This window comes from Strongylocentrotus purpuratus, unplaced genomic scaffold (genome assembly GCF_000002235.5).
Source record: "Strongylocentrotus purpuratus isolate Spur 01 unplaced genomic scaffold, Spur_5.0 spur5_scaffold_21, whole genome shotgun sequence".
Lineage (NCBI taxonomy): Eukaryota > Metazoa > Echinodermata > Echinoidea > Camarodonta > Strongylocentrotidae > Strongylocentrotus > Strongylocentrotus purpuratus.
This window is the reverse complement of record NW_022145607.1, coordinates 10,406,406-10,550,584: the sequence shown is the minus strand read 5'-3', so window position 1 is coordinate 10,550,584 and position 144,179 is coordinate 10,406,406. Positions and strand designations below refer to the sequence as shown.

Genomic DNA, 144,179 nt, shown 5'->3' with positions numbered 1-144,179 from the left:
TATTTTAACAATTAAAACCTAAAACACTTTATACAGAAATCGTAAAGAAATATCAATATTATTACACGCTCTTTCTGTTTCCAGTTATGTTGAAGTGGAATATTGGAATACCGCATGTTAAAAAGTCGCGAAGTCTGAAGTAGGCGTTCTCGTCTTATGCTCGTATGACCTACCTGATCATGCTGATGAAGGTAAAGAAAGAATATAGTCGTGAGACAGCTGTGATACAGTGGTGGAATTATCCATAAATATTATCGGATAACTATCTCTATCCATCAGCCCCCCCCCCCCAATTATAATTATCAGGTAATCATAACGCAAGAATTTCTTTCATATTACTTTAAAAATATAGCCGATTTTGTTCACGATAAGTATAGATATCGTAGACTAGTATTGCCCACATATTGAGAAGCTGCTACGATACTGTAACGATACAACTCTAAAAACTGTTACACAAGTTTTACTGCTGATGCAATTTATCGATCTGTCAAAAGTGAAGTTTTATTGAGTTATATTTATCACAGATATTAACCATATAAACAATTGATGTAAGGCATCATTAGGACAGAGCTGAGACGTTATCAGAAGGTTTCTGATGGCCGAGGCCGAAATTACGTCATCTTCAAAATTATAATTTTAGAATGATTACTTTGCCCAACAAGTGCGTGCTTGGTAGCTAACACCTGCGCTCCCAGCTTGTCGTAGTGTCTAGTGCTCCGTGTGATCGTGGTTCAAGCATCTTGTATAAAGCTACAGACGACGAGAGGTGTGCTCTGATTGGCTACCGTCTTAATGATCACGTGGTTTAGATGGCACCAATGATAGGCGAGCTACGATTCGCCGTGGTTTATAATGTTAGGTGTAAGTCATTCACCGAATAAGATTCGATGTGAGAGCCGAATAACGACGAAGGATATTAATAGGTGCAGCCTATTTCTATTATTATTATGAATATCGTTATTATTATTGTTGTTATTATTATCATTATTATTGCTATTATTATCATTGTTATTATTGTTATTATTATCATCATCATTACAATACAATACAATTCAATCTAATATAATACAATTATAGTAGTACGTGTGCTTCATAGGCGTTCTTGAGTTTTCGTGGGATGCATTATATAAATAGGCTGCACCTGTATTGGCAAACTTGTGGCAAAGTACAATGACATATACTGGACGCGTAGTGCCTCCCTCTGTATTTATCACACAGAGATAAGTGAGTTCGCAACGTTACATGCTGCAATTTTCCTGTCCATCCCAACTTTCCATCTATGAACACGTAAAATGGTTTTGACTTTGCCAGAGCATTTTACTGCATCATGTATCAACGAACCTGCTCTGGAATCAGTAAAAGCTTCGTCTCACAAAGCGCATGTCAAAAGGGAAAGTCATCAAAAAACCGGCTTCATCAACACATACTGAAGGTATGCACTTTCAATTCAGCTCTTTAGAACAGTTATTGAAACCTTGCATCCAACCTTTAAAGTTGAAGAACTAGTTGGAAGACTTTTTTCCAGGTCAACTTCGCATATTGCTTTTCACACATGGAAGAGTTGTATATTTATCAATGACTACAAATGGTTTCATACATGTAGGTCAACAGGAAGAGGACATCATCCTGTCTTAAATTTCCTCAAAAAAACAAAAAGATCTCCTTTCATAAGTTGCTTCTCAAGGATTTAAACTTCTAATTACTTCTAATTTCTTCGTGTAAAAAGGATTTGATTTATAATTTCAACTGTACGAGGAATATGATATTTACCCTGTCGTTATTTCAATTCACAGAGGACTGATGATATCGTATTGTCCAAAACGTAAGTAATCCACATATATTCATTTGTTCTCTCTCGAGTAGAGGCTTAATCTATCCTATTAGAAATGAATTTGTACTTGCCTATAATGAATTACATGTAAGAACTGCACCATCATGAAGTATATGTTTCTTTTCTGCTATGTTTAAAAACTATCTGATATATGAAATGAGCAGCAATTTCCATTGACCTTCACACATCTGAAGAAATTAGAATATGTTCATGGTTTCCGAACAAAAAGAGATCTTTGAATAATTATGAGCCATGTTCATAAAGTGTATATCATTTCACCCTACAAGCTTAAGGAGAATGAGGTAGTTGGTATTTATTATTCTTTACATCTTATGTAATTTCTATCTATAAATTTGTAACTGCCCAAAGAAATCTTTTTTTTATATCCCCTATGGGAAAGAAATATCCCATCCTCCTTCTAATGCCTGGGTTTGCAGCATAAATGGTAATAAATTGAAAATCAAGCCACACTATGAAAAGAACGAAGAACCATCTTTGTCCACAGAGCTAGTTTCTGTATTTGTTCTTATTTGCTGTTTACAGTCTAAGTGCTGTGGTGCTTTTTTGTATACAATTGAATAAATTATTACAAAGAATTCATCAAAATTAGATTGTTGTATATGCATATCTCTCTTTTTTGGATTCTGCCAGTTCTTTTTATTTTACCATCATTGGTGCTTCATTACACACACTGAATGTTACACCAGTCTTGGCTTGTTGAATTGTTGTACAAAGAGTATCAAGAAGGGTAAACAAACAAAAACAAAAAAAAGGAAAGTAGAATTTTGAAAATTGCCAAACATCTTGTCCTCTGGTTTACCTGGTCAGACAAGCATGCAGGCCTTAAGGCCCCTTCTGGGGTCGAGGGGGTGGAGTCCCGGTAACTTAGGGGTTTTAGGCATTTTATTACGGTCAGATGAACATATTTTAATACCTTATTATTTTGTGACACTGGCAGGACACTAATTGGCGTGAGGTCCAGTGGGCCGAGACCCCATATTCAGCGGTTTTAACCGTTAAATTACCGTCAGATTAGCATCCAGCCGTCTGCCTTAGGGCCCTAGGTGGCGTCCAGGGGGTAGAGCCACCAGAAGTCAAGGGGTTTTAGGCATTTAATAACCGCCAGATGAGCATATTTTGATACCTTATTTGTGGCACTGGTAGGTCACTAATTGGTGTGGGGTCCAGGGGCGGAGCCCACAGGGGTTTAGGGGTTTTAGGCATTAAATTACCGTCAGATGAGCATCCAGGTGCACGACATTGGGCCCTAGGTGAATCATTTTTTTGTGTTTCCCCTTTGTTTTCCTTCTTTTTCCCCTCTTTTTTCCCCTTCTTTTTTTGCCAAAGTGGGGGGGGGGGGGGCCCGGGCACCCGCCCCTTCCCCCTGAATCCGCCACTGTCATTAACCTAGTAAACAGTCAGGCGCGGAATCAGGATTTCTTAGGGGAGGGGGCCCAACTTTTTTTTTTTTTTTTGCTCCCGAAAATTTGAAAATCGTGCCGGCCAAAAAGTTGCTCAGTGGGGGGAGGGGGGGGGGGGGTAAGAGGACACCTTTTTTTATGGTCCCGAAAATTTGAAAAAAACGCGCCGGCCGAAAAACAATTTTTTGTTTTGGTTGTCCAAAATTTTTTAATTTTATAAAAAATAAAAAAATAAAAAAAAATAAAAATAAAAAGGGGGGGGGGGTTTCACAAAAAAACCTACACAAAACATATATATATATATATATATATATATACATAACAAAAACTCAAGGGGGGTTTAACCCCCCCCCCCCCCCCCCCCCTGCGTACGCGCCTGTGTCAATAGGAAAATATTGATTAAGTCGCAATTATGTGAATAAGTCATGTTAATATTACAGAACATGCACGTAGTGTATGTTCGGCTGAACAAATCACAAATTATAACTTTGTTAAACAATCTTTTAAATTAATTGACAGAGGAAGCCGTTCTCAACGAATTATGTAGCTTATTCCCTTCAAATATGGAAGAAACAATTGGGCTACACTTTACAACAATCAGTGTGAAATCTAGGCACACGTAAACATCCACTGTCTATTTGCCTTGTATGATTGCATTGAGCAATTTGTGCAGTCAATCGTCAAACTTAATTGAACGATCAATTGCTAAGCTCTGTGTAACATGGTCCAGTTCATACATGGAACTGTTATTGTATTATGATGAGTCTAAAAAAAACAAATGCGGGGTAATCGGAGATGTCTATTAAATGTTTGTGTAATACTGAATTCAATTCAACAGCTTAAAGGGAAAGTCTAGCCTGATATTACGCTGATTTTAATAGAAGCAGGAAAATGAGAGGAACAGGCCAGTGAAAGTTTGAGCAAATTCTGATGAAAATGAGAAAGTTTTGAATTGTTGAAGTTGCGATCAGTTAGACACAAATTGGCAACACTTGCGAACTACAGACAATTGAATAGACTTTCATTTTCTTTGTTATTGATGACAGAATAGATTTGTTCATACAGGGGACGTATAGAAACATAATTTGCAATCATTATATTTAGGGTGCAAGTATAATTAAACATTTTCAATTTTTTTTTGTTAGTACAGAGCCAATGGGAGGTCCTAATAAAGGCCCCATAAAGAAGAGCCTTCATTATGTAAAGTATTCTGCTACTGTTCTACAAAGAAAGTCACTGTCTTTGCTAACTAACTTCCGTTTGGCACCGAAAATCTGTTAAGGTATTGTTCTTTTTAATATACTTCATATCTTGTGAAAATATGGACTTCATTGGAGGAACTTGTGCATTGATTGTTTTTGTTTTAATTTTTTAAACAGAAATATGGTACTAAATAAATGGTTTGAATCATTAATTCATCATCAATTAATTTCTTCACTCTGTAGGGAAGAAAGGAAACCTGACAGAGATGGTCGTCCATCTTGCCGTATCCTTGGCGTTATCTGTAGCAACACTGTTTGGCGCCCTCTATCTCATTTTGTGGTAGACCTACAATGCTGGGCAGCTTCTATGCTTCCTTGGTCTAGAAGTGATATTCAGTGTCATTGCTGTCATCTTATTTGCCAGGTAAGTTTCTTTGCACAGAGTATTGATCCCTAATTTGAATACCGTCTGTTTTGAGCCAGAAGGGCGCTAACTGTAGTCCTTCAACAAAGAGTTAATGCCCTTCTGGCTCTTAACCAAGTATAATTATCTTAAAGGCCCACTGCACTACTTGTAGCTACTTGCGCCCTCTATATAACAAACAATGCCTAATCGGTGACCATTGGTCCCCCATGATGCTCTTTTTCTTATGTTAACTGAGAGCTGAGTTGATGAGATAACCACCTGTCCAGTGACCTTGCAGGGCGGTCTAATCCCTCCTGTAAACTATGGCAGATAAGCTTTAAAGGGACAGTTGAGTTCTTGTTTAAAACCGCAAATGCCTTCAAAGTGCATGGCTATTGCTCTTATTCTTATTTATGACATTTCGAGTGCACTTTGAGGCCCTAAAATTGCTATGAAGGTAATTTTATACCCCAAATTGTGAGTAATTTAGATTAAACCCGATCATACCTAATCAGCTCCGATTTAAAAAAAAATTAAATGACCGATAATTCAATAATTTAAGGATAATAACAATGCACGGGCAGGCTGGTTGTGCGTATTATAACCAACACGAAAAAGCCAACAAAAAGCCAAAATTGGTATTGGCTGGAATAAAACGTATAAGTCGCTATTTCGTTTTTTTCAACGGCTGGTTAAAATTGTCCGAATATTTGGGAGGCCCCAGAAATATTAGAAATGGTTATATTTATGGATATTTCAGCCGTCTCTGAACTGATTCTGATCAAAAAGAGATGATTTTGTCATTTAAATTGTATGCTCCTTCAAATTTGACATTCAGTTTTTCGTTTTTTGAATTTTGAAAATTTTGCCATGAGGCCTAAAAAAAATAATGTTGTATTGCTCTTTGCGACCGACCTAAAAATCTTTTAATCTACAGTCGGCAAAAAAAAATGTTAAATGAATATACCGTATAATATATATAAATACGTATTCAAGCATTCAAAACTGAGAAATATCAGCCCAAAGAGGGAGAAAAGAAAAGAAGAAAAAAAAGGGGGAAAAGGGAAATTTCCGACCGACCGACCCATGTTTTGGCACCTAAAGGGCAATACAACATCTTTTTTGTTTAGGCCTGATAGAGACTAGCCTTTAAACAAGGCCACATGTCTGAAATACGCCGAGCGACTACAAATAGACTAATCGCGAAAACCTGAGTGAACGCCTGTGCGAGAATCACAGCCAATTACTCGGTCGCGCGTTCGATCACCCCGGGTATACCGCTTAGCCAGAGTCACGAGGCCTTGTCAAAAGGCTAGATAGAGACTAGCACGTGAACAGTAAACAAATTAATGTGCTTGAATCTTGTAACAACTTTTAAAAGTGTCCGCTGAACAAAGACATTTAAGTATTGTCAGACAGTGCACACACCATTCAATGTACAGTATGTTGGGACAGACATTCTCTCTCCCTCTTCTATATCTTTTTTCGACCACTCCCCCCCCCCCTCTCTCTCTCTCTCTCATGCTATGCTAAGAATGGGGGTGATGTAAATGCCATTAACAAACTACAAATTGTCGTCACTATCCCTCCCCCCCCCCCCCCCCCCCCCCCCCCCATGGCTTGGGAAACATTGTTGATTGTATTACTAAATTTTCACGGGCTTTCATGCGGATACCTTTGATAGTTATACTCGTTTTTATGTTCATATTTCCGGGTAAAAATAATGTCCTAAATGTTCCTGGCTGTTAGAGGAAAATCCCTCTTACTCCATAACAACCTTCTGTAAATTCGTTTCGAAAAGAAACAGATTCCTAGTTTTCAGGTTCTCGTATTTCTCATCACTTTCTATCTCATAATTTCAGGTTCTCAAGTTTTCTCCAAGTGCTCACATTAATAGATAAGAAAGGGAACCAAGGCCCTGTATCATAAAACTTGTCATCAATTATTAACAAGTTAGAATAACTGTTATGAGCTACTGAGATCGTGGCATGAGATTGAGTGAGAGCAACTTTGTCTTAGAAATTAAGAATTTGTTATTTATAACACTTTGTATGAAACAGGGCCCAGGTCGGTTTATACTTCGAGAGTGCAATACAACGCTGAGAAACACAGGTACACATTAAATTCACTGTAAGCGATATTATATTCATTTGACTTAGCGTTTTACACTTAAAAGCTGAACTAGTATCATACAACAATGTGAAATTTTGTGTAAAGTATTAGAAATGCTTTTGAAAACAAGCATGTTTGACATGTTCGATGGCGAAAATGTCTATTTACAGAGCTCGGTATTTTTGAGGAAATTTTACTGACACCGAGAGATTTAAGACATAATTTCATAAAACAGCAAATGAGACGATGAGAAAAATCCTAAATTTTAACTTGAATTATCACTATAACTCCTCGTGTTATGTTCCAAACCATAGTCTACAGAACAGGTCGTCGTTAAAGAGGTTTCATGGACATGGCTTTTTGGTTGCCTTGAAGAGATTCACTTCTCCACAAATACTTACACGTACACTTACCGGCGCACACTACACGATCCGACTGCGATCTGTTTGAAGAAATGGCAATTATATTGGACATCACAAATGTCTCTAAGCGCTTTACAAATATATACAAATGTAAACAAAGAACGTTTTGCTGATTTAAATTGTAAATAATGCTAAGAATACTTACAACAATCAATGTAGTGCCTTTAATTCTTCTAGTCACAATTAATTCCGATTCGGCTCCAAATCGTAGACAATCTTATTACTGGTATGACGTCACTAAGATTCTGAGCCTATTTACCTTTTCCTCCGTCAAAAGTTAGATTATATTAATAACATGAATAAACATGTTGGAATGTTCATATAAAATGCTGTTGTTAATTATTCCAAAATCGGGTCGCAGTCAGATCGTGTTGTGTGCGCTTAGCCTTAGGAATCAGTAAGTAGAAGCCTTTAAATGATAATTCACTTATTCAGCAAACATCAAATAATACAATTGCAGTCATGGTGATTGAAATCCTAATATTGAAAGAAGAAGGAAACTGCCGATTCAAGTAATTATACAGATTTGTATTCAAGCATGTCATAAAGCCATCATTCTTCGAGGATACACGTTAAGTCTATGATTGCCAATTATGTTACCGATTTTCTAACAGATTTTAACTTCAATGTATACCTTTCACAGAATCAGGAACAACAACATCAGCAACAACAATGTTAATGATGATGATGATGATGGTAATAATAATATTAATGACAATGATAATATTAATGATAACGATGACAATACAACTGATGATAGTGAAAACGAATATTATGAAGACAATAATTATGGTGATAATAGTATAAAAGTGACAATATGAGTAACGCGATTATACAACTACTAATACTACTATAACTTCAACTACTACTACTTCTACTACTACTACTAATTATGTTGCGGATGCTACTACAACTACTACTACTACTACTACTAACACTACTTATACTACTACTACTACTACTACTACTACTACTACTAACACTTTCATTACTGATAACCATCACACGTATCTCTATATTCCTACATGACTGCTACTTGTTTGGGATCAAGACATTTGTCTTTAGATTAATGGTCAGATTTGTGGTCAATTTATCCCAGAAATAATCTTGTCCTCTCACGTCCTCAGTCCAGTGGATATAGGGCCTGTCATCACTGAGGTACAATCTCGCCAAGAATGGCATTTCATCATCTGGGATGTCTTCGAGGAAAACCACGACTACGAATTCCGTCAGAGTGTCACTCACGTGGTCCATGGCCGTACGGAACTTGAGTATGAACCAGTGGTCTTGCACAGCAGCTCTGCTAAGCACTACGATGGTCTTGTAACTATGGCTCACCACGTAATGGACGGAATCTAAGTAATGCATACCCAACACAAGGTCTTGGTCACCATAGACGTTCCTCTGAAACTGTGGAAGCCGTTCTTCGAGAGCTGGTCGAAGCTGTTCGCGAATCCATTCTTCGTCATCTTCGTCATCGTCGTAGAAAACGATGTTCACGTCAAACTCGTAGTCATTGTGGTCTCGAGCGTCTCGCATCTCTTTAAATCCCAGTACGGCAAGTTTCAAGAGATAGAGTTTGTACCTCAACTGCCATCGGTAGTGAAACAGCAGGACGCTGATTACAACCAAGCTAATGGAGACGAGGGGAATCAGAGAGATAGACTATTGTTTATTATGCAGAGTTTATTTGGATCAAAATCAAGCAGGGGTTTCTCACGAAGAGGCTCCAGAGATGCTGACGAACAAATAGTTTCGTTCTTGTTTTTCAGGCGTATAGGTTCATTTAACCAATCAATAAGCCACTCCATTTTACAGTTACAATCAATTGGGTTCGTTGATAGATCAAGTAATAAAATGGAGGAAAAGATCGGCTTGAAAGTGCTTTGATTAAGTCGCGTTAATCTGTTGTTGGCCCATGAAAGATTTGTGAGCTTCCAATTATTTGAGAACATTAACTCCTCCAAGTACGCGATACGATTTCCTTCGAAGTTGATACTTTCTATTTGACCCAACCCCGACAATACATCATCATGAATATGCTGGATGTTGTTTCCTTTCAAACTCAACGTCTCAAGCGATTCCAACCCCGAGAAGACAAGAGGATGTAGATCTATAATATCGCAGTAGTCTAGATTAAGTTCTTGTAAAACAGAGAGTTGCCGGAACATCCCTGGCGGTAAATCACTACTAAAACACAGGAAAGGGTTATAACTCAAGTCCAAATGATTAAGATCCAATAATCCATCGAAAAGAGATTCGTTTGCAGCTGCATTCCATAGGTATCTCTGGCCAAGGTAAGAGTTTTTCATGTTTAAATTAACAAGGGATTGTAAATGTTGAAACGATTTTCCTGGTCGCAAAGGAAGCCCGGTTTGATAAAGAGAGTTTAGGAAAAGTGATGTTAATATTGGGGCGTTCAATTCCAGAAAAGTTAGTTGACTTCCTTCCAAATCAATGGTTTGAATATTTTCAAGTCCCGAAAAGGCCGTCAGCGTAAAGGCCCGTAGGTCTTTGTTCGAGCTCATGTCTAAGAAAGTTAAATTTCTTAAACCGCGAAATACAGATTCAGATATTTCTCTAAACAGATTACCGGATAAGTCAAACTCCGACAAGTCTACTGTCCATATCTGATTGTGAGGATTTATTTGTCTTACTTTGTTGTCGTTGATTGCCAGTACTTTTAATGCATTCATGCCGTCGAAAAAATCTGGTTGAATTATGTCTATGGGGAGTTTGTTATCACTGAAACTGAATTCTCTGAGTTTTGTCAAATTTGAGAAGACTAAAGGATGGAGGCTATTCAGTTTGTTGTATTGTAAGTCCAGAACAGAGAGAGAAGAATCGCGCAGTGGATCAAAGAAACCTTTAGGAAACGCACCAACCGAACCTTTCAGGATAGTAAGCTCTTCGATGTCTGATTTTGAGATTCCGAGGACGATGTTCGCCAACACCTCATCACTCAAAGGGTAGCCACCTAGCACCAAAGAGCGAACATGTAGTGATGCGATCACTTGAGGGTCTACTGATTTGATATGGTTTTGTCTCAGATCTAGAGTATCAGTGTGGCACACAAAGGTGAAATCTCTGACCGTAAGGTGTTTTAGTCGATTACCACGCATGCTCACAGTTTCGGCCATGCCACATGAACTTATATTGATGAAGGAGAGCCGGTTGTCGAACAGATATAAAGTATCTATATTTGGACTCCATTCTAGAGTGTCATTGGGGAGCGACTTCAAGTTTGATGACCTTAAATCGAGAATGGAAAGCTTTAAAGACTTCATAAAGACGCCTGCTGCTGGAAGCGCAAGACGTGAGTTAAAGGATAAAGACAGGTACATTAAGCCCTTGAGGGGGTAAAAAGCGGCGGATTCTATCGCTCTTACATCGTTAAAAGAAATGTTCAAGGAGTTGATTAGAGGGTATATTTCAAACGAGGAGTTCAAGAGTTTGGTGATATTGTTCTTAGACAAGTCTAGCACCTTGGTATCCTCAGAAATGTCCAGGGAACCGTGTTTAGGTCTTTATTGCGGCAAGAAGCTGTTTTCAGTTCAATGTTCTGATCGCATCCATGGAAAGATTTGTTCATGTCCAGTGTTAAGGATGTCATCGCCGAATCTCCATCGTGTCGATATACAGATTGAAAGGACGAGCTGACGAGGAGACAAGCGACGAGCAATGGGTACAAGATTGAGCCGTTTGCCATGACGTCAATATATCACCTCTGAAAATGGAAAGGAACACCTCTGCCTGATGATAATATATCGCTTCTGAATACATGCTCACACAAGCTCATAGAAGCATAAACAAATTGTTCTCTTTTGCTGCAGACGTCAGTCTCATTTTGAGCTGTGAAAAGGCGCTCGGATATTTGTTAACTTAAATATTTGTGGTTATCATATTCTACATTTGTAATTAAAACTAAAATATAAATTCGGGAAACAATTATGAATGTTTTCTGACGAAACTAAAAGTCATATTGCATTATCTGTATAAACAAATTTGAACATTTACAAGTAATAAAATCGCACGCAAAATGATATGAGATATTTTAACGGTTGTGTATTAAAGAACACAAAGGGAAATATTTGATATCAAATGGAAGTTAACACCGACTTTAAATATAATTGGCCTACTAGTCGGCAATTAAAACCTGAAACTCTTTATACAGATATCGTACAGAAATATCAATGTCATTACATGCTCTTTCTGTTTCCAGTTAGGCCTATATGTTGAAGTTGAATATTGGAATACCACACAGCAAAAAATCGCAGATAAGAATTAGCAAAATTAGCATGATCAATGTGATAGAACGGACAAAATTTCTGAAGTAGGCGTTCTCGTTTGACGCTCGTATGACCTATCTGATCATGCTGATGAAGATGAATAAATGATAAAGTTGTGAGAAAGTTGTGATATGGTGGGAATTTTATCAAAAAATAAACTGTAATAACTATCTCTAGCCTATCCATCCCCCCCCCCCAAAAAAAAAAGAAGTTCATGCTTCATTCATGGCAATTGGTTAAAGCGGCAATGAAATGATTAACAGGAAATCATAACGCGAGAATTCACTCCATATTAAAGGTAATACAAAGTTTTGGTATGGGGTCATGAATTGGGTTCAAATGAACATATTGGAAGCATATGCAATCCTACAATATTCAGTGATCGTTGTCGCGGTTGAAATCGAGTCTTAAGTTATGAAATTGTAAATAATAAACTCTTTATGTTGTATAGCTCCCTCTAAAGGTCAAGATATTAATTAACCTATAAAACAATGTTTCTTGATTAAAATCGACCGATCAGCTATTCCCGTTTGAAAATTATATATCACATCTACCTATTCTGAGATTTTCATGGACAGAGCTGAGACGTAATCAGAAGGTTTCAGATGGCAAGGCCAAAATTACGTCATCTTCAAAATTAGAATTCTAAAAACATTTTGAAAGGGCCTCCCGCGCGAAGCGCGGAAGCTTATATGTTTTATTAAATTAAAAAAGAAGACGATTCGTTGTACCGTTCTCGACTCTTTTTTCTTTGCCTTATTAAGTATACATAAGTATACATGGCTACATTCAAATATACAATACTACAAATCAAATTTACATAATCACAAAAGCATCATTATTGGCATAACAAAGAATAGAAATTAAGTTTTGTTTTGCAAAGCAATTGAATCATCATTAACATAAAATTATACTGATAGCTTTGTTTCCACCTCTTTTTTTTTCTTCTTTAAATAACACCTAACAGTACTTTTGGTAAAAGCTTTCTGGTCATATTTATGTTTGACTTACTTTCCAATCTTTTTATAATTTTCCTGTGGAAAAATTGTTTAGAAGCAACTTTTTTCTTGTCTATCCCAGTCATATTTCGATTAACAATCAATTTATAAATGGTCCAAAATGCTATAGTAAAGAATAAAGTACATTGACTTTCACAATCTATTTTGAGCAGGTGTTGGATATTGAACGACACTATCTTTACTTTGTATATATCTCGTAATATTTCTTTCAGATGTTTAATGAAGGGCTTATTTAGTTTGCATTCGATAAATGCGTGATTTATATCCTCTTTTATAATAGATTTTTGGCCATACATCGTCATTGGATATTCCCCATTTGAAAAGATTACTTCTTACTGGCAATAGATTATACAGTAATTTCAAGTTAAACTCTCGTAATTTTGCTTTCTGTAGTTCGTGCAAGATTACGTTTGAATCCCGTAGACCAGTCGCGATCGCAGGGGGGGGGGGGGGGGGGGGGGGTTTAACGCCCTCCCTCAAATTCTGTTTATGTGTGTGTTTTGGAGGACCCCCCCCCCCCTGCTAATGCTAAAGGGTGACAAAAAAGTGACTTACTCCCCCCCCCCCCCCCTACTGAACGTAATATCTGTCGGCATAATTTTCCAACTTCCGGGACAAAAAAATAAAACAATTTGCTCTTACCCTCTCCCCCCCCCCCCCCCCCCGCTTATTCATCGGCTGGCTGAGTCGTTGCGAAATTTTAGACGCGTTTTTTCGAATTTTACCCCCCCCCCCCCTCGAAAAAATCCTGCGTACGCTACTCCCGTAGACCAATCAATATCTACATTACGTTTTTTTCCCAATAGAGACAACATGTGATAGTTAATACAGTTCTTAAAGGAATGAGTTTATAGAAACTATTGCTACTCATATCAGTAACATGTTTTACCTTATTTGCAACCAACAGATAAGGAACTTTGTTATCATTTTCTTGTCTACTATAATCATGCATACATTCTTCTATTAAACTATTGACCCATACAGGTGGTATCGCTCGTTTAAGTCTTGCATAGTCAAACAGAGCATTGTATTTTCGTTTGGAATGCACCTGCGAATTAATATATTCTGTTGACCGAAAGCCATCTCTCGTAAAAAGGTCTCCTAAAAATACTAGACCACTGTCTTACCAGCCTTTATAAAAGAGCGACTGATTATCATACACCACATGTTTGTTGTGCCAAATAATCTAATCTGAAACTTTGACTGGTTCATTTATAGATATACAAACATCTTTCACTGTAGTGCAGTATCTAATCATTTCCCATGCCTTTAAGAAGAGCAGTTCAACAGTAACTTGATGCCTCCCAACAAGTTGAACCAATAAAGAAACAATGTTTTCCACGCTCCTTGTCTGAATTAAGTTTTCCCCCTCCCGCGCGAAGTGCGGAAGCTTTGGCGTTTCATTAAATTATTATAGAAAGAAGACGATTCGTTGTACCGATCTCGACACTTAAAGAGAAGGTTGAGTTCTGGGAAGAGGTGAAAAATAATTTGTGAGCGTTACTCATTCTTATTATGCAAGTGTGGAAGAACATCAGATAAGACATGTTCCCTGAAAAGCATGGCTCTTCAAATGCCTTCATATTCTAAATATGCATGTAACATCGTAAAAATCGGGGGGCCGGCTTTTTACGCCACGTGTTCGTGTAGTCCCATATACATCTTTCTGTGTACAGTGTTTGTAACTTTACCAAGACTTGGCCAAATTTCTTATCATTTTGATGATTCCAGAACCTTGCAATACACACAAATTCTTATATGCTAGATGATCAATCTGTTCTGGTCGGTTCCACACCGTTTCTTTCACAATGCAATTGCATGACCAGAACTCAACTTCATCTTTAACCCAAATAATCGTCTGAATTCAGTGCCCCCCCCCCTCCCTCCGGGCGAAGCGCGGAAGATTTGACGCTTTATTAAATTATTAGAGAAAGAAGACGATTCGTTGTACCGTTCTCGTCTTTTAATGCTTGTTTGAATTCAGCCCCCCCCCCCCTCCCACGCGAAGCGCTAAAGCTTTGACGTTTCATTACTAGAGAAAGAAGACGATTCGTTGTACGTTCTCGTCTCTTAATCCTTGTCTGAATTCAGTTTCCCTTCTCCCGCGTGGAAGCTTTGACGTTGCCTTAAATTATTAGAGAAAGAAGACGATTCGTTGTACCGTTCTCGTCTCTTAATGATTGTCTGAATTCAGCCCCCCCCACCTACCGCGTGAAGCGCGGAAGCTTTGACGTTTCATTAAATTACTAGAGAAAGAAGACGATTCGTTGTACCGTTCTCGTCTCTTAATGCTTGTCTGAATTTAGCCCCCTCCCCTCCCCCCTACCGCGCGAAGCGCGGAAGCTTTGACGTTTCATTAAATTACTAGAGAAAGAAGACGATTCGTTGTACCGTTCTAGACTCTTAATCCTTGTATGAATTCAGTATCCTAAAAAGTTTAAACCTCTGAATTCTTTTGCTGATATTAAAGGAAGGTGAAACTTCGAGAAAATACAAATTTTATAGTACTAGTAGTTTCTCTCGAAGTCGTCACAGCGAATAAAAGTCAGAGTTCGTTAGGTAAAAATAAATTGCCGGCCGACCGACATTATACATCTCACTGACTTCAAACTTCTGTATTGATATGGTAAACGACGCAATTTTTTGAGGGTGCTGTTTTGAACCCCCATAAGTGATGTTTTTTCCTGGCATCTACTAACATGCAGAGCATCGTCCACGACACGAGCCGCGAGGCGATTTTTTTTTTTTTTTTTTTTTTTTTTTTTTGGGGGGGGCTATTTTGAACCCCCGTAAGTGATGTTTTCCTGGCATCTACTAACATCTACCAATACTGTGTTGGTCTTGACACATAATGGCGTTTTTCTATGCACATCTTTTTTTTTCTCACTTGGCAGCCCAAGGGGGGGGGGGGGGAGGGGGGGGGGGTAAACGTCCCTGCTCTCTCAGGCTCTTACCTCCCCCTCTCTCTCCTCTCTTTCGCCCCCGTTTCATTTGTTTCCTTTTTCTTCTTTTTTTTCTTTTTTAGTTTTCTCCTTTTCTTTCTTTTCTTTCTTTACCCTTCTTTCCTCTTTTACCTATTTTTCTTTATTCTCTTTCTTTTTTCTCTTCTCTTTCCTTTCTTTTCCTTTCTTTCCGTCCTTTTCCTTTCTTTCCTTTCTTTTCGTTTTCTGTTTTCCTTTTCTTTCCCTCTCATTTCCCCCCTCCCCCTTTTCTCATTTTTCTCGACGGCAGCGCAATTTTACTGACAAGATCCCCTTAAGCGACGTCCCTGGGTACACCAACATATTAATACGATTGCAGCTGAAACCCACTTCTTCCCGAACATATTTCTGTAACTTCCAGCCAGCATAATCATCCGACTTTCTTTCTTTTCCCTTCTCATTATTTTCCTTTTCCCCCTTTTCTCTCCTCCGTCTATCCCCCTTTCTTCCTTTTCCGTCTTTGTTCTCCTCTCTCTCCCCCTGTCTTCCTTTTCTTTCTTTTTTCCCTTCTCTTTCTCCTTTTCTCCCTTTTCTTCCCCCCCCCCCCCTTTCCCCCCCTTTCCCCTTCCCCCTTCACCCTGAATCCACCACTGTTAAAATGACACATATTTGTAAAGCTTAGATCCTCCTCTTTCATTTGATTCAACTCGTGTGATGCATATGTCAAGCATGAGTGATTAAAAACAATTTGAAGAGAGGATACCAAAAAGCGGTACCTGAATATCAAAGAGAAAATCACATTTCCAGAAAGTTTATTTTCTGCCCTTTCATAGGATACCTCAATCAGGAAAAATGAACCAGGAATAACAAAGCTCTGTTTGTTTAAAGCAATGCTTGCATTTCCATAATTTGATTAAACGAATTGGTTTCCACTGACTGCCTGCCGTAGCAACGAACAGAGTTGACAAAAGACTTAACTCCGTTTTGAGCATGGCTGATCGTCAACAAATTCAGATACCGGCCGCCAAATGACTTTTTGGTTTCCTCTCTTCAAATCATGCGTGAAATATGCATCATATGAGTTGTTTCAAATGAAAGAGGAGGATCTAAGCTTTACAAATATGTGTCATTTATTAATTGTAATTGTATATTAATTATAATTATAATTAAATACGCACTGTATAATGCCTTTTGCAATGCTAAACTCCATCAAGATTAATATGGTTTAAAAAAACTATTCCTGTTTTCAATGTGTATGATAAATTGACAGATGGTATGTATATTATTTTGTGTTTGTTCTGTTATTATCTATCAAACTGGTAACCCTGGAAATTGAAATGGGATAACTGAATTCAACTAGGGGAAAATAGAACCCATTTAAACAATATGAAGCCCATTTAGAAACACATTGGCCCATATGGGACCATATCAAACCCACTTGGCCCATATGGATACCATATAAAACCCGCTTATAGCCCATGTGGGGCCCATATAAAACCCACTTGGCCCATCTGGTGCCCAATTGGTAACCCTTGGGCATATTGCTGGGCCAATTGTGGGTTCCATCTGGGTTCCACGTGGCAGGCGCAGATCCAGGATTTCTTAGGGGGGGGGGGCCCAAATTTGAAATTATGCGAGCCAAATATCGGTACGTAATAGTGACCGACAGTGACGTAATGCGGGGGGGGGGGGTCGGTGCAGGGAGGGGCTAGTTTTCCCCTCCTTCCTCCGCGAAACGCGGAAGCTTTGACGTTTCATTAAATTATTAGAGAAAGAAGACGGTTCGTTGTACCGTTCTCGAAAAAATAATTCTCGTCTGAATTTAGTTTTTCCCCTCCCGCGCGAAGCGCGGAAAATTTTAGGATTTATTAAATAAGAGAAAGACGATTCGTTGTAGAGTTTTCGACTCTTAATCCTCGTCTGAATTCAGGTTACCCCCCTCCTCCCGCGCAAAGCGCGGAAGCTTTTAATTTTCCATAAATCATTAGAGAAAAAAGACGATTCGTTGTACCGTTTTCGAAAATAATCCTCGTCTGAATTTAGATTCTCCCCCCTCCCGCGCGAAGCGCGGAAGCTTTTACGTTTCATTAAACCATTAGAGAAACAAGGCGATTCGTTGTAGAGTTTTCGACTCTTAATCCTCGTCTGAATTCAGGTTACCCCCCCCCCTCCTCCCGCGCAAAGCGCGGGAGCTTTTAATTTTCCATAAATCATTAGAGAAAAAAGACGATTCGTTGTACCGTTTTCGAAAATAATCCTCGTCTGAATTTAGATTCTCCCCCCTCCCGCGCGAAGCGCGGAAGCTTTTACGTTTCATTAAATCATTAAAGATTCGTATTACCGTTCTCGCCTCTGAATCCTTGTCTGAATTCAGATTCCCCCCTCCCGCGCGAAGCGCGGAAGCTTGACGTCTCATAAGATTATGAGAGAAAGAAGACGATTCGCTGTACCGTTCTCGATTATTAATCCTTGTCTGGGGCGGCGGTGAAGCCGGCCCCGGAAGCTCAGAGGTTTTAGGCGTGTAATTAAGGTCAGATGAGCATTTTTTTTTTTATTCCTTATCATTTTGTGACACTATTTGGCGTGGGGTCCAGGGGGCGTAGCCCCAAAAATCAGGGGTTTTAGGCATTAAACTACCGTCAGATGAGCATCTAAGGGCCCGCCGTAGGGCCCTAGGTGGAATCCAGGGGCAGAGCCCCCGGAAGCTTAGGGGTTTTAGGCATTTAATCACGGTCAGATGAGCATATTTTGATGCCTCATTATTTTTTAACACTGGCAGTTAACTATTTTTTCTTTCTTGTTCTCATTCTATTTTTTTCCTCTTTAATATACTTTTTCAAAAAATGTGGGGGGGGGGGGGGGGGGGGGAGCTCGAGGCTCCCGATCCCCGCCGTACCTCGAGCCCTGGGGCGGTATTCTGAACCCTGTGTTATCTCTAATATTGTTGTATCTTTGAAGATAAGATAAAGTTGGTATTCTGAACATTGTTGTAACTTTTGTGTTATCTTTTGTTGTATCTTTTCTCTCATCTTATTGGCCGCGCCTGCGTTCATACTTTGGTGCGCTTGTAATTGTGCGTATTATTAATAAAGTGGCATTTAATTCTCATTTGCATATGCGCACGGATGATAATATGTCGAGATAATTGGTATTCTGAAAGTTGTTGTATCTTTTATCTTATCTTATCTTGCATGGTATTTACAACAATATTTACAACAGGTAGGGGGTTGTTGTATCTTTCGTGGTGATATAATGGCGGCAATATTTTTTGCCCAGAACCAACTTCGTGCCAATAGACGAGTTAGAAGAAGATTGTGTGTTGACCGGAAACATCACAGATGAGAACTTTCTAAGATATTACATGCTAGGATAGGACTATTTTAATGCTCTCATCTTAACCAATATAGTGAAAGCGTGATTTGTCTTCATGATCCACATTCAACAGCGCATAATGATGACGCGCGTAATAAGTGCTCAAATAACTAATTACGCCCAAGATTAGTATGCGCTAGGCGCATCTTCAGATATGGCATAAAGTATTCCTATTGGTTGATCTACTTATCATGCTTATATAAAATAGATTTTGATTGGTAGGGTCCATAAAAATGGGCGTGTCATCAATGGTCAAAGATAAGATAGAGGCGGTCCTTCAAGAGATAACACAGGGATAAAACAATGTTCAGAATACCAACTTACAACAATATTAGCGCTGTGTTATCTCTGGAAGATACAACAAAAGATAACACAAAACTTACAACAATGTTCAGAATACCACCCCTGCTTTTCAGAAAAACCTATATTACACAATCTCAAGAATCATATTTCTTGCCTTGCTGCAAATTTAGGAATTTGTCATTTTCCAACAAACACATACAAACGTATAATTTACTAAAAAGTGAGGACAAATCTCGGAAATGATGTCATTTCAGCATTATTTGTAGTCCACCATTGTGGAATTAGAAATAAACCACGTTTGAATTTGATTTCTCCCAAGCCCCCCCCCCCCTATCAGTACGCCCGTATCTCCTCTTTTCCTTTTGTCTTTCCCTTTCCTTCCTTCTCTCTTATTTTTTTGATGGGGGGGGGGGGGGGGGGGTCAACAGCCTGGGAGGCAAGGCCCTTTCGGCCCCCCGATCTCCTTCTTCCCCCTTTTCTTTTCTTCTTCCTCTTCTTTTCTTTTCTTCTTCCTCTTCTTTCTTTCCCTTTCTCTCCTCTTTCCCTTTCCCTTCTTTTCCTTTCTTCTCTCTCTTTTTTTTTTTTGCGGGGGGGGGGCAAGGCCCGCTCGGCCCCCCCCTGGATCCGCGCCTGCCACGTGGGCCAAGTGGGCCCCAGATGGGCTGACCCATCTGGGCCCCATATACCGGCCCAGCTGTAACCAAACCCAGATGGGCCCCACAACATTTTGCTATCTGGGATGTGTATTATGTTTCATAGGTTTCTTTTTTTCCGTCACCATGCGCAGGAGATACTAGGTAAAATAAACCTACTTAAAAAAAGACAAATATTCAGGTCCATGTGTCGCCCCCCACCCCCCCCCCCCCCAACAGCTACGCCGTAAGCATCAGGGTGTACTCCTTCCAATATTTCCCAATATTTCCCTTTGTTGATTATTAATTAGCATTTTGTTCATTGCTTATGCCTATTTAATCAATAACGACCCTCGTTTCGTATTATGAATAGCGACCCTCTCCTCGTGTTATTGACTATAGCGACCCTAGCTCTGCTCCTATATATTATGAATATCGTATTATGAATAGCGATCGCCCCTCGATCGACTCCTATCATGAATAGCGAGTATTATGAATAGCGATAGTGAAGGCGGCCGGTATAGTGAGCACGCGAAGCGCGCTCCGGCCCTGGGGGGTGGGGGGGGGGGGGGTGCCGGAGGAGCTTCGACATTAAATTATTAGAGAAACAAGACGATTTGTTGTACCGTTCTCGTCTCTTAATGCTTTTCTGAATTCAGTCCCCCCCCCCCACCTCCCGCGAAAAGCGCGGAAGCTTTGACGTTTCATTACTAATTAAAAAAAAGGTTTCTATATAATATATGTGCTCCTTTTTCTTCCTATACGTCCTCTTACTCTTTCTATTCTTTTCTTCTCTCTCTTTCCCTTTTGTTTTTTTTGGGGGCCGGCGTTTTTTATATATTTTTTTTTTTGGGGGGGGGGGGGGACGACCGCCCCACCGCCCCTGGCTACTCATTACTCACCTGTCACCTGTTATGAATAGCGATCCTGGAGATATGGAAAGTTCCACGTTATGAATATACAAATACTAGTAGTAAAACCTCGTTGATTCTACATATTTCTGTAACACGGAATCTGTACCGAGTTTCACTTCCGGGTTTCTGAGCACTGCATGCGCGTGCGCGTGTTTACACCAGGGCCCCGTATTATAAAACTTTTGACTTACCATAATAGTAACTCCCCGAGATACTATTATGGTAGTTACCATTGATGGTAACTACCATCGGAGCTTAATATCCGTTGCATAAAACCGATATTAACTAATATAAGAAAAACCCGCGAATGGTCTTCTTGGACGAGCCAGAAATTTTAGCGCATGCGCAATTCACGTCGTCTGCTAGATATAGCCACTGAGATAAACACCGAAGACGGCTGCTGCTACTCTACAATTATCGTCAATCGTACGTATTTCTTGACTTTAATCATTTTCATGTGTTAATCGAAAGAGCATATTCATTCTGCTATACATATTGATAAATGTATTATTACTGGCAATAAACTTGCAACCTTTACTCAGACAGTATTTGCCATCGTACTCGGGTTTAATTTTAATGTTTACGTCAGTCTCCGCAGCCGTACGTGCTTTCAGAAGCCAGCGGGGACTAGAGTACTGAGCTCCCCGGAGGAGCTGGGTAGCATAATCTGACATTCGACTACTAGCATGACTAGAGTGGGTGGTGTTTTGAACATTCGTTTATCTACAATACCCGATGATTTAAAGTTGTTTAAGGGTAAACAACTTGCAATTACCTCATAATATCATTCTAAAAATGTAAAATACTAGACTCTCAATTAGAATATCTAGATAAAATTAAGACTCTCGATAAGACAAGTCGATTAGAATTTCAACTTCATTCAAATTTCTAGTCTATAATTATATAGACTCTCAATTAGAATTTCAACTTTATTCAGCTTCAGACTAGTAGTAGATCTATAATCAGATACTATTTAAAATAGTATAGACCCTAGACTATATGTCTAGTGTCACAGTGTGTGCATGCCCAGTGTGAGAGCTGAGGGATAATTGGGCCGGCTATTGGGCCGGCGATTAACAGGGGCATGAAATATAACGATATACTGAGCTGTATAAACTATAATCTAGATCGACTACATGTAAGCAGGGAGTTGGAAAAGCCCTCCCTAATGTAAGTTTGCGGGGGGGGGGGTGTTTTTATTTCTCAGACTCAAGAGTCGGACTGAGTAAGGTCTATAAACCGAGTGTAGATTTACAGAACCCAATAATATTAACATGATTAAGTAGTAAACTATAGCATAGACTAGCTTTTACTCATACATAGATCTACATTGGTTGAAAAAGTAAATCTTTTACTATTATTAGTATTATAGGCCCTAGTATTTGTCTATTGTGAGTATTGAGTGGTCTAGTCTAAGCAAACTCCTTAAACTTTAATTTATTTTTCAATTGATAAATAATAATAATAGTTATTGATAATAATAATAATAATAATAATAATATATTGTAAAATGCATTAACTACATGTAGAGTCTAGTCTATATTTAAAAGTTAAATAGTGGTAATTTAATTGGCAGGTTTTGGACCTATACTAGTAGAAATATTGAGATGTACTGCATGAGTCTATAGATCGAGGCCCTATACTGATCGAGTAACAAAACCGAACAACAATCTTGTGTTTAAAAGGGTTTGATACCGTCAAATTTGATTTAACAGAACTCATTTTAAACAATCTTTCTGGCTTCTCATTAGTTTTTTAATTTTGTTTCTTCATTCTAGGAAATGGTGAAACGCAGGCCGAATTTGACAGGTCGGGATGTCCGCTGCCTGGCAGACTACGTAAAAAAGAACCGCCAAGCTTTGTTCGGCAAAGCGGGGAACTGTGTGGAAAAGGTTTGTAAAATCCAATGCAGATCTATTTATTAAAATTTCCAGGACATAACTATGATTTCGAATTTGAATAAAGAGTCTCTTTATCTAACTTATTTTAATTTTTCCTTCTTTCAACTTTTCTTCTAATAAGTATACCGAAAATGATGTTTTGGTTTTCATTTTTTCTGATGCCCAAGACAGAATGCAGTCCACTGTCTTTGGAGACAGTTGGATGCTACCATATGAGAGTATTCTTTCAAAATAAGTAAGGATGAATTAATATGTTAATCATCTATTGCATATAATTAAAGAGAACTTGAGTAGGTTCCAATTTACATTGTACTTTTTGTTCTTGAATTTTTGTAGATCAAAAAACGAAAAGAGGATGCATGGGCCCTAGGGCTCGTATCCCTAGAGGCCCAGGGACTCCAACCAGGTAGAACAGTAAAGGACTTGCGTCTTACCTGGAACGAAATGGCGGCAAAGGCCCGAAAGTACCGGGACGCAAAGAACAAGACAGGTAAATTAAGCTGTCTTTATTGTGTAACGGATAAAACTGTAAAAGGTACCTTTCTTGTATACTCCTACCACATGTAATTTATCACCAATAGTTACCTGTGCTTTGGAAAAGTTAAAAAGTAAGAAAGCATTTGTGCAATAAAAAAACAAGTTTTTAAAATGGTGGGATTCCATCTGCTATTAGTATCTACTGTACCACCATAGGTCATCATAAATTGTACATGCATTAAAAAATTATCTTTAATATATCATATCAACATTCATGACTTAGGACAACAGCCTAGTGTTTGAATGCTAGGCTTTTTTTATTTTTATTTCTCTTTAAAAAGATAGCATGTTTTGCATACTCTAGAGTAGCATGTCAAGAAGAGTATTGAATTAGTAAAGGGGTTTATTATTATCAGGAGACTTGGTTGGTAGATTGGTGGTCTCATAATCCGACGACCTAGGTTCGAAACCATGTCGTCGATGCACTCGTGTCCTTTGGTATTAAGGCATTATTCCTCATTACCAAGGTCCCTTAGATAGGACCTAAAGTCGTCGGTTACTAATAAGCACTTGTGCTTTTTTAGCAGTCGGGTAAAATAACCACCACTAAACCGCAAATCACAACTTACACTTATTTGGTGTAGATTATTAACCATCACGACCTAATCCAAGATCTCTCTTTAACTGTACGATCGATTTTAACATTTCGTAAAATTTATGGTAAGAAGTTAACATTTATTTCTTTGACTTTGGATCATTAGGAGGTGGACCACCAGTGGAATATAATGAGAAGCACGAGGCAGTACTGGAGGCAATGGTGGAGGAGAGTGTGGAGGGCATTCTGGGGCCAGAAGAGGAGGCTGGATACCTAGCTCTCCCTTCGAGCCAAATGTCACAGGTAAAATTTGTAGAATTTGATTGACCCCCTCTCTGGGTATGAGAGTACAAACAAACATAAAAATATACATGACTTGTGAATATGTACATCTTTGGTTTAACCCTAACTGAGCCAAGGGGGGGGGGGGGGAAACAAGTACCCCCACCCCCCTCCTCAACACTTTGCACGATATGTCTGCATCGCTGGCCGAAATCTCAGGGAAGGGGGCGGGGGAGCCCTTTCCCTAACTCTGAGAACTTCAAAAATACCCAGGCCTAATCAGGGTTTATCTTGAATTGTAGATGGTATTGAAATGCTTACCACTATATTACTTAATTTAGTTGACGACCTTCAAAGTGTCAATGTTATGTTGACCACCCTACCCCCCTAACTCTATTTGAAAAATTTATCCCATTGAACATGAGATTCAAATGTGGCATGTATTTTTATGTGAGGCATTTTCAATACGGGTATATGGTAATTTTTTTGTTTAACAAAAACAAAATCCTCACTGAAGGTGTACGGTACAACAATTTTTTTTTCTTACATTTTTTAAATATTTTTTTTAGGGGGGTGTTTTCCCGGCCCCCCACTCAGTGTTATTTAGGGTACGCATATGCGTGTTCCAACCGACCCCCCCTTTTCAGCAAAAGTCCGGTGTGCAAAGTCAATACGGCTCGACCTTTTTCTTTTGTATACGAGCCTTTTTCCGCACCCCCCCTTTTCAGCAAAAGTCCGGTGTGTAAAGTCAATACGGCTCGACCTTTTTCTTTTGTTACGAAAAGGACATTTTGGCAACACGCATGCGGTCATTTTGAAACCTGAGTGGGGGGGCCGGGGGTGTTTTAAACCTTTTTTTCAAACATATTGATGATTAGATAAAACCCTTACTGACATTGTTCTCTCTTTATCACAGAATTTTAATAAATAAAATAATAATAACAACATTTAGACAGTATGGTTCTATAGTTCTTTAAAACTCAATCAAGGCAATCTTTATTGTTATATGCATACAGACAGCAGAAAATGCCATGGCTGTGGCCATGATGGTTAACACCATGGTGGGTGGCATATCTGTGCCGGCCCGGGACCCACAGACCAGTACTAGTGCAGCCAGCAGTGCCGGACCACCAATAGACCAGCCTGTTCTAGTAGGGGATAGCACGGCCAAAGACACCAAAAAGCCAATCAGCTGTTATGAAGAGAGACTTTTGGAGATAGAGGAGGAAAAGTTATTAGTCATGAAGCGTGCGCTTCACGTTTTTGAATTATTTGTCTTTAATCAAAAAGAGGTTTAAAATTGTTACTTTGTTTGTTTTGCAAATTCCATGTTAATTTTGTTCTTATTCATGATAACTTTACCTTTCAGTATTCAAAAAGATTATATCATTGTGCATTTTGGAACTAAGGAAATTAGGTTTCCCAGAAATCTAATATGAATATGTCGTTATTAAAAATGAATTGACTATGCATGAGCGTTCCACGGGACTCCCCCCCCCCCCCCCCCCCAGTCAGGTTTGGATTAAATATGTGGCCTGCTTCTGAATAGAACAAATAACAAATTCAGGAGATAAACTCTTCCCATATATTATACTGTAAATTAACTGCATCTAAAGATAACAATGTTATGAGGCCAATCTTAAGGATATCTTACACACTTCATTGAAAGAGGGCCTTGAATATGATGTCACATTCATATACAAATTTATAAAACAATATGACTATTGGCAGGTCAGCAGAACATGCCCTAGCCCGGCGATTCCGTGAAATTTGAATTTTGGCTTGGTGCTACCTTAGCAATTAATCCCCCCCCCCCCCCCCCGGTTGAATGCAGTACTGAATTGATTAAGATTCTCAATGCAAACAGAAGATTACTACCACTTGAGTTATATAGTACAAGTATACTTCAACAATATTGTCACAACTAAATAGTGCAGTAATAAAAAGAATTAATGTGTCAACTTATAGATGACCCAAAATGGTGTTTTAAAGCAGGGGAAGTCCACCCTAAAAATAAGTATGTTTGAATGATATAAAATATAGATAAACAATAAGGTCAGTGACAGTGAATGTTGAAAAAGATTCTTGGTTACAGTATATAGAAGTCTTCATCATAAAAATCTAGTGGAAATAATTGGCAATAATAGTGTTTCTGATGGCTAAGCCGTTGTCTACAATGTGGTCGTCCCTGTCTGGTTCGTGTTCATGTTGTTCAATACCAAAGTCTACTTCATCAGGCTGCTTCAAATCTTTAGCCACATTGTGCAATACGGCGCATGCAGTGATGATCTTGCACGCTCTTCTGGGTGCCATTTGCATACCATTCAGTAAGCACCTGAATTTGTGCTTTAGTTGGCCGTTGACTTGTTCGATTCTCACTCTCGTGGTAGCATGTGCTCTGCAGAGTAAAGGAATTGAAGTATAACAAATTAAAAACAATGAATTATTGGGAAGTCTATTAGACTATGAAAATACATGTACATCTAACTACAGTGCTATACATCTAACCTATACATTGTCAAAAGGAAGTAAGTCACATATATGAGTAATTTTCTTTTTTACCTGTAGCTCTTCTGGGCCAAATGGTATTCATGAACACTCATCCTGCTAATTAAGAGATGTGATTGGCAAATTGACATCATGGTATTGCTTTGATGTCTAAAATGGCATACATTCATTCACTTTCTTTTTTAATTGTAGATACAAATATGCATTGAAATGTTTCTTGTAGTACATACCTATTGTAAGCCTGTTCTGCAGGAGTCCTTGTATTTAGCACTGGTGTCATCAGGTATGGTCTTAAAGCGTAACCCGAATCTCCAAGAAGTAGACCATGCTGTTGTAGATCTTCAAAAGTCTGTCCAACTCTGCTGTTCTGTATAAAGGAAGAATCATTATAAGAATGAACATAATATGGTAGAATAGGTGCCCCTTGACCTTTGATATTTATTGCATTCTCTTGCATATACACATTTTGAAAAATTATTAAAAATTGTAAGATCTTAGCTTCACAATTATTTTGTAGCATTTGTAACAAACATTTGACATCAATTTCAATGATTTACATGTATGTCAATATATGTTTTCATGGAGGCATTAAAAACAAAAGTGGGTTACATTGGAAATTTTAGAATCAAAATATTATGGATTTACCTGAAATATCCTGCTGTCGTGAGTGCTGCCTGGCCAGCGTGCCAAAATGTTTATGATCTTGTAATTGGTATCACAAATTATTTGGGTGTTGATGGAGTAATATCCTTTTCTGTTCATATAGACGTGCTCACCAGGGCCCAAGGGAGCTCCATTTAGTCTAATGTGTGTTCCGTCGACCACTCCTATGACCTGGGGAAAGCCTGATATGTTGAAGAAATCCACTTGGGCTCTGTTGACTTCTTCCATTGTCGTTGGAAACTTGATTATCTGAAGTGTGAATTGGAGATGCAGAAAGAAAACAAAAATCAATAATTCCATGTTGCAGATCTTCATATGTTATGTATACAATACAAGTCTAATTCATGTGCAAACTTTTGAAATGTAATTTGACGTATATTTTATTCATCGTCATTATATTTATACAGCTATGCTGAAATTCACCAGTATTTATTATTATAGACAGAAACGATGTTATATCAAGAAATGTAATCTTTATCACATTGTAAATTATATGAATAAATATTTATCTCCTACGAATACATTTAATATTCAGAGAATTGGACATGAACTTTCTTTCTTTCAATCAAGTGTTGAGAAAAGTATGTGAAATATCTGAAGAAGTTTGTGAAGTGATTAAAAAAAAAATTATGAGAGAGAGTGCAAGTTTTCTTTGGCTGTACTCGAATTCATGAACATATTCATAGTTATGCTATTAATGGTGATGCAACTAACTATTCCTATAACTATCTATTCTTAAAAACTGATCTCTTTTCTTTCTATACCCCTCGTCTCTCTCTTCCCGGGCCTCTATATAGCTCTCTCTCTCTCTCTCTCTCTTTTCTCCTGTTATTTATTATTTACTTATTAGTTTATGCTTCTACGGGGAGAATCTTGTTTGAATCTACGTTCTTCCTCTTAATATAATCATGACAGTTGTGTTTTTGTTTTTTTTTGGTCTTTTCATCAATCATTATTATTATCATTTTCTTTATTATATATAGCAGTATTGTTTTACTATATTTTTTTAAAACCATTTTGTTGTGAGTTTTTTTTTTGTGACGGTAGTTTAATTATGTTGTATTTTTTACTGCTGTGTATGCGCATATAAATTTATCATTAAGTCTATTTGATATCTGTGCAAAAAGAGGAAATGATGAAATTGGAAATTGAAGACGTTAAAATATCTATCGATTGGCATATAGCTTTCCATACTCTGGGCTCAGCTGTTTCAATTTAGAGTACGTATTATGTGTGCATGCAACATTTGCCTCTGCCTCTGGTCATGTGAATGTGATGAGAGACTCCTCGTTTTGTGCATTAGAAAGGGTGCTGTTTTCGTCATGACAGTCATTCATCATGCAATCATCATTCAGTAAGAAATTTGTTTTGACATATATACCTATATGAAGGGTCATAGGTACACGATTCATACAATCAAGCTCGCATCATATCACGCCAATTTATGGGCGACTCTACACAAATCAATATACCTAGGACTACGTGCAAAATAGTAATTATACTAGCGCTAGCGCTAGCATCTAGCACTTGCACTCTCGCTAACTTGGGGAAGGAAGTTTGGATAAAGATGTCTTTATTATTATGAATTCTTTATTAGACGTAGCTATTGTTTGATTATATGACCACTAATAAAATGATACTATACTATAGGTCTACAGACTACTACACAGAGACTGCAGTGACAGTAGTAGACAGGCAGCGAGGCTCGGCCAACTAACCGACCGCGCCAGCGCTGCCCCAGCCTCCCGCCCGGCCGCCACAGTCGCGGGCTCTGTCCCATGGCAACCACTAAATTGTCAGACCGCTGCATAGACCTATGTCATGTCATTGCTTGGTCGTCTAAGATTAATTAAACATATAAATTTATCTGAAATAGGTCTTCCATGTGTTCATTATAAAATGCATAGTATTTTTAGTATATGCATGTCATGCATGACAAAAATAGAGTTATTTTTCATCCTCTTAGTCTTATTAATTTGCTGATTGAAAATTCAAAATACAAATTTTAGACAGACTGTATTTTTGTCTTCTCTTTGCTTTATTAAAGAAAAATGTATTGACTTACCTCATGTTTCAGTGTGCCGAGGGTCACTGACACACGGTGAATTACCCTGGATGCTGTTGAGCGGGTGATGCCATGAATCGTGGCCGTGGAATCAAGCACTGCCCCCGTTGCATAAAAATTCAAAGCTATGAAAACTTGCAGCTCTGGGGGAAGTGCCTGATTCCGTTGGGTGTCGTGCTGCAACAGGGGCCGAATCAAATTGATAACATGCATACAACCATCCCTAGTAAACCGGTACTTCCGGAAAATGTCACCATCCCCCAACTCCAACGGCTGGCTGCGATCTCTGAAGATTCGCTCCCTCCTCCTCGCTCTTTCGAATTCACGTCGTCGGAACACAGCCAGTATGGCAGCCATAGTTACGGTAGTGTTACCGCAAGCTCAGAGGGTAGCGGTAATGTTACCGCTGATTTTTATAGACTTACCGCTGATCTTTATAGACTTACCGCTCAAGTCCAGCGGTAAGTTTTTATGCAACGGATATTTACCGTTTATCTTAAAGTTACCGCTGCTTTTGAGACTTACCGCTCAAATGAGCACTTACCGCTACGGTAACTGCTTTATAATACGGGACCCACACCTTGCCATTAATACAATACCGGATCGGATTCGCCATTTAACATGGACATGGCCTGGATACAACAACCCCCCTGTTTCTAATCGTGCGAAATATAAGTATTTCAACGTCATTTTGTTTCTTCATGACACGTTCAAGAACAAACCTTTCAAGTGAGTTAACTGTTTGATTGAAATTTGAACAAGATAAATATGAATCCTTGGTAGCTGGGCCGGGATGATTAGCATGCCATTGCCATTGACTCTCTATCTATGCTTTGCTGGAGTGGGATCTGGCTGGGATGCATGATTTACTAGACCCTAGTAGAATTTTCTAGGCCTATAGTAAGTAGTAGAGTCTACTAGTAGTACAAGTTCTAGGCCTAGCCTATTAGACTTTTCTACTCCAGCAAAGCATAGATTCAATAATATCAGATAGGGTCTAGGCCTATCACAATATTATAGGGATTGATATCGTGATAACCGATACCGATACCGATATGATCGGGGGAGGGATCGAGAGAGAAGAAAATGGACGATTGTCTGTAAGATTCCGATTGTTGTTTCTAAGGCCGTTGTCGCCTATTTAAAGGTGTTTTAACCCAATTCCTGTCTGAGATCTAATCCTTCCTGTCTGTACATAGTGAACCCCCTTATACTGGCGTAATCGGCAGGGATTCTTTGTGCTATGGCTTTTTTGGAAATCTAAGGATTGGGTGAGAAATTAATTGACACGGTTGTTTCATGCAGTGTGTGACTGTTGCCCCACTTATTGTGCAGGCCTATAGGCCTACTAGTGCTTGTTGATTTAGCAGTAGATCTAGGGTCTAGATCTAGGTCTAGACTCTACAGATAGACTAATCAAAGTTAAGGTAGCTATTAAACAAGTAGTCTAGTATTGAAGTAACATTAAAAATGAAATAGAAAAAATAAATAAATACATAGGGTCTAGGCTAGACTAGACTAAAATTAAATAAATAAAAGTTTGATTAAAATAGTAGATTTAGAAGTCTAGACCACTCTCACTAACCATACACCATACACTAAAACACACACGTTCAATAGGTCACTAAATTAAATTTAAACTAGATCTAGACTAGTCTAGTATAATATTCAGTGCTCAATAAAAGATAAAATTAACCATGACAGACCGATCAGCATATCTCGGCAGATTTACAGCTGAGCACATAGCACACTTGTGTGAATTGAATCATATTGATACCAATGCTGTAAAGACCAAGCAAGAGCGGATCTCATGTTTATGTGATTTGCCTAAGCTGGTAGAGGATGAACCAAAAAATACAGGTGTGGGTGTGGATGACCTTTTGCGGGTCATGAAGCACCTTGAAGATTCTCATCATCATGAGACTGAGAAACTATGCAAATCCTTACTGTCTGCTGCAATCGGTAGCTCTGCACAAACTGGTCCTCCGTTAAAGGGATTACATCAGCTAAGTAACGATGATGATATGGTGTGCTACCTTAGCACTTTTGAGCGACTAGCCCTGGCAGCAAACAAGCCAAAGAGTGAATGGCCTCGGCTGTTAGAACCATATCTTACTGGAAGAGCTCAGCAGGCATTCCACGCCCTGAGTACTAGAGAACAAAACAACTATGATGATGTTGTCCTGGCCATAAAGAGAAGGTACCACCTCACTCCGGAGGCATACAGAATAAAGTTCAAAAAAGAACATAAGAAGACCAATGAAAGTTATGAAGAATTCGCTAGTCATTTACAAGGTTATTTTTTTAAGTGGGTTGAGATACCCCAGGAGGCAGTAGAGATGCCTGAAGTCTCTAAAGGGCTCAATCTGGTCATGATTGACCAATTCTTAGAGAGAGTACCCGATGAAGTATTGAGGTTAAAGCTAAGGGAGCTACAAGCCACATCTCTCATGGTAGTTGCGCGCAAGGCGGACGAATTAGTAATCCAGAGGGGGGCGAATGCGGGTAACACAACCCCAGGGAGTGATCCCTCCACTCCACGACGGACAGGTGCAGGCAGTAACCCCACGGGACGTAGATCCTTTAATGCTGCCTGCTACCGGTGTGGCCAGCTCGGGCACAGAATTGCCAACTGTCCGGTACCTCCGGGGGCCACAGGGTCGGGTTTCCAGGGAGGACCTCCACAGGGCTTTACTCGAGAACCGTCACCAAGGTGCAATTTCATTGCAAAGGATAGGGGTGATGCTACAATTGCAGATGTTGTTGTTCAGGGTATAGATGACAGAGTGGTGAAGACCCAAGCCCTGCTGGACTCGGGGTCAGAGGTTTCCCTGGTCACTTTTGAATTGTGTAAGGAGTTAGGGGTAGAGGTTACTCGTGAAACTGAAGGGGTGTTAGGCATGATCAATGAAACCGCCTTAGTGCCTGATGGTTTAGCATCCCTGCAAGTGGGTCTAGGAGGCAGCACTGCGACTGAGGTCTTTCATGTGGTTGGTAGGCTCCCAGTACCTGTCCTCCTTGGTGCTGACTTTGCTGAAAAGGTGAAACTTATCATAGATTTTGGCAGTCGTAGTTATAGCACAAGTAGCAATGGGGCCAATGAGCGGCCAGTTAAGTTCTCGTTGAATGGAGGGCAGGAGATGTCACATGTTGAAGAAGAAGTCGATGTTCATCTCCAAGCTGAGGATGAGATGAAGAAACTTGATCTAACTGAAGCAGATAGACAGAAATTAGATCAGGTTTTTCAAGACTTCCCAGATGTGTTTAGTGAGGTACCTGGTCATACGAACATGGCTATTCATAGAATTGATGTAGGAGGGGCTTCTCCCATCCGCTCTCACCCGTACAAGGTGAGTCCTGAGAAAAGACAAGCTCTTGATGAAGAGTTGGATAAGCTTCTGGACATGGGGAAGATTGAGCCTTCAGATTCACCTTGGGCCGCTCCTGTAGTGATGGTCCCTAAGAAGAACGGGAAGTACAGGATGTGTGTCGATTACCGAAAATTGAATACAATTACAAAGATTGATGCCTTCCCCATGCCTACAGTGGATGACATTTTGAGCTCTCTGCATGGTGCCTCGGTTTTCTCGTCATTAGATCTGCGCAGTGGATACTGGCAGATGGGTGTTGCAGATGAGGATGAGGAGAAGACTGCTTTTGTTTGTCATAGGGGTCTATTCCACTTCAAGGTCCTTCCTTTTAGTGTGGTAAATGGTCCTGCCAGTTTCCAACGGTTGATGTCCAAGGTGCTTGATGGCCTGATAGGGCGAAATTGCTATGTCTACTTGGACGACATTGTGTGTTTCTCTCCGGATATTGAGCAGCACATCTCTGATCTCCAGGAGATCTTTTGTTGCTTACGACAAGCGGGTCTGACCGTAAATACTGAGAAATGTCAGTTTGCCTGCCAAGAAATGAAATATCTTGGCCATGTTGTCAGCTCAAATGGACTCAAGATGGACCCCGAGAAGGTGTCTACCATTGTTAACTATCCCCAACCTAGGTCGATCAAGGAATTAGAGAGGTTCCTTGGGATGGCCGGATGGTATCAGAAATTCATTCCTAGCTTCTCAGAGGTTGCTGCACCTCTTCATGGATTGAAGAAGAAAGGTGTTCCCTGGAATTGGACTGCTGACTGCACTCGTGCTTTTCAGGCCTTGAAGGAGAGCCTCCTCACTGAGCCAATACTAGGCTACCCTGATGAAGAATCCAGGTTTGCTGTACACACAGATGCCAGCAATGTTGGGGTCGGTGCAGTCCTGATCCAGCAGCAACCGTCTGGGACGAGAACTATCGCCTATGCGAGTCGGTCTTTGTCTGCTGCAGAAAGGAATTATAGTACTACTGAGAAGGAGTGTTTGGCTGTAGTATGGGCCCTAGAGAAATGGCGGCCATATCTGGAAGGTAGAGAGTGTCGTGTAATAACGGACCACCAGGCACTTTGCTGGTTATTTCGGAAGAAGAAGCAAAATGGGCGACTTGCTCGTTGGATTCTGAGGCTTCAGGATTTTCGGTTTCAGGTGATATACAGGCCTGGAAAGCAACATCATGTCCCGGACGCACTATCTAGGATTCCTGAGAAAGGTGTTGCCCCTTTGGTGGGAGTTGTAAACAGGGTTTTGTCGGATCGAGTCTGTGACGGACATGAAAAGGACTTATGTGCAGCCAGTGATTGCATTTCCCCGGATGATGAGTCGGTTAGTTGGGTACAATGTGATGATTGTGATAAGTGGTATCACCAGGTTTGTGTCCATATTGGTTCTCAAGAGGCGGAGGAGGTGGACAAATACTCTTGCCCATCTTGTGTTGGCAAGTCAGAGGCCACGGATGAAGTCGTTCTTCCTTTGGATTTGACAAAGGATTCTGTCCTGAGGGCACAACAGAGTGACCCAGATCTTTTGCCAATCATTCAGATCCTTGAAAAGCAAAAGAATGGTGGTGGGGAGGATCAAGGTCCTGTTCAGAGGTTTTCAGATTTCAGTTTGAAGGGAATGGTGTTGTATAAGAATGAATGTGTAGTTATCCCCAAGGCACTTCAGAATGCAGTGTTAGTTGAGTGTCATTGCAAGCCAATAGCTGGGCATCTTGGGAGAAAGAAGACACTTCAAAGGTTGAAGTCGATGGGTCTCTGGTGGAGTGGTATGTCGCGGTCTGTAAGAAGCTTTATTCGCAGTTGTAATGTTTGTCTTCAAACAAAACCTTCTTACCAGAGACGTCAAGGGAAGATGTTGTCTAGTACCTCTACGAGGCCTTGGGAAAAGGTTGGTGTAGATCTCATGGGGCCTTTGCCAAAGTCGTATGCTGGGCATGAGTATATTCTGGTGGCTGTCGACCATTTCTCAAAGTTTGTGGAGATTCTGCCTTTGAAGTCAGCTACCAGCCAGTCGGTTGCAACCACTCTAGTGAGGGAGCTGTTCTGCAGATATGGACCTCCAGGAGCCCTGCTCTCGGACAATGGCCCCCAATTCAGAGGGAAGGTTCTGCGAGCTGTCTGCACAGATTGGGGGATTGAGCAGATCTTCATCACGCCATATCACCCCCAAACGAACTGGGTCGAAAGGGTGAATCGTAACATCAAGGCCATGCTTCAAGCTTACACCGGATCTGACCATCGACAGTGGGATGTTCATCTCGCTGAACTCGCGTTTGCCCTGAACAGCAGTAGTCATGACACACTTGGTGTAGAACCATCAGTAGTTATGTTTGGACGGCGCTTGGCTTCTCCCTTGACTAACCGCCTGCAGACTGAGGGAAACAAAGACATTCCTACGCAAGAAGAAATCGCACACAATCGTCGACGCGCTGTTAGTAGCTCCAAACAATACTACGACCAGAGCCGTGATGAGTGCCGCATCACTGAAGGAAGCCAAGTCATGGTGAAGACTAAACCTCTATCAAATGCGGAAAAGAACTTCTCAGCTAAGCTAGCACCACGATGGACTGGGCCGTTTGTTGTGCAGAAAAAACTAACCCCAGTGAATTTTCTTGTGGTGAACGCTGCCAACAAGAAGATAACTCGCATTGTTCATGTGGACCAATTGAAAGGGTGCTAATTACTTCGAACATAGACTTCGCATGTTGTCAACGCTGTTAAAATTGTCGCTTATTGTAGCATATTGGATCAGGACTGGTTGAAAGTTCGCGACTCACGATTACATTGACTTACCTTTATAGCCGAGTAAGATTGCAGTTTGGTCGAGAGCGGGACTGTCACAGTTGGGCTATGGATCGCGAAACTAAATGGACGCTAAGTTTAATTGATCTGGACTCTTAATATAGATTCTAAGAGACTCTTATTTCAACTGATGTTATATGTTTAATGTCAACCATTTATATTGGTGCGTGCCCATGTGCTTTAATTCTGGCTCGTGCAGAATTATGCACTCTTCAGAATTGTTGATGACTATTATAATATTAACATGTCGGATCCTTATCTTTACAGTTAAAGGATAAATACAACCGGTTGGAAATTGTTGAAAATTGGAACTGTATATAAACTTGTGATTCCCTGCGAATTTTCTGTCTTTGCATCTAGTGTTTTTACTTAGAGTTATACATGTACACTGAATTTTTGTGCACATGAAATTGTTATACAGTATGTACACAGAATTTGTGTTTCAAAAGATAAACGAAACAAAAGGACTACCAATTGAGTGTAGTTTATAATTTACACATATACAGATGTTAGTTTTGCTAACGTCCTACACTTTGGTAAACACTATATCTGACCTGACATTGGGTATAACAATATATATATATATATATATTGTTATATATATTTAAATGTTTTTGCCGGACCTGCTGAACGGATTTAAATTAATAGAGGATACGAAGTATGTTTAGTTGTCATTCATCCTACACTTTAGCCATGCAGGTAGGGATAAATTACAAATTTGTCTAAGGGTTATTTCTTTTAGAAAGAAATCAAACAAAAGAGCACTCAGCTGTGCTGGTGCTGTGTTACTTCTTTTGATTTTTCTTTGAAAAGGTATTCATGGATATGTTTGAACATGTTCAGACGATAATCTGTATTGGACGTTTTTTCTTGTTGGTTTTTGGCATTATGTATTTTGCATCTCTGTTTTAAAGGGGGAAGCTATCCTTTGGGGTGCGGTGTTCGTTATTCTTACAGTGTACATTTTTTGAGTACTGATGGTATCTTGCGCAGACAAGCGAACTGGGTGTATAGATTTACCCTGAACTCAACATAGAAAGAGTCGATAGCGATCACAGCAAATTAAGAGAACTGGTGGTCGTCTGTTTTGTCTGTACGCGCGCTTGGTTGCAATATTGTTGCTTCACATGTATATGTCTCGGGCGAGATTTGGTTTGTTTTATGAGCAGTTTGGAAATGTTTGAATATAATTTGAAAAAACCCCGTAGGGTATTTTTGGTGGGGGAGAGTATAGGGATTGATATCGTGATAACCGATACCGATACCGATATGATCGGGGGAGGGATCGAGAGAGAAGAAAATGGACGATTGTCTGTAAGATTCCGATTGTTGTTTCTAAGGCCGTTGTCGCCTTATTAAAGGTGTTTTAACCCAATTCCTGTCTGAGATCTAATCCTTCCTGTCTGTACATAGTGAACCCCCTTATAATATTTCACAATATTGTAATGATATGGATATTCTCGTGTTTACGTTTTCCTCAAAGGTTCATTGACGTACATGTACAAGGCAAATTCCTGGTAGATTTCGCTAGAACTATTTTTACAAACATACATGGTGAATTCCTTGTATGCTATTTTTAACACCTGTTCCGAGACGTTGCGCTCTTAATTTTGGCTCTACTTTTTCGGCTTGGCCGATTGGATTAGGTGTCGCTGGGCGTGTCGCCACAGTTGACTTAAATTTAATTAGGCAAATTTGGGAAATAGATTTGTATTACAATTGGAAGGGTTTTTCCTTGTTGCCGGGTCTGTTCACACTATCGAAATAGTATGAGAGAGGAAGTGAGGATTACAGGTGTGTAATAGCCAGAAGCATGTGGGCTCGCTAGTGTGGACGGACATCATAGCAACATTTATCCCTTTTTATATTCATTGAATTAATTTCCAGGGTTGTTGGATCATCCGGAGCGCCTTATTTCCGGGGGGGGGGGGGGGGGGGGGGGGTAAATTCGCCAAGAAATATAGGACCTTTTAATACGGAAACTAATTATGGGTGGATTGATATTACGCAAAGCGTCTGTGTGACACGCCTCAATTTTTGGGAGGACGAGGCATGTCAGTTCGGTGGGATAAAAACCGAGTTGCGTCTCTGGAGCGGGACCTTTTTTTCCGTTACGATACCGACATGAGTTGCTAATTTGCTTCAATTGGGTTGCCCAGCCCCAAAACATGAACTTCGTGATTTATTAATTCTACGTTTATTTTAATAAATCTTCAACTCCAATCAAGAATTTGTTTTAGTGACTTTGATTTATCTTCGTTTTCTACACTTCAAGAACTAAAGTTATACTTTAACATTTTTCTGAGTCGGTACTAGGCGGGGCGGCTTTGGCCACCGGGCCGTCTCGCCGTGGATCGCTTCAATATAATGAGGCGGTCCTAATTGGCTCACACCTAGTATAGTATCCAACAATAAGTAATAGACTAGTCTTGAATTTCAGACCATTGTATCGAATGGTCATAGTTTTATGTAGACCGAATTTTCTGTCTCTTTCGTTCGTTAAGCCTCTTATTTGGGTAGGGTCGGCTCTCTCTTTAGAGACGGAAGCCGACTATACGCATTCCCTTGCTAACAGTACACCATGGCCATTTATGGCCATATTTTTATGCCCCGAAAATCCCCCCAACTGTCATTTTACCTCATGCATGTTATATTGTAAATTAGGCCTAGATCTAGGCTATGATAAATCGGTTCCACTTACCGACTTGACTGAAATAATCCGTTTAATGGTCCCTTTTTAAGAAATTATGGGTCAAAATCGAAATCCATGTTGAAAATCTTGCAAGACGTATTTTAACTCTCGCTGCGCATGACATCATCTAAATCTCACCTCTTCTAGTCTACGCCGAAGGCAAAATGATTATGAAGGAAAAACTGTGCGTGAGCTACACGATTGTAATGGCGTTATCACAGTTTTTCTGTTTTCTGGTGGTATCTGGAAAGAAGCTCCTTTGAAATACTTGTGTCCGAGCATATGGCACTTGGATTTTCTGGTCATGGCCTCTTAGTAAGGCAGGTAGTGATGGAGTCAGAACTGTCTGGAGGATGGATATCAGCAAGTTCTTGATACAGAACATCATCACTACCTTCGCCTGGGCTCTCCTTTCTTGCAGAGATGGCCATTGTAGTTGGTCAAGCATGGCTGTGTCACTGCTTGTTCTGTGATGGTCATTGCAGTGAAAAAAATACACAGGGGCTCGGGGCGAATTAGCCCCTGAAATGCTCAAAATAGCCCCCCCAAAAAAGAAAAAAGCCCCTGTAAATGTGCATAGAGTTCAATGCAAAACAAATTATAGAATGTTATTTTCATGCAGGCAAGCTTGAAAAGTAGCCCCCGAAAAAATAATATTAATTTTTTTCCCTGGGTCATTGCAAACAAAGCATGCATATCTGCTCTTGATCATCTCTAGCTTCCTGGTATTGGCTTGGGTAAAGGGATCCCAGATGATGCTTCCATATTCTATGACTGGTCTAAGTAGGGTGAGGTAGCAGAGCACTGAATTTCCATGGGCATGATCTGATGTTCCTCTGGTGAGTTCCTCATCGACCAAGTAACAAGAAAGGCTAATTCCACTGAGCCTCTGGAGAAAGGCTCGGTGGAATTAGCCTCTCTTGTTACTTGGTCGATGTGGTAATTCCAACTAAGCTTCTTGTGTAGATGGATTCCACATCTTCTACATCACTGGCAACCTTAGTGATCGGTCTGCTGTTAACAATACTCTCAATGTCACAAAAGAGAGTCTGTAAACCCTCGTCAGATAGCATCTGCTGGCTGGTGAGTGAACAGATCAGCTTTCTCACCGTTCTTATTTGCTGTTTCCATACTCCACCATGGTGAGAGGCACCAGGTGGGTTGAATGTCCACTGAATATTCTTTTCTTAAGCATGGCATCACTCAGTTGGGCCTTTTTCCAACCTTCAATCTCTCTCTTGAGCTCCCTCTGTGATCCTACTAGGTTGGTGCCTTTATCAGATCTCATCTCCTTCACATTGCCTTGACGAGCTGTATAAGTCTCCTAATAGCGTTAATACGTGAGTCTGTGTCAAGAAAATGAGCAACTTCCAGATGAATAGCATGAACGGCCAGGCAAGGGAACATTACTCTGTACCGTTTCAGTACACCGTACCGTTTCACTACACTGCGACCTCTCTTAGCTTCAAAGGGCCCAACATAATCAACACCGACCCTGGTGAATGGACGTTCATCTGGTCTCAGTCTATCTTCTATAGAGCTGCCATTTTCTGCTGCATTACCTTGGCTCTCTGTGTACGGCATACAACACACATGCTGGTTGTCTTCCTTACTGCAGCACCAGCACCCAGCATCCAATACATTTGATGGAGGAGTGAGCATATGGTTTATCCCACTATGTCCTGTCATCTCATGGATCTGTCTTAGGATGAGGAGCGACACAGGACTTCCCTTAGGGAGGATGATGAGATGCTTCACTTCAACTGGCAGCAAAGCCCTGTACTGTGAATGATTCCCGCTACTCGAAGTGATCCTTCCAGTTTAGCATCTATTTTGTAGATAGGACTGTCTTTCCTATTACACCCTTTTCTTTCTTCTGGGTGTTTCCCACTTTTTGACCTTCCCACTCAGTGCTTATATCTCTGCAGGCAAACATCTTTGTTGTTAATGTTGCAGAATATTCATCTCTGCTTTCTCTAACTCTTGGATACTGAGGGGCTGCTTCATTACCTGCATCTCTCCTCTCAAATGCGTCTGAAATCACCCCTTCCCGCACCCGGCGAACATTGCATAGTGACTTTGATCTTGGCTAGTGAACTCCTCTTTATTCTCATTCTCATAAAAAGCACTTTGAAATTGGTCAATTCAAGCAATTAATATGAAATGTAAGACTTGGCTACTGGAGTGATAGCGATTTGCTTACCTTCCATGCACGTGTTCCAGATGTTAATTAGTAAAGGCGCAATTTACTATGCTATATTATATACCTCACTTTAGAAATCCAGCCATCTGATTGGTCAAAATTGGAGTCGTGATTTTAGCCATTCCAGTAAAATGCCAAAACCGGTCAATAGTCTTTTGAAAAAAGCCCTAGGGCACTTTTCAAAGACTATTGACCGGTTTGGGCATTTTTATCAGACACCCTATTAAGACTAGGTCTCGATAGCGTAAACAAACTTGATTACCATGATTGGTAAGTCGCACATGTATTTTATGACCCTTTTCGGTATATAAAAGTTATAATGACTGCTTTAATATTCGAGGCATACATGTAGTTGTTTTTATAGGCTCTCGGGGAGGTTACATGATCGTGCCATCGCCCAAGGCGTGCCGAGGGGTGATAACCTCATGTAACCTCCCCTTGAGCGTATAAAAACAACTACCGGTATGTCTCTCATATAGCAGTCATTATTACTATATTAAAAAAATTCCCTATTTAATCTCCTCCCTCCCTGATTTAATACTTCTCTGATACTTGTTGTTTGCTCTTCTTTATTCAAGAAAGTACATATAACATAGTAATAAAGATGTTACATAAAACCCAGGACCGAGATTTGAATTACATTGAATGCATCTCATTCAGGGTTAAACAATTACAACACACAATAACAAAATGGAAAAGAGAACATCATAACGTCAGTTGTTTTAAAATGAAAACATTAATAATTCCTAAGAACAACTAAAAAACAATTTTTTATTTTATTTTCTCAGTTAGGAATACCTCACTATACATTTAAATACTGTGGTCATATCTATCGATCTCTTCTTAATGAGTAATCAACCACAGGAACCTACATGTATCTCCATAGAGAGAGAGAGAGTTGAAGAGAGGGAGAGAGAGAGAGAGAGAGAGATAGAGAGGTATTAGTCCCGTTATAACAAGTTATATACATGTACATGTACATGTACGTCTCCTTATTTAGTAAATACACCTCCAAGTGTTGTAGTGATTCCAAGTGAGTTCAGATAGGCTTGAAAAAAATAACGTAAACCCACACAATATTCTTTTGAAATATTAGTTTTCCCAATTACATATACCTCACCTTACATTTAGGTACCGTCATCATATCTATCAATCTATTCTTACAGCCTTTTCACACACAGCTAAAATTCTATAAACATGACTAGTATAAACGTGTTTCGAACGTGTTTAAACTAATCACGAGCCTTTCACATACAGAAATTTCGGTGCGATCGTTAATAATTTCGTGATTAACTACTGCTCGTAAAATGCGCAGTAGTGCCATTGCGCATTGAAGGTCATGTCATATCAATCAAAGCGCACGCTCCATTCAGTTTAAACACGTCTGAAACACGTTTAAACACGAATAACCTTTCACACACAAAATGTCAAGCTCACTAGATACGAACTTCGTATCTGCAGCCTGCTTTTAGGGGCGTATGGATCGCGACTTCGTATCTATCCCAACATCGTATAAACGATGTTCACACTGGGAAATTTTGTCTATAAACATGTTTAAAACTTTACGATGATTCTAATCATCTCTAGATACGATGAATTTTAGCTGTGTGTGAAAAGGCTGTTAGTAGTATGCGTAATACGAGAACCTATCACTATAGAAAGAGGGAGAGATAGATAGAGAGGGGAAGAGAGAGAGAGAAAGAGAGAAAGAAAGAGAGAGAGAAAGAGAGAAAGAAAGAGAGAGAGAAAGAGAGAAAGAAAGAGAGAGAGAATGAGAGAGAGGGATGAGAGAGAGAAATGAGAGAGAGAGGTCTCGCTATTGCAAGTCATACAAAATAGTTAAACCAATTACACTCCCAAGTAATGTTGTGATTGCCAGGTGCGTTCCGACCGGGTGTAAAAAATAGCATACGACCCAAACAGTACGGTTTTCAAGATTTCATTTCTCAGTTGTGGATACCTTACTTTGCATAAATGTTTTCAACATATCTATAAGTCTTTTCTTGTTATCAGGAGTTATCAGACCTCGGGAACCTATCTCTATACACAGTAATTTGGGAGTCCAGCCGGCTTCTGATATACATGTATCATGATCAGTCCGGCGTACCTGTCAATTTTTCTTTGGTGGGCCTGTTGTATGTTGGTTTCAAATGGAATTGTCAACTCAAATATTAGTATTTCCTTTTTTCTAAAATGAATAAAGCATAAATCAGGTCTTTGTTGTGTGGGAACAATGGTTGGGGGAACCGTCCCTCCACTGATAGTCTCCCCTTCCATGTCGGCATATACTTGGTGATCACTATCAAGGCCATTCTGTTTAATGCTCTTTAGCAGATTATGTACAATGATATAACACAAAATATATTATATATATTTATGATATAACATACAATGCTAATAGACAGATGAATACTGTGATTTTTTTATTTATTTAAAGAATGCATTTTTATTCTCTAGAACTTTACCACAGACCTATCGGAATGGAAGCATGTCGAGGCATAGCACCCCTCTCTCTCTCTCTCTCTCTCTCATGCACAGTGCACAAACCCACACACATATTCCCACTAAATCATCTCTCTTCCTCAGCATCAAATGAGAGAGGGAGATCTGAAGCTATGGTCAAAACTCAGAGTTGCGGCCGACCGATTTGTAGCCTGCTCGGTCGCCGCTGGAATTTAGGCATCGGCCAATGATTTTTTGAGAAGACAAGCAGGCTGTAGAGCACCAGCAATTCCTGGGCGGTGCCCTGTCGATTTCCCGTTAGTCGCCAGTCGATTGTACATGTAGGTCAAAACTAGGCGTCCGGCAGTGACCGACTGATGACCCACCGATTTGAGCCGTCTCTCACCGGCCACCAGCTGATTTTAAAGAATTTGCCCGGTAGGCGATCGGCAGGGCACCACAATACGCTCGGTACCCGGGCACCGACCTAATCGAGCGTTCACCGTCCAGCGATTTAGGTCAAAATCGAAGCCGCAAGGTCAAAGGCTGCTAAAGGATTTTGAACTTGCTGCTCAGTGACCGACTGATCTCCCAGCCGCGACTGCTTGGCAGCCTTCAACCTAGCAGCTTCGATATTTGACCTAAATCGCTCGACGGGGAACACCCGAATAGGTATTTTGGGCGGCGAGTGAGAAATGAGCAGGCGCCGCCGAATTTTAACTCTGCGCTAAAACTTCAGCGGCGACCAGGCGATGCCCTAAAAGCAAGCGTGTCCGGGCGGCCGCCGCTCGGTGCCAAGGCAAAATTGGCTAAAAACTCGCCGCCTGGCCGCCGAGCAGGCTACTTTTTGGGGTTGTGACCAAAGCTTAAGCTTTACAAATATGTGTCATTTATTAATTGAAATTGTGATTAAGTTATGATAAAACATCAATAATTCTCGGTTTCTTGGATGCACTGTATATACATGTAGATGTATATTCAAAAGCTCTACTTATTTTTTTTAAATTATCGCCAAGACGACAAAAATTAGCGAATTATTTTAGTCTGCTAATTCACCTCTGGGGAAGATGTCTGAACTCTAGACATTGGAATTTCGGGTGTGATAAAATAGCTTTAAAATCAGGGCTATTAATTGTTATCCAAATATTTCCCATTTCACTGATTTCTGTATTTTCTTTAAATCTGTCATACAGCATCTGGATGTCACCATGCCTGTGTCTCTCGGTGAGTGGCGCGTCAGGATTGGCACGTTTACACATCGGCGGAAGAAAGAATATGACTACAACTACTTTTGGAGTAAACTTGTCAACTTGATCAAAAGAGCCAAGAATGTTCAGTCACCGGAAGAAAACAACTCAGAATGTAACACTTCTCAGACTCGGTCACAATGTGACAGTCCAGAGTGTGATGCGGTCAAAGAGAGTGGATCCTCAAGTGAAGTAAAAGGCCCCGGACCTGCCGATGATGTCTCTCACCCTGAGTCTTCGTGTGCTGAAAACAGTGGTTCTCCAACGGCAAATGAGACCAACCCTGTCCGTGATACCACTGACGTGCAGGACCCAGATCCCCGGCCATGTACAGTAGACACAGTGGACGATAGAGACATAGCCATTAATCTCATGTCACCTAAATACCCCCCTAAATCCTGTCAGATAAGTAAAACAGACCAACCTGAAGTTGGTACATCAGAGCCGTACTCACATGTACCTGCAGCCGTTCCTGGTGAGCCAGATCGTATCGAACTACACAGGGAGGAGACTTCAAACTCTGCAAAGTCGGGGATTGAAGAGCAATCATTGGATTTTTCACCTAAACCCGGTCAAGATACAACGATAAACACCGAGCAAACAACACCATCGATCAAGGTATACGATTGCTTTAACAAAATATATTTCCTAGAACCACCCCTCTCACATACAAATTTTAAACAATAAACAAATTCAATTGGTAGTGTTGAACAAACTGTGAGCTGTATAAGTATACTTCCTTGCTTTTCATTAAGTATAAAATAGTATGCCTTTAAATAATACCATGATCGCATTAGTCTTCAATGTGGAAACATTGTTTTGAAAATTGGGCAATAGTTCCAGACCTGCCAAGTGTCCCGCTTTGTGCGGAACAATCCTGCATATGTCCCGCATTTTGCTATCATCATTAATCAGTCAATCTGGGCCCCGGCCTTTATACATGTATGCTCCGCTCGCGTTGCTCGCTTTGCTCTAAGGACTCTTGATTACAGTTGTCCCACATTGCAGTTTGGAAAACTTGACAGGTCTGTAGTTAACAAGTGTGCCCATACTTTTGACCTGTGACTCGCGCGTGAGAGTACCCTACTAATAATATAACATACTTAAAAAAATTGTGTCAATACTCTCCACACGCGAGTCACGGGTCCAAAGTATGGGCACACTTGTGAAAATTGCATGTCAAAGTTGATTTCTGCCGGATTTTTGTAAACCTCGGAAACGTTAACATCGCATACGAAGATAACGTAAATGAAATGTAAACGTGAAATGATGATTTCCCAACGTTTCCATTGTGGGGGTAATAAGGCACTGTACATGTATATGATTATTCATCTTGTCATGTTTGTAACAAGGGCTCTATAGAACAGGTACATGGAAAACATGAGCTATTCAAAATGAGAACAGGTTCTAGAAAGCGATCTGATTATTTAAATTGGTGTGGACAAATTAAAGCTTTGATGTTCATTACACTCTAATCAATAGTAAAATGCCCTTTACTCTTAGACAGAATTCTTATTCATTCGTGATTCTACTTGTATTTAAAAAAAAAAATGTCTGATCATCCTTTTCAAAAGTTTCTTCTGTCCATAATTGTCTTCCAGAAAGAAACGGAATATCATGGATCACCAACCTATCCGGTACTTGGATCAGGGACAACCCTTGGTGAAGCATATGGCATAAAAGGAAATGACTGTCCAGACATGACCAACATACTCCTATTGAGATCCGGCGACGTAGAACAAAACCCTGGTCCGAATGATAAGTAAGCAGCATGAAAGAGCAACGTAGGAAAATTAAAATTAATCATTCCGTATTCTACTAAACCAGACGCTGGATCTAAGATCACTTTTACCAAACGCTAATTCAATTAGATCTCAGAATAATTTCCTTTGTTAATCCAGATTCATAACAATTAAAGCTTAAAGGGATCGTTTAACAATGTTAAATCTGAGATACACGACCCTACATGTTATTAGTGTCTGTGATATGGTGTAATATTGAAGCCCTAAAAAAATCCCGCTTCAAAATGATCAAGAAGTGCCTCAATAAAGTAAAAATCTTTGAGTGACCGGTTTTACCATACTTGTTTTCCCCAATAGACTGTATGTGTTATGAAAACCGTCAGGCAAATGGTTTTCAAAATTTGTAATTCTAATCATAAATATCTTGATAATCAGACAGGCGATCGGCTTGTAAAAGTCATGGGGTTCCTGACTGACCTAAAGGTTTATAATTTTCATTGTATCATGAGCTAAATCCAGAATTTTATTTCAGAATCTGAGACAAAGTTACCGGATCCCTTTAAAGATAAAGTTGATTTCTGGTCGTGCGATTGCATTGTGAAAGAAGCGATGTGGAATCAATCAGAAAAGGTTGTTCATGTAGCATATTAGTGTGTACTGCAAGGTTCTGGAGTCATCAACATAAGAAATTTGGCACAGTCTTACATACTGTACTTGGTTTACTTGATTGTTGAGGCTTGAAGCATCAGCTCTTATGAGCCCATCATGACAATCACAGCACTATTTACGTTGATTTGAGAAGATGGTGATGCCAATATTTTTCAAGTTCAGATTTAAAGCTGTTAATAGATGGCGCTTGGACTGTCGATTGGGGTAGCCCGTTCCAGTTGTAAATCGATTGAACAGCAAGGGACCTCTGTCTAGTTGTCAATGTGGCTTCTCAACTTTCTTTGCCCATAGAGAATAATACCTCTTTCTGTACATCTTCTCGTCCAGTCATGATCTTGTATAGTTGTATTTGGTCAGCTCTTTGCCTTCGATACTCTAGTGTTGGAAGTTTAACTCATTGGAATCTTTCCGGATAATGGTTAATCTCTGGTATGAGCTTAGTAGCTCGTTGCTGGACTTTCTCCAGGTTGTCTTCATCTTTGATATTAAAGCTTATTTTTTTCCTGATTATCTTTTCCATCAGTTTACACACAATTGAAGTTAAACTCACTGGTCTGTAGTTCCCTGGAACACTCTTCTTCCCCCTTTTGAAGATGGGAACAACAATAGCCTCTTTCCATGATGAAGGAACATCACCATCCTCAAAAAGTCGGGTGAAATGATCTTGAGTGGTTTGCCACTCTCTTCACTGGTTTCTTTCAAGACCCTCGAGTGGAGACCATCCGGTCCAGGTGATTTATTGATGTGTAAGCCAGCTAGAAGTTCCACAATATCTTTCTCATTAAACTTAACATCGTTGAGTGGAGTGACAACTTGGAGTTGTGATATGTGGAACATTATTCAAGCCCTCCTTTACGAGAACACTCCCAAAATATGAGTTCAGGGTGTCTGCTTTGTCTTGGTCATTTTTGGTCCATGATCCATCTGCTGCCTGAAGATCAGGTATTCCAGAACTTGAGTTAGTGGTACTTTTCACATACTTCCAGAATGACTTAGGATTGACTTAAACTCATCAGCTGTCTTACTCTCAAAATCAGATTTTGCTTGTCGTGTACTGAAAGTAGCAGTATTTGTACAAGCGATGTTTATTCTCATTCTTATCCTTTTTGTAGGTTTTCCATGCTTTTCTTTAGCTGTACAGCTTCTTGGGTTGATTTGTTCATCTAAATTGCGCTTCTTTTTTTTCCTTCTTCGATACCTTTTTTAGTGGAACAAGTTCTTTGATAGACTGAGTAGTACTTCTATTCTCCTATCTCTGACATCTCCTTCAGATCTACCTCCCAGTCAATAGTTTTTAGTCTCTTTCTCATACCATTATAGTCCCCATGGTATTAAAGTACGGTAACAAGCCATGTACACAGAAAGATGTGCTGTATGGGACTACAAAAACATGTGGCATAAAAATTGAGCCTCATTTTTAAGCTGTTACTTGTCATATTTAGAATATGAATGCATTTTAAGAGCCATGCTTTTCAGGGAATATTTTTTCTCTGATGTTCTTCTACATTTACATACTACCGATGATAATGCTCGCAAATAATTTGTCACCTCTCCCCATGACTCAACCTTGTCTTTAAACCCAGAGTCGGGCCTAAATTTCCGTAGAATAACAGCCATTGACTTTGCTGGTAAATATTAATAATTGGAATTGATGAATGAAATCAAAATGTGTAGAGGGGCTTTGCATATTCTTATTAGGTTTTACACTTACACATATCTGTTCATATTTTGCAGTGTTAGTGGGGCTTGCATTACAGGCAATGGCAATATCCTTAAACATCAAAACAGTGTAATGGCAAGTCAAGAGATAATAAAATGAAACGGTTTTTTATAAAAAAATCTCGCAAATATCTATAAGCACTATATGAAATTAATCATTTTTTTTTCTTCTATAATTTATCCCTGGAAGTCTGACCGAGCGTGAGCTCAATCTCGTTGCCGACGGTATGGATTCCTCAGATTTTAGGAAGGTCGGACAAGTTTTAGGATTCACTGAGGCTCAACTAAATCAGTTTGAGGAAGGCAAGATGGGCTACTCCATGCTTTACGAATGGCGGAAGACAGTACGTGAAAGCGAGGCGAGGGAGATACTAGTCAACAAATTAGAAAGCATTAAGCTGGTTCAACTTGCTGATAGAATACGGAAAGGTACAGTATAACCCACATGCATACGCACATTCACACTCCCATCCCCATCAAACACACATTCACAGGTAGTGTCCACTTTTTGTCATACTAAGGGTCAAAATTTTAAACCCAATGAAAGATTTGTTTCTATGTCTGTCCTTGGAAATCAGGATGTACATTTTTTTGAAAAGTTGGTTCCAGACCTTAATCTTTTCTCCTTCATATCATATTTTAAATCATTTCTCTTAGGCTCTTAGATATAAGAAAAACAATTGTCAAAAGACGTACACTGTATGACTTTTTAAACCAATTACTCAAAACCTAATTGCCATTTAGTCAAGTCCTATTCTGGTTTCTTAAAGACAGGATTTTTTTGTGAACTGCAGTAAAAAAGAAAGAAAAGAAGAGCATTCTATGACATGTTTTCACAATTTAATGACCATTTTACAGATTTTTTAACCCAAAATGAGGAAATTGACTTTGAACAGGTGTTGTTTTCTACACCAAAATTTAAGAGCAGAACATATTCATCATTGAACTGTTTTCTCTAACTATGTTGATTACTTCTGCAAAATTTGTAAAGAATTTGTCCACTTGAAAATAAATTGCTTATGGGCGCTGATATGTGGAGGACGTGACACATACAATGTAGATATGAACAGAATTGTTTTCTAGTCAATCACTTTTTTAAAGCAGTTACACATATTTATTACGATTATTTCTGATACATTTGAATTTGTATGAGCTCCATGTACTTTCACAATGTTGAATACCGTCTACAAGATGAAAGTGAATGAGTGGATGGAGCATTTCATGTGACATAAAACATTAATTTAGCGCAGAGTTCCCTCATCTGTATTTGTCAATTCCATGTCAAATCACCCAATGGGGTTTAACCCAACAATTTTTTATTTTGATGAAACTTAGTGTGCTTGTGTGATCTCACAGCTCCAAATCTCAGGTTTTAGGTCATTCAGGGATGGGTTTGAGAGATACGGCCCACCAAATGTTGAGATTTTCTGAAAAATTGGGCTAGACTGTCTACCTTTGAACCCTTGTATCTCAGGAACTAATGGGACAATCTTCACAAAAATGGTATTGTTGGAAAGGAGATTTAATAAGGATTCTAAATCTGCCATCATTTTGAAGATTGGTACATGTTGGGGTACCTTGACCTTTTGACTTAAGATTGGACCATGAAGATGACCTTGTGGATCACGTGACCTTGACAACATTGTTCATGAAATGTAATTTCTGACGTGTTCACTAAAAAGCTTCAGAGATATAGTACTTTTTGTTTAGGAGCAATAAGGATTGAAAGTATATACAAACTCATAGATATTCACAGTAAACCGTATTATAATGTACAGATTTCGACGACATCTTGAAGGGCATAGCTGAGGCCCTACACAGAAATTCAGACATCCATGCTCTCGGAAAAGCCTTGGGATTTGGATACGCAGAAATTTGTCGCAAGATTGAAGAAAACGCCAAGCAAGGAGTGAATTATATGGGAACATTGGATTTGCTCAAGATATGGCAAAATAGACAAACATCTTCGACGGAAAAGGCGGCATTGAGGTCTGCACTAGTAAAAGCTCAATTGGATAACCTGGCAGACCAGTATCTAAGCATTTCCGTACCCGGTAAGAGATTCTTTGTAAACAGTAGTTTAATGATGCCTTTCATACAGAAAAAAGAGAATTTTAATTACCATTAAAAACACAATTTTTTTCAGTACTCAAAAGCCTCAAGGCAGATCATGGACATGATACTGATAGTGGGGTGGCATAACGTCCAATTTAAGCCCAATTGGGCATCTTGTGATAAAAGTAGTTAAAGCACCAACTTTGGCACACAGGTAGTCAAACATTTCTAAGCAAAACTCGATGTTGAGACACCTCAAATTTGGCCTTTGGGTTATGATGTGCGCATTTTTCAAAATGACTCCTTCAGGGTACTTTTTCCGTGTATGCTTTGTCCAAAATTAAAATATTTCAGCAAATCTGAGTCAGTGAATTTTTGTGTGTATCAAAATCATTATTTTCGATTTTCCTCCATGCTTACGGTCGCCATCCTCTCTAATAGGAACTAGAAGGAAACATGGAAGTCAATGGTAATTTGAAATTAACTGTCTCAGAAGCTCTGAACCTACAGTTTGTAGACTCTTATTCATGCATCATGACAAATAAATGGCGCATTGCTCTTTTAATCTACCGCTGTGCCAAAGTTGGTGCTTTAGTCACAAAAGTGCACAATTGAATTGCTAAGCCACCCCGCTTATAGCAATGTCCAAAGGCAAGCAAAACATTTGTTGGTACATGTACATATGTTTATACAAAGCATTACACAGAAGAGCGCCATTCCTGGCTTAAGAAAATATCAAATTTGTGTTACTTTTCACAATATTAAACTTTTTTACAAGATTCAGGTCAAATTTCAAATAAATCTTTTATGTGAAGCAGAGATACAAGAGAATTATTACATCAAGTACATGATAATAAGATATTTGAACCTTTCCACAATATAAGAAATGAAGTACTCATTAATAGTTACTTCCCTTTTATTTTTTTAACAACATCAGCAGAATCTGCAAAATTCACTGTACAACAAACAGAAGACTGTTCCAAAAATAGAGGTGAGAAATCTATCTTGTTTCATAAAAAAATGAATATCAAAAGAGGGAAAATATTTATCTATGTATCTGAGTATCTTCTTTTAAGTTCAAACTGTTCTCTGGGCAGTCCAGAGATGAGCACTACATTTGATTGTACATGCAATTATAAAAAAGGTACTGTCTTTAAAAAAAATCAGACTGTCTATCATTCAGTTAATATACAAGAATTATGTGAGGTAATAATGATAATATTACACAAGTTATCTTTGGTTCAATCTAGCTTTATTTACTAAAGATAGTGAACTTGCAATTTGTGGTCCAGGCACTTCCGGAATTATTGTCATGCAGTTTTTTTCCAGAAACGGCCCATCAGTGATTGCCAGTGTTCATCTTATTAAACTACATGTAGTAGAAATGTTAATTCTAAAGTAAACAACTGCTTAAACATTTGGTGTGATTTCAAACACAGACGCAAGCACAGTGTTGGGGGAGGGGGTTCAACAAAAAACATCAATAACCATTTTGTGAATATAAATATGCATCATATACATGGATGATCCATTACGGATAGGAAATTACAAACATAACATTATTTTCATCACATAATTATGAAGTATGTACAAATAATGAAAATTTTAGGTTTTTCAGCTACTATGAAAAGAAGAAAAAAACATAAACAAAAACACCCTCTACCCCTTTTTCTCAGCCCCTGATCATGATCCGCTCGCAAATTCAAATTGAGATTTGGGAAGTAAGTTAAATGTTCATTGATATTACATTTGTGGGATTCATGTGTTTTGTTCTTGTTATGTTGTTGATGCTGCTGTTGATGTTGTTTTACGTTTAAACACTAGTGTCAATGAAGACAATTAACGTTCTTCACAATCTCATCACAGGTCAGGTTGGTGATCACATACCGCCCATGACAGAGGAGGAAATCCAACGGGTTGCTGAAGAGGTCAAACGCTATTATGCAATCAATCTATGTCAGATTCAAGCTAATCCACTGAACAACGAGCTTCTACTTAATTTTGAACGGATCTTCACCAATCTAATGTTGATGAAAGAAGACAAAGGTACAAAGCGCAAGACACCGCTTCTATACGATGACCTCCTCAAGACGAAAGTCAACGGAATCTATCCCAAACGCTTGTTGGTGGAAGGTGAAGGTGGTGTGGGGAAGACCACTTTCTGCGCCAAGATCGCTTGGGATTGGATCGACGGAAAAGGTTACCAAGATTTCAAATTGGTTCTTGTCATCCTTTTTCGCGAGGCAAAGGAAAAGACTGTTGGAGAGATAGTGAAGACATATCTTTCTGACAACAATCCGGTCACAGCCAAGCAGCTAGACAAGCACATCCTCTCAAATTCGGATGAAGTCTTTCTTGTCCTGGACGGCCTAGATGAGTCTGCTGTCAATCTTAGCAGCAATCAGCAAATCGCCTTAATCACTTTCAATCGTCTGTTCAATTCAGGGACAGTACTAATCACATCACGGCAGTGGAGATCAGATGAGATTAGGAAGAATGCCGATCTCAGAAAGGTGTATGCTTTCATTAATTGCTGTAGAAGGTTTCTCTGCTGAAAATCTCTCTTCCTACATCACCAAGTTCTTTCATCCAGACACAGCTTCCTCGGAAGATCTGAACCAATTCATATCAAACAACGATGTGATCTTAGAGAACATGGCCCCCTACCCTATATACACAGCCATGCTGTGCATCATGTGGAAAGACTATGATGGAGAGCGCCGAGAGGCAATGTCCAAGCTGCAAACATTCTCCCAGCTATTTGATGAGATGGTCGACTTTTTGGTTGATCATTACCTTTCGAAGCCCATTTCATCAGGTATTGGTGAAGATAAATTGAAGGAGAATCTTTCAGATATTCCTCATCACCTGCTTCAGATTGGCCACATTACCTTCAATGGACTTCTTGAGAGACAGTTGGTATTCACAGAGGACGAGTTTCAGAGCTGTCCAGAGTCCATCGATGTAGGTTGTAAAGTTGGGGTACTTACTAAAGAAAAGCGTATTCCTTCGAGGCGAGACAAAAGAAAAAATCACAATTCGGTAGCAAAATCGGTGCAGTTTCCCCATAAGCTCTTCCAGGAATATCTATCAGGGATTTATCTTGCATCCCTTCATAACTTAAACCATAATGAATATGGCAGGTTGATATTGGATATTATCAAGAGAGCAGGAGAATACAGGTACCTACTTTACTTCACCTCGGCCCAGCAGAAGGAGGTCGGCTTGGATATCGTATCTCGTCTCATAGCGTTGACAAGACAGGGTAGTGATGATGGCTTTATCGTAGATGTAGCATACGAGAGCCAAGACCAAGCAGTGGCTAAAGCAGTGGCGGATCATCTCTCCTCTAAGTACGGCAAGGAACTGAAGATCACTGAAGAGATGCAGGCACATACAGTATCAGGGCATATTTTCATCATGAATCATCGTGAAGCGGTAAGGAAAGTAACGTCGAATTGTAGCAACGTATACATTTCATCTTTGTATGATCTCTTTGAGTTATACAGTCTCTATTTGATTCAAATTTCATTCTCTCAGACTTAGGATGACGTTGTTTGGTTTGAAGACTTGACATGTGCTAATATTTCAACGCATTCTGTTCAAAATTCTTTTCACCCATTTTTTTTAAATCATGGAGCATGTTCAAAACAACTTCTATGGATCTGGCAGGGGTTCAACTGTGATCATATTTTAAATCTGAAAACTGCAATGTACACAAAAAACATTTACTATTGTTATTTACAATAGTTAATAAATAAAAATAAAAAAATAATATAGTTATTTATATAGCGCCGGTATCCATCAGGTTCTGACGCTCATGGCGCTTTACACATATTACCCTGGTCGTAGCCGAGCTGCCAAAGTAACTAGCGCTCAAGCATATCAGGTACCCATGAGTATTAGGACTTTAATCTCTTAATAGGAGTGGTGATTTATTGTCATTTAATTGCAGCACAACCCGTCTTTCATGTATTTGCATTAAAACCTTGTTTAATTATATAACACTTTTAATATCACGAATCCCAATAGGATTTGCACGTGCATACTGATCAAACCAGGATGATAAAGATACACATGGAAAATGGCAACACATTATTTAAAATCAGTATCAATATTACTCTTTAATTCTTAGTACACACAATGCTCAAGAGATGATACAAAGGATTAATCAGGATAATCCGGTATTATTTTCAAGTGTTTATGTTTCTTGCCCTACAATATTATTTGTGTACATGTACCTTGTAGGATGACCTGATCATTGAGAAGTCATGTGGACGGACGGCTTCAGAGGACCTGGCTGAATTCATCTGCTCATCACGATCACTTAAATCTGTGACGATCGACGGTACTATGCATGACGTCTTCTACTCGGTGCTTGCAAATAAAGCAGTCAATTCCAAGGTCAGTACAAACCTGTGTATCATCCATGTTGTATATTTGGTAAATCACTCTTTTAAATGAAATGGATGCCATATATTCAGTCAGGATAATAGTATTCATAGTATTTCATAAGATTGAATTGCATAGGTAAATAATGGGAAACAGATATTTGTTTTTTAGGAAAAAAATGTATATTTCTTTATATTATTTTTAAATAAAGAAATAAAGAAGAAATATTTTATTAAAGGTGAATTTGGAAGAAAGTCGTGAAACTGTGCATGTTTGCTATTGTTGGAATGCTTATTACATAAGGAATACAAATATATTGATTGACAGAAATTTGCATGTGCTGTTAAATTATTATTAGACCTAGAAAGATCAAAAGTGTAAGCAAAGGAACCCGGAAGCGTTGATATTCTCGTTCGTGACGTAGTATATGTGACGTATTTCCGTGGACTGTTCCTAAACCCGGAAGTACAATGTATTATTTCAATGTAAAAACGTACACAAACATGGGTCATTTTTTTTAGTAGATTTTGCAATTTCTGTGATATTTAATGAAGTGTTTTATCAAATTTACAATAAAGTAATAAATATTCTTTTAATTATATAAGCATTGGAATTACTTCCCGATGTTTGGTTTCCTTGAAATATTGACTTTTGGTACTGTAAAATTGATCGTCTTGCAGATCCTGACAAACCGGCTTCGCCTATGTTTTGTTTTGATAATTAGCGTAACTTGAATTTCGCGGCACGGGGAAAACTCGCGATAGCTCAGCTTAGCCGTTCGTAGTGCAGTGTTCACCGCAGTGTATTGCAGCGTGACATTTTTTGGAGATAAAGTTGTTTTTCTCGGGTTATAAATTAGCTGAAACGTCTGTCATTCGAACAAATTAAGCAAGGAGACCGCGATCAGAATGCAGGTGAGCTAAAACGGTTGTATTACTCGGCTTGTAATTACTACTGGTCTAGATGATATGTCTGCTGATCGAAAAAAAACTCAGCAAAGAGACGGCGCGGTAGTGCGGTACTTTCTCTTCGCCATGCATGTTGAATCGACGATACAACAGGAAAGAATTGTCGGGGTAGGACGAAGAATCAGCCCCTTTTCCCCATCGAAGACTAATTCTTCAAATTATAATTTCAACTGGCCAGCCAGATGCTCAGAGAAGTCGAGCAACCTAGTAAAGTCAAAATTGTAATTACTCCCTTCGCATATTTTGATATAGTGTCGCCCAACCCGCTGTTTGAATGTTTCTCTATGCATGCACCCGCCGAAGCTCGGCGTCGGAGCTTCCTGGAGTAGCTGCAGCTTGAACTCCCGTATCACGATTCGACCAGCGTTTACATTTTCGTCGTCTTTAATTCGCCTAATTCACCATCATCTTCCCCTATATACCATCATCATTGCTACTAACTTCTTCTTCATCATACTCCAAGATCATTTCGAGTTCATCTGAGCTGTTTTCTGTCATTTTTACTGATGATTAATATCCCGATATAACTATACTTTCACTCTGATATGTACCCTGCAGTGCTATCTGATTGCGAATAGAATGCGCGCGGTGACCGTGTTGTGGATAGTCCACGGAATGACGTCACATGCCCAAACCTCCTAATGGTATCGTAGACGAAATTCTCTCAGAAAAACTTGATTCTCGTAACTTTATTCCATTATATCTCCTTCCCCTTATGTTTATTGACAATGAACTTAAAAACAAAAATGAAGAACTGAAAATAACCTTTCTAACGATACCTAATTCAATATGAATGGAAATCACCTTTAAAGATAAAGACCAGTTATGGTCATGCGATTGCATTGTGAAAGAAACGTTGTGGAATCGATCAGAAAAGGTTGATCATCTAGCATATTAATTGGTGTGTACTGCAAGGTTCTGGAATCATCAAAATGATAAGAAATTTGGCCCAGTCTTCGTAAAGTTACAAGCACTGTACACAGAAAGATGTATATGGGACTACGCACACGTGCGCGACACGTGCGTTTATCTCTCACAGTCCAATAGATAAACTAATTTACCAAATATATCAATTAGTAGGCGGTTTCCCGGCAAAATTTGTATCATCATGTATTTAATAGTCAAAACATATTATTTCACATGATTGGTAATAAGAGCTTCCATTTCATTTTTTCAAATTGGGGCGTTTCCAATACTGGTCTTTACCTTTAAACTATTTATATAATACTTATGTTTGATGTTACGTTTCACGATTTAAGGAAGAATATTTCCAAATAAATTATTCTCTTCATTTTTAAGTTTAATAACTCTAATCGTAACTACCGGTACCCAATTCTTCCTTAGTTTAAAGGTACATGTACTTTGTCCCATTTGCAGGTTTAAAAAAATGAAAAGGTTACATTCCAACAGCATTTGAAAGACGATACTTATTTAGAACCACCCTCAAAACGAAAGGGTTTGAAAATGGCTTTTCGTGGGGAAAAACTATCATTAGTTGTCACATTGACATACATGTAAGTGATTGCAATCACCTAAGTAATAGTCTGATTTTCAGACCCTTGTACCGAATGGTTGTACGTTTTGTGCTGCACAAAGATTCAATCAGTTTAATTTTGGCCATGACAAGTAGTGGGTTATTGATGTAGACAAATGCTCATGTACCTGTTACAAGTTTGTACATGTATGTTATTACCAAAAAAAAAAGATGTCAGTCAGTCACTCAATAGTGTCTGACAGTGAAGTGTAGAAGGTAAATGGGTTTCCTTGTATAATTTGAATAGTAGGACACTGCTAACGTTTAAATTTCACAGATAGGACACACATGACATATTCATAGTTCCTGCAAAGTTCTACGGAATTTGATGTCGGCTGTAAAAGGGACATTGTATCTTTAATAGAAGACTAACATTAGTGGATGGAAAAGAAGGAAGAAAACAAGTAATCAATGTTCAGAATTTGTTATCCTCTTTGGTCAGTAAATATGGGAGAGCTAGTGGGATTACCGAATCTTATTCCCCGGGAAAAAGATCCCCCTGCTCTCAGACAATCCTGGATCACCTCCACTATATTGCAATGTCGTTTTGAGTAGTACATTGAATGATGTTTAAAGTACGATAACACCAACAAGGTTTTCAGACAATCCCCGTAAATGTGACCTGTTTATATTTGGTTATGACTGTTGAGCCACTAGATCGTGAGGCAACTGCTTTACTCATTTATACCTACTTCTCCCACAGTCAATAGGTAATAAGATCTAGACCACAAAGTTTTTACCTCGGCCTGTCTTCTCTCCAGCCGCTCAGACGGAGCTTCTCAATGCGACGAAGCATCTTGTTGGGCAACAGGGTTTACCCTAGGTCCATCGGTCACCCAGGGGGGCTGGTGGGGACATTGCCCCTGCCCCAGGTGTGTCCTTACCGGACTCAGTTACACTTGTCTGGTGTTTGCCGGTTCCCGTTATCGTTTCGGGACCCGTCTTGCCAAGCTCGGCTTCTGAAAGGCTCTGTCTGTGGTTCGCCCATTCTCCCAGGCATTTTGCCCGTTGGTGTTGGCTAGGCTTCCACCTCCCACTACCCTTGCTACTCCTCTGTGGGAGGAGTCGGTACGAGATCGGGTCTCTCCCTTCCCCTCTGAGGCTTTGGTTTTTTTCCGGATCCGTGGCCCTGTCTGGTACCCTGCCTTGCACTTGACTTCGGCGCCCTATTTGGTTCTCAGTAGAGGTAATCCCCAATGCTGACCAGTCCTTGGGGGCTGATGCGCAGGTTTCCTTTAGGAAATATCTCTTGGACGCATTTCCCCAGCTAATTCTGAGGGTTATCAGTGTCCGTCACTGTTGTTTTTTTACAAACAACAAGCTCCCTGGCGGGTTTCCCGCTACCGTTGGATGGCAAATTTGAGATTTTCGGACTAGGTACGCCTGGTGGCTAGGACGATTACCAGCCTGGTTAGGCCGTGCTTGGCGTTGTAAGAGGTCGGAGCTTGGTCTACAGGCAGGCCTGGATTCGAGGTCCAGAGTAAAAAAATTGTGCTGCCAAGCGCTTAGAGTCTTCATAGACGTTTGAAGCGCTATTCAAAGGCGGATTACTATGGCTAATTTCTCCTCTGTTACTGGAGGTGAGATTTATTCTCTGATGGACGTTGGTTTATTTTGTGAAAGTAACCAAGACTGGCCGCAGTGACAGTCAACTCTTTGTTATCCCCCTGAGCCCTTTGTCTGGCTTCTTGGGAATCCATCTTTAGATGGATCGTCAAAGACACCCAGTCTGCAGGTATCTGGTGCAGAGCCGTGGTTTCACGATTGCCACGGGTATTGGTACCCGCTGCTTTCTTTCAAGGTGCGATTTTTGCGTCACCGCGAAACTGCCTTTTGAATGTCTCTTGATTCCTTCACAGCCGTTTGCCTTAAGGGATTTGCGGCAGATAAAAAATTGTTTGCTACGACGACGTTGTTTGCGGCAAAGTCTTCCTTGGTTCCCCTGCTAACCTCTTTCTTGGGACATGCCTCCCGCTTTCATATGTGCTGGTCTAAGCAATAATACAGTGTAGGTAGATACATAATTGATTTAATATTGAGGTAAATTAGTTAAATCAGAACTGATTTTATTATTATCCCCTTGCCGACGAAGTCGGAGGGGATATAGAAACGCTGCCGTCCGTCCTTCCTTCCGTCCGATCGATAACTTGAGTAATGATTGACGGATTTTAATGAAATTTGATATGAAGGTTCATGGTATTAAAACACAGCCTAAGTTCAATTTCGGAGTATGTAGGTCAAAGGTCATAGCTCATTAAATATGCGAATCTGGTTTTGGATCCATAACTTGAGTAATGTTTGACGAAGTTAAATGAAATTTGATATGTAGGTTCACGGTATCAAAACACAGCCTAAGTTCAATTTCGGAGTATGTAGGTCAAAGGTCATAGCTCATTAAATATGCGAATCTGGTTTTGGATCCATAACTTGAGTAATGTTTGACGAAGTTTAATGAAATTTGATATGAAGATTCATGGTATCAAAACACAGCCTAAGTTCAATTTCCGAGTATGTAGGTCAAAGGTCATAGCTCATTAAATATGCGTATCTGGTTTTGGATCCATGACTTTAGTAATGTTTGACGGATTTTCAAGAAATTTGATGTGAAGGTTCATGGTATCAAAACACAGCCTTAGTTCAATTTCCGAGTATGTAGGTCAAAGGTGAAAGGTCATAGCTCATTAAATATGCAAAAACACCTAATTATATATATGAAAATGTGGTTAACTTCCTTGCCTAGTAATTTAAAAGTATAGTCCAATGGAGGTAACTTGTTCTGATGTATATAGGCCATTTGTACCCTGCGAGGGGATGCTACGCTTTGCGTTGACTTGTTTATTATTTAAATCTATGTATCTACCTACATGTATGTCCCTCCCTTCGTTCCCTCTCCTTGTCTGGCGACATGTCCCAAGTTTGGTCTTGGGCTGCTCGTGAGAGGATGATTATGTGTGTGTGCGATCCGCGCGTGAGCTGGAGGTTGGCGGGGTTCCAGGGGGGGGGGGGGGGCGGGTATGCACAGTTGTGACTTTCTTTTTCTCGATGGTCTGCTTTGTTTAGAGGACTAAGCAATAATAGGTAGATACATTGATTTATATAGTAAATAATTAAATCAGTTCTGATTTAACAATTCTATTTGTACAATTTTTCTTATTTTGAGACGATTCAATCCTATGCTTTTCTCACATTCCAACCCTAGTGCCCTTATTTTAACAATAAACTAAATGCATGGCAGAATAGGTAAAAGCAAACATGCTTTTCCTCTTACTTTTGTAAATGAACGTCCCTTGATCTACGAAATTCATCAGGTTTACAATCGATGATATACTAAATTAGAAAACAGAATTACATAACCTATGCAAAATACTTCCCCCTTTTATTGAAATAATCAATATAGCTTTTCACAATGGCATATCTATGGGGGTTCTGAGGGGGCGCAAACTTTATGCAATAGAGAGGAGGCGCAGAAATGTGTGAGAGAGAGAGAAAGAGAAATAGAAGAAAAATCATTTTTCTACATATGCGCCATCATATGCGCCTCCAAAACGCATTACAAATGAAATAAGAAATGTGTTTAAAGGGGTTCAAAATGCAGGCCTGATAATTACCTGATTTAAATCGGTTTCCCATATTTTTTGGATCTTTTTTTTTTTCCTGATTTAATTTTTTTTCCCCCTGATTTTTGTTTCTTCCCGATGTTACCGCTTTTTTTTCTCCAGATTTTCTTCTTATTTTCCCTATTTTCCCTTTTTCCCCCTATTTTTTCCCAATTTTCTTACTCAAAAGTTAGATCCCTGAATCCCCCCCCCTTTTTTTTTAGTGCTCACGATCACCTCTGAAAATATTATTATTTCTGTAAATCTCAGTTGCATTACTCCCTCGCAGAGTAATTAATTGCTTCAGGATCTCGGAATTTTATGAAAAGCGTTATAAAGAGGTTTAAAAAAACGGAAAAGAGTTCTCTGCACATTCTACTAAGAACGAGACGAGGACGATTTGAACTGTCTCTAAACAGGGTAGTCGGGTTACAAACTACCACAATCCGTTTTAAGATTTTCTAGGACGGTTCCGTAACGTAGTGAGAACTAGTTTGATGTGATGGGGCTGAAACGCTTCAAGCTTAGCTGCACAGATCAAGACATTCACCGGGATGAACAAACAAACAGACCCGGCCAAGCTACAAACTGACCCGGTTGTACTGCTAATCCTAGTAGGATCGAAGTACAGCAATTCCGCTTATAGTACGGCAGTTCCGTCTGTAGTACCACCATCTCTTTTGAAGTACGTTGTCACTTTGTCTAATTGCAGAAAGGGAAAATTTTGAAGAGATTCTTAAGGGAAAATAGAAATTTGTGTAGTTATTTAGTACAGGACAAATGAGAGGAGAGTTCGCCTACTGGTAATACGTCACAGAGTTGTCAATTTGTGTTTGATTGACCACACCTTCAAAGTTTCAAAACTCTTTTTCTTCAGTTTTTGCTTAAACTATCATTGACATGTTTACCTTTTCTGCTTCTATTAAAACCACTTAATACCAGGGTGGACTTTCCTTTTAAAACCTACAAGCTGCAAATATGTTTAAACCATTCAAATTTCTTCCAGGAAGCATTAAATTTATAAAAAATATTAACACTAATTTAACAAGATTGTTGAATATTGTATAAAGTTTTAATGGAATTTTAATTATTATTTATTCAACGAAATGTTACTTTCATAACAGATTGAGACTCTTAACATCAAATATTTGGGTATGAGTGAACGTCCCTCTCCATCACATGATCTCGCTCAGTTCATCTGTAAGGCGCCCCATTTGACGAACCTGACACTCGGTGGGGGACGATATATACAAGTGGTCTCGCTACATAATGATTTCTACTCATCATTTACGTCGGTGGCATCATCTGCGAAGGTATTGATTTCATCATATTTTTAAAGTGAATGCCTACATGTTTTGTCATACTTGTCTACATTTTTTCTATATATTCCAATGCAAGTGGATGATTTTACTCTCGCAATTTGTACACTGTTAACCCTAATGAGGCCGGGGGGCATTATGGCCCCCCTCCATGATTTCTCTGATTGTTCAAGAACGCATACAGATTACGCCCCGCCGCTTGCTGAATTTGTTCTTTCGAGTCTTGCACGTCTTTTAAAACAATTTTTTGAAAATCAGGCTCACAGTTACAAAGTCACATGACCTTTTGTCTTTGCATGTCAGCCAGAAAACCGCTCATTTTCGTGATTTGTGTAAAAAATATATGGAAATATCATTTTTCCTAAAAAGAGATAAAATATTGGTTATTCGGTTTGTTTAAAGTTTAGGTGTTTGTTTTAGGGGTCAAAAAAGTTGAATTCTAGTTAAAAATGAAATATATATAACAACAAAAACCAAAAAAATACATGAGTTGAAAAAACAGTGAAATACATAAGAAATTATCAAAACAAGAGATAACATAAAGAATAACCTGGCTCTTCCAATTTTTGTTGGTCATATTATTATTCCAAATAGTCTAATGAAAATATGTAGTGAAACAAAATTGCTTAAAGATACTATGTCCCTTTTGCAGCCAACATCGAATTCTGTAAAACTTTGCAGGAATTATGAATATGCCATGTATGTCCTACATGTTTCTGTAAAATTTAAACGTTAGCAGTGTCCTATTTAAATATTCAAATTATGCAAGGAAACACGTTTACTTACTAGACTTCACTGTCAGACACTATTAAGTGACTGACTGGCTTTTTTTCTTCTTTGATAATAACATACATAAAATGAGCTGTAAAGGGTACATAAGCATTTGTCTACATCAATAACCCACTTCTTGTAACGGCCAAAATTAAACTGATTGAATCTTTGCGCAGCACAAAACATACGACCATTCGGTACAGTGGTCTGAAAATCAGACTATTACTTACTGGCTCTATAGCTCTTAAGTCGATTCGACAACTAATAGTCGTTATTTTCCCACTTATGTTATGTAAAAAGTAGAATTTAAAATTGCTATTTCAATCAAATGTCAGAATAACGTGTTGTTTTTGTAAATGAATGAGGATGTCAACCGTACCATTTATTTATTTATTATGCTTCCGCTACAAAGTTGCCGGAGGCATTATGTTTTCGGGTTGTCTGTCCTAACGTCTATACATGATCTCAAGAACTAATTGATTACCACCAAACATGGGTCATGTATGTTTCTTGCATAGCCAATGAACTGATTAGATTTGTGGGTCTTGTGGTCAAAGGTCAATGGGGCTCATTATGTATAAAAAAGTAGCTCGTGAACGCATTATCAATAGAACCGACTGATGATTTGCTTTCAAACTCAGGACATGTATGTATCTTGCAGAGCCGATGAACCGATTAGTTTTAGTGTCATGAAGTCAAAGATTAAAGGGTCATTCATGTATATGAAAAATAGCTTGTAATCACGATATTCTGAGAACCTGTTAATGGATTACGATCAAACTTGAATTTTAAAAATTGCTTCCGTTTTGGTTTTGAATATCCATTTAGTTCTTTATTTATTCAGTCTTCTTTTAAATACAGGGTTGTCCCTTCAGACCCGCAAGGCCTACTTTTTAAGGGAGCCCAGTAAGATGAGATGTAGAATTTACATTTGTTATTATACGCAGTATAATATATCAGTATATAATATTTTCAAGTGATTTGTTACATAACTTGTATAGACTATTCATAGATCCTACTTTGATCTGATTGATTGATTTTATTGTATTCTGTGCATTGTTTGTTTACAGTTTCACGGCACTGTTGGAGAATAAAACATCGTTCATAACTTATTCAACATCCGTTTTACGTTGGTACCCTCATTTAAAGTGGCAGTTATAACCAGGAGAGTAAATTCTACATCTCATCTTACTGACATTGACTTGACTGAGTATAAACAATCTAACAATAATATATCTCTTGACTCTTAAAACTAAACATTGTAACATTATGATTAAATAATTCTTTGAAACTTTCTCTCTCCTGACTCACCTCGTTGGCTGGACATTATCACTTTTAGGCAGCTAAATTATCAATGAAGAGGGCAAACCGAACGAAGAACATCTTATCGAACCACAAATCAAAAGCATAATGAATTAAGAACATCGTGTTGCTATGGTTGCGCGCATGAATAGGCAGCAATTAAAGCATACTTAGCGTATATCATACACGCGCATCCTAATTAAGGGCACGCGTACAGGTATATCAAAATAATTATTGTCAATAACAATAATAATAATAACAAAGTTTCTCTATCAACAAATTATACAAATCTTATAAACTACTAAAATGACTAACTTGTCAATTAAAACCAGCGGCAGCCACACATATGATTATTTTTATCAATTTAACAAAACACTTGAGTTCACATAAATTGATATACTTGCACCGATACAATAAAATCAAACACAAAATAAAAACACACTAAAATGTTTTTACAATTTAAATCAGACTGAAGAGTTTAAAGAAAACGGAAGATTAAAGTGGATCGCACAAAAGAAAGACAGTATATTAAAGCACACAATGGACAGTTGAACAAGACTAAAAAATAAGCATACAATCAATCAAGCAAAAGAACAAACACAATGTGTCAGCCCTCGTTGAAAGTAGAAAAATCCATATAAACTTCTTTTTAAAGAAGAAACTGTAAATTCAGATAGTGTCATTTGATTTCATGATGCAATGTTTAAAATATATTTCCAATTAATGGTAATGTCAGCTATTATTTATCTAACTTAATGTTACTATTATAAAAGATTGAGACTTGTCATCAAGTTTGTGGACCATCCCCCCTCCCCCCCCCCCCCCTCCCCCCCCCCCCCCCTCCCCCACTGCTCACTCATTCGGACGTGCAAATGCAGTAGGGTCAGTTAGACTACCGAATCATAATATACCCGTTTAAAAAATCCTCTTCTTTAATGACAATCATCGGTCCGCCACTATACAATGTCATCAAAAGCATAACCAGGTTGATCAAGTTCTTCTCTGAATAAAGTACAGGTTTTTCTTCAAGAGTGGTGTAATTGAGAAGTGGTTTGCAACCACTGTTCTATCTTCTGTCTTTATTCTCTTTTGTTCTGTAAGACTTTAGATCATGAGCAAAGTCCTCCACTCATAATATTTATCCACTACTCCCTCTGTTAACAGGTCAATATGATATAGACAAAATCAGCTTTTTTATCCATCATGCCCCAGTCCCGATCAGATTAGTCAAAACCTATTGATCACCTCTGTCATTACCTATATGTATCAGAAATATATAAACACCATTATATTGGTCTCAACAAGAATCCAGGAACTATTGAAATTGAGGCTTATTTCAGTTGTCAAGACCTGTACCTCATTACAAAATGAATGTGATTATGTTCATATATTTTTACATTGAGGCAACGATTTAAACAGATTGGTGAATATTGAATGTAGTTTTAATGAGTTGTTAGTTATTATTCATTCAACAAAATGTTACTATCATAACAGATTGAGACTCTTGACATCTGTTATCTGAATCTCAGTGAACGTCCCTCTGCATCACGTGATCTCGCTCAGTTCATCTGTAAGATGCCTCGTTTGAAGAGCCTGACACTCGGTAGGGGATACGAGTTCTTTCTTCACGATGACTTCTACTCATCATCTTCTTTGATGGCATCATCTGCAAAGGTATTGATTTAATCATATTTTTTTAGAACTCTAAGCAAATGCCTACATGTTTTGTCATACTTGAAGTCTACTTTTTTGATAATGTCAAACGCAAGTGGATGATTTTACTCTCCCATTTTTTAAATACACTGTAAAGAGGAAGCAGAGAAAGTTAAACGTTTCAGGAAGTGGAAACAAAAAGTGAACTTTCTGTCATAATACAGAATCAGAATAAGGATTGTAAGATTGGTATTGAATAATATGAACCATGGTAATGGTAATGGTAATGGTTTTATTGAAAATTCATGTGCAGCCAGATGGCTGAATTGCAGAATTTTGTACATTGTGTAAAAACATAAATATTTATACAAACATAAATAAACTACAGTAGAATTATCCAGCAAATCATATTATCACATATCACGCAGTAAATTAATTTTCTAGATAAATCAGTGTACACCTATATACAAATTAATAAATTCGCTTAACAGCTAACAGTTGCTTAAATCTATTCCACAATATCATATATGACACATGAAAAGATCGTTCAAATTAAGAGAGAAGAGAGAACAAAAGGGCTGGAAGGAAATTTAAAAGAGAGGTAGGGAGGGAAAATAGTACAGACAGCACAGTAGATCCAGGAAAAGTGTGAGAGAGACAAAGACAGAGGGAGAGAAAGAGAGATAGAGAGAGATACATATAAGATAATGCTGAGGATGAGAGTGTAAATCAGACATATCGAAATAAGGTAAAAAAAGTACAATTTTGACAGAGAGAATACTGGTTGTAGATCCATAGATTACTTTTTACATTTTCATTGGTGAGTTTAATGGATAGCATATTTATAAATTGATAGGTAGGTATGAAATCAAATGAAAGACATGAATTATGGTAATTTTGAGGTTTTTCTAGTAATAATTATGTGGTAAGTATGTTTTCAATCATCACAAAAGTTAACCATGGTAATCTTGATTTACTTTATTATATTATCATTTTCGACGATCAATTATCAAGGTTGTACAACCGTCTCGGTATCAAAAAGGTATATACTATTTCACATAAAATAAAATAATTCTACAGCTCCTCTACCTCATCACTTTGGGGATAAGTTTACATGTTATACAAATGCATATAAAGTGCATGATCACTACTGTAAATTTATCAAGTCAATTAGGTAGGGAACTGGACTGTTACAAAATCGTTTGGTTTTATATTTTAACTGTTCTCTGGTATTTTATTTGCTTAGGTTTCTAATGTTCTTACAAGTAGGTATGAGGTAAGAAACCTTCTCGTTTGAAATCAGTTTTTCAGCAAAATTCAAACACAGATCCTTCCTTCTGTCAGCCAAAGAGGACTGATTCATTAGATTCAGTGCTGTCTCATATGACTGGTAATTAGGTCCCAAGATTATTTTCAGAGTTCTTTTCTGCACCCTTTTAGTCGATCTACTTGTTCTTTTATAGTTAGGCCTCCGTTCCTCATGGGCGAGGCATACTCTACGAGGGGTCTGAGGAAACCGGTGTAGACGATGCAGAGATCTTCGATTGGCAGTCCGTGACCTTTCAGGATCCTAATAAAGTGTATTATTCCATTGGCACGTTTTATCATGAAATCAACATGATCTCTCCACTTAAAGGGATAGTTCAGTTCTGTTTTTTGACCGCAAATGCCTTCAAAGTGCATGGTTATTACTCTTTTTCTTATCTACCGGTATGACATTTCTAGTGCCCTTTAAGAACCTAAAATTGCTATGGAGGTAATTTTAGACCCCAAAATGTGTGAAATTTAGCCAATACGATCATACCAGTTCAGCTCCGCTTAAAAAAAAAATACGGTGACCATTAATTAATTATTTAATTTAAAATAACAATACATTGGCCGGCTGGTTGTGCGTATATAACCAACACAAAAATGCCAACAAAAAAGCCTACATTGGCATTGGCTGAAATACGACGTAAAAGGCGCTATTTCGTTTTTTCAAATTATCTAATATTTGAGGTGGTACACAAGTATTAGAAATCGTTATATTTATGAATATTTTAGCCGTCTCTGAACCGAGTTTGATCAAACAGATGATTTTGTCATTTAAATTGTATGTTCTTTCAAATTTGACAATCAGTTTTTCATTATCTCACAAACAAATTATTTTGTGTAGCGCCCTCTGCAACAGAACTCAACTATCCCTTTAAAATCACAGCGGATATGGACTCTTAATAATTTGACAGACGTGGATTGCTTTAGAGGTTGTTGATCAATTTCCAGTAATAGTGGTATTGGGGGCTTTTTCATGAAACACACCTGCATACTCTAACATTTAGCAGGATTTAGGGACATTCCATGTGACATGGACCATTCGGCAAAATGCTGAAGTGTTGCTTCCAACAGAATTGACTGATCTCCAGCGAATCTCGTGTCAACAAAAGTGACATCATCAACATACTTCCAATATGCTATATTACTATCACCTAGCGCATTGTTGATCACGATTAGGAACACAATCGGTCCAAGTTTGGTTCCCTGAGGTACCTTTGCCTTCAGAATCACCCACTCTGATGTGACACCTCTGTAGCATACGCATTGAGTCCTTTCTGTAAGAAAATCAGCTATCCAGCGGATCAATGTAGGTTTGACACCGAATGAGATCATCTTTTGGATGGCAATCATGTGGTCTATGCGGTCAAACGCCTTGCGGAAATTTGTCATCACAAGAGTGGATACTGCCTTGCTTTTCTCCGCGTGTTGATAAAGGCAGTGCAATAGGTCAACTAGGCAGTGCGTCGTTGCAAATCCTTTTGTATTACCAAATTGTTTATTGTCGAGCTGCGACCCGATGTTATGCATCAGCCACTTCGACACAAAACCCTCAAATACCTTCGCAAAACTATCGGTCATGGAGATAGGACGGAGCTTGTCGATACTTGCAGGGGTGGTTTTTGGGACAGGAACAACTATAGCTCTCTTCCACATCTTTGGAACGACACCTTCAGCAAGTGAGGTACTGAAGATATGGGCCAATGGCAGAGCTACCAAGTATCACGCATTAGGCGTGACATCACGCATTTCGAGGGTCTGGAAATGCTCTCACGCACGTCACGCGCGCTATATTTTGAAAAAACGCTATACCTTATACGTGTGTTATACCCTCGCCCGCGCGCTTGCGCGCCGAATCATGCAAATGTCACGCCTTGCTGATCTTTGAACTTGGCGTCTCTGCAATGGGATAGAGTTCACATGCAAATTCTTTGCTGATTCAGCTAGGTATCATATCTGTTTGTCTGATGAAATACTGTCGATTACAGAACTCCATTCATACCTTGTTATCCAGACTCAAATAGTCTCTTATCCAAATCTTTGAGTGGTCTCGTTATTTGTTTCATGATAGAATTTTGATAACGAAGAGGGACAAGCGGTGACCAAACCACCGAAGTTTGTCACTATCTTGTCCAGGATCCTATTTTCTCTCGTTGGCGTCTTGACGGCTTGTTTGAAGTTGGTGTTTGCAAGCAAGGTAGTTAAGTCAAGTTGATTTAAGTCTCCCATAATCGCTATGCCAACATCTGGATGATGGCCCAAGATCTGATCCATGGTGTCCTGCAGATGGTCTATCAGTCTGTCTGTAGGCACACTGTCTGGGGGTACTGCTACGATCAGATGCGAAATTGCTTGGAAGACGTTCAGGTCGTATTTTCACCCAAAGAACCTCCAGTTCTGTGGATACTTCAATTTTCATTTGTACTGGGTTGTATGCATCCTGGACTTTGTGAACAAATTGTAATTAGTAATTTCTGCAACGTGTGATGGCATATCAGATCTGAACCATGTTTCTGTTACTGCTGCAATTTCGGTTTTCCTTTCTCTCAGAATTATTTCCATTTCATCTAATTTATTGTTGAAGGATCTTGCGTTGCATAGATAGAAGGATGGAAGGTTCAAATATTTTTGTTGACTGGCTGCTACTTGATCATGGCTATGACAGCGTTCAGTCGTTTTTATCCTCGAAAGGTTTGCATGAATTGAAATTCTTTTGCGTTGACAGTGGCGCTGATAATTCACGATGTCCTTTATTCCTGAACAATTTTTATTGGCTTTTGGTATAATGGATCTCACCTCTGATTGTCCAATTGATGTGTCCATGAGTTGGTGGAGGTTGTTCATGTTGGCCCCATTCTGACCTGGAATTAACCTCCCTCTGCTGACAGATTCTGTTGTTACAACTGTTATTTTCCTTTGTTTTCTCCTTCCTCTCTTTCCTCTCTAAACGATAAGATCGCTTATATTTTATTGTCTCCATTAGGTGGAGATGCATCATTACTATTATACCATGTTTGGTTGGTTCTGGGTTTGGATTCCCATCTCCAGACACCAGAAGTCGAAGTTGAAATGTTGCAGTAGTGTTTAGGATGGTAGGATATCCTTGCTCCAAAATATCTGCTTACTTTCAAATCATGGTTAATAGAAAGTACAGGGTGTCTACATAATGACTGTGGTAGAAAACGAATAAATGCACATGGGCTTTTGACATTCTCGATTGACCATTCGGACAGGCTGACAATGAGCAAAATGGCAACGGGCTTCACTGGTTCCATCGTTCACACCCCACTCAATTCAAGCTGACAATACACTGTTGTAGTTTAGTGTTGGTCAAGCGTAAAAGTCTAGTGCAATGGGGTAGTAAATGGCTACTAGTAGTAAGTCAGTAGCATCATGAAAAATGTTGCACTCTCAGATCTGTTTCAGGTATCACAAAATATCCAGCCAAGATTGTCCTACAGCTTCCATGTATTTGCTTGAATGCTTAGGTAACATTCTGTATGGATGGCAATAAGATGGTTCTTCAAAAAATGACAAAATAGGCGGGAGCGATATAGTGGTATCAGCCTGCTAGGCGATCACTGTACACCACTATACACCATATATTTTTTCATTCCATGGTGCAATATGGAGGGTAATGGAAGTGCTATTTTTAATGCGTATTACTGATGAGACTAAATATTTAATCTAAATGGGAAGTTGTTTTAAATAAAAGCAGAAAATGAGAGAAACAAATTTGTGAAAGTGTGAGCAATATCCGATTAAAAAAAGGAAAGTTATGAATGTTTGAAGTTGTCATCGGTGTAACACAAATTGACAACGCTGTGACATTTCTTGCTAACTCCTTTTCAATTTGCTCTGTATAGAAATTTCATTAACTTTCATTTTTGTAGGCTATCGATAACGAAAAAGTTTTGTACCATAGAAGGGTTGCATAAAAATGTATAGTTGCACTAATTGTATTTAGGGTGAATGTTTGACTACAAATTTTCTTATTGGAAAATATAATTTTTTTGTGGTTATTTATTACAGGGCAAATGAGAGGAGAGCTTGCCTACCGGTACTACGTCACAGAGTTGTCAATTTTTGTTAGATTGATCGCATCTTCAAAATTTCATTATTTTTTTTTAAAATCGTTTTTTGCTTAAACTTTCACCGACACATGACTACCTTTTAAAACCTACAAAATGATGAATCGCATCTTTTAGTCTCTGTTTGTGTTATTCCTGTATCGCTTTAGAAACTGCAAGGTGTTCCACGCTTATTTGTTTTACACCATAATGTTATGTAAAATTAGTATTATAAAGTACTATTTCAATCAAATGTCAGAATAACCTATTGCTTTTGTAAATGAATGAGGATGGCAACTGTATCATGATGTATATAATTGTATATCCAAAATATTTGTTTAATTATAACAGATTAAGACTTGACATCGAGTACATGTATGTAGATCATCCTCCCACCATAGACTTGCTACGAATCATATGCCCGGGGTAAAATTGCCCTCCTTTCTGACAATCATGGACCTGACACTACATCATGTTGTCAATAACATAATAAGGTTTTTCAGATTTCCTCCTGATTAAACGCACACATTTCCCTTCAAGAGTAGTGTGATTGAGGACTGGTTTGCGACCACCGTTCTGCCTTCTTGTTTTTATTCTCTTTTGTTATGTAAGACTTTAGATCATGAGCCAGCTCATTTATTCCTCTTAACCCACTGCTCCTCGTGTAAGCAGGTCAATATAATCTAGAATATATAATTTGTTTGTTTGTCATGCCCCAGTCCCGATGGTATGAGTCAAATCCTATTGATCAACTCTGTTATTACCTATCAGTAATAAATAAATAGCATGATATCGGTCTTAAAAGAATCCAGGAGCTATTTGAAATTATTTCAGGTGTCCTGCATGACCTGTACCTCATTACAAAATAAATGTGATTCAGATTGTGTTAAGATTTTTTACATTGGGGCAATGATTTTAACATTGATTTAAACAGATTGTTGAATATTGTATATAGTTGTAATGGGTTGTTAGTTATTATTCATTCAACACACTGTTGCTATCATACAGATTGAGACTCTTATCATCTGGTCTCTGGATCTCAGTAAACGTCCCTCTGCATCACGTGATCTCGCTCAGTTCATCTGTAAGATGCCTCATATGAAGATCCTGACACTCGGTGAGGTAGACCAGGCCTTACTTCACGATGAATTCTACTCATCAGCTTCGTCGATGGCATCATTTGCAAAGGTATTGATTTGATCATATTTTTGTAGGACTCTTATTACAATTCACTACATGTTTTGTCATACTTGAAGTGTACTCTTTTCTATATACGGTAGTCAAATGCAAGTGTACAATTTTACTCTCCCTATTTATACACCGTTAACAGGAAGCAGGTTTGAAAAGTTGAACATTTCAGGAAGTGGATGCAAAAGTCGAACTTTCGGTCATAATACAAAAACAGAGTGAAGATAATAAGATTAATAGTGAATAACATATACCATATTGTCACAATTCAGAGTGCTACGGAATTGCTAATGGATAGATGGCTATTTCAATTGTGAATACTAATGAGTCTAAGTATTCAATCTAAAGGGGAAGTTGGTTTAAATAAAAGCAGACAAATGAGAGAAACAAATTTGTGAAAGTTTGAGCTACATGTATATCCGATTAAAAAAAGGAAAGTTATGATTGTTTGAAGTTGTCATCGGTATAACGCAAATTGACAACGCTGTGACGTTTCTTGCAAGCTCCTTTTCAATTTGCTCTGTATAGAAAATTTAATATACTTTCATTTTGTTGTCTATATTGATTACGGAATAGCTTTGTTTCTTAGAGGGGTTGGGTAAAAGACATAGTTGCATTATTGTATTTACGGTGAATGTATGATTGAAATTTTTATTAAGGGAAAATGTAATTTTTTGTAGTTATTTAGTATTGGGCAAATGAGAGGAGAGCTTGCCTAGTACGTCACAGTGTTGTTAATTTGTATTTGAATGACCGCACCGTCAAAGTTTCATAACTCTTTTTTTTTATCGTTTTTTGCTTAAACTTTCACTGACATAATTATTTTGTCTGCTTCTATAAAAACCACTTAAAATCAGAGTGGACTTCCCTTTTAAAACGTACAAAATAATGAATCACATTTATTAGCCCCCGTTTGTATTATTTCTGTATTGCTTTGGAAACTGCAAGGTGTTCCATGTTTATTTGTTTCACACGTTTATGTTACGTAAAATTTGATTTTCAAAGTACAATTTCTATCAAATGTCAGAATAACGTATTGCTTTTGTAACTGAATGAGGATGTCAACTGTATCATGATGTAATGTTAATGAATATTGTTAAGTAGTGTAATGTCAGCAATTGTATATCTAACATAATGTTACTATCATAACAGATTAAGACTTGAAAGCCAGTATGTGGACCATCCTCCAACCCCCTCACTCAGTTTGACATGCAAATGCACGAGGGTTAGCGAGATTATCAAATGCCCAGGGAAAAAATAAATCCCCTCCTTCCTGACAATGATAGGTCCATCACTATACAATGTCGCCGATAACATAACCAGGTTGTTCAGATTCTCCCTGGAATAAAAGCACAGGTTTTTCTTCAAGAGTAGTGCGATGAGGACTGGTTTTCCAACGTTCTGCCTTTTGTTTTATTATCCCTTCCCGTAACAAATATGGTTTCTGTTCAATAACTTTAGTAATGTTTGACAAATTTTTGATAAAATTTGATATGAAGGTACATGGTACCAAAACACAGCCTAAGTTCGATTTCGGAGTACCGGTGTGTAGGTCAAAGGACATACCCCTCATTAAATATACAAAAAATAGCTAATTATGTATCCAAAAATGTGGTTTTCATTCGATAACTTTAGTAACGTTTGACAAATTTTAATGAAATTTTATGTGAAGGTACATGGTATCAAAATACAGCCTACAGTAAATTCGATTTCAGAGTACGTAGGTCAAATGTCAAAGGCCAAAGATTATCAAAAATGTAAAAAATCAATAATTATGTATCCAAATGTGGTTTCCCTTTGATTATAGTAATGATGTTTGATATGAAGGTACACGGTATCACAATACAGCCGAAGTTCAAGTTTGGAGTATGTAGATCAATTGCTGAATATACTGCAGGCCATTTGTACCCGACCGGGGGATGCTACGCTTTGAGTTCACTAGTTCTCTTTTGTTCTGTAAGACTTAAGATTATGAGAAAAATCATTCATTAATATTTACCCACTACTCCCTGCAGTTAACAGGTCAATATGATCTAGAAAATATCATCCATTTGTTATCCTTCATGCAACAGTCCTGATTCGATCTGTCAAATCCTATTGATCACCTCTGTCACTTCCTATCAGAAATGAATAAACACCCTTATATCGGTCTCAAAAATAATCTAGGAACTATTGAAATTAGTGCTAATTTCAGGTGCCAAGACCTGTACCTCTTAACAAAATATGTGATTGTGTTAAGATTTTTTCTTTTTGGCAATGATATTAACCTTGATTTAAACAGATTGTTGAATATTGAATATAGTTTTAATGGAATGTTAGATATTATTCATTCAACAAAGTTTTACTATCATAACAGATTGAAACTCTAAACATCAAATATGGGGTTCTCAGTGAACGTCCCTGTGCATCACGTGATCTCGCTCAGTTCATCTGTAAGATGACTCATCTGAAGGACCTGTCACTCCACGGTCAGTATCACGATGACTTCTACTCAACAGCGTCATCGATGGCATCATCTGCAAAGGTATTGATTTAATAATATTTGTTAAGACTCTTAGCAAATCACTACATGTTTTACTGGAGGTGTACTATTTCCTATACCGGTAGTCAAACGCAAGTGTAAAATTTTACTTTCCCTATTGGTACACCGTTAAAGTGACTCGGTAACATTGTTGAAGGTTGGTGAAAAAATTGCTTAATTTTGTATAAAATGTTACTTATTATATTCCTTCTACTGTACTAACCCTCTGAAAAAAAATCTCAAACCACGAAGATATCTATGGTTTTCATTGAAGGCGTCACTGTGCAACACCCTCTAACAGTGATTAACAGTAAATTCTCCCAACCATTTTTGACTTTTCCCAACCGCTTTTCCATGAAAAAAGGACATAAAACAGGCTACCGGTATAAAAAATCTGTCAACATGCACTTAGATGTCTGGAATGGTATGTAAAGCCAACTTATTGCTTTGTGATGATTTACATTCACCTAAAATGTGGTTAAATTGCAATAATATAGTTGGGAGAATTGAGGAATCGATCAGATCAGTTTTTCCAAATTTGCATCATTAATAATGGTCCGTTTTCATTCAAAATTTCAGATTATCTTTTATTGTACATCTAGCATTGAAGTCACTACCTTAGCACCACTATCTCTCATTTGAACACTGTTACGAAGTCCCTTTAAGTCTTATCATGCCACAGGGCTAATCCCCATTGTGCCAAGCCCCGAATCCCCCAGTGCCATAAGTTTATTTTAAGATAATCTGATTAACGAGATGGTTCTATGAATAGCGCGTGCAAAGCACACAGCACAGTGCAATGGGCATGAACAATAACTGCTATTACGAATGCGTGCATGCAAGCATGCACTAGGCAGCAAAGCAACCCATAGGAAAGAAATATGAGCCTGCCACATACTACTGCGGCAGACCTGCCGCAGACAGACATCTTTTTCACATGCAAATTAGTTTTGCCGCAGAACTACCGCACCATTGCCGCAGACTCTTCATCATGGATATTCATAGAAAGGCTATGACAAAGAACAGGAACTATTGAAATTAGAACCAACTTCAGGTGTCAAGCCTTGTACATCATCACAAAATACATGCGGATGAGTTGAGATTTTTTTTTTTTTTTTTGGGGGGGGGGGGGAACGATATTAATATAATATTAAACAGCTGCTTGTAAGTATCATTTTGCATGGTGATGTAGATATACAGTAGGCTTGTGGGTGCACCATGTGAGAGAGAGAGGGAGGATTGAGGAGTCCTGAAAAGAACTCTTGGTAATCTTTCTCGAGGGTGTGTAGTCCTGAAAAGGACTGTTACTGTAGTCACTCCTGATGACGGATAGTCAACCTGTTTGAAACGTCGAGCCACTCCCGCCAATCATCCTCTCCAAGCGCTATAGTTCTCCTTAGAACTATAAGCTAAGAAAGATAACCAACACTCTTTTTCAAGACTACACCAACAGTCCTTTTCAGGACTACACACCCTCAAGAAAGATTACCGAGAGTCCTTTTCAGGACTTCTCAATCCTCCCTCTCTCTCTCACATGGTGCACCCGCAAGCCTACTGTATACTATTAAACAGATTGCTGAATCCTGAATATAGTTTGAGTGTGTTTGTAGTAAATATTCTTTCATCACAATGTTACTATAATAACAGATTGAGACTCTTGATATCAACTGTTTGGGTATGAGTGAACGTCCCTGTCCATCACATGATCTCGCTCAGTTCATCTTTAAGATGACTCATCTGAAGAACCTGACACTCTACGGTCAGTATCACGATGACTTCTACTCAACATCGTCATCAATGGCATCATCCGCAAAGGTATTGATTTGATCATATATTTTAGGAATCTATTAAGCAAATCAGTACATGTTTTGTTATACTGGAGGTGTACTCTTTCCTATATAGTCAAACGCAAGTGTGCAATTTTACTCTTCCTATTTGTACACGGTTAAGAGGAAGTAGGTAGGAAAGTTGAACGTTTCAAGATATGGATGCAAAAAGTGAGCTTTCTGTCATAATACAAATTAAACCATACTGAAGATTATAAAATTGATACTGAATAATATACGGTATACCATATTTTTCATTTCATTTGGCAATTTGGAGTGCTACGGAATTGTGATGGAGAGAAAGCTATTTTAATAATGATGAGACTAAGTATTTTAATTTAAAAACCTACAACAACAAAAAAAATATATATACCTCTTCATACTCGTTTGGTATTATTCCTGACAATTGTTTTTCAACATTTGGACATTATATTTGATGCTCTTTCGGAAAATGAAGAAAAAATTGAGAAATTCTAAAAATAGATTTTTATGATGTCACAGCTGCGGTACTCTATACAATGAGTTGAGATTTTTTATCGTCCCAGATAAAAAACAAAACCGAGAATTATCGATCTTTTATCATTACTTAGTCATAACTATAATTGATGCATGAATTATTTCGTCTATGGCTGATCTTCAACGAAACGATGTTAAGTCTTTTGTCAATTCCGTTTGTTGCTACGGCAGGCAGCCAGTGAAAACGGATTTGTTCAATCAAATTATGGAAATGCAAGCACTACTTTAGACTTTGTTATTCCTAGCTCATTTTTTTTTTCATGATTGAGGTGTCATATGAAAGGGCAGAAACTGAACTACTGTATCTAGAAATGTGATTTTTCCTTTGAAATTCAGATACTGTCCGCCAAATGACTTTTTGGTTTCCTTTATTCGAATTCATTTTAATCACTCATGCGTTAAATATGCATTATATGAGTTGCATCAAATGAAAGAGGAGGATCTAAGCTTTCCAAATATGTGTTATTTATTAATTATAAATGTGACTAAGTTATGATAAAACATCGATAATTCTCGGTTTCGTTTTTTCTGGGATGCACTATATAATATTAAACAGATTGCTGAATCTTTAATATAGGTCGAGTGTGTTTGTAGTAAATATTCTTTCATCACAATATTACATAATAACAGATTGAGACTCTTGATGTCAACTATTTGGGTATCATTGAACGTCCCTCTGCATCACGTGATCTCACTCAGTTCATCTATAAGATGCCTCATTTGAAGAACCTGACACTCTGCGGCCAGTTCCACGATGACTTCTACTCAACATCATCTTCGATTGCATCATCTGCCAAGGTTTTGATTTGATCATATATTTTAGGAATCTAAGCAAATCACTATATGTTTTGTTATACTGGAAGTGTACTCTTTTTGGTACAGTCAAACAAAACTGGTAATTTTATTCTCCCTATTGGTAAACCATTAAGCGGAAGCAGGTAGGAGAAGTTGAACGTTTCAGGAAGTGCATGATAAAAGCGAACTAACACAAAAACGGACAAACGTTATCAGATTGATAGTAAACATAATAGTTTTTCAAAACTATACATCATCCAAATATATTGACAAATGGCAATAGACGGCTTCTATGATGATGAAGAATTGATCACTACTATTAGTTCTTTCAAAACTATAGCTAGGAGGGACTGTTGAAATGTGAACATTAGGCATATCATTGTATCGAATCCATGACACATGCTCCGCCGACAAATGCTCTGCCGACAAATTCTCCGAAAAAAGCGACAATTGCTCTGTGACATTTGCTCCGCCGACAGCTCCGCCCAAAAAGTGCACTTTAAAATTAAAAAAACATTGCTCCTTCCCCAAAGTACCCCATTGAAGACAAATGCTCAGCCGACGTAGCAGGAGTGCCCCGTAAAAGACAAATGTTCCCTTTTGCAGCGAAAAAAAGATAGGAAGAAAGGAAAAGAAAAGAAATGAAAAGGACAAGAAAACATGGAAAAGAAAAGGTCAAGAAAAGAAACGGCTAAAGACAAGGGAAAAGGGACACAAAATAGAATATGGGAAGATTTAATTTCCATATTTTTGCATCGGCCTAAAACCTTGTGTCGGAACGGTGACGGTAAATCCTGCCGGCGCGAGGAAAATGAGAAATAAAATGGAGTATGAAATATTATATAGGCCTATATGCTCATGAAATATTCATTGATTAAGAAAAGGGGTGGTAGGCAGGCAGATGGTTTTCAGTTATTATATGAAAAGGATGAAAATTTGCTTGCTTGCTACGCTATAGTTTATGTTCCTAATACATTTTGTACATCAGTGATTAAAAAGCAATGCTAGGCACGCAGATGCTTTTTAATATGAAATGGCAAGCCAAAGTATTTTGACCATTTGCTATTAAAGCTCGCTCACCAACAAGGAATAAACAATAATCCTGAAATAATACTTGCCCATTTGATTCAAAAGGGGCGTAATGTAGAAAGATTCTATTCAAGATTATAACCTATTATTTTTTTGTTCGCCAAATTAAAAATTTTAAAAAAAAACAACGTCCCATTAAATGTGTTTGTGCCCTCCCTTTCACGGGACAAGAAGACACAATTACTTTATTGAAAAAAATATGCCTATAATTATAATAAAAAGAGAAGTGTTATAAACAAAAAAAACGCTCACTTGCTACGCTAACTCGCGATTATAAAATAAACTTAAAACCGCCCGCTTGCTAAAAATGAAATTGACATCGCCTTAACTATGAATGTGCCTGATCCGTCCCGCAGCAAGAAAACTCTGTATGATACTGTCACCACCAGTCCCCACTTAAGACATACACGTAAATAACAGCATCTGCACAAATTTTGTATGATTATAAAATCAACATATACTAAGCTTCTTTATTAAAGCACATAGATTAAATATAATAATAATATAACCAGGAGTGAACTAGGTCAAGGCACCTGATACATACAAGAAAATACGTGAAAAGGCTGGTTGAGTTGAAGCGCTGATGTTCACATGAACTGAATGGCCTGCTTAATGTTGTCCGACTGACTCAGTCTCTATACATAAGACATCGTTGTCCACTGTGCTACGTTGGGTCGGCTTGCCATGATGCTGGGTGACCTTCATGTGACCCCTAGTCCGTGAAGACGCTGAATGCTAGCCCGGCTAGCGAGAATCCGGTTCGGGCGATTACTAGCGGCCTGGTGTCCAGGTAAAGCCCAAAGGAATGGCTGTAAAAAGGGATTTACTCTTTTTGTTAACCCCTTAAAAACTAACAAACGTAAGCCATAATACAGATTCTACATATACATACATGATAGAGTAGAGAAATGTCTACAGCCCCATCGCCTTGTTCCCAAACCTTCCGATAGTCATTCCATGTAAAACTGTCAACAAACATGAGCCTCAGCTTGTGGCTCTCTAATTACATAATGATATATGGTACTTCACACTTATTTTTACTGATGCATAACATCTATAGTTACATAACATATTCAATGATCCCTTTCAATATTTAACTTCAAGAGATATGCATCCATGGTAAAATAAGGTAAACTGCAGAGTTATTGATTAAGTTTAACCTTTTCTTCTTCAAACTCTAAGATCTTCAAAATGATTACTTTATCAGACACCGTCAACATACATAGATATGTATAAGGGAAATCATTGTAGTAAAAATCAAACAGTCATATTTGAACTTACGTTATCTCCTCTGTACGCGGTCCAAAAACTGCAGAGCGGCATTGGCGTGGTCCTGTAGAGGCTTGGTTCTCTCTTGTGGCTTATTAAGGATATTAAGGTAATTTCTGAGAACAAATACCCATTAGCCTGACACGTTTCTCCAAGCTCACACCACGCCCTATGTACATGTACAGCTCACTCTCACTCAGTCTTTACGCTACACAGACTTATAGCGCACTGCCTACGTGGTGCGAACCATGCCTTCAACTCACATAACAATGCACTAGGCAACTACATGCTTGGACGCATCGCATTCCTTTCCCTAAACAGCTGATTGCGGTTTACTGGCCTTTTTACCCTGCGCATTTTGACAGACACTCATTATTGTTGAAATTAATTCTTTGGTTTAAAACGCTCGCTCGCCATTTTATGGTATAAACATGCTCATTTAAATAAGGAGGGAAATTAAGCAGGAAAATGCCATTTAATATTAATGATAAGTCTACATTTTTAGCTCTCTCTCTCCCTCTCTCCCTCTCTCACTATATACCATTGTTTTAATACCAAAAGGGAATAAATATTACCTTAAAGATACTATGTCCCTTTTGCAGCCAACATCGAATTCTGTAGAACTTTGCAGGAATTATGAATATGTCATGTATGTCCTATCTGTGAAATTTAAACGTTAGCAGTGTTCTAATATTCAAATTATGCAAGGAAACCCGTTTACTTGCTAGACTTCACTGTCAGACACTATTGAGTGACTGACTGGCTTTTTTCATCTTTGGTAAAAACATACATAAATGAGCTGTAAATGGTACATGAGCATTTGTCTACATCAATAACTTACTTCTTTTAATGGCCAAAATTAAACTGATTGAATCTTTGCGCAGCATTAAACGTACGACCATTCGGTACAATGGTCTAAAAAATTAGACTATTACTTACTGGTTCTATAGCTCCTAAGTCGCTTCGGCAACTAATAGTCGTTATTTTCCCACTTAAAGACATTTTCAAGCCCCCTTTTCTTTAGGGAAGCTCTAAATTAGTATTGTCTTTCAAATGCCGTTGGAATTTAACCTTTTTATTTATTTGGATTGCAAATGGGACATAGTACCTTTAAATAATATTGTGCTCAAGAAAAAAAATCACTATTTGTTGAAAGAAGGTCGACACAAGGTTGAGAAAAGTTTATATGTTACTTAAAAGCTTCTGCACTTGCTCCCCCCCCCCCCCCCCCCGAAAAAAAGGATTGCGTCTTTTGCAAAGGTTCATCACTTTTTTTTCCATCAGTGGAATTAAAACGCATCCTCCTTCTCAAAATGCTGGCTAAGGCCCTGAGTAACAACAACAAAACAAATCACACCAAAACAAACAATAACCCATGAAAGATATTTTGTCGGCAGAGCAAATGTCGGTGGAGCAATTGTCGGCGGAGCAACTGTCCGCGGAGCATTTGACGTCGAAGCTGATATCCGTGAAAATATCTGTGATGTTGCAACACTAATAATAATGGTGATGGTGGAGGTGGTGGTGGTATTTAAACAGCTCTTTTTCCAGAGGTTAGAAGACACTAATCACAAGAATAACCACTGGCACCACATGATTACTTCATGGGATAAATAATGGCGGATCTAGAGTCGGGGCAAGTGCCACCCATCCCTCCTTTGTCAAAACCTAATCTGGCATAATAATACAAAATATTAATGGGTCCGTAATTATGCAATTTAATCCCCCCCCCCCCCCCCCCCACAAGGGCATTTAAATGTGATAAGCCTAGCTTTTTTACTTTGTTACTTTCTTACTTTGTTTCAAATATTTAGAGGTGCATTTGTTGTTGTTGTTGCTTGTCACAAACTTTAGGGCTAGTACCTTCCGCTAGATTATCTTTGATCCGCCACTGGATAACCAAGCCCTCCAAATATTCATCTTTATGGGTCAGCTTTATTGATATTGATTAAAAACATGTTTATGTTTAATTGTCTAGATATTTGTGAATGTTAATGTAGTGGAACATTCAAATAAAGCGAAAAGTTTTCCATAGGGATTCAAATATATAAACAAACAAAAAAACCTTCTGTGACACTTGTAAAATATAATTTTTAAAAGAAAAGAGAGTAAAAATTGTGTTAATATTTATGGTACTTCTTATTTTCAGGTGTTACAATGCATTAGGATGTTAAAATGAATTTTTGTTTCATGTAAAACATGCATCAAATATTTGACATGACCATGATGGCAAGACGCAAAAAAGGTGTTTATAAAGTATTATAAGATGGGTAGAAGAATCCCTGCAATCTGATTGGTCAATTACCATGTAATTATTTTTACTGGATGCACGCGATATCGGCGATCGAGACCACCGATATCATTTTTTTTTAAATAATTCTAATTTTTTTTTTTATGATTTTTTTGATAAATTATTTTTAGGTGATAATTATTATAATTTTTTTTTTTTTTTAAAGTTTACAGTTTAATGTGCACTGACAATTTTTTTTAAATTTTTTTTTTATTTCATGATAAGTTAAAAATCATGTGTCCGGTAAAAAAATCATGCGTCCGGTAATTTTGATTACCGGACGCATGATTTTGCCATGCATCCGGTAAATCTGTAAAATAACAAAATTTTGTATTTTTGACAATTTTTGGGGCCCCATCTTATAAAACAGATGATGCACAGGTTTAATTTGTGGGTCGGTGGAATTGTGTGCACGCGGTACCTTTGAGTTTGGTCTAAAACCCACTCGGCTGCGCCTCCTGGGTTCAAACCATTCAAAGGTACCTTGTGCACACAATCCTTACCTACGCACTCAAACCTGTGCATCATTTGTATACTGTTTCTCCTTTTTTTTTCTTCAATGGGGGACACGGCCACTTCGCCTGCCTTCATCATGATAGGTTATCCTTTATAACACCTAAGATTAAGAATCTGTTATGATGAAACATCACTCCAAACGCTCAATTATATGTTGGTATAATTGCACCTGTTTAATATCAAATATCTGTTAATCCTGCAGTAAAAGTTTCAATCGGACATTCTTAAACGGCATTGTACATCACAATTCAAGTAATATTATTAATTCACACCATATACATGGATAAAGGTTTGATGTACTTATCGTGATATAAGATTGTATTTTTATTTAATCATTTTTAATTGCATTTGTATAAGACTTTTCGCATTTGCTCGGCTCATGTCTTTTTTTAATCTTTGTTTATATTCTACAATACCCATGAGGCTAGCATTATCCATTTTCATGCTTTCTGTTACTTTTTTTTCATGAAACTTAAGAATGCAATTATATATCTACCAACAATTGAACCTACTACATTTGCTATTGCACTTCAATTTTTTTTTGTATGTACATGATCACGACCAGAGTGGTAACACGAGCCACACCTTGACTGAGCTGACAGTATATGAGGAGACACTACGAGGATGGCAGGATTGTGGTTCGATGTTTGACAATGTGAAGGGAGTCACTATACGGGTAGGGAGCACGATCAACTATGACGTCATCCAGAGGATCCATCTACCAGGAGCAACAGAACTCACCATTCAAACAGATGAGAGTGTAATTCGACCGGCTGGTTTCCACGAGGAGCCCACTTCACTACCCAATGCCCTCCTGAATATCTCCCCTCAACTTGTCAAGGTGACATTCAGCGATCTTGTCATTGGTAACAGAAAGATGGAACTAATCTTACAAGCTTTCAGATCAACACTCGACCTCAAACATCTGAAGATTATCAGGTAAGACATATTATAGTATTAATGACTGCTTTAAGAGAAATAGTTGTTTTTATACGCTCAAGGGAAGGTTCGAATTGTGCTATTGCCCGAGGCGTGCCGAGGACAATAGCCCAATTGTAACCTTCCCGAGAGCGTGTAAAAACAATTATATACCTCACTTAAGAAATCCAGCCATCTGATTGGTCGAAATTGCAGTCATAAACTGTAACTATTCCTGTAAAATCCCTGGTAAAATTCCAAACCCATGTAATAATTCTAAAATAATAGTTCTAAAATCCTGGCAAAATTCCAGTTACCATTGTTACCGGGAAAATAGTTCAGTCTTGGTGAAATACCCATAGGTTCACATGTTAGAAACTGGTTTGAGCGATCGAGGATACCGTACATGTGCGAAGAATTGGTCGGTAATCTCGATCGTACTAAATTCCAAACCGAAGGCAAAAATGGCTGAAGAAACTCTCCCAAGATTTCAAATCCTTGATGATGATCAAATGCAAGACTTACTGACAGTAAGAGCACCAAAAAGGTACGTTAAATTCTCCATAATTTTTTTTCAAAATAGATCTAGTAGGCCTAGATTCTAGTAAGTAGGTCTAGTAGTGCTAAAATCCTTCCCGTAGAGATTGCACACATCCCTATGCATTGGCCATTGCGCATCGCACTCATGCTAAATATATGCTTAATATTCGAGAAAAAGTTGTTTTTATACGCCCTCGGGAAGGTTACAATTATAAAAATAATTATATACCTCACTTAAGAAATCCAGCCATCTGATTGGTCGAATTGCATTCATAAACTTCAACTGTTCCTGTAAAATTCCCGGTAACCATGCTTAAAACATTTCAATATTTTTAATAACCATGGTTATTAAAAAAATAGGTCAGTCTCCATGGTTACCCCATAGGTTTACATGTTAAAAAATGGTTTGAGCGATGGAGGATACCATACGTGTGCGAAAAATTGGTCGGCAATTTCAATACAATTGAATCTCGATCGATCTTACCGACAATTTTATCTTGCATTGTTGACATGAAGACGAAAATTAACTCTCAAAAACAAAAAAACAACATCTGCCGATAGATCTTGATCTAAGTTCGTGCCAATATGCATTGCAAAAGTAAAAGAAGGGTCCGTTTCATGGAGCTTTTTGCGAAGCATCCCTCACGCGGAGCCGTTTTCAATCCATTTTAATGTATATATTGGAGAAAACTGCCAAGCATGTTAACGGCGCGCGATAGCCGAGTGGTCTAAGCGTTGGTTTTCGATACACCTCTTGTTGTACGCAAGAGTTCGAATCCCGTCTTCGACAAAAATGTAAATTATTTTTTATTTTTTATTTTTTAGTCTATTTTTTTTCGGTATATAAAAGTATTAATGACTGCTTTAATATTCGAGAAATAGTTGTTTTCATACGCTCTCGGGAAGGTTACAATTGGGCTATTCTAACCTTCCCTTGAGCGTAATAAAACAACTATTTCTCTCAAAGCAGTCATTAATACTATACTATTTCTTGAATATTAAAGCAGTCATTAATACTTTTATATGCCAACAAAAAAAAGAGTCAACTTATGACACCACCTTGGCCTTTCTCTAGTTTATCTGCATGGTTGTTTTTTATGAGTGTATCTTTGAGAGTAGACTAGATCTAGATTCTAGTCTAAGCAAGAAATGTTTACAATTTTGGGGGTGGGCCGGCCCTGTGGGGAATATGGAGAAAAACCTGCGCTTTCATATGACACCTCACTTATTTAGTATCACCTTCAGGATCACGAGCAATATTAGTTTGAATCTCTGGTAATTAAAACATCGACCAATTTAGCATGAGTGCGCAATGGCCAATGCATAGGGATGTGTGCAATCTCTACGGGAAGGATTTTAGCACTAGGCCTACTACTAGAATCTAGGCCTACTAGATCTATTTTGGAAAAAAATTATGGAGAATTTTACGTACCCTTTTTTGATGTTCTTGCTGTCAGCAAGTCTTGCATTTGATCATCATCAAGAAGTTGAAATCTTGGGAGAGTTTTTTCAGCCATTACGATCGAGATTGCCGTATTAAAAATACCGACCAATTCTTCGCACACGTACGGTATCCTCTATCGTAGATTGCCGTATTAAAAATACCGACCAATTCTTCGCACACGTACGGTATCCTCGATCGCTCAAACCAGTTTTTAACATGTGAACCTATGGGTATTTCACCAAGACTGAACTATTTTCCCGGTAACCATGGTAACTGGAATTTTACAGGGAATTTTACAGGAATAGTTATAAGTTTATGACTGCAATTTTGACCAATCAGATGGCTGGATTTCTTAAGTGAGGTATATAATGTCATTTATTAAAAAGAGTACTTTGACTATTTTTTTCCTTTTAATTCCCCACTCTATGTCTCTCTCCTATCCTTTTTAATCTCTACAATACACTCAGCCCGCCAAAAAATGGACATTATTTCTAATTGAAATTTTCAACTAAAAGAATTAAATTGTACTTATCTTTCATATATCAAAATAAACATAAATTGTTTCTCTTTAAGGTGATATGCAATTGGTATCATTCTATTCACGCATGAGTGAGATGAGCCATTTAACAATACCTGAGTCTATGAACGAAAATTGTAAAATTGGGTCATTTGGCTTTTCACACGGTGATGAGCATTTCTGTCCTGTAGCATCAAATTTTAAAAAGTAGAGGCATCTTGACCATTTTTATGCAGTCCTTAGACTACAGTCGACGTCCAAGGCTCCATCCTCCTCATTGTTACTAGAGCATCTAGTGACAAGACAGCAAGTTTTTACGACTTTCTGAGTTTGAACTAGGGTCCCAGCCGACGAAACAAATGGGTGAAATTTGTGTGAAGTTATTGCAAGTATTTTTACCGGTCCCTGTGTCTTTCACAACTCACAATACAAGTATATCCCGCACACGTGCGCACCCCCCCCCCCCCCACCTAAATGATAAAGCGAATGAGAAAAGTTGCATCTTCATTACCAGCTATATTCCAAACATACTCCAGGAGTATCCCCCCCCCCCCCAATCCCTAATCACAAATGACAATGCTGTATTCCGTCTCTCTTGATACTGGTAGATTCATAAGATGCGGGACAGAGGAGAGCGTGAATGATGTCACAATTGCTTGCAATAAAGATCAGGTCATGGAGGTGGAGGTGGTGCATGGTATACCACGTGGGTAAGTCCTTAGAGGTTTTACTGCATCGCCCTTAATGGCTGCATGACATCTAGGTATACAGAAATAGACAACAAAGTATTTTAATTATCTTACAAGCATGTAGTTATTTCCGTCTTGGGAGGAGGGGGGAATCGTTTCACATGAACAAAATGTTATTGGCATGATTATACAAAAATGCGTAAGTTACAATGATTATTTGTTTACATCGAGAATGATAGGGACAGGCATCAATATGTACCAATCATGATCTCACATAAATCAATCTGTGTAAAATACAATACAGAGTTGACAAAAGGCGCATACATAACAAATAATTATTCTATAGGAAATTTGTAATGATGAATGTTCCAATGTGCCCATTGGAAGATGTAGGTTAAATTGTCGAAGTGACATGTAGATTTATTTATTTAAATGATTCTCACGTTTTTGTGTTATGATGTTTTCTACGTAATAGATAACATGTTAGTTGAAGTGGTTCTGTTTGACGTAAAGCTGTGTACAGTCTCTCTTCTTTGTCCTCCATCTACTGCTCTATGTGATGATTTTGATGTATTGCTGCTTCTATGTTGATGCACACATTACACCTCTCTCTCTCTCTCTCCCTCTTCTCTCATATCAGTAAAGAATTTGTAGCTGCATTTTGCATGATGTCACAGTACTCAATCTGATGAATCAGACGGATCAGATGATCTTGGCTCGCAAACAGGAAATATAGGCTGAAGTGAAGAGTGCATAAAACACATCATTATAAGCTTATTAACGTTTAATAATTCAAAATCCGGACTTTGGCTATTAGAAATATAATTTGTCATGCAATCAAGTTCATCAAACGAATCACATTGATATTCATATGATTTTACACGGATGCTCTTGTTCATTATTTTGTTGAAGATTTGTTAAAGTAATGATTTTAAATTCCCTTTGAAATATTAATCTCAGTATCAAGAACATTCATTTGGGATAAAGGGCGTAACAGGGATTTGCACTGTGAAAATCTCAAAACTTGTAAAGGGTCAAAATGGTGTAAAATATCATAAGTGAAACATTCTTACGAGTATGGTAGCAGAATATTCACACAAAAAATACTCAATTTTTCCTCCTAGACAGAAAAACACAGAGTATTTTTATTTCAAATTTAGCACGCACTTTCATAAACTCATCTTGCTGCCACATGAAATTATAGGCCCGAATTCACAAAGGAGGTTTAAATCTAACCCATGGTTTAAATCTTCATTTACATCACCCATGGTTTAAAATAAGCGCAAATTGAGGCGTACCTTGCCTTGCGCGCGTCTACTATTGGACCTCTGTCGGACTACTATTGGACTTATTTTGCGCTAATTTTAGACTATGTGTTATGTAAATGAGACTTTAAACCATGGGTTAAATTTAAACCTCCTTTGTGAATTTGGGCCATAAAGTTTGACATAAGTTTCTGAGGGCTTGCAAATCCCTATTAGGGACTTTAAACATACACATGCATAATGAAATCAAAATGTGTTCTAATGGAAGAAGAGCCAGCTCAGTTAATCATGGACATTTTACAAATCTTCAGAGTTTGGAGATCTGTAAAGGAGGGGATTAATTGCTGTGAGAAGATGGAAATAGAAATAGAAAATAAGGAAATGTATCTCCTCCTGTAGGCCTTTATTGCCCTTGCAAAAAGGTCAAAATGTAGACCACTTTTCCTTCACAAATATAACACTGTATTCTTGTTCAATATCTTTTGTGTATGAATTGTTGCATGTATAATGTAAAAGGTTTGTTTGGCTTTTTAAATCTTAATTTGTAATGGGAAAAATATCTTGTCTTATATAAATGAGTTGGTAATTTTGTCTGTTGATAATTTGTAAATAACGTAGCCAAATGGTATGTGCCCATACGAAGGAATGTCTTTGCAAGAATAAATGTATAGGAATGTCAAATATCCAAGCAGCTGTATTTCTTTAGGTTCAGCTAATGATTATATACACTATTAAACTTGATGCAAGAGCATTAGGTTAATTTTGATTTTATTCTACAACTGTTTCATAAATTTTTACTCAAGTCTATGATTCAGATGCTTAGTGTTATCACCCCCACACCTCACCGTGCGTGTGTGTGTGTGTGTCTGTCTGTTCTCATCGTATATCTTAATCCATCATTTTTCAAATGATTCAGCGCCATTCTCATTATTTTATGAATTTAGGGATTTTCCCTGCTCCCCTTGTCATTATGATTATTGAGGTGTCGTAGTAATGGTTAAATCACTTGACTGGTACTGCAAACAGCTTGTGTTCTAGGCTCGGTATGACACTTATGCCATTGTGCAAGGCATTTTCTCTACTTTGCTCCTCTCCACCCAGGTGTTAAAAGGGGTACCTGGTAGGATGCGAAAGTCGATGTGATTGTAAGCGCGTGTGCATGCATGTTGACAGCTGACTGGCTGTAATTAATGCTCCCAGAGTGGAGTTAAAATTGTACATTCTAAAGTGCAGGATAGACATTGAATCAAATGAACGGGTAATGATAATACTGCAAGTTAATCACTTCGGTCGGTTAACTAATACAAGGATTTGTTTGATTTATTGTAAGTAGTACTGGTAGTAATAGTTTTGTAGCATCATCATCATCAATATTATTATTATTATTATTATTATTATTACTATTACTATTCGTATTGTTATTGCTATTATGTATTAGCATCGTTGTCATGAAACATGAATATACATGTACTCTATATCATTGGTGTATAGCTTTGCCATGAGTTGAATTTATTTCGTTTACGAATATGATCTATATGAGGTTGCGATGTGTTATGCGTGTTTATCTTGTCTGGTCTGTTTATCTCCCGGCAAAGGGCTGAATTAATTATTGTGTGGGAAGCTTTGGTTTCTTGTATATATTTAGACTGAAATTAACGGAAAATCATTGATGGATATCAAATGATCTCGCACACAGGCAGGGTATATTAAAGCCTTTCTGCACTTGTTTGGCAAGGAGGGATTAGACCTACCTGCATGGTCACTGGTAGGTGGTTATCTCATCAAATCAGCTCTCAATTATAACATAAGAAAAAGGGGACCATGGGGGACCAAAGAGTACCGCTCATGCATTGTTGGCCATATAGAGGGAGCAAGTAGCTACAAGTAGTGCAGTCCCGCTTTAAACTATAGTCGTTACGTTCCATTACTATTTCCTTTTTTTTTTTAGATAAGAAATTGGAGTGGACTTTACATTATAATTTTAGATCAATATGAAGACAATTTTTTTGTGAACAATATATCTTTAAATTCACAACCAATCATTAACAATTGACCAGGTAAAGTACTAAACGTATCACTAGAGATCATCAAGTTAGTTCTCTTAAAATTAGGGTACAAACTTATTTCCCTGTATCCAATCACATACGATTTGTAATTCATGTGGGTACAGTGCATATCTTTCAGGGGTGAAAAACACTGAGTGAGTTTGTTAACATGGAACACTCAAAATGTCAAATATGTGTGGTTCAGTCATCAAGCTGGTGTTTTTATATCTCCGGAGATTAATTTGGTTAATTTGTGGAGAATTTAAATGGTTATTAAGACTTTTGTTACGGATGATCGCAATGAAACAATAACGATAATAGTTATGTTAATAATAATGAAAATAATAGGCCTAATAATAATAATGGTAATATACTCTCATCTTTTAAACAATAAATTGTCAACGTTTATACCCTCAAATGATATTCATTAGTATGTATATGTTCCTTTGTGTTTGGGTAATAAATATATTTTCTTTTTTTATAATGCATGCAAACAAGATGATTCTCCATACACGAACAGTAAACAGTGAATGAATAAGAGAAAGAGCACGTGTGAGGAAGAGGGTCTCAGATATTACTTTTTGATTTATTTGGATTGGTCACTATTTATACATGTATCCTTCCTCCATTTATAACCAAAAAATATTTCACCGGGGCCTACAGCTTTACAAGCTTGCTTTCATGAAGGTCCCATCATATTCTCTCAGTTAAATCAGTACTCTATATTGACCACTTATCTTCATGTTATTTATTATGTAGGATTGATTATTATTTCATTACAGCAACAACAAGCTTGTACTTTATTTTGAAATGTATTTGTAACATTAGAAATATGGAAATAAAATTAAGAAAGCTCGTCTTATAAAAAAAACATTTGACTTTACGTGTCCTCTACGATCAAGTGATATGAAACTCACCTTCAAGTTGCCTTGAGACTCAGAAGAGTAGGAACAAGGGAAGAAAAGTTATCGACATCATGGTTTCAATTCGTACGAGTGACGATCAAGTATTTTTAACTGTCAAATGCATATTAATTCAATGTTATTTGCCTTCCTATCTCTCCATCTCTCTCTCTCCCTATCCAATATATATAATTATCTCTCTCTCTTCCCTATCCACTATTTCTCTCTCTCTCTCTCCTATTCACTATCTTTCTCTCTCTTTCTCTCTCTCTCTCTCTCTCTCTCCCTATCCAATATATATAATTATCTCTCTTCCCTATCCACTATTTCTCTCTCTCTCTCTCTCTCTCCTATTCACTATCTTTCTCTCTCTTTCTCTCTCTCTCTCTCTCTCCCTCTCTCTACCATCTTCCCCTCCTCTTAACCATCTCTCTCTCTCTCTCTCTTTATCTCTCTCTCTCTCTCCCTCCCCAACATATCTCGTTCTTCAACATCTCTCTCTTTCTCTCCTTTCTATCTCGCTTTCGATCTCTCCCTCTCTTCATATATCTTCTCTATATTTCGTCTCCATTCTTTCTGTATCTGCTTTCCTCTCCACCATCTATACCCCCCCCCCCCCCCCTCCCTCCTTCCCCCTTTCTTTCAATCTATTTATCTTTCTATTGATGTCATGGTGACGCTTTTTAAACCTCTTCCATACAAGTTATGCTGATAACATTCACGAAGTCATGTACGTACAGATGGGATGGAGTGGAGGGGTTTGAGGTTTCGAAGACTCCCGCGAGCCTGATATAATTGCATGTCTATAGAGCAGATATTCTTTCAAGGAGCAATTGAAATATCTAGCACAGACTAATGCTATAAAGAATTTTGATCAAGAATTCGAGAAAAGCATATCAATGCGGACAGTAGCTAGCATGACTAGAATTAAAAAAATATATATAATTAAACAAAACAAAAAATCACCACCGCTTTATTAGAGGCCTAAAAAGAATGGGGGAAGGGGTGATGTCAATGCCATTAATATTTTGACAAACTACAAATTGTTTTCACTACAACGTTGATTATCATGTTTAAAAATGCTCAAATTGGACGGGGACACCCCATCCTCTTCCTTTCTCGCTCCGTACATCCATAGTTGTGACCTTTTCGTCTAAACTGTGATAAACTCAGGTACACATTAATTTCGCTGTAAACGATTTTATTTTCCTTTGAAACAGCGTCTTACACTGAAAAGGTGAACTATCATACAACGATGTGAAGGTTTGTGTGAAGTATTAAAAATGCTATTAAAAACAAGCAAATTTTGTTGTGACTGGCATAATTTACAGAAATGTACATACATGTATACAGTGCGTCCCAGAAAAAACGAAACCGAGCATTATCGATGTTTTATCATAACTTAGTCACATTTATAATTAATAAATGACACATATTTGGAAAGCTTAGACCCTCCTCTTTCATTTGATGCATCTCATATGATGCATAGTTCACGCATGAGTGATTGAAATCAATTTGAAGAGAGGAAATCAAAAGGTCTTATGGCGGACGGTATCTGAATTTCAAAGGGTAAATCACATTTCTAGAAAGTTGAGATTCTGCTCTTTCATATGACGTTTCAATCAGGAAAAATGAGCAAGGAATAACAAAGTTCTGTTTGTTTAAAGTAGTGCTTGAATTTCCATAATTGTATTAATCGAACTCGTTTCACTGGCTGCCTGCCGTAGCAACAAACGGAATTTATAAATGACATAACTCCGTTTCTTTGATAATCAGCCGTAGACAAAAAAATTCATGCACGGCTGATTGTCAAAGAACCTTTTGCTGATTTCGATTGTAAATAATGATAAGAATGTTAATTACATGAATAAACAGATCCTCAATCTTAAGATTTTACATGTAAATGATGCTGAAAGATCTGTAACATAATGGTAATACAGCAGAATTATATTGCGTTCGTTTATGTACATTACGTGAAAGGATGTACTAGCAGAAGATAGCAGGGGAAGGTGGGCCCCTGGATGCTCATCTGACCATAATTTAATGCTTAAAACCCCTGAGCTTCCGGGGGCTCTGCCCCCTGGACCCCACGCCAATTAATGGCCTACCAGTGTCACAAATAAGGTATCCCAGTATGCTCATCTGACCCCCCCCCCCCCCCCCCCCCCACTCAGTGTGATTTAGGGTACGCATATGGGTGTTCCCTTCTTTTGAAAACACCCCCTAAGTCCGGTGTGTAAAGTCAATTTTGTGTATGTACGGGCCGGACTTTGGTGCGTGAAAAGTACCCCTTTACCGGACATGTTGGTAACACGCATGCGGTCATTCCGACCCCAGAGTGGGGGGGGGGGGGGGGGGCGGCGGGATCTGACCGTAGTTAAATGCCTATAACCCCTGAACTTCCGGGGGCTCTGGATCCCACCTAGGATCCTAAGGCGGGGCCCTGGATGCTCATCTGACCGTAACTTCATGCTTAAAACCCTTGAGCTCCCGGGGGCTCCGCCCCTTGACCCCCACCGGGTCTTGCGCTTAAAACCCACGCTACGCTCTACCTGATCGTAAATACTTAAGCCTCCCCCCACCCACTTTGAGAAACGTTTAGCAGGGCCTGCATGTAAGAGTGGTGGTGGTGCGGATTTTGTTCTGCCCTCCCCCCCCCCCCCAAACGATTTTGCTCATTACGCCACTGCTTTAGTGGTAACCAGGTAACCAGGTAACTAACATTTGGCACGCACAATTTCAAATTTGGCCCCCCCCCCCCCCCATAAGAAATCCTGGATCCGAGCTTGGTTGCTGCTACTACTACAACAACTTTAAATACATACTGTACTACTAAATGCTGCTACTACTACTACTACTACTACTACTACAACTACTACTACCACTTTCATTACCGAGGAAAGTACGTATTTGAGACTCCTGCACTACTCGTTTGGGATCAAGTCATTCGTCCTTAGATTAATGGTCAGACTTTTGGTCAATTCATCCCAGAAATATTCTTGTCCTCTCACGTCCTCAGTCCAGTGAATATAGGGTCTGCCATCACTGAGATACAACCGCGCCAAGAATGGCATTTCATCACCTGGGATGTCTTCGAGGAAAACCACGACTACGAACTCCGTCAGAGTGTCACTCACGTGGTCCATGGCCGTACGGAACTTAAGTATAAACCAGTGGTCGTGCACAGCAGCTCTGCTAAGCAATATGATGGTCTTGTAACTATGGCTCACCACGTAATCGACGGAATCTAAGTAATGCATACCCAACACAAGATCTTCGTCACCAAAGACGTTCCTCTGAAACTGTGGAAGCCGTTCTTCGAGAGCCGGTCGGAGCTTTTCGCGAATCCATTCCTCGTCATCTTCGTCATCGTCGTAGAAAATGATGTTCACGTCAAACTCGTAGTCATTGTGGTCTCGAGCGTCTCGCATCTCTTTATAGCCCAGTGCGGCCAGTTTCAAGAGAAAGAGTTTGTACCTCAACTGCCATCGGTAGTGATACAACAGCACGCTGATTACAATCAAGCTAATGGATACGAGGGGAATCAGAGAGAATAGACCATTGTTTATTATACAGAGTTCATTTGGATCAAAGTCAAGCAGGGGTTTCTTACGAAGAGGCTCCAGAGATGCTGACGAACAGATAGTTTTGTCTTTGTTTTTCAGGCGTATATTAGGTTCATTTAACCAATCAATAAGCCACTTTAGGTCACAGTTACAATCAATTAGGTTCATTGATAGATCAAGTGAAGAAATAGAGGAAAAGATCGGCTTGAAAGTGCTTTGATTAAGGCGTGTTAATCTGTTGTTGGCCAATGAAAGATTTGTGAGTTTCCAGTTGTTTGAGAACATTAGCTCCTCCAAGTACTCGATACGGTTTCCTTCCAAGTTGATACTTTTTATTTGACCCAACCCCGACAATACATCATCATGAATATGCTGGATGTTGTTTCCTTTCAAACTCAACATCTCAAGCGATTCCAACCCCGAGAAGACCAGAGGATATAGATTTGTAATATCGCAGTAGTCTAATTTTAGCTCTTGTAAAACAGAGAGTTTCCTGAATAAACCTGAAAATACAAAATGCAGGAAGTCGTTACTACTCAAATCCAAATGATTAAGATGCAATAATCCATCGAAAAGAGACTCGTTTCTATATGCAGTCCATATGTTCCATATGTCAAGCCGAGAGTCTTTCATGTCTAATTTAACTAGGGATTGTAAATGTTGAAACGATTTTCCTGGTCGCAAAGGAAGAGGGTGTGAACGGAGAGAGTTTAGGGAAAGTGATGTTAATATTGGGGTGTACAATTCCAGAACAGTTAAACGACTTCCGGTCAAATTAATGCTTTGAATATTGTCAAGTCCCGAAAAGGCCGTCAGCTCAAAGACAGAAAGGAGTTCGTTCCGGCTCATGTCTAAGAAAGTTAAACTTCCTAAACCGCGAAATACAGATGCAGATATTTCTGTAAACAGATTACCGGATAAGTCGAACTCCGATAAGTCCACTGTCCAAATCTGATTGTGAGTATTTATTTGTCTTACTTTGTTGTCGTTGATTGCCAGTACTTTTAATGCATTCATGCCGTCGAAAAAATCTGGTTGAACTTCGTCTATGGGGAGTTTGTTATCACTGAACCTGAAGTTTCTGACTTTTGTCAAATTTGAGAAGACTAAAGGATGGAGGCTAGTCAGATTGTTGCCGTTGAATTCCAGAACAGAGAGAGAAGAATCGCTCAGAGGATCAAAGAAACCTTTAGGAAACGCACCAACAGAACAATACTCGATTTTAAGCAGTTTGATGTCTGATTTTGAAATTCCGAGGATGATGTTCGCCAACACCTCGTCACTAAAACGGTAGCCACCTAGCATCAAAGATCGAACATGTAGTGATGCGATCACATCAGGGTCTACTGATTTTATAGGGTTAAATCTAAGATCTAGAGTATCAGTGTGGCACAGAAATGTGAAATCTTTTGCCGTAAGGTTGTGTAGTTGATTTCCTCTCATGTCTACAGTGTCGGCCATGCCACAAGAACTTAGATTAATGAAGGAAAGCTGGTTGAAGGAAAGATCTGCATAATATAGATGTGGAATCCACTTTAGAATGTCATTGGGGAGCGATGTCGTGTATGATGCCGCTAAATCGAGAATGGAAAGCTGTGAAGACATCATGAAGACTCCTGTCGCTGGAAGCACAAGACGTGGGTTAAAGGATAGATCCAGGTACATTAAGCCCATGAGGGGGTAAAAAGCGGCGGATTCTATCGCTCTTACATCGTTTAAAGTAATGTCCAAGGATTTAATTAGAGGGTATACTTCAAACGAGGAGTTCAAGAGTTTGGTGATATTGTTGTCAGACAAGACAAGAATCTCGGTATCCTCAGAAAGATTCTGGGGAACAGTGTCGAGGCCTTTATCGCTGCAAGCAGCTTCTTTCAGTTCAAGGTTTTGATCGCATCCATGGAAAGATTTGTCCACGTCCAGTGGTAAGAATGGCATAGCCGAATCTCCATCGTGTCGATGTAAAGATTGAAAGGACGAGCTGACGAGGAGACACGCGACGAGCAATGGGTACAAAATTGAGCGGTTTGCCATGACTTCAATATATCACCTCAGAAAAAGGAAAGGTACACCTCTGTCAGATGATAATATATCGCTCTTGATTATATGCTAACACAAGCTCATAGAAGCACAAATTGTTATCCTTTGCTGCAGACGGTCAGCCTAGTTTTTAGCTGTGAAAAGGCGCTCGAATTTCTTTTACTTAAAATATTGTGGTTATCATATTTTAACTAGTAATCAAAACTAAAATAAAGGTTCGGAAAACAATAATGAATATTTTCAGATGAAACCGAAAGTCATATTTCATTTTTGGGTAAACATATAACCAGTAATAAAATCACACGCGAGAGGATCAACGTGGTGGTGTGCACGTAACCACGCAATTTAGAGTCAGCAGCAAGTTTCGTTTGATTTGTTTAAGCCAATATAATACATTATATTTCACATTCTAAGAATCTTGCTCTACGATTGGTCAAAAGTAAATCACGTGATGCAAGATAGTTCGCCCATTATTGATGGGAGAAGCGAAAAGTTCGTTACACTGTGTAGATAGTACTACTATCTACACAGTGCAACGTACTTTCACTGAAGATAGAGGTACTATCTACACAGGGCAACGCACTTTCACTGAAGATTTTTCAAAAGCGCACTAAAACAGGCGTAATTAAGCGCGCATTACCAATGAGCGCAATTACATGCACAAACACATGCGCGTACCGTACCCTCAAGGGGTTGGGTTAAACTTTTAACTTTTTTTGGTGCGAATTTGGGCCTGGTGTTGGTGTCTTTCATGTAGATGCATACACGTCCTTTTCTTTTTGTAGTTAAATTGTTTTAGATGTGGAATATAAAGCAAATAATCACTTTTTGGTTTCAGGCGATGGCAAACTATCACTTCCTCGTCGATCGGAATGTATACGCTATCTTTCCTCATCAGCTTCGCTTCGGAAATATAGCTACATCCAGATCGCCTCGGAAGTGATAGTTTGTCCCATCACCTTCACCAATGGTAGTTATTTGCTTATTATGATATCTATCTAAGTATCTTCTCCCGGTTCGGAGGTTGACGGCAACATCTCTCCATTTCACTCTGGATCAATCTTCTGCCATTCTGGTGCACTATCGCAGTTTTAGTCCACTCCAGTTCTTGACATTCTCTTCCGAGTTGATTCTGGGTCTCCCTCTCGGTCTAGTTCCTTCCACTCTTCCCTCCAACATATCCTTTAAGAGGCTTTGGTGCGTTTTAACATGACCGAAGTATTTGACTTTCCTCTCCTTAACTAATCCTACCAGTGCAATTTATTTACGCCCTGCCATGTGCAATACCTCTTTGTTGGTTTTCATTCGTTTCCAGGAAATTTTCATCATTCTTCTGTAAATCCACATTTCAAAAGATGTTATTCTATTTTCCATGGCCTTGCTTATTGTCCTTGTTTCTGCTCCATACAATAGGACAGACCAAACATAACAGTTTACTTGTCTTAACCTCAGCGTAAATTTCACATTTTGATATAGCGGACGGTAAAGTGAAAGGACATGGAAGACCCCGAGGATGGAATGGATCTGGAAACTCGCCTGTTAAAAAAAATTATGATGGAGAATGTCTCGGTCCTCTCGGATTATCCCCTCTCAGAAGCGAGGTCGAATTCAGCTAGATCTATTTATAAAGAAAACATGAATAAATAAATAAATAAATATGCCCATGGAAACAATAATGAACGTTTTCAGATGAAACCGAAAGTCATATTTTATTTTTGGAAAAACATATAACCAGTAATAAAATAACACGCGAAACCATATAAGTTATTATAACGGTTATTTATTACAGAACACAAGGGAATATATTTGATATCAAATGGAAGTTAACACTTCCGTACAATATGCCTCCTATTCTGCTCACAAGTCGTTCATTCCTTTGTAATTTTAACAATTAAAACCTGAAACACTTTATACAGAAATCGTACAGAAATGTCAATATTATTACACGCTCTTTCTGATTCCAGTTATGTTGAAGTGGAATATTGGAATACCACATGTTAAAAAGTCGCGAAGTCTGAAGTAGGCGTTCCCGTTTTATGCTCGTATGACCTACCTGATCATACTGATGAAGGTAAAGAAAGAATATAGTTGTGATAGAGTTATGATATCCATAAATATTATCGGATAACTATCTCTATCCATCGCCCCCCCCCCCAATTATAATTATCAGGTAATCATAACGCAAGAATTTCTTTCATATTTAGTTACGATAAGTATACATATCGTGACCAGTATTGCCCACATATTGAGAAGCTGCTACGATACTGTAACGATACAACTCTAACAGCTGTTACACAAGTTATACTCCTGTCAAAAGTGAAGTTATATTGAGTTATATTTATCACAGATATTAACCATATAAACAATTGATGTAACTCATGTAATGCATCATAAAGACAGAGCTGAGACGTTATCAGAAGGTTTCTGATGGCCGAGGCCGAAATGACGTCATCTTCAAAATTATAATTTTAACAGGATTACTCTGCCCAACAAGTGCGTGCTTGGTAGCTAACACTTGCGGTCACAGCTTGTCGTAGTGTCTAGTGCTCCTTGTGATCGTGGTTCCAGCATCTTGTATAAAGCTACAGACGACGAGAGGCGTGCTCTGATTGGCTACCGTCTTAATGATCACGTGGTTTAGATGGCACCAATGATAGGCGAGCTACGATACGCCGTGGTTTATAATGTTAAGTGTAAGTCATTCACCGACTAAGATTCGATGTGAGAGGCGAATGACGACGAAGGATATTAATAGGTGCAGCCTATTTCTATTATTATTATGAGTATCGTTATTATTATTGTTGTTATTATTATCATTGTTATTATTATTGTTATTATTATCATTGTTATTATTGTTATTATTATTATCATCATCATTACATTACAATACAATACAATTCAATGTAATATAATACAATTATAGTAGTACGTGTGCTTCATAGGCGTTCTTGAGTTTTCGTGGGATGCATTATATAAATAGGCTGCACCTGTGTTGGCAAACTGTGTTGGCAAACTTGTGGCAAAGTACAATGACATATACTGGAAGCGTAGTACCTCCCTCTGTATTTATCACACAGAGATAAGTGAGTTCGCAACGTTACATGCTGCAATTTTCCTGTCCATCCCAACTTTCCACCTATGAACACGTAAAATGGTTTTGACTTTGCCAGAGCATTTTACTGCTTCATGTATCAACGAACCTGTTCTGGAATCAGTAAAAACTTCGTCTCACAAAAAGCGCATGTCAAAAGGAAAGTCATCAAAAAACCGGCTTCATCAACACATACTGAAGGTATGCACTTTCAATTCAGCTCTTTAGAACAGTTATTGAAACCTTGCATCCAACCTTTAAAGTTGAAGAACTAGTTGGAAGACTTTTTCCCCAGGTCAACTTCGCATATTGCTTTCCACACATGGAAGAGTTGTATATTTATCAATGACTACAAATGGTTTCATACATGTAGGTCAACAGGAAGAGCACATCATCCTGTCTTAAATTTCTTCCAAAAAAAAGAAAGAAAAAAGATCGCCTTTCGTAAGTTGGTTCAAAAGTATTTAAACTTCTAATTACTTCTAATTTCTTCGTGTAAAAAGGATTTGATATATAATTTCAACTGTACGAGGAATATGATATTTACCCTGTCGTTATTTCAATTCACAGAGGACTGATTGTCCAAAACGTAAGTAATCCACATTTATTCATTTGTTCTCTCTCGAGTAGAGGCTTAATCTATCCTATTAGAAATAAATTTGTACTTGCCTAAAATGAATTACATGTAAGAACTGCACCATCATGAAATATATGTTTCTTTACTGCTATTTTAAAAACTATCTGATATATGAAATGAGCAGCAATTTCCATTGACCTTCACATATCTGAATAAATTAGAATATGTTCATGGTTTACGAACAAAAAGAGATCTTTGAACAATTATGAGCCATGTTCATACAGTGTATATCCTTTCACCCTACAAGCTTAAAGAGAATGATGTAGTTGGTATTTATTATTCTTTACATCTCATGTAATTTCTATCTATAAATTTGTAACTGCCCAAAGAAATCTTTTTTATATCCCCTATGGGAAAGAAATATCCCATCCTCCTTCTAATGCCTGGGTTTGCAGCATAAATGGTAATAAATTGAAAATCAAGCCACACTATGAAAAGAACGAAGAACCATCTTTGTCCACAGAGCTAGTTTCTGTATTTGTTCTTATTTGCTGTTTACAGTCTAAGAGCTGTGGTGCTTTTTTGTATACAATTGAATAAATTATTACAAAGAATTCATCAAAATTAGATTGTTGTATATGCATATCTCTCTTTTTTGGATTCTGCCAGTTCTTTTTATTTTACCATCATTGGTGCTTCATTACACACACTGAATGTTACACCAGTCTTGGCTTGTTGAATTGTTGTACAAAGAGTATCAAGAAGGGTAAAAAAAAAAAATTAAAAAAAAGGAAAGTAGAATTTTGAAAATTGCCAAACATCTTGTCCTCTGGTTTACCTGGTCAGACAAGCATGCAGAGGCCTGCCTTAAGGCCCCTTGTGGGGTCGAGGGGGTGGAGTCCCGGTAACTTAGGGGTTTTAGGCATTTTATTACGGTCAGATGAACATATTTTAATACCTTATTATTTTGTGACACTGGCAGGACACTAATTGGCGTGAGGTCCAGTGGGCCGAGACCCCATGTTCAGCGGTTTTAACCGTTAAATTACCGTCAGATTAGCATCCAGCCGTCTGCCTTAGGGCCCTAGGTGGCGTCCAGGGGGTAGAGCCACCAGAAGTCAAGGGGTTTTAGGCATTTAATAACCGCCAGATGAGCATATTTTGATACCTTATTTGTGGCACTGGTAGGTCACTAATTGGTGTGGGGTCCAGGGGGCGGAGCCCACAGGGGTTTAGGGGTTTTAGGCATTAAATTACCGTCAGATGAGCATCCAGGTGCACGACATTGGGCCCTAGGTGAAATCATTTTTTTGTGTTTCCCCTTTGTTTTCCTTCTTTTTCCCCTCTTTTTTCCCCTTCTTTTTTTGCCAAAGTGGGGGGCCCGGGCACCCGCCCCTTCCCCCTGAATCCGCCACTGTCATTAACCTAGTAAACAGTCAGGCGCGGAATCAGGATTTCTTAGGGGAGGGGGCCCAACTTTTTTTTTTTTTTTTGCTCCCGAAAATTTGAAAATCGTGCCGGCCAAAAAGTTGCTCAGTGGGGGGGAGGGGGGGGGGGGTAAGAGGACACCTTTTTTTTGGTCCCGAAAATTTGAAAAAAACGCGCCGGCCGAAAAACAATTTTTTGTTTTGGTTGTCCAAAATTTTTAAATTTTATAAAAAATAAAAAAATAAAAAAATAAAAATAAAAAGGGGGGGGGGGTTTTCACAAAAAAACCTACACAAAACATATATATATATATATATATATATATATATACATAACAAAAACTCAAGGGGGGTTTAACCCCACCCCCCCCCCCCCCCCCCCCCCCCCCCCCTGCGTACGCTTCTGTGTCAATAGGAAAATATTAATTAAGTCGCAATTATGTAAATAAGTCATGTTAATATTACAGAACATGCACGTAGTGTATGTTCGGCTGAACAAATCACAAATTATAACTTTGTTAAACAATCTGTTAAATTAATTGACAGAGGAAGCCGTTCTCAACGAATTATGTAGCTTATTCCCTTTAAATATGGAAGAAACAATTGGGCTACACTTTACAACAATCAGTGTGAAATCTAGGCACACGTAAACATCCACTGTCTATTTGCCTTGTATGATTGCATTGAGTCAATCGTCAAACTTAATTGAACGATCAATTGCTAAGCTCTGTGTTACATGGTCCAGTTCATACATGGAACTGTTATTGTATTATGATGAGTCTAAAAAAAACAAATGCGGGGTAATCGGAGATGTCTATTAAATGTTTGTGTAATACTGAATTCAATTCAACAGCTTAAAGGGAAAGTCTAGCCTGATATTACGCTGATTTTAATAGAAGCAGGAAAATGAGAGGAACAGGCCAGTGAAAGTTTGAGCAAATTCTGATGAAAATGAGAAAGTTTTGAATTGTTGAAGTTGCGATCAGTTAGACACAAATTGGCAACACTTGCGAACTACAGAAAATTGAATAGACTTTCATTTTCTTTGTTATTGATGACAGAATAGATTTGTATAGAAACATAATTTGCAATCATTATATTTAGGGTGCAAGTATAATTAAACATTTTCATTTTTTTTTTGTTAGTACAGAGCCAATGGGAGGTCCTAATAAAGGCCCCATAAAGAAGAGTCTTCATTATGTAAAGTATTATGCTACTGTTCTACAAAGAAAGTCACTGTCTTTGCTAACTAACTTCCGTTTGGCACCGAAAATCTGTTAAGGTATTGTTCTTTTTAATATACTTCATATCTTGTGAAAATATGGACTTCATTGGAGGAACTTGTGCCTTGATTGTTTTTGTTTTAATTTTTTTTAAACAGAAATATGGTACTTAATAAATGGTTTGAATCATTAATTCATCATCAATTAATTTCTTCACTCTGTAGGGAAGAAAGGAAACCTGACAGAGATGGTCGTCCATCTTGTCGTATCCTTGGTGTTATCTGTAGCAACACTGTTTGGCGCCCTCTATCTCATTTTGTGGTAGACCTACAATGCTGGGCAGCTTCTATGCTTCCTTGGTCTAGAAGTGATATTCAGTGTCATTGCTGTCATCTTATTTGCCAGGTAAGTTTCTTTGCACAGAGTATTGATCCCTAATTTGAATACCGTCTGTTTTGAGCCAGAAGAGCGCTAACTGTAGTCCTTCAACAAAGAGTTAATGCCCTTCTGGCTCTTAACCAAGTATATTATCTTAAAGGCCCACTGCACTACTTGTAGCTACTTGCGCCCTCTATATAACAAACAATGCCTAATCGGTGACCATTGGTCCCCCATGATGCTCTTTTTCTTATGTTAACTGAGAGCTGAGTTGATGAGATAACCACCTGTCCAGTGACCTTGCAGGGCGGTCTAATCCCTCCTGTAAACTATGGCAGATAAGCTTTAAAGGGACAGTTGAGTTCTTGTTTAAAACCGCAAATGCCTTCAAAGTGCATGGCTATTGCTCTTATTCTTATTTATGACATTTCTAGTGCACTTTGAGGCCCTAAAATTGCTATGAAGGTAATTTTATACCCCAAATTGTGTGTAATTTAGATTAAACCCGATCATACCTATTCAGCTCCGATTTAAAAAAAAATTAAATGACCGATAATTCAATAATTTAAGGATAATAACAATGCACGGGCAGGCTGGTTGTGCGTATTATAACCAACACGAAAAAGCCAACAAAAAGCCAAAATTGGTATTGGCTGGAATAAAACGTATAAGTCGCTATTTCGTTTTTTTCAACGGCTGGTTAAAAATGTCCGAATATTTGGGAGGCCCCAGAAATATTAGAAATGGTTATATTTATGGATATTTCAGCCGTCTCTGAACTGATTCTGATCAAAAAGAGATGATTTTGTCATTTAAATTGTATGCTCCTTCAAATTTGACATTCAGTTTTTCGTTTTTTGAATTTTGAAAATTTTGCAATGAGGCCTAAAAAAAATAATGTTGTATTGCTCTTTGCGACCGACCTAAAAATCTTTAAATCTACAGTCGGCAAAAAAAAATGTTAAATGAATATATATATATATATAAATACGTATTCAAGCATTCAAAACTGAGAAATATCAGCCCAAAGAGGGAGAAAAGAAAAGAAGAAAAAAAAAGGGGGAAAAAAGAAATTTCCGACCGACCGACCCATGTTTTGGCACCTAAAGGGCAATACAACATCTTTTTTGTTTAGGCCTGATAGAGACTAGCCTTTAAACAAGGCCACATGTCTGAAATACGCCGAGCGACTACAAATAGACTAATCGCGAAAACCTGAGTGAACGCCTGTGCGAGAATCACAGCCAAGTACTCGGTCGCGCGTTCACCCCGGGTGCGTTATTTTTTTATGCGGCACAGATTGGGGCATGGCGCGTGTTGAGCCTATGGGAAGTACGTTCTTTCCCTTCTGAATAGTGTCTGCACGTACGTGAGACTAGTCGTGTTCGCTAGCGCATTAGCGCTGCAAAGAAGTTTGAATATCCATCGCGAACTATGTGTTTAGATAACATTCCTCTTCGTTTAAGTTAGTTAAGTTTTATTGACTAATTATTGTGATGTTCTCCTTATTGACGTGCTGCCTCCTCTTCAGATTTCCAATTTCATTTTAATTGTTGATGTAATGATTTTCCATACGGTAGTGGATTACATGTAACACTATTAAAAACAGACCTCTACTACTTATACCTGAATTATACTGTCTAGTACGCACACGACCACTATTAGTCTGTAAATCAAGACCCCTTTTAAAAAAAAGCCCCAATCTGTGCCGCATAAAAAAATAACGCACCCCGGGTATACCGCTTAGCCAGAGTCACGAGGCCTTGTCAAAAGGCTAGATAGAGACTAGCACGTGAACAGTAAACAAATTAATGTGCTTGAATCTTGTAACAACTTTTAAAAGTGTCCGCTGAACAAAGACATTTAAAGGTACTATGTCCCTTTTGCAGCCAACCTCAAATGCTGTAAAACTTTGCAGGTATTATGAATATGTCATGTATGTCCTATCTGTGAAATTTAAACATTAGCAGCGTCCTCATATTCAAATTATGCAAGGAAACCCGTGAACTTGCTAGACTTCACTGTCAGACACTATTGAGTGACTGACTGGCTTTTTTTTCTTCTTTGGTAATAACATACATGAAAAGAGTTGTAAAGGGTACATGAGCATTTGTCTACATCAATAACCCACTTCTTGTGATGGCCAAGATTAAACTGATTGAATCTTTGCGCAGCATAAACGTATTACCATTCGGTACAATTGTCTGAAAATCAAGACTATTACTTTTGCGCTCTATAGCCCTAAAGTCGATTTGACAACTAATAGTCGTTATTTTCCCACTTGAAGACATTTTCAAGCCCCACATTTTTTAGGGAAGTTCTAAATTAGTATTATCTTTCAAATGCAGTTGGAATTTAACTTTTTTATTTTTTTGGCCTGCAAATGGGACATAGTACCTTTAAGTATTGTCAGACAGTGCACACACCATTCAATGTACAGTATGTTGGGACAGACATTCTCTCTCCCTCTTCTATATCTTTTTTCGACCACTCCCCCCCCCCCCCCCCCCTCTCTCTCTCTCTCTCTCTGCACCATCTCGCCCTCTCTCTCCCTCTCTCTCCCTCTGCACCATCTCGCCCTCTCCCTCTTCCTCTCCACCATCTCGCCCTCTCTCTCTCTCTCTCTCTCTCTCTCTCTCTCTCGCTCTCTCTCTCTTCCTCTCCACCATATCTCCCTCTCCCTCTTTACCATCTCTCTCTCCCCCTTTCTCTCTCTCTCTCTCTCTCTCCACCAATTCACCTTCTACCCCTTTCCACCATTCTGTCTCTCTCCCTCCCCACCATCTCTCTTTCTACCCCTCTCCACCATCTCTCCCTTACTCTCTCTCTCTCTCTCTCTCTCTTGCTTTTTCTCTCCCTTTCTCTCCCCCTCTCCACCATCTCTCTCTTACTCTCTCTTTCTCCCTTTCTCTCCCCTCTCCCTCTCCACATCTCTTTTTCTCCCTCTCTACCATCTCTCTTTCTCCCTCTCCACCATCTCTCTCTCTCTCTCTCTCTCTCTTACTCTCTCTCCCTTTCTCTCTCCCCCTCTCCCTCTCCACATCTCTCTGTCTCCCCTCTCCACCATCTCTCTCCTCTTACTCGCTCTCTCTCTCTCTCCCTTTCTCTCCCCTCTCCGTTTCTCTCCCCTCTCCCTCTCTACATCTCTCTTTCTCCCCCTCTCCACCATCTCTCTCTCTCTCCCTCTCTACCATATCTCTCTCTCCCTCTCCACCATCTCTCTCTCTCTCCCTCTCTCTCTCATTCACTCTCTATCTCTCTTTGTCCACCATCTCTCTCCATTTCTCTCTCTCTCTCTCTCTCTCTCCACTGTCTCTCTACCTCCCCTCTCCAACATCTCTCTCTCTTACTCGCTCTCTCTCTCTCTCTCTCCCTTTCTCTCCCCTCTCCGTTTCTCTCCCCCTCTCCCTCTCTACATCTCTCTTTCTCCCCCTCTCCACCATCTCTCTCTCCCTCTCTACCATCTCTCTTTCTCCCTCTCCACCATCTCTCTCTCTCTCTCTCTCTCTCTCACTCCACCATTTCTCTCTCTCCCCCTCTCCACCATCTCTCTCTCTCTCATCATATCATTTTCTATGTTTCACCTTCATTCGCTCTATATCTGATTTCCTCTTCACCATCTTTATTGCCCCCACCCCCTCTTCATCATCTCTTTCTCTCTCTCTCTCTCTCTCTCTCTCTCTCATGCTATGCTAAGAATGGGGGTGATGTAAATGCCATTAACAAACTACAAATTGTCGTCACTATCCCTCCCCCCCCCCCCCCCCCCCCCATGGCTTGGGAAACATTGTTGATTGTATTACTACATTTTCACGGGCTTTCATGCGGATACCTTTGATAGTTATACTCGTTTTTATGTTCATATTTCCGGGTAAAAATAATGTCCTAAATGTTCCTGGCTGTTAGAGGAAAATCCCTCTTACTCCATAACAACCTTCTGTAAATTCGTTTCGAAAAGAAAACAGATTCCTAGTTTTCAGGTTCTCGTATTTCTCATCACTAACTGTCTCATATCTTCAGGTTCTCAAGTTTTCTTCAAGTGCTCACATTAATAGACAAAGAAAGGGAACCAGGGCCCTGTTTCATTAAACTTGTCATCAATTATTAACAAGTTAGAATAACTGTTATGAGCTACTGAAATCGTGGCATGTGATTGAGTGAGAGCAACTTTGTCTTAGAAATTAAGCATTTGTTATTTATAACAAGTTGTATGAAACAGGGGCCAGGTCGGTTTATACTTCGAGAGTGCAATACAACGCTGAGAAACACAGGTACACATTAAATTCACTGTAAGCGATATTATATTCATTTGACTTAGCGTTTTACACTTAAAAGCTGAACTAGTATCATACAACAATGTGAAATTTTGTGTGAAGTATTAGAAATGCTTTTGAAAACAAGCATGTTTGACATGTTCGATGGCGAAAATGTCTATTTACAGAGATCGGTATTTTTGAGGAAATTTTACTGACACCGAGAGATTTAAGACATAATTTCATAAAACAGCAAATGAGACGATGAGAAAAATCCTTAATTTTAACTTGAATTATCACTATAACTCCTCGTGTTATGTTCCAAACCATAGTCTACAGAACAGGTCGTCGTTAAAGAGGTTTCATGGACATGGGTTTTTGATTGTCTTGAAGAGATTTCACATCTCCACAAATACTTACACGTACACTTACCGGCGCACACTACACGATCCGACTGCGATCTGTTTGAAGAAATGGCAATTATATTGGACATCACAAATGTCTCTAAGCGCTTTACAAATATATACAAATGTAAACAAAGAACGTTTTGCTGATTTAAATTGTAAATAATGCTAAGAATACTAACAACAATCAATGTAGTGCCTTTAATTCTTCTAGTCACAATTAATTCCGATTCGGCTCCAAATCGTAGACAATCTTATTACTGGTATGACGTCACTAAGATTCTGAGCCTATTTACCTTTTCCTCCGTCAAAAGTTAGATTATATTAATAACATGAATAAACATGTTGGAATGTTCATATAAAATGCTGTTGTTAATTATTCCAAAATCGGGTCGCAGTCAGATCGTGTTGTGTGCGCTTAGCCTTAGGAATCAGTAAGTAGAAGCCTTTAAATGATAATTCACTTATTCAGCAAACATCAAATAATACAATTGCAGTCATGGTGATTGAAATCCTAATATTGAAAGAAGAAGGAAACTGCCGATACAAGTAATATACAGATTTGTATTCAAGCATGTCATAAAGCCATCATTCTTCGAGGATACACGTTAAGTCTATGATTGCCAATTATGTTACCGATTTTCTAACAGATTTTAACTTCAATGTATACCTTTAAAAGAATCAGGAACAACAACATCAGCAACAACAATGTTAATGATGATGATGATGATGATGGTAATAATAATATTAATGACAATGATAATATTAATGATAACGATGACAATACAACTGATGATAGTGAAAACGAATATTATGAAGACAATAATTATGGTGATAATAGTATAAAAGTGACAATATGAGTAACGCGATTATACAACTACTAATACTACTATAACTTCAACTACTACTTCTACTACTACTACTACTAATTATGTTGCGGTTGCTACTACAACTACTACTACTACTACTACTACTACTACTACTACTACTACTACTACTACTACTACTAACACTACTACTACTACTACTACTACTACTACTACTAACACTTTCATTACTGATAACCATCACACGTATCTCTATATTCCTACATGACTGCTACTTGTTTGGGATCAAGACATTGTCTTTAGATTAATGGTCAGATTTGTGGTCAATTTATCCCAGAAATAATGTTGTCCTCTCACGTCCTCAGTCCAGTGGATATAGGGCCTGTCATCACTGAGGTACAATCTCGCCAAGAATGGCATTTCATCATCTGGGATGTCTTCGAGGAAAACCACGACTACGAATTCCGTCAGAGTGTCACTCACGTGGTCCATGGCCGTACGGAACTTTAGTATGAACCAGTGGTCTTGCACAGCAGCTCTGCTAAGCACTACGATGGTCTTGTAACTATGGCTCACCACGTAATGGACGGAATCTAAGTAATGCATACCCAACACAAGGTCTTGGTCACCATAGACGTTCCTCTGAAACTGTGGAAGCCGTTCTTCGAGAGCTGGTCGAAGCTGTTCGCGAATCCATTCTTCGTCATCTTCGTCATCGTCGTAGAAAACGATGTTCACGTCAAACTCGTAGTCATTGTGGTCTCGAGCGTCTCGCATCTCTTTAAATCCCAGTACGGCAAGTTTCAAGAGATAGAGTTTGTACCTCAACTGCCATCGGTAGTGAAACAGCAGGACACTGATTACAACCAAGCTAATGGAGACGAGGGGAATCAGAGAGAATAGACTATTGTTTATTATACAGAGTTCATTTGGATCAAAATCGAGCAGGGGTTTCTCACGAAGAGGCTCCAGAGATGCTGACGAACAGATAGTTTCGTTCTTGTTTTTCAGGCGTATAGGTTCATTTAACCAATCAATAAGCCACTCCATTTCACAGTTACAATCAATTGGGTTCGTTGATAGATCAATTAATAAAATGGAGGAAAAGATCGGCTTGAAAGTGCTTTGATTAAGGCGCGTTAATCTGTTGTTGGCCAAGGAAAGATTTGTGAGCTTCCAATTATTTGAGAACATTAACTCCTCCAAGTACGCGATACGATTTCCTTCCAAGTTGATACTTTCTATTTGACCCAACCCCGACAATACATCATCATGAATATGCTGGATGTTGTTTCCTTTCAAACTCAACGTCTCAAGCGATTCCAACCCCGAGAAGACAAGAGGATGTAGATTTGTAATATCGCAGTAGTCTAGATTAAGTTCTTGTAAAACAGAGAGTTGACGGAACATCCCTGGCGGTAAATCACTACTAAAACACAGGAAAGGGTTATAACTCAAGTCCAAATGATTAAGATCCAATAATCCATCGAAAAGAGATTCGTTTGCAGCTGCATTCCATAGGTATCTCTGGCCAAGGTAAGAGTTTTTCATGTTTAAATTAACAAGGGATTGTAAATGTTGAAACCATTTTCCTGGTCGCAAAGGAAGCCCGGTTTGATAAAGAGAGTTTAGGAAAAGTGATGTTAATATTGGGGCGTTCAATTCCAGAACAGTTAGTTGACTTCCTTCCAAATCAATGGTTTGAATATTGTCAAGTCCCGAAAAGGCCGTCAGCTCAAAGACAGAAAGGAGTTCGTTCCGGCTCATGTCTAAGAAAGTTAAATTTCTTAAACCGCGAAATACAGATTCAGATATTTCTCTAAACAGATTACCGGATAAGTCAAACTCCGACAAGTCTACTGTCCAAATCTGATTGTGAGGATTTATTTGTCTTACTTTGTTGTCGTTGATTGCCAGTACTTTTAATGCATTCATGCCGTCGAAAAAATCTGGTTGAATTTCGTCTATGGGGAGTTTGTTATCACTGAAACTGAATTCTCTGAGTTTTGTCAAATTTGAGAAGACTAAAGGATGGAGGCTATTCACTTTGTTGTCGTTGAAGTTCAGAACAGAGAGAGAAGAATAGCGAAGGGGATCAAAGAAACCTTTAGGAAACGCACCAACAGAACCTTTCAGGATCGTAAGCTCTTCAATGTCTGATTTTGAAATTCCGAGGACGATGTTCGCCAACACCTCATCACTCAAAGGGTAGCCACCTAGCACCAAAGAGCGAACATGTAGTGATGCGATCACTTGAGGGTCTACTGATTTGATATGGTTTTGTCTCAGATCTAGAGTATCAGTGTGGCACACAAAGGTGAAATCTCTGACCGTAAGGTGTTTTAGTCGATTACCACGCATGCTCACAGTGTCGGCCATGCCACATGAACTTATATTGATGAAGGAGAGCCGGTTGTCGAACAGATATAAAGTATCTATATTTGGACTCCATTCTAGAGTGTCATTGGGGAGCGACTTCAAGTTTGATGACCTTAAATCGAGAATGGAAAGCTTTAAAGACTTCATAAAGACGCCTGCTGCTGGAAGCGCAAGACGTGAGTTAAAGGATAAAGACAGGTACATTAAGCCCTTGAGGGGGTAAAAAGCGGCGGATTCTATCGCTCTTACATCGTTAAAAGAAATGTTCAAGGAGTTGATTAGAGGGTATATTTCAAACGAGGAGTTCAAGAGTTTGGTGATATTGTTCTTAGACAAGTCTAACACCTCGGTATCCTCAGAAATGTCCAGGGGAACCGTGTTTAGGTCTTTATTGCGGCAAGAAGCTGTTTTCAGTTCAATGTTCTGATCGCATCCATGGAAAGATTTGTTCATGTCCAGTGTCAAGGATGTCATCGCCGAATCTCCATCGTGTCGATATACAGATTGAAAGGACGAGCTGACGAGGAGACAAGCGACGAGCAATGGGTACAAGAGTGAGCCGTTTGCCATGACGTCAGTAGGGGGTTTTCGTTTGTCACGTTGACATAGTCGACGTCTAATATGTGACGTCATTTCCGCGATCTGCGCATGCGTCGGGTCGTCTGGCGTCGTCAGGCAAAATTTGCGAACCCGTTCATCGATGATTTGAGGTTCGTCAGAAAACTAGTGACCCGTCGTCAGAATGACGTCATCTTGCTACATCACAGCGTAAATCAGAAAGTAAAAACAGAAAGAGAAATTGATAGAATGATTAAAAAACAAAGAATAACATAAGGAAAGACAGAAAAAAAGTGTGATAGAATGATAAAAACAAAGAATAACATAAGAGAAGATGATAGAAGGAAAAAAAAAAAAGGCTAACATAAGGGAAGACAGAAAGAGAAGGTGAAAGAAGGGAAAAAACAAAGAATAACATAAGGAAAGACTGAAGAGAAAGTGTAAGAAGGAAAAAACAAAGAATAACATAAGGAAAGGCAGAAAGAGAAGGTGAAAGAAGGAAAAAACAAAAAATGACATAAGGAAAGACAGAAAGAGAAGGTAAAAGAAGGAAAAAACAAAGAATAACATAAGGAAAGACAGAAAGAGAAGGTGAAAGAAGGAAAAAAACAAAGAATAACATAAGGAAAGACAGAAAAAGAAGGGAAAAACAAAGAATAACATAAGGAAAGACAGAAAGAGAAAGTGAAGGAAGGAAAAAACAAAGAATAACATAAGGAAAGACAGAAAGAAAAGGTGAAAGAAGGAAAAAACAAAGAATAACATAAGGAAAGACAGAAAGAGAAGGTGACAGAAGGAAAAAACAAAGAATAACATAAGGAAAGACAGAAAAAGAAGGTGAAAGAAGGGAAAAACAAAGAATAACATAAGGAAAGACAGAAAGAGAAAGTGAAGGAAGGAAAAAACAAAGAATAACATAAGGAAAGACAGAAAGAAAAGGTGAAAGAAGGAAAAAACAAAGAATAACATAAAGAAAGACAGAAAGAGAAGGTGACAGAAGGAAAAAACAAAGAATAACATTAGAGAAGATGAAAGAAGGAAGAAACGAAAAATAATATAAGGAAAGACAGAAAGAGAAGATGAAAGAAGGAAAAAACAAAGAATAACATAAGGAAAGACAGAAAGAGAAGGTGAAAGAAGGAAAAAAACATAGAATAATATAAGGAAAGACAGAAAGAGAAGGTGAAAGAAGGAAAAAAACAAAGAATAACATAAGGAATGACAGAAAGAGAAGGTGAAAGAAGGGAAAAAACAAAGAATAACATAAGGAAAGACTGAAGAGGAAGTGAAAGAAGGAAAAAACAAAGAATAACATAAGGAAAGACAGAAAGAGAAGGTGAAAGAAGGAAAAACAAAGAATAACATAAGGAAAGACAGAAAGAGAAGGTGAAAGAAGGAAAAAACAAAGAATAACATAAGGAAAGACTGAAGGGAAAGTGAAAGAAGGAAAAAACAAAGAATAACATAAGGAAAGACAGAAAGAGAAGGTGAAAGAAGGAAAAATCAAAGAATAACGTAAGGAAATACAAAAAGAGAAAGTGATAGAATGATAAAAACAAAGAATAACTTAAGAGAAGATGATAGAAGGAAGAAACAAAGAATAATATGAGGAAAGATAGAAAGAAAAATGATAGAATGATAACAACAACAATAACATTAGGAAAGACAGAAAGAGAAAATGATAAAGAATAGACAATGGAAAGATAGAAGAGAAGATGGAAGAAGGAAAAACAAAGAAAATCATAAGAAAAATAGAGAGAGTATAATAGAATAATAAACGAAGAACAAAATAAGAAGTGAAAGAAGGAGAAAATGAATAAGCGCGTGCGGGCCATTACGTCATCGTGTAGAGAACGTGTGTCAACTTAAAACGAAAAGGGTTATAAGGTAGTGAACAGGACGGGTGTCTGACGTCAATTTGCATCGTTAGAGGACGTGAACGCCGTCCTCGTCCACACAAACGAAAAGCCCCTAATATATCACCTCTGAAAATGGAAAGGAACACCTTTGCCTGATGATAATATATCGCTTCTGAATACATGCTCACACAAGCTCATAGAAGCATAAACAAATTGTTCTCTTTTGCTGCAGACGTCAGTCTCATTTTGAGCTGTGAAAAGGCGCTCGGATATTTGTTAACTTAAATAATTGTGGTTATCATATTCTACATTATTTTGTAATTAAAACTAAAATATAAATTCGGGAAACAATTATGAATGTTTTCTGACGAAACTAAAAGTCATATTGCATTATCTGTATAAACAAATTTCAACATTTACAAGTAATAAAATCCCACGCAAAATGATATGAGATATTTTAACGGTTGTGTATTAAAGAACACAAAGGGAAATATTTGATATCAAATGGAAGTTAACACCGACATTAAATATAATTGGCCTACTAGTCGGCAATTAAAACCTGAAACTCTTTATACAGATATCGTACAGAAATATCAATGTCATTACATGCTCTTTCTGTTTCCAGTTAGGCCTATGAGATAAGAATTAGCAAAATTATGTGATAGAACGGACAAAATTTCTAAAGTAGGCGTTCTCGTTTGACGCTCGTATGACCTATCTGATCATGCTGATGAAGATGAATAAATGATAAAGTTGTGAGAAAGTTGTGATATGGTGGGGAATTATCGAAAAATAAACTGTAATAACTATCGCTAGCCTATCCATCCTCGCCCCCCCCCCCCCCAAAAAAAAAGAAAAAGTTCAGGCTTTATTCATGGCAATTAGTTTAAAGCGGCAATGATAATAATTAACAGGAAATCATAACGCAAGAATTCACTCCATATTAATTAAAAAAAGCTAGGCCATTTCGTGCACGATAAGTATACCTATCGTAGACTATTATAGTTTATAGTATTGCCCACATATTGAGAAGCTGCTACGATACTGTAACAGTTACACAAGTTATCCTGCTGATGCAAATTATTGATCTGCCAAAAATGAAGTTTAATTGAGTTATATTTATCACAGAAATTAATCATAAAACAATTGATGTAAAACATCATGAGGACAGAGCTGAGACGTAATTAGAAGGTTTCTGATGGCAAGGCCGAAATGACGTCATCTTGAAAATTAGAATTTTAAAAGGATTACGCTGCCCAACAAGTGCGTGCTTGGTAGTTATAAGACGGGTTCTAGAATCTAAGCAATCCGATTGGTCAACTGACATCACGTGGGCGTGCATTTATTTTCCCCACCGTGCAAAACATCTCCCATCAAAAATTGGTAACCCTTGCTCGATATCTGCCATTATCGCTTTCGCGTAATTCATTCTTTTACTTTTGTAGAGTAGCCTAATGTATCTAGATCTAACGTTAGAATATTCTAGGCCTAGATCTAGATCATTATTTGCATACTAACACCTGCGCTCTCAGCTTGTAGTAGTGTGATCGTGGATCAAGCGTCTTCGCTAAAGCTACAGACTGCGAGGGACGTGCTCTTATAGGCTGTACTGATCACGTGGTTGAGCACCGGGCACCAATGATACGCGAGCTACGATACGCCGTGGTTTACAATGTTAAATGTAAGTCATTCACAGACTAAGACTCGGTGTGAGAGCTGAATGACGATGAAGGAAATTAAAGGTAAATACCAGTATTGGAAACGCCCCAATTTCAAAAAATGAAATGGAAGCTCTTATTACCAATCATGTGAAAGAATATGTTTTGAATATTACATGATGATAACAATTTTGACGGGAAACCGCCTACTAATTGATATATTTGGTAAATTAGTGTATCTCTCGCCTGTTGAGAGATATGAAATGCACGTGTCTCGCACGTGTGTGTAGTCCCATATACATCTTTCTGTATACAGTGCTTCTAACTTTATGAAGACTTGGCCAAATTTATTATCATTTTGATGATTCCAGAACCTTGCAGTACATCTATGCTAGATGATCAACCTTTTCTGATCGATTTCACACCGTTTCTTTCACAATGCAATCGCATGACCATAACTAGTCTTTAGCTTTAATAGGTACAGCTTAAAGATAATTCATCCCACGAAAACTCAAGGCGCCTATGAAGTACATGCACTGTTATAATTGTATTATATTGAATTGAATCGTATTGTATTGTAATGATGATGATGATTGTAATGATAATGATAATAATTATAATCATAATGAAAAAAACAATAATGATAATAAACGAGATTTGTAAGTCGCCAATTAAAAACAAATTGTATTGTATTGTCTTGTATTGCATTGTATATTTTATGGATTAGTTCATTGATAGAAAAATCATTAACAATGCAGTTATAAGTATCATCATATGCATCGTTATCGTCATCATCATCATCGTCGTAAACTTCATCATCCTCAAATCATCCTCATCTTATAGTCATAACCATCACTACATTAATCATCATCATCATTTTCTTTATAAGCACTATCATTACTTTTATCTGATCATCATCATCACCATCAACATCATAATCACATACAGTTTTCTAACAATTTCTAGGGCTTGCACAAAATAAGACCACATACAACAATGACTTCAATTTTCCATGGCTTTTCAAAATTCTTATTTTCATAAATATGAAAATAAGATACTGGCAAACCTTGTGACATTTATTTCTATAAAAATAATTCCGAACATTTTGGAGCTCATGTACAAGGCTTATAAAACTTTTACAATAACTGCCCTATACAGTGTGAGTCAAAAAAAAGTTTACACCTAGAAAATTGCTAATCATTTTAAAAATCATCCCGTGCGGCCTCCAGTCGGTGCCCGAACGAGCTCCTCACGATTTGTTTATATCAATTCTCAATGGAGGCGCGGATGTCAGAGAACACATACAGGTATACGAGTAATGTGATATTTACCCTGTCGTTATTTCAATTCTTTAAAAACGTAGGTAATCCTCATATGGGGCCTGTCACCACGAAATGAGTCCAGTTGGTCAAAATTTTTATTCCTGTTTTTAAGTATTATATGAATCTACATAAAGTAAGCTTTAAATTAAGGGGTCACACATTAAAATTGATAAATTATATCCAGAAATATGAACAAAAACCTAATTGGACTTTATAAACAATGGGATTACCCAGTTTTTAGATAATTAGGTGTAAAGTTAATGATGCGTAACATAGCCTATATTATTTGCCAAAAAATGTTAGGAGATATTTTCGTGACCTAAGCTCTTGGGACATAAACTACAAGACATTAATAAGTCGATTTTTGGAAAAATCTTAAATGTGGTAGGTGGGTCAATTTTCAGTACATACACACTATACATCGCTATTACTACGATTGAGCCTAATGCGACACTGGACTCATTTCGTGGTGACTGGCCCCATATAATCGTTTGTTCTCTCTCAAGTTAAGGCTGAATCTATCATATCAGATATGAATTTGTACTTGACAATAATGAATTACATTTATGAACTGCATCATCATGCATGAGTATATGTTTCTTTAATGCTGCTATTTTATGTTTAAAAGCTATCTGATATATGAAACGAGCAGCAATTTCCCGTTGACCTTTACACATCTGAAGAAATAAGAATATTACCATGGTATACGAACAAAAGATATCTTTGAGCAATTATGAATTATTGTTCGTACAATGTATATCACGGTCACTGATATAAAAGAAAAAGACTGTACGAGCTGAAGGAGAATGAGTTAGTTAGTATTTATTATTCTTTACATCTTATATAATTTCTATCTATTAACTTCTAACTGCCCAAAGAATTCTCTTTTATTTCTCCTATGGGAAAGAAATATCCCACCCTTCTATAAATGACTGGGTTTGCAGCATAAATGGTAATAGATAGAAAATCAATCCTCATACATAACGAAAACCCATCTTTGTCCACAGAGCTAGTTTCTGTATTTTTCCTATACTGTTTACATGTTAAGTGCTGTGGTGCTTCTTTTTAAACAGCCTAGTATAAATGACCATTATAGAAGATCTCTGCACATGAACATGTCTAGAAGTGCCAAACTATTCACATGAGGTTTGAATAAATTATCACAAAGAATGTATTAAGATTTGAGTGTGGTTAGCACATATCTCTCTTTCTTGGATTCTGCAAGTTCTTTTTACCATCATCTGTGCTTTATTACACACACTGAATGTTACACCACTCTTTGCTTATTGAGCTGTTGAACAAAAAGTATCAAGAAGGGGAAAACAAATAATAAAGGGGAGTAACATTTTGGAAATGGCTAAACATTTCTTCATCTCATCTTTATTTTTTTTTAAAGAATGAGGACTGTATGATGTTTTCACTTGTCCTATTATCGATGGAAAATGTTAGCTATATAAATGCAGCATGGCATTTTTACGATGATTCTTTACACGACATTTATTCATAGAGTTTCGGGATTAAAACAAATTGTATGTGGACACGCTGAAGGATATGTAGACTAACAGCGTGTCCATACACAATTTATTTTATCCCGAAACTCTATAACGAAACGTCGTATAAATTCTAGGGCGTCCACACACACAAGAAAGTAATCCCGAAACTCTACACAGCGAAACGCCGTATAGGTGCGCATTTTGCTACTGCGGTCGTGAAACGGAAGCGGAAATGAGAGGTCAGGTCTCCTTTCGCGCGCGGTCACGTTAAGATAAAATTAAATAAAACAAATTGTCTGTGTGGCCATGCCTTGAACCATAATGCATGGCCCTACAGGGGATTTTCTTCCTGTTGGGGACCGGGGAAATACAATGCATTATTGATAATTTATTGCATTTTCTTTTTTTTCTTGTATTTGTGGGGCGGCCCCGTACCCTAGCCCCGGCTCCGTATAGTAATGATTCAGTGGCTAAGCAATGGCCTCGATACTGTGAGGCCCCAGGACAAAAACCCTGTCGATCAGCTATATTAGTGCCCTTTTGTGAGGCATTAATCCTCATTACTTTCAGTTATGACTTAAGGGCGTACGTCCCCTAGTTGATTAGCATACACACATGCTTTAGCAGTTACGCAAAACAAGCACTCGCAAATTATTGTTCAATAAAATCTGAGAATGTATACTATTAATTAGATCTATTAGGAATAAATCATTGTCAAAATCATTCCATAAATTGGGGTAAAAATAATAATTCCACCTTTATGACCAACAGTGTAGGTATGCCACTAAATATTATAGGAAATTACATAATACGGCATAAAGAATACATGGATATAAATGTCTTTTTTTTGTATTATGTTTATGTTGAATGTAAAATATTATTGGATCAATAAAAAACTTCAAACTTCAAATAATAAAAAATGAAAAAATATGCCGCACTGTATGATTTTAGCCATTACACAGTGTATGAATGAACATTTCTTAATTTGTTACTGGCTTGCTGCTATATGTATGGACTGAAGACTTTTTAAACCTTGTTTAATTTCATTTCATACTAGAAAATGTTAATGATTTTATTTTGGTTTGATTATTTGATTGCTTTTTCAGGTTCAATAATACTATACCCTCACATAGAATCTTCCTGGAGAATGAGTGCTTATTTTCCTGTTAGTTGCCATTGAATATGTCAGGTTGTTCTTCGGTAAGAAAAGATACCAGTCTTCTGCGTCTTTAATGAACTCTTCTGTTTCACATCCATAGCAATAGACAAAGGAAAATATATATTAATGTACGTGAGAATTCTTTTCTTTCTTTCTTGCACAACAAAATCATTGGGATACTTAAAGGAAAGAATTGTATGATAATGATAAATCTAGATTTACAAAGCGCTTAAAGGGGGTGTAGCATGGGAAATACTGGTAAACGCTGATTGCGACTTCTTTTGGACAACTGCACGTAAACGAGTAGTCAGCGACTTAATCTCTACATGGTCAGCGCGCGCTAGCGTTCGCGAAACAGGACGAAGTTCTCCTCACACTTCGGTTTCGCGTATTTGCACGCATGTGAATACTGCGGTCGCGTCGTCCGTAGTGGTTTTATACCCGATTGGCCCCGAGTCAGGCCACGGGAAAGACACGTAGCCTTGTCATGCTACACCCCTTCAATACGTAAAGCTTAGCAATTGATTGTACAATATATTTTTGTGATTGATTGCATCAATAACTTTGTGCAATCCATCGCAAAACTGAATTGCAATATCAACTGCAAAGCTCTGTGTTACAGGGCCCAGTTCATACATGGAACTGTTATTGTATTATGACGAGTCTAACAAACCAAATGCGAGGTAATCGGAGATGTCTATTAGAGGTATGTATAATACTGAATTCAATTCAACAAGTTAAAAGGAAAGTCCACCCGCATAATAAGCTGATTTTAATAGACGCAGGAAAACGAGAGGAACCGGTCAGTGAAAGTTTGAGCAAATTATGATTAAAAGTGAGAAAGTTTTGAATTTTTGAAGTTGCTATCAATCAAACACAAATCAGCAACACTTGCGAGCTACATAAAATCGTTCGAGTTAAAATGCAAAGCGCTCATAATGGGGCTTGCACATATATACTCCGGGGCCCTTACGGCGAGAAAAAACAGAAATGTTGAGGCCCGGTCACACAGCCTTTCGCGTCTGTATCGCGGGTAAAATTTCGCGATTTTTTTTTTGCCCGCGGTTGCCCGTGGTGGAAAATGTGCAAAATTGGCTTACCCGCGGTTTACCCGTGGTATGCCCGCGGAACAGACGCCGGCGACTGTTCCGCGTCCTTATCGCGGGTGAAGCGCGGCGGTACCGCGGCCTACCACGCTTACACGCGGTACACACGCTAATGCACGTGATAACAACGCGGTACAGACGCGGAACAAACGTGCTATGACCGTGCTCCACCCGCGATTACCCGCTAAAATTTCGCGTCCAATTCCGCGTGTAACCACGTCTTAACCGCGGCCGTAGCACGTGCTAGCACGTTCGTTCCGCGTCTGTACCGCGTCTTTACCGCGTGTGTACCACGTGTACCACGTGTACCGCCCGCGATTACCCGCGGTCTAAATTTTTGGGCAGCCCAAAACTTTTTCGCGCGGCCAACCGCGTGTAACGACGGGTAAAGTACGGCTGTATCGCGTCTTTATCGCGACCTCAAAGCGTCCAACAGCGTCTGCTTCACGGGCAGAAATTTTTGGCCGTGATTCGGCCGCGATACGCCCGTGGAGGGCTGTGTGACCGGGCCTTTGGGAATTTTCGGCCGGTGTCGGGCCGGCTGCTGTAAAGTTCCTACGGGCGCCGGGACAGTTTTGTTAAGCCGTACGGGCGCCTTGGTGCTGAGTTGGCTGCTCCCAATTCTCCCGGCGTTGTTATTTGACCGTTAGGCCGTAGAAAGCCCGTAAAGGGCCCGTAGGGCACCTTACGGGTCCCATGCGGGCTCCGGACGGGCCCCTCACGATTTTTGGGGGGTCAATTCTCATGAAAAATCTTTACGTGCGCCTTGCGGTGCTCAAGGGTTCCGAACATGCACCCTACGGCTCCCTCATGGGCCCCTCAAGAGCCCCGGGTGATTTCATTTCATTTTCATTTATTTCATTCTCCATAAAAACATTAAAACATATAAACATGACATATATACAAATAAAGATCGATAATAAGAAAAATACAAAGGGAAGGAGCAACAAAAAAATCATGGGAATGTAGGGTTAACAAAAAGGGCAATTAGGCTTATGAACGTCAACCCCTTAAAAATATACACTGTATTGTTGAGAAAAGAAAATGAGAGAAAAACCTAAACACCAATACAAAAGGGAGAAAACGAAAGGAGAAGGGAAGGGGAGGGGGAATACATTACAAAGTGCATTAACTGAAACGTGACGTCATATATTTTGAGATTGAATACAATGATAAAAGATGGGATTTATACAATCGTTTAAAAATATCCATTGAATTGGAGTTTTTCATATTAGACGGGATATTTTTGCATAAAACTGGTCCTTTAAAAAATTGTATTTTTTGAAACATTTGTACGGATTTTAGGAAAATGGAAATTACCAGCTCAACGAGTTTCATAAGAATGTATTTCATAATTGGATGTAAATTTACATGACATGGACAACAACAGGCGTCTGTCGCCCGGGGGCCATTTGAGATGAATATTGCCCGTGCGGGTCCCTCACGACGGCATCTCAAAATGTACAACGCAGCTTTAAATACAGGAGGTGCGGATGTCAGAGGACACAATGTCATAGTTCAATGCACCGCACGGGACCCGGCCGGGCGCCTTGATGACCCCGGCCTGGCGCCGGCAGGGCATCTTCCGAGAGCCATGGGTGCACCTGCTCATCGGGCGGAGCCCGTAAGCTTACCGGCCGGGCACCCTGCCGGCATCCTTACGGGCGCCTTGCATTTCAATCGACAGTTTTTCACCGGGCATCTCCCTGGCGCAGCAGAATATGTGACCACACATGCCGTAGAAATGAAAATCGGAAGGTTCCCGTACGGTCTCTAAATCCACAGCAAGCCGCCGCACAGTGGGTCAGGGAGGAACCAAAGTTCGCCAAAACTCTTTTTTTTTTGGTGATTTGATTTGATTTAAAATATTTAATTCCGGTATGCACATTAAAGGTATAAATTTACTCCTTCAAACAACAAATTCTTACATTATTCACAGTTTAAATGCAAAAGTTATTGATTTGAAATTTCTCTCACATACTCGTGATCAGGCGCGTACGCAGGGGGGGGGGGGGGGGGGGGGGGGGGGTTAACCCCCCCCCCCCCCCCCACCTTTGGTAATTTTATGTATGTAAACCCCCCTAAGAAAAACCTAAAACCCCCCCCCCCCTTTTATTCAGCGGTCGGCTGAGTCGTTGCGATTTTTTTGGGACCAAAAGAAAGAAAAAAATGTCCTCTTACCCCTCTTACCACCTTTTATAAATCCAGAGGAAATGTTTGGATTTCCGCTTAAATTGTATTACCAACATTTTTTCTGATGTCTAAGCTTAAGTTGATAGCAGATTTGGCTGGCCGATTCTGCCCGTTATTATGTTAGAGCCGATTTGCCTTGCAACATTGCCCCGAAAAAATGTGTTTATTTTGGTCCGCGGCTGAATCATGAAAGATTCGCGGTCATAAAATACGGCGCATGGGGGCGCATAAAACTTGTTCTGACACCGCGGACCAAAATAAACACATTTTTTCGGGGCAATGTTGCAAGGAAAACGGAGAACGGAGAAAGGAGAACGGTGAGGGCACACGGTGGTTCGTTATCAAAGCGGGCAACACGTTAATAGGGCGTTGGCGCTTATTTACACCTGGTGGGACCCGGCGAAAGTTTTGGGCATGTTCAAAACTTTGGCCGGCTGGCACCGGCCGCAAGTAAGCGGCAAGAGGACGGTGTTGAACAGCATGAGGACGGTATGAATACGTTATGAAAACGGTCACACTGTATGAACACGTTTACAACACGCTCATAACCCGTTACAGAACGTCGATGAAAAATGGAGAGCGGACTGACCGTTGCCGTTCAAATCGGGGTATTTATGGCAGTCGTGTCATGACGTCAGCAGTCTGGGGACTCGCTCACAGGACGCTCCGAGCGGTGAGGGGACGCTAAGTGACTGGTAGGTGGCTGCTACAAACCCGGTGCACACGTTCGAGACCCGGTATGGGCCCGGTATGGAAACGGCCAAAATTTTCAACAAAAGTCAATCTGGGCGGTGAAGACGGTAGAAGCACGTTTAACACCCGGTATGCGCCCGGTGAGAACGGTCAGAAGATGGCAACGAAACGGTGAAAAGATTAATTTTATGAATTTTTTTTTGCGGTCGGGGACAACTTCGCTCAAAACCCAACGTTCTGGACTCTGTTTTTTTTTTTTTTAATAGCCCGGCAGGTGGACGGTAGGCCTACACGGCAGAGTGTGAGAGCTCCATAAGCTTACGTGCTCCGTCTGATGAAAAGATGCACCCCATGACTCCTGGGGCCCGACCCGGGACCTCAAGGCGCCCGATTGGGTGCCGTGCGGTGCACTGAACTACCTTGTGAGTCAAAAAAAAAAAGTTTACAAATAGAAAACTGCTAATTATTCAAAAAAAAAATCAGTAAACAGTAAATATACATCTTATGAAAGAGTGTTTTATCCCAAATCATTTGGTATCATTTTTGTATGGTATGTCTTCACGCTTGGATGAACAGGAGGCATAGTTTGCGAGAGTGCAAAAATCGACTTGCGCCAAAGTGAATTGAATGTATCAAATGAAATGCGTTCCATATGATTTTTACAGAAGCAAAGTCACACACGCTACCACACACGCGCACAAATGTTCGTTGATATTTGATATTCGATATTTGATATGTGTGGCATGATTAAATTTGTTAGGGATGTTATTTGGATCTGCAAAAAACAATTTAATACCCAAATCCCAATTGTTTTATGTAAACATCACATAAGCAACTTTTGCGCAAGTCGATTTTTGCACTCTCGCAAACAATGCCTCCTGTTCATCTAAGCGTGAACACATACATGTACCACGCAAAACTGATACCAAATAATTTGGGATAAAACATTCTTTCATAAGATGTATAATAATTTACTGCTCATAAATGATTTTAAAAAATATTTAGCAATCTTCTAGTTGTTAACTTTTGTTTGACTCACACTGTATGTGTCCTCTGACATCCGCGCCTCCATTGAGAATTGATATATAACCACGAATTCTTCATGATTCAGCCGCAGACCAAAAAAAAATCACATCTTTCGGGGCAATGTGGCAAGGGAAATCGGCTCTTAAATAACAAGATCGGGCAGCCAAATGTGGTATCAACTTGAAGCTTAGACATCAGAAAAAATGTTGGCGTACTGATAGGGGAGGGGGGGGGGGGCTTTGGAGAAATAGAATTCAAACGTGGCTTATTTCTAATTCCATAACGGTGGGTTACAAATAATGCTGAAATGAGATAATTTTCCGAGATTTTTCCTCACTTTATGCGTTTGTTGGAAAACGACAAATTCCTAAATTTACAGCCAGGCAAGAAAATGCTTCTTGAGATCCCTACATCAGGGCCCGCGGAACGGCGGGGATCGGGATCATCGAGCCTCCCCCGCCCCCCACACTTTCTTTGAAAAAGTATATTAAAGAGAAATAGAAAGAAAGAGAGCGAGAAAGAAAAATAGTTAATTGCCATTGTCACATTATAATGGGGTATCAAAATATGCTCATCTGATCATGATTAAATGCCTAAAACCCCAAGGGCTCTGCCCCTGGATTCCACCTAGGGCCCTAAGACGGGCCCTTAGATGCTCATCTGACGGTCATTTAATGCCTAAAACCCCTGATTTCTGGGGGCTCTGCCCCCTTGACCCAACGCCAAAAAGTGTCCTGCCAGTGTCACAAATAATAACGTATCAAAAATGCTCATCTGACCGTAATTAAACTCCTAAAACCCCTGAGCTTCCGGGGGCTCTGCCCCCTGGACCCAATCAAGAGCCCTTAGGCGGGCCCCTTGATACTCATCTGACCGTAATTGAGTGCCTAAAACCCTTGAGATTCCTTGAGGCTCCGCCCCCTGAACCCCAAGCCAATTAGTGACCTGCCACTGTAACAATTAGGTATCAAATTAATGCTCATCTGACCATAATTAAATGCCTAAAACTCCTGAACTTCCTGGGCTCTACCCCCTGGACCCCGCCTAGGGCCCTAAGGCGGACCCCTGAATGCAAATCTGACCGTAAATTAAAACCTTAAACCCCTGAGCTTCCGGGGCGGACAAGGTTTCAACATATGTTCATCTGACTGCAGGCGCGTAGCCAGGGGGAGCGGTGGGGTGGTCCCCCATAAACGCCGGCCAAAAAAGAGAGGAGTGAAAAGGAAGAGGACGTAGGAAGAAAAGGGAATAGACAAAGAACATTTTTGAAATTCAGACAAGGATTAAGAGTCGAGAACGGTACAACGAATCGTCTTCTTTCTCTAATGAATTATTGAAACGTCAAAGCTTCCGCGCTTCGCGCGGGGGGGGGGGGGGGGGGGGGGGGGGGGGGGAGGGGGAACTGAATTCAGACGAGGATAATTTTCGAGAACGGTACAACGAATCGTCTTCTTTCTATAATGATTTAATGAAAGGTAAAAACTTTCGCGCTTCGCGCGGGTGGGGGACACTAAATTATTTTCGAGAGCGGAACAACGAATCGTCTTCATTCTCTAAAAATTTAATGAAACGTCGAAGCGGGGTGTAATTGACGATTGACGATTAATTCACTTAACCAAAAGACGCCATTGACGAATGAATAACACAGCGACACCCTTTTGTGATACCAAGACTCCAAACTGGCAGGTGCAAGGTTCAACCTTTAATAAAAGATAAAAAACACAATCATGAGCATTACTAGAATAATGCATCCAATATGCTACTTAGCATAGCTGATATGACAATCAAATAATCTATCAAACATTTGTTTATCTTATCCAGTCAAATAATAAACAGGTTTGTAAATAACTGTAAATAAATGGCATATATATGAGTTAGGAAATATCTTTACATATTTCTGCTAAGATGAGTTCATAGCTCCTTTGATACAACCTATTGACTCACTATTAATTATCAAAGCATAATAGGCCCAACATATCATTTAGCGGTAACCTAAATCTTAATAACAGGCTGCACGAAAGACTACCAATGACTTTATACACAACCGGATGCCCACACACAACGTGAATTTACGTACGTGAGTAACAATTTTCTTACTTAATTTTACACTATTTGCATTTCTTCATTTTTATCACCAATAGCATCAAACACAACAATAGTCATCATATTTCAATAAACAAAGGTAAATAAATACTCACAACATTGGGCTTGTGTCAAAATACCAAAAAATGGTGCACTTTCAGTGCCGATAACTAACTGCAACAACGTGTTTTAGTTTCCCTAACAAATTCGCTACTGCCCTCTATGGCTAAAAACCAAAATGACCAAAACTTCGCTTCTTACGTCACAATACCCCACATCGTATGCAACAGGGGGAAAACTGAATTTAGGTAAGGATTAAGAGTCGAGAACGGTACAACGAATCGTCTTCTTTCTCTAATGATTTAATGAAACGTAAAAGCTTCCGCGCTTCGCGTGGGAGGGGGGGGGGGAAACTGAGTTTAGACAAGGATTAAAAGTCATAACGGTACAACGAATCTTCTTCTTTCGCTAATGATTTAATGAAACGTGAAAGCTTCCGCGCTTTGCGCGGGAGGGGGAAACTAAATTATTTCGAGAGCGGTACAACAAATCTTCTTCTTTCTCTAATAATTTAATGAAACGTCTAAGCTTCCGCGCTTTGCGCGAGAGGGGGGGGGGAACTGAATTTAGACAAGGATTAAGAGTCGAGAACGGTACAACGAATCGTCTTCTTTCTCTAATATTTTAATGAAACGTCGAAGCTTCCGCGCTTCGCGCAGGAGTCGGGGGGGGGGACTGAATTTAGACAAGGATTTAGAGTCGAGAACGGTACAACGAATCGTCTTCTTTCTCTAATGATTAAATGAAACGTAAAAGCTTGGGGGTAACTGAATTTAGACGAAGGTTAAGAGTCGATAACGACACAACGAACCGTCTTCTTTCTCTAATAATTTAATGAAACGTCGAAGCTTCCGTGCTTCGCGCGGTAGGGAGGTGTGGAGGGGGAAACTGAATTTAGACAAGGATTAAGAGTCGAGAACGGTACAAAGAAGCGTCTTCTTTCTCTAATGATTTAATGAAACGTAAAAGCTTTCGCGCTTCTCGCGGGATGGGGGGAAACATAATTTAGACGAGTATTATTTTTGGGAATGGTACAACGAATCGTCTTCTTTCTCTAATAATTTATTGAAATGTCAAAGCTTCCGCGCTTCACGGAGGAGGGAGGGGGAAAACTCGCCCCTCCCTGCACCCACCCACCCCTAATTACGTCACTGCTGGTCACCATTACGTACCAATATTTGGCTCGCATAATTTCAAATTTGGGCCTCCCCCCCCCCCCCCTAAGAAATCCTGGATCCGCGCCAGCCTTATAATCATGAAGATTGTGTTTCTATTAATTTTAACCCATTCATTCAACGAAATGAATTATCAGGTATATGTGAAAGCAATTTCATATCAATAACTTAAAAACTTCATGTTGAACTGAAAGATTTAGAAAATAAGTCACTTTGGCACTAAAACTGTGAATATGTAGGATTTTGATGTTTGAAGTAGTAAATTTATACCCTTATTGTGCATACCGGAATTAAATATTTCACTGAGGTATTCCTCTATGTCTTACCTTTCAACTGGGCAAGAAAATAATTGAAAAAAATAAATCACCCAAACTTAGTTTTGGCGCACTTTGGTTCCTCCCTGGCCCACTGTGCGGCGCCCGGTGGAACTGTACGGGACCTGGCCGAGCATCGTACGAAAACTCCTATGCCTGGATTACATTTGCTCCGGGCGCCGTACGATAAAATGTTTTTTGATTTTTCGTGCGATTTGGGTTGCATCGTAGGAGGCTATGGGCCACGATTTTTTTGTTTACATTATCTACGAGCATCGTGCCATTTCTTGTATTGGCCCTCGGGGGCAGGCCGGGGCAAATCCGTACAGAGTCTGCTCGGGGATTGTACGGCAATCGTGCAATTTCAGTGCAGTAGCCGGGCCGTCATCGCAGCCTCCGCACGGAAATCGTACGGAGCCCGTACAGCTTCCGTACAGAGGTTGCGCGGAGGACGTGCGATGAAAGTGCAGCAGCCGTGCCATTTTTGAGCGTCCGAGTCCCCAGTATATATGCACGATCAGCGCAAGGCCTCCGCCCGATGCCCGTGCGGTGATTGTGCAATGCAACCTACGACATTTCTACGGGCTACGGGATTACGATTCTTCACATTTGTATAACTTATATATATATATATATATATCTCATATTCTCACCGCCGCCCAAATGTAATCCAGGCATAAAATGTCTGTTTTTACTCGCCGTACGGGCCCGGAGTGTATATGTGAAAGCCCCATTACCAACTACTGTTTGACATCGAAAATCTGCTAAGGTATTGTTCTTGTTAATATACTTCATATCTTGTGAGAGTATTGACTTCATTGGAGAAACCTGTGCCTTGATTGTTTTGTTTAAAAAAAAATTAAACAGAAATGCTTTTTCAAATTTGACACTCAGTTTTTCATTAGGCCTATCTCACAAAATAATTTTGCGCCCTCTATACCAAAAACTCAATTATCCCTTTAAAGGTCAAGGGGAGTTCTGGTAATCAAAAATACAAATGAGATGAAGTCATCCCTAGCTTGTTTCATATCACCAAACTCAGCAATATGCAAAATTTTCAAATTGTGATTGTTTTATTTTCTATTTTTATTGAATTATGAAATTTTCACCATGATAGAGACTAGAGAGTGAACAATAAACTTGAATCTTGTAACAACTGTTAAAGGTAAAATTCAAAGAAGATCACAAATATGTCAACTAATGTATCACTGGAAACTGGTAAGCTAACAGATGGCCATCGGACAAGTTTTAGATCAACTACATATCGGGTGATTTAAAAATACAAATACAATCACCTCCATAGCAGCTGGGATATACGAGAGATTCGCCGGAAAAATAATGATGTTTTAATGACGTCACTATATGGACCAACACTGCCGAAGCATACGACATCCCATAGAGAATGAACATAATTGCAAAGCTATTATTTCTCAAATTATAATGAGTTTAGTGTATATAAATGTAATGGCATGTCAAACCATTCAAAATGGGATATGACCCGGTTCTGATAACAACAATATTCTGCTTGTATGATACACATGATAGGGGTTAATTAGCAATCAAAGATACCAGACTTTCAAATTGAAAACCCCCCAGAATGATATTAAGGACGTCATTTGTTCCCTCTTGAAACGCCGAACATACCCCGGTGTGTGCAGCTGAATATACAATGGCGTCTTATTTGTTTACAAGCGACAGATTACTTTATTTTTGTATCGCTGCATTTGTCATCAAAATAAAACCATGCGTGGGGTTTAGAGTGAGGCAATAGATCCATTTAGCCTGACGGAAGTGAAGTAAGAGAAAGAACTCAAGAGAAGATGAAAACACAGGCACTGAAAATGTGTGAGATGTCATGGGACATCGTCTGCTTGTGCAAGGCATGTCCATACTGTGATCTCACACATCTCAGCAGCGTTCGGAGAGCTCTTCGGGTGCTATGCATGGGCTGTATTTAAGCGTTTTGTAATTTATAATAATCATTACTTCGAATGTTTCCAAGCATTGAATTTTGGTAACCTGGTCGAATCAAAGTTTCAACTTTGCAATAATGAAAATAAAGTTAGTTTTTAAAATCAATGAATATCTACTTTAAAAGTGTCCGCTAAACAAAGACATGGAAGTATTGCCACACACCATTAAATGTACAGCATGTTGGGACACACACTCATTCTCGCTCCCTCTTCTCTCTCTCTCTCTCTCTCTCTCTCTCTCATTCTCTCCACCATCTCTCTCTCACTCTCTCTCTCTCTCTCTCTCTCCCTCTCCACCATCTCTCCCTCTCCCTCTCCACCATCTCTCCCTCTCCCTCTCCACCATCTCTCTCTCTCTCTCTCTCTCATCATAGTATATCACTTCTATATTTCCCCTCCATTCTCTCTGTATCTGTTTCCATCTCCACCATCTACCATCTCATTCTCTTTCTCTCCCAACCCATTTCTCTTTCTCTTGATATCGTGTTTTTATCTCTTCCAAAGATAGATTAAGATTAAGAAATAAAGAAATACATATTTTCAGGCGGACAGTAGCTAGCATGACCGGAAAAAATTGCCATGGCTCTATAAGAGGCCTAAAAAGAAGGGGGAGGTGATATCAATGCCATTTGATATACTACAAATTATTTTCACTATTCCCCCCCCCCCCCCCCCCCCCCCCCCCCATGGCATGGGAAACATTGTTGATTGTATGGCTAAATTTCCACGGGCTTTCAGGAGGACACCCCTTTCAGTTATACTCGTTTTTATGTTCATGTTTCCGGGTTAAAAAAATGTCCTATAAATAAATTTTCCTGGCTGTAAGAGGAAAATCCCTCTCACTCCATAACTGTCTCCGGTAAGTTCGTTTCGAAAATAAAACATTTCCTAGTTTTCAGGTTCTCGTCACTTTCTATCTCATATTTTCAGGTTCTCAAGTAATCTTCAAGCGCTCATATTAAAAGACAAAAAAGGAAATCAGGTGTCTGTTTCATAAAACATTTCATCAATTAACTATAACAAGTTAGAAAAACTGTTATGAGCTTCTGAAATCGTGGCATGTGAATGAGTGAGAGCAAATTTGTCATAGAAATTTAGCATTTGTTATTTATAACAAGTTGTATGAAACAGGGCCCAGGTCAGTTACTTCGAAAGTGCAATATAACGCTGATTATCACGTTTTAAAATGCTCAAATTAAACGGGGACACCCCGTCCTCCTCCTTTCTCGCTCCGTATATCCATAGTTGTGACATGTTCGTCTTAACTATGAGAAACACAGATACACATTAATTTTGCTGTAAAACGATATTATATTCCTTTGACGTAGCGTTTTACACTGAAAAAGTGAACTATAATACAACAATGTGAAAATTTGTGTGAAGTGTTAGAAATGCTTTTAAAACCAAGCAAATGTTCTTGTGACTGGCATAATTTACAGAAATGTACATACATGTATATATAAAGCATTAAGCTATTCCACAGTCATGTTCGACATGTTCGATGGCGAAAATTTCTAATTATACTATATACATGGAATATCTTCTCATGAATTTATGATTAGTCTTTCAAAAGTGATTTACAATCATTATTGCATTGCACCATTTTTAGGCTTTATATAGATAAACAATGACAATGAAGTCCATACATTGTACATACGCTAATTATGCTATTTAAGACAATTGCATTACTTGGAATAAAACAAATGGTGTCATGAATGAATTCCTCGTCATAGAAAAACCCTTGAAAAGTCATATTATCCATGTTTTCACGCTTCTTGGATTGAGATTAGCAACATTATTACATTTGCACATATGCTAATTAGATGATTATGTTAATATGGCTATTAAAAAAGTTGCCAGCTTGGTTGCCAGCTTGGTTGCCAAGCTGGCAACCAAGCTGAATTTACTCCAATACCCATGTAGAACACAAATCAACAAAATAACCTTGTCTTATCGACTTTTCCAGGTCATATACATGGTATATGGTACCGTCTACTATTTTTTATTGTCTTGAAGAGAGAGTAAAAAAAGAAGGAAAAAAAAAAAATCCCAAAACAACAACAACAACAACAATGATAATGGTGATGATGATGATGATGATAACAATAATACTAATATTCATGACAATTATAATATTAATGATAACGATGATGATGATACTGATGATAGTGAATAAGAATATTAAGAAGACAATTATGATAAGTAGCGCGATTATACAACTACACACTAAGAAAAAATGGTGCAACTATGCACCTTTAGGGGTTCAAACCGATGCAACAATAGCAGCACCTTTGGGGGTTAAATCCTGCACCCTTTTTAAAGGTGCAATCCTGCACCCTTTAAAAGGGTGCCAGATTGAACCTTTTATGGGACATGGGTACCCTTTATGGTTCAATCCTGCACCTTTAGGGGTTCAAACCGATGCAACAATAGCAGCACCTTTAGGGGTTAAATCCTGCACCCTTTAAAAGGGTGCCAGATTGAACCTTTTAGGGGACATGGGTACCCTTAATGGTTCAATCCTGCTCCTTTAGGGGTTCAAACCGATACAATAGCAGCACCTTAAGGGGTTCAACCCTGCACCCTTTAAAAGGTGCAATCCTGCACACATCATCGAGGAATACTCGTGACATTTGCTCGTACACAAATACATATTAAACATGCATGATGTTTCTTGGTTAGTAATCATATAATCAATATATCTATTGCTAAAACGTAAATGTAATTGTGACATGATCAGACAAAATAATCTATTGGTTAATGATTGCCGAAGGAAAATACAAATCACAAAATTGATGTGCATTGTCATAATTTGCTTAACAAAATATATGATAAATGTATTTTTAAGTGAACACGTGGACAGTAATCATGAATATGCATGCAATATGCAAACTTTTATTTTGCACCCTTTTTTATTCGTTAGGGTTCATTTTTGTGGGAAGGGTGCAAAATCTTATATTGCACCCTTTTTTGAACCCCTTTTCCTTCAATAGGGTTCATTTTTATGTAAAGGGTGCAAACTCTTATTTTGCACCCTTTTTTGTACCCTTTTTTCTTAGAGTGATACTACCACCAATACTACTACTACTACTACTACTACTAATAATAATAATAATAATAATAATTGTGTTGCGGCTGCTACTACTACTACTAAAAGCATTAATATTGCTGCTACTACTAATGCTACTACTACAGTACTACTACTACTATTTTTACTACTACTACCACTTTCATATACTGATAACCATCACACGTATCTCTATATTCCTATATGACTGCTACTCGTTTGGGATCAAGTCATTCGTTTTTAGATTAATGGTTAGATCTTTGGTCAATTCATCCCAGAAATAATCTTGCCCTCTCACGTCCTCAGTCCAGTGGATATAGGGTCTGCCATCACTGATGTACAACTTCGCTAAGAATGGCATTTCATTATCTGTGATGTCTTCGAGGAAAACCACGACTACGAATTCAGTCAGAGTGTCACTCACGTGGTCCATGGCCGTACGGAACTTGAGTATGAACCAGCGGTCGTGTACAGCAGCTCTGCTAAGCACTACGATGGTCTTGTAACTATGTCTCACCACGTAATCGACGGAATCTAAGTAATGCATACCCAACACAAGGTCTTCGTCACCAAAGATGTTCCTCTGAAACTGTGGAAGCCGTTCTTCGAGAGCCGGTCGAAGCTGTTCGCGAATCCATTCTTCGTCATCGTCGTAGAAAATGATATTCACGTCAAACTCGTAGTCATTGTGGTCTCGAGCGTCTCGCATCTCTTTAAATCCCAGTACGGCCAGTTTCAAGAGATAGACTTTGTACCTCAACTGCCACCGGAAGTGACACAGCAACACGCTGATTATAATTAAGCTAATGGAGGCTAGGGGAATCAGAGAGTAAAGACCATACTTTATTATACAGAGTTCATTTGGATCAAAATCAAGTAGGGGTTTCTCACGAAGAGGCTCCAGAGATGCTGACGAACAGAAAGTTGCGTCCTAGTTTTCCAGGCGTATAGGTTCATTTAACCAATCAATAAGCCACTTTATTTCACAGTTACAATCAATTGGGTTCATTGATAGATCAAGTGATGAAAGGGAGGAAACGGTCGGCTTGAAAGTGCTTTGATTAAGGCGCGTTAATCTGTTGTTGGCGAAAGAGAGATTTGTGAGCTTCCAGTTATTTGAGAACATTAACTCCTCCAAGTACGCGATACGGTTTCCTTCAAAGTTGATACTTTCTATTTGACCCAACCCCGACAATACACCATCATGAATATGCTGGACGTTGTTTCCTATCAAACTCAACTTCTGAAGCGATTCCAACCCCGAGAAGACAAGAGGATGTAGATTTGTAATATCGCAGTAGTCTAGATTAATTTCTTGTAAAACAGAGAGTTGCCGGAATATCCCTGGTGGTAAATCACTACTTAAACACAGGAAAGGGTTAAAACTCAAGTCCAAATGCTTAAGATTCAATAATCCATCGAAAAGAGACGCGTTTGTAGTTGCATTCCATAGGTATCTCTGGCCAAGGTAAGATTCTTTCATGTTTAAACTATCAAGGGATTTTAAATGTTGAAACGATTTTCCTGGTCGCAGAGGAAGCCCGGTTTTATAAAGAGAGTTTAGGAAAAGTGATCTTAACATTGGGGTGTTCAATTCCAAAACAGTTAATCGACTATATTCCAAATCAATGGTTTGAACATTTTCAAGTCCCGAAAAGGCCGTCAGCACAAAGACAGAAAGGCGTTCATTGTAGCTCATGTCTAAGAAAGTTAAATTTCCTAAACCACGAAATACAGATGCAGAAATGTTTGTAAACAGATTACCGGATAAGTCAAACTCCGACAAGTCTACTGTCCAAACCTGATTGTGAGGATTTATTTGTCTTACTTTGTTGTCGTTGAATGTCAGGACCTTCAATGCATTCATGCCGTCGAAAAAGTTAGGTTGAATTTCGTCTATGGGGTGTCTGTTATAACCGAAAGTGAATTCTCTGAGTTTTGTCAAGTTTGAGAAGACAAAAGGATGGAGGCTATTCAGTTTGTTGAATTCTAAGTCCAGAACAGAGAGAGAAGAATCGCGCAGAGGATCAAAGAAACCTACAGGAAACTCACCAATAGAACCTGCCTCAATTGTAAGCTCTTCGATGTCTGATTTTGAGATTCCGAGGACGATGTTCGCCAACACCTCATCACTCAAAGGGCAGCCACCTAGCATCAAAGAGCGAACATGTAGTGATGCGATCACTTGAGGGTCTACTGATTTGATATGGTTTTGTCTCAGATCTAGAGTATCAGTGTGGCACACAAAGGTGAAATCTCTCACCGTAAGGTGTTTTAGTCGATTACCAAGCATGCTCACAGTGTCGGCCATGCCACATGAACTTATATTGATGAAGGAGAGCCGGTTGTCGAACAGATATACAGTATCTATATTTGGACTCCATTCTAGAGTGTCATTGGGGAGCGACTTCAAGTTTGATGACCTTAAATCGAGAATGGAAAGCTTTAAAGACTTCATAAAGACGCCTGCTGCTGGAAGCGCAAGACGTGAGTTAAAGGATAAAGACAGGTACATTAAGCCCTTGAGGGGGTAAAAAGCGGCGGATTCTATCGTTCTTACATCATTAGAAGAAATGTACAAGGAGTTGATTAGAGGGTATTCTTTAAACGAGGAGTTCAAGAGTTTGGTGATAGCGTTATAAGACAAGTCAAGCACCTCGGTATCCTCAGAAAGATTCTGGGGAACCCTCTCTAGGCCCTTATTGCTGCAATAAGCTTTTTTCAGTTCAAGGTTCTAATCACATCCATGGAAAGATTTGTCCATAACCAGTGTTTAGGATGTCATCGCCGAATCTCCATCGTGTCGATGAAAAGATTGAAAGGACGAGCTGACGAGGAGACAAGCGACGAGCAATGGGTACAAGATTGAGCCGTTTGCCATGACGTCAATTTTATCACCTCTGAAAAGGGAAAGGTACACTTTTGTCGGATGATAATATATCGCTCTTGAATATTATGCTAACACAAGCTCATGGAAGCATAAACAAATTGTTAACCTTCGCTGCAGACGGTCAGCCTCATTTTGAGCTGTGAAAAGGCGCTCGGATTTGTTATTAATTAACAATTTCTAGTTATCATAATCTTTATTTGTAATTAAAACTAAATTAAAGGCTCGGTAAACGATAATGAATGTTTTAAGGACGAAACTAAAAGTCAAATTGCATATTCTGGACAAACATTTACAAGTAATAAAATCCCACGCAAAACTTTATGAGATATTATAAAGGTTATGTACTAAAGAACAAAAAGGGAAATATTTGATATCAAATGGAAGTTAACACCGACTTTAAATATAATCCCAATAAACAAAATCACGTGAAAATCACGTCAATATCAAGGTATCGACTTGAGGAGAGTGACGTTCTTCAAACACCGGACATTTACGTAAATGTGTTAATACGTTTATTGCACTAGGTAACTTAAAACACACGTACACTAAATCACGCAATTGTCACTGCAATATCACCATTATAATAACGTGATTGTCCCTACCGTGGAGACCATGGTTTGTAAACCTAATACTCCCGTGTTTGTTTGGTTATGAAATTATATGTTCATAAACGAAATTATCGCGTCACAGAAACACGTGAAGCGTTAGTGATAGTTTTAGTCACAATATCTGCGTGAAATTCACGTGAATATTACGAGGCTGACTTGAGATGAATCATGTTCTTCATTCACGTGAAATTTACGTCGAAGAGGAAATATGTTACTGTAACCCGCGTTCAACCCAATAATTACGCAAATGTTACACAATAAATGAACCAAAATAATGACGTTCTCATCCCGTTTCTGAACATCGTGTCTTGGATCTTCCATAATTACGTCCAGGCGCGCCAGAAGCAGTTTGGGATTAGAGGAGATGGTGGAGGGGTGGGGGGGGGGGGCAAACATCCCAGAAGAGAAAGCTAGTTGCAACTGGTCCAGTTGATGAACCAGTTAATGCCAACTGGTAACCCTGGAAATTGAAATGGGCTAAATGATCCAGTTGATCCAGGCCAGTTAAAATTTAACTGGTCTAGCTGAGCCATTAGAACCATTTGGTAAAACTTCCAACAAGTTGAACAGCAATAACACTTCAATACTGGTACGTCTGTATTTACAATGTAAAGGCATTGGTAATAAGTAGACTTACATAATTTAATTATTCGAAATTTTTTCATACACTTGTATTTTATTGAAATTATTTAGTTCATAGTTAATGTTTCCCTTATTCATGTTTAACTAAATGTAATTTATACGAAGTAGCGAAATGTCCTAATAACTGGTATTTGTAGTATTTTCGAAATGAATTGCATATAACTAAATCATCAGTAATTAAGAAATATGCTGTAAATTCAGATAAATTGTTTAAAAAACATAGATCTGCACGCACCCCATATTCAATATGCAAATTAATTGGTGTCAGCTGGTTCAACTTGAAATATGCCAACAGTCAGTCATCAACTGGTGCAACTGGAATTATGCACACACTGGTGCAATGAAAATATGCCAACAGTCATTTATCAACTGGTGAACATAGAAAAATGCCAACAGTCACGGGATTATCACCACGGAACTTAAATGGTAACTGTGAAACCATCAAGACACCCAATAATAACTCATTTTCACACCTGGAAAACACGGAATACCCAGCTTATATTAATAATCCGTTTGAGTCACGAGATCATCACCGCGGAACTGCTGGCAACTTTGACTACCATTTAAATAGGTGTTTTAAAACACCTAATAATTACTAATTTTTCACACCTAAATATCACGGATTCCCAGCTTAGATTAGTAATCAGTTTTAACTACGTGATCATCACCAAGAAAGTTATGGTAACTTTGAAACCATTTAAAAAGGTGTTTTAAGACACCTAATAATTACTAATTTTTCACACCTAAGAGTCACGTATGCCCAGCTTAGATTATTAATCCGTTTGAGTCACGAGATCATCACCGCGGAACTTATGGCAACTTTGACTACCATTTAAAAAGGTTTTTTAAGACACCTAATAATTACTTATTTTCACACCTAAATATCACAGATTCACAGCTTAGATTAGTAATCAGCGTGAGCCACGTGATCATAAACAAGAAATTTATGGTAACTTTGAAACCATTTAAAGAGGTGTGTAAGACACCTCAGAATTACTCATTTAATATAACCAGAAATTCACGGACAGAACAATAAGACGATTAGCCGGTGTAAGTAACGTGATTATTACCATCAACCTTGGACAACCTGTGAAACCTATCGATAAAGGTGCTTAAAAGACCAAATAATTACGTATTTATCACCACCATCGGTTAACGGACACAAAACTCGTTGCTTGGTCAAGTGGTTATTTGGTCATAAACACTTGATTTACAGAGGTAAGTGGAATCACGTTACTCCAGTCGCGTGATAAATTGGTGGTTTTTAGGTTAGATGAAAACGTGAACATGAGTACCTTTTTTGTTTAAATGAAGGCACGTGTCCATAACGTTTAAATCTAGTTCAAAAGGCACCATACTTTAAAATCACTTAAAATACACTCCTTAAAGAGGTTACTTTTTAGTGTTTTGTTTATTGGGATTGGCCTACTAGTCGGCAATTAAAACCTGAAACTCTTTATACAGAAATCGTTTAGAAATATCAGTATCATTACACGCTCTTTCTGCTTCCAGTTATGTTTTGAAGTTATATATTGAATGGGGGGGGGCAGGGGCGTACGCAGGGGGGTGTTATGGGGGTTCAAACACCCCCCTTTGGTATTTTAATGTATGTAAACCCCCCTAAAATAACCTAAAACCCCCCCCCCCCCCCTTTGGGTTTTTTTTTTTTTATTTTTTTTTTATTAAAAAAAAAAAAAAAAAAAAAAAAATTATACCCACGGCTAACCTAAATAAGGTGACCTTACCCCCCCCCCCCCATACGTAAAAAAATGTCAAATTTTGAAATTTTGAGACCAAAAAAAAAAAAAAAAGTGTCCGCTTACCCCCCCCCCCCCCCCCCCCCCCCCCCCCCCCCCCCCCCCCCCCCCCCACTGAGCGACTTTTCTGCCGGCTGATGAGTCGTTGCGATTTTTTTTGGCCTCAAAAAAAAAAAAAAAAAAAGTGTCCGCTTACCCCCCCCCCCCCCCCCCCCCACTGAGCGACTTTTCGGCCGGCGCGATTTTCAAATTTTCGGGAGCAAAATATTTTAAAACCCCCCCCCTTGAAAAAATCCTGCGTACGCCCCTGGGGGGGGGGGGGTAGTGAGCACAATTGTTTTTGTTTTTTTGCTCCCAAAAAGGGTGTTGCAATTTTAAATTGATTTAATACGTGCTTTTAATAAAAGTGACGGAATAATTGTAGCTGCTCGTTTGAGCATCAATAGAATATGTTACTTTGTTTTGAATGTTTATGCTCCTACGAAAAAATGGAAAAAGAGCCTTTTTATAAAATGCTTTTAAATTGGTTGAATACGGTTAAAGAAGATAATGATATTTTGATAGCAGAAGGAGACTGTAAATGTGTTCAAAGTCAGGAAATGGATACACGTGATATCTCTTCTGCTAATGTTCCGAAGTTTTATTTTAAGAAGTTTTAAAAAGATCACAATTTGGTAGATATTTGGAGACATTTATATCCAGACAAGAAACAATTGACGTGGAGGCAGGTGTCTCTCTCTTTATTTTCTAGGTTAGATTATTGGTTAATATCAAAGAAGGTATGCCATTTAGTTCAATCTTCGGACATCCGTCCGGCTTTAAAGTGTGACCATAATGCTATTTCTTTGAAATATTTAAAATTGTAAAGAGAGGCAAAGGGTTATGGAAGATAAATAATAATATCTTAGTTGATGCAAAGTATCAGACTGGTGTACGTAATTTGATTAAACAAGTTAAATTGGAATACATACAATTGTCACCACAGAATAAATGGGAAATATGTGAAGTTAAGATAAAAGAATTTACGATGTCATACTGTAAACAAAAATATGATGTTCTAAAAACGCTTTTAATAAACTTAAAAAGGAATATGATACCTTGAGTGAACAGTTAGATAGGGATCCAAATGAAGATGTTATTAGTAAGATGAAGGAATCACAGAAGAAAATAGATAAATATTATACACATAAATGTAAAGGGGCGTTTGTAAGATCGCGGTCAAAATGGATTGAAAAGGGTGAGAAGGAAAGCAAATATTTTTTACAGTTGGAAAAGCGCAATGGGCAGAAAAAAGAAATAGAAAGTTTATATGTGAATGGTAAAACTATTAAGGATGATGATAATTTTTTACAGGAAATTCATAAATATTTTGAAAAAGTGTATGTTAAGGCATGCACGAATGTTCATGTTGATAACTATTTTAAAGATTTAATTACTAGTACTCTGACCGATGAAGAGGCATCGAAGTGTGAAGGGTTGCTAAGTGAAAAGGAATGTAAAGACGCTTTGCAATGTATGGGTAATAACAAAGCCCCTGGAAGTGATGGTCTTAGTGCTGAGTTCTACAAGGTTTTTTGGTTAGAAATTAAAGATTTGGTTATTGCAAGCTTAAATGAGGGGTATCACAAACAAAAATTATCTTCTTCCCAAAGGCAGGGGTTATTTAGACAATTGGAGACCAATTTCGTTATTAAATAATGATTACAAAATTGCGGCAAGAGTACTGTCTAAAAGACTTCAACGTGTTTTATCAAGTATCATTTCAACTGATCAAAGAGGTTTTATAAAGAAAAGATCCGCAGCAGAAAACATACGATTTGTACAAGATGTAATCGACTATTTAAAGACATCCAATAGTTCGGGAATTATATTCTTTTTGGATTTTAAAAAAGCATTCGACAATGTATCTCATTTTTTCCTATTTCATGTACTACGTAAATTCAATTTTAAAGAATCTTTTATATCCTGGATAAAGACCTTTTATACTGACGCCATCGGTCGTGTAATGAATAATGGATGGATTTCAGAAAAGTTAATTATTGGAAGAGGAGTTCGCCAGGGTTGCCCATTATCGGCATTACTTTTTAACATAATAGTGGAAATATTAGCATGCAAAATAAGACAAAATAAAAACATTAAAGGGATTGATATATTCAGTGTTGATTTAGGTATTGATAGTTAAAAAATTTCCCAATATGCAGATGACACAACATTATTTGTGGAATCTGTTTATGATATACAATATACTATGGATGAAATTGACGATTTTGGAGACTATGCAGGTCCGAAAATAAATTGGAATAAGACAGATGTTATGAAACTGAATACTATAGATAATTTTGTTCATGATAATGCCATTATATATACTGATCAACATGTAAAATATCTAGGAGTATATGTAGGCGAAAAATAAGAAATTGTTACAAGATTTAAACTGGAATGTAAAAATAGATAAAATTCGAAATGTATTAAATATGTGGAAAATGAGAGATCTTATTTTTTATGGCAGAATAGTTGTTTTGAAAATGTTAGCGGCGTCACAAATTGTATATACCGCAACTGTTGTACCAGTACCAAAACATATTTCACAGATATTGAACAGACTATTATTTTTTTTTCTTATGGAACTCCAAAAAAGATAAAATTAAACGTAATGTAATTATAAGAGATATTGAAAATGGTGGATTGAATATGATTGATATTGCTAGCAAAATATCTTCACTTCGTTTGGCATGGATATGATAATGGCTCTTATTGGAAAAATATGTTTAGATACTGGTCCGACAAAATAGGGGGTTTGCCACTATGTTTACATTTCAATTGTAACATAAAGGATATGAATTTATTATGCTCTAAACATAATTTGCAAGAATTCTATGTAGATCTTTTTTGTACTTGGTCAGAACTAAAATTCAATAATATGTTTAAAGTAAGAAATATTCCAAATGAAATTATTTGGAAAATTAAGAAAAAAATAGTGTTTTATCGAGAATGGCAAGAGGCCGGTTTATTGAAAATTCATAATTTGATTACAAATGGTATTTGGAATGACTCTACAACACTAAATACAAAAGTGAAAGCACAACAGCTCTTATTTGATTTTAAATATACAAAATTAATGAAAGCATTTCCACAGTGTTGGTTGGATAGATTAAGCTATGAATTTGAACAAGAATGTGATATTTCGAATATGATAGAAATAGAAACAGGGGATAAAGTGAATGTTTTTGTTATGAAAGTAAAAGATTACTATCGTTTGTTATTACGTAAAAAGTCAAAAGAACCAAATATCATTTACTTTAGGAATTTCTTTTTAGATTTGGATAATGACTTTGTTTGGAAGGATGTATTTTTATTTAAATTAAAGCAAATTCGTAATAATAAAGTTAAACAATTTAATTTCAAGATGATTTATAGGTTTATTGCCTCAAAAGAAAACTTATATAAATGGCAAATTGTTAATAATAATTTATGCAACTCTTGTGGACAGGTTGACTCAACTTTTCATTTTATATTATATTGCAAGGATGTGACTTTGTTTTGGAAAATAATATGTAATTTGATATTTAATCTATTCCAAATAGAAATACAAATAGACCAGAAGATAATAGTAGTAGGTAAGGATATTGGAAACAAGAAATATTTACTTCTGAATATTATTTTAAATTATGCGCAATATGCAATTCATAAATGTTACGTTAAGAAGATTGTTAGTGGTTCTGTTTACTACCCACATACTTTGTTTTTTGAATTCAAGTCGTTGCTAAGATTATGTTTAAGATATGAATGTGTTAGCAAAGAAAATAATACTAAGCTGGAAGAATTGTTGAATGTACTTTAATCTTTAGCCTATGTTATGTTTCACTCATATCTATCATCGGAAATAAAAACCTCGCTTGAGGATAAGAGAAAAAAGAAAAAAAATATGCTAACACAAGCTCATGGAAGCATAACAATTATTGTTAACCTTCGCTGCAGACGGTCAGCCTCATTTTGAGCTGTGAAAAGGCGCTCGGATTTGTTTTTAATTAACAATTTCTAGTTATCATAATCTTAATTTGTAATTAAAACTAAAATATAGGCTCGGTAAACGATAATGAATGTTTTAAGGACGAAACTAAAAGTCAAATTGCATTTTCTGGACAAACATTTACAAGTAATAAAATCCGACGCAAAACTTTATGAGATATTATAAAGGTTATGTACTAAAGAACAAAAAGGGAAATATTTGATATCAAATGGAAGTTAACACCGACTTTAAATATAATTGGCCTACTAGTCGGCAATTAAAACCTGAAACTCTTTAAACAGAAATCGTTTAGAAATATCAATATCATTACACGCCCTTCTGCTTCCAGTTATGTTGAAGCCACCCCCCCCCCCCCCCTGGATCCGCCACTGCTAAAAGGAAATTAGGCGACAGGCGCGGGCAAGAAAAGTTTTCCATTTTGGAATACACGTTTTTGTCGCTCGCTCGGTATTTTATGTGTAAATGAGTGTGGCGTCATCTTGTGGCGGCAACACAAAATCTTTGATGCATAATACTGCATGCATTGCATGTTAAAGGTATTACAAAGTTTTGGTATGGGGTCATGAATTTGGTTCAAATTAACATATTGGAAGCATATGCGTTCGTACAATATACATTGATCGTTGTCGCAGTCGAAATCTAGTCTAAAGTTATGAAATTATAAATAATAAACTCTTTATGTTGTATAGCTCCCTCTCAAGGTCAAGATATTAATTTAGCTAGGAAACAATGTTTCTTGACTAAAATCGACCGATTAGCTATTCCCGTTTGGAATTATATATCCCAACTACATATTCTGATATTTTCATGGTCGCAGCTAACATTAT

General features: G+C 38.5%; 8 protein-coding genes across 8 annotated transcripts; 2 read left to right on the top strand and 6 right to left on the bottom strand.

Annotated features, from left to right (window-relative positions):
- Positions 1–8,404: 8,404 nt before the first annotated feature.
- LOC115927855 (toll-like receptor 3) lies at positions 8,405–10,761 on the bottom strand. Its single transcript, XM_030994133.1, is given in 3 exon segments — positions 8,405–9,055; positions 9,058–9,525; positions 10,276–10,761. Coding segments are annotated over 3 exon segments (1,560 nt in total). The 5' UTR covers positions 10,739–10,761; the 3' UTR covers positions 8,405–8,426.
- Positions 10,762–22,327: 11,566 nt separating this feature from the next.
- Positions 22,328–26,335, top strand: LOC105440164. Its single transcript, XM_030995029.1, has 4 exons — positions 22,328–22,736; positions 23,082–23,235; positions 23,984–24,120; positions 25,116–26,335. The coding sequence occupies exons 1-4, from the start codon at positions 22,626–22,628 to the stop codon at positions 25,395–25,397; spliced, it is 684 nt and encodes a 227-aa protein (XP_030850889.1). The 5' UTR covers positions 22,328–22,625; the 3' UTR covers positions 25,398–26,335.
- A 398-nt stretch (positions 26,336–26,733) lies between these two features.
- LOC115928163 (putative nuclease HARBI1) lies at positions 26,734–29,726 on the bottom strand. The gene is made up of 3 exons (XM_030995028.1): positions 29,336–29,726; positions 27,253–27,519; positions 26,734–26,974 (listed from the first exon to the last, which is right to left on the bottom strand). The coding sequence occupies exons 1-3, from the start codon at positions 29,690–29,692 to the stop codon at positions 26,774–26,776; spliced, it is 825 nt and encodes a 274-aa protein (XP_030850888.1). The 5' UTR covers positions 29,693–29,726; the 3' UTR covers positions 26,734–26,773.
- Positions 29,727–52,785: 23,059 nt separating this feature from the next.
- On the top strand, positions 52,786–91,399 carry LOC105439435. Its single transcript, XM_030994915.1, has 11 exons — positions 52,786–53,717; positions 54,528–54,683; positions 61,894–62,082; positions 65,656–65,835; positions 72,204–72,383; positions 74,740–74,907; positions 76,552–76,719; positions 77,877–78,044; positions 83,771–84,144; positions 87,233–87,334; positions 87,954–91,399. The coding sequence occupies exons 1-11, from the start codon at positions 52,797–52,799 to the stop codon at positions 88,000–88,002; spliced, it is 2,655 nt and encodes an 884-aa protein (XP_030850775.1). The 5' UTR covers positions 52,786–52,796; the 3' UTR covers positions 88,003–91,399.
- A 3,050-nt stretch (positions 91,400–94,449) lies between these two features.
- On the bottom strand, positions 94,450–95,259 carry LOC115927854 (toll-like receptor 4). Its single transcript, XM_030994132.1, has one exon. The coding sequence runs from the start codon at positions 95,257–95,259 to the stop codon at positions 94,450–94,452; it is 810 nt and encodes a 269-aa protein (XP_030849992.1).
- Positions 95,260–95,558: 299 nt separating this feature from the next.
- Positions 95,559–97,122, bottom strand: LOC582444 (leucine-rich repeat-containing G-protein coupled receptor 4-like). The gene is made up of 2 exons (XM_030994131.1): positions 96,070–97,122; positions 95,559–95,594 (listed from the first exon to the last, which is right to left on the bottom strand). Exons 1-2 carry the CDS (start codon positions 97,120–97,122, stop codon positions 95,559–95,561), a joined length of 1,089 nt encoding a protein of 362 aa, XP_030849991.1.
- A 12,471-nt stretch (positions 97,123–109,593) lies between these two features.
- LOC100887890 (toll-like receptor 13) lies at positions 109,594–122,577 on the bottom strand. The gene is made up of 3 exons (XM_030994130.1): positions 122,477–122,577; positions 111,205–111,799; positions 109,594–110,835 (listed from the first exon to the last, which is right to left on the bottom strand). Exons 1-3 carry the CDS (start codon positions 122,575–122,577, stop codon positions 109,594–109,596), a joined length of 1,938 nt encoding a protein of 645 aa, XP_030849990.1.
- Positions 122,578–133,547: 10,970 nt separating this feature from the next.
- On the bottom strand, positions 133,548–136,515 carry LOC115928239 (toll-like receptor 3). Its single transcript, XM_030995249.1, has one exon. It carries the CDS (start codon positions 135,938–135,940, stop codon positions 134,357–134,359), a length of 1,584 nt encoding a protein of 527 aa, XP_030851109.1. The 5' UTR covers positions 135,941–136,515; the 3' UTR covers positions 133,548–134,356.
- Positions 136,516–144,179: the final 7,664 nt, after the last annotated feature.

Excerpts from the sequence above, each read along its gene's own strand:
- LOC115927854 (XM_030994132.1), bottom strand. The coding sequence starts at position 95,259 with ATGAACCTAATTGATTGTAACTGTGACCTAAAGTGGCTTATTGATTGG.
- LOC115928163 (XM_030995028.1), bottom strand. The coding sequence starts at position 29,692 with ATGGCTGCCATACTGGCTGTGTTCCGACGACGTGAATTCGAAAGAGCG. Across the intron at positions 27,520-29,335 it reads TCGGCACACTGAAACATGAG|ATAATCAAGTTTCCAACGAC; the intron begins GTAAGTCAATAC and ends TTCACACTTCAG. Across the intron at positions 26,975-27,252 it reads ACGACAGCAGGATATTTCAG|AACAGCAGAGTTGGACAGAC; the intron begins GTAAATCCATAA and ends TCCTTTATACAG.
- LOC105440164 (XM_030995029.1), top strand. The coding sequence starts at position 22,626 with ATGGTGAAACGCAGGCCGAATTTGACAGGTCGGGATGTCCGCTGCCTG. Across the intron at positions 22,737-23,081 it reads CGGGGAACTGTGTGGAAAAG|ATCAAAAAACGAAAAGAGGA; the intron begins GTTTGTAAAATC and ends GAATTTTTGTAG. Across the intron at positions 23,236-23,983 it reads GGACGCAAAGAACAAGACAG|GAGGTGGACCACCAGTGGAA; the intron begins GTAAATTAAGCT and ends TTGGATCATTAG.
- LOC115928239 (XM_030995249.1), bottom strand. The coding sequence starts at position 135,940 with ATGTACCTGTCTTTATCCTTTAACTCACGTCTTGCGCTTCCAGCAGCA.
- LOC105439435 (XM_030994915.1), top strand. The coding sequence starts at position 52,797 with ATGCTTTCATTAATTGCTGTAGAAGGTTTCTCTGCTGAAAATCTCTCT. Across the intron at positions 53,718-54,527 it reads TCATGAATCATCGTGAAGCG|GATGACCTGATCATTGAGAA; the intron begins GTAAGGAAAGTA and ends TGTACCTTGTAG. Across the intron at positions 78,045-83,770 it reads CGATTGCATCATCTGCCAAG|AGTGGTAACACGAGCCACAC; the intron begins GTTTTGATTTGA and ends GATCACGACCAG.
- LOC582444 (XM_030994131.1), bottom strand. The coding sequence starts at position 97,122 with ATGGCAAACCGCTCAATTTTGTACCCATTGCTCGTCGCGTGTCTCCTC. Across the intron at positions 95,595-96,069 it reads TGGCAATCAACGACAACAAA|GTTTATTCAGGAAACTCTCT; the intron begins GTAAGACAAATA and ends TTGTATTTTCAG.
- LOC100887890 (XM_030994130.1), bottom strand. The coding sequence starts at position 122,577 with ATGTGTGGTCACATATTCTGCTGCGCCAGGGAGATGCCCGGTGAAAAA. Across the intron at positions 111,800-122,476 it reads GCCGGCAGGGTGCCCGGCCG|GTCATCAAACTTGAAGTCGC; the intron begins GTAAGCTTACGG and ends TCTCGATTTAAG. Across the intron at positions 110,836-111,204 it reads TGGCAATCAACGACAACAAA|AGATACCTATGGAATGCAGC; the intron begins GTAAGACAAATA and ends TACCTTGGCCAG.